Source organism: Mauremys mutica, chromosome 4, assembly GCF_020497125.1.
Source record: "Mauremys mutica isolate MM-2020 ecotype Southern chromosome 4, ASM2049712v1, whole genome shotgun sequence".
NCBI lineage: Eukaryota > Metazoa > Chordata > Testudines > Geoemydidae > Mauremys > Mauremys mutica.
Window position 1 is genome coordinate 6,767,658 of NC_059075.1, and position 128,388 is coordinate 6,896,045.

At 42.5% G+C, this 128,388-nt stretch overlaps 2 protein-coding genes across 3 annotated transcripts; both read right to left on the reverse strand.

Annotated features, from left to right (window-relative positions):
• Positions 1-1,553: 1,553 nt before the first annotated feature.
• Positions 1,554-12,492, reverse strand: VCPKMT (valosin containing protein lysine methyltransferase). Of its 2 annotated transcripts, none has more exons than XM_045016058.1 (6): positions 12,260-12,492; positions 10,895-11,005; positions 10,437-10,509; positions 7,166-7,285; positions 4,989-5,093; positions 1,554-1,981 (listed from the first exon to the last, which is right to left on the reverse strand). In XM_045016058.1, exons 1-6 carry the CDS (start codon positions 12,475-12,477, stop codon positions 1,967-1,969), a joined length of 642 nt encoding a protein of 213 aa, XP_044871993.1. In that variant the 5' UTR covers positions 12,478-12,492; the 3' UTR covers positions 1,554-1,966. The 2 variants fall into 2 exon arrangements, with proteins under 2 accessions (XP_044871993.1, XP_044871992.1); XM_045016057.1 differs by having other exon boundaries at positions 4,984-5,093.
• A 16,456-nt stretch (positions 12,493-28,948) lies between these two features.
• SOS2 (SOS Ras/Rho guanine nucleotide exchange factor 2) lies at positions 28,949-119,994 on the reverse strand. Its single transcript, XM_045015297.1, has 23 exons — positions 119,813-119,994; positions 106,311-106,436; positions 102,617-102,748; positions 99,591-99,755; positions 98,883-99,086; positions 97,138-97,281; positions 87,364-87,474; positions 84,724-84,822; positions 69,846-69,973; positions 67,836-68,491; positions 59,531-59,612; positions 55,856-55,978; positions 51,649-51,752; positions 45,564-45,783; positions 44,351-44,470; positions 43,817-43,979; positions 42,268-42,385; positions 41,301-41,473; positions 39,162-39,278; positions 34,920-35,181; positions 32,953-32,994; positions 31,457-31,566; positions 28,949-30,857 (listed from the first exon to the last, which is right to left on the reverse strand). The coding sequence occupies exons 1-23, from the start codon at positions 119,897-119,899 to the stop codon at positions 30,348-30,350; spliced, it is 3,996 nt and encodes a 1,331-aa protein (XP_044871232.1). The 5' UTR covers positions 119,900-119,994; the 3' UTR covers positions 28,949-30,347.
• Positions 119,995-128,388: the final 8,394 nt, after the last annotated feature.

The following is a 128,388-nucleotide window of genomic DNA, read 5'->3' on the forward strand; positions in this document are numbered from 1 at the left end:
AGTAATCCATGACTAGGGTTTAAGTAATGTTCACTGGCACCAAACATATACGTTTTTGAAGTTTGAAATATTGCCACATTATGTAATATGTAACCAATATAAAATTATGGGACACACTCCATACCTTACTCAAGTAGTCCCGTTGGTCTCAAAGCAACCACTCATAGATTCAAGATGGCACTATCTCGCCATATCTGATTAAACTATGGCACAGAAGCAAGAGGTTTTCTACCAAAATTCAATCTCATTAAATATTCATTTAGCATTAAGATGGACCTTAGCAATCAAAGCTGACCTGATTAGCATGTTACAAGGACTATTTTAAACTCACCAGAAAGTAATTGAAATGTCAAAATATGACTAACATTGGAAATAAATACGCATACGGAGTTAAGTAGAACAATCTAGCATTTGTCAGGGTCCATCTTGTTATGTGGGGTTTGCATCGTGCCTAGCACAATGGGGTGTTGGTGCATCACTGGGGTACTCTGAGACACCACCGCCATATAAATAGTAATGTACAAACTGTAGTTAAGGATAAAAGGTATCAGGTAAATTTGGTATTTAGAAGTGAAATATAAGTATTAATTAATATTGTAACACAAGGCCTGAGAAATATTTAGCTTAGCCAAATTAGGCCTTAGGATAAGTTAGCATAAGTAAGTTAATAATAAACCTGCTGAGCTGGTGTCTAGGTTTGTGACATGCTGATGTTTTGAAAATAACTGCTTAGTGATAAGGTGATGTAAATGCTAATGAACAAAAAAGTTAGCCTATGCAAACAGGGAACCCCAAACACAGTGAGGTGTGGAAGTGCAAATAAGGATAAGTGGTTAAAACCTTCATAAATACGTATGAACCCCAGCAGGCATCAGCCTACCACATCAGAAAAGCTGTCTCCTGGCCCATGCGCCTCGGTGCGGGGAGACAACAAAAGGATGACCATTAGTGGTGGTGATGATGATAGCAAGGATGAGAACTAACACTTTAGGCTTTTCTGCAAAGAGGAGGAACAGCTCAGTGGTTTGAGCATTGGCCTGCTAAACCCAGGGTTGTGAGTTCAATCCTTGAGGGGGCCATTTGGGGATTTAGTTGACCAGGGGGTTGAACTAGATGATCTCCTGAGGTCCCTTCCAACCCTGATATTCTATGTGAGTAATGCAAATACCATCATTCTGGATTGGTTGGTCTCTCCTTTACCAGACTGCACTGTGTGTATTGTTTGGTTAGCTAATAAAAGTAATTAGTTTAGAAAAATCTCTGTTGTTCACTATGGGGCAGGCTCTCTTCTATTGACAACCTCTCTACTATAGTCATTCTTGGGGGCTGATCTCTCCTAGATTAAAGTAGGTGTAAACCTCCACCTTGAGGTAGGTAATTAGTTAAAGTAACCCATAACTATAGATAAGGCTACAAAACTAAGTGCAGAACAAAAGCTAGCCAAGAACCATCTCGAGTACAAACTCTTTATGAAGTATACATAGACATCTGCTCTTAAATTTAAGGTAAAATTCAGTCAGGATAAGGAGTTTCCTCTTTGGGAAAAGTGGGTGACCTTCAGATTCCTGCACGCCCTCCTGTTCAGACAGGCTTTGTTATGGAACGCTTGGATCTGATTTGTTTGAACTCAGCACACTGTATGTGTCTCCGATTCACCAGTGTAGCCCTCCCATCTATACAGCTGGCCCATGAATAGGACATCAGTCTAGGTTACATTTCAGTCCCATTTTTAGCTCTCTCTTGGTGAGGCTGCTTTCTCAATATTAACAGATCACGTTTGTCCTCTAAGACGGATACTGCCTGTGGTTCTATAGTGACTGACCCACTGTCTCCTTATATCTCATCCCGAATCCGCTGTCTAGAAGGCATTCTGTAGATGAGCCATGAACAGCTTTGGAGACAGCCTCTTTGAGTTAATTTACACTCTCTCTTCTCTCCAGAGGATCAGATAACATGGTCAAAGATCTCACGAGGGGAAATTCTGTAAAAAAAAAAAAAAAAAAGATTTAAAACTCAAACACAGGGTTTTAAATGGCCCACTTGTATTTAAACATCTGTCACTACACTCTGTACAAATCCACGTTACATCATATAAAAAGAACATGATCTAGCTAACATGAACAAAGTCTCCAAGGACCTGATCCATAGACCAGCGTCAGTGCTAGGCTGTGCATTAGAATGTTTGTCACTACAACAAGCAGCAAGTTTAACATAAACCTGTACTGAGTTCCTTCCAATGACTCCTGTGCTTAGCAAATGTCAGACAAATGCAGATGGTCTTAAGCATTATTCCTAAAGGGAACATAATGAAACTCATGGTAATGACTAGCTCTAATAGGTAATTCCAAGTTAGAAACCATGTATCCTTAAAGTTTCCAGTACAACATTGTTACACCTATGATATCCAACAGTAACTCAATTGTCCCATTTAGCAAAACAGCACTCCCACATCAACTATTCGTTTTTCTCTAGTGCTTTTTGGAGATTCACCCTTTTTTGAAGAGTTTAAGCAGTTTACCCTTTTCCAATCTCCACTTTAAATGCCTATTGGTATAAGTGTAAAAAAGGCCTAATTTCACAGAGCCTTGTGACACTTTTCTGTTTCCAGCACTGAAGAAAGAGTAGTAGTAGTCTAGCGCACTGTTTCTGTAGGATATAGTTATCAAGTTGGAATTTGCTAGGTTTTGCTGTAGGAGATTACAAGACAGCATTTCAGAGGACAGACATTTTCAGGAGCTATAATGAACCTAGACTGCCTTATAATTCACTATATAAGCATCTGTACTATGCTTTTCAAGGTAAGTAAAATGTGCAAGCTGTTAACTAAAGCATTTTATTACATGAGCGAACTCAGGGCTTGCCAGCTATTGTTTTCTTCCAAACAATAAACTGACAACTTTACCGTAAATCATAGAATCGTAGGACTGGAAGGGACCTCGAGAGGCCATCTAGTCCAGTCACCTGCACTCATAGCAGGACTAAGTATTCTCTAGAAGGCCATCCCTGACAGGTGTTTGTCTAACCTGCTCTTAAAAAACCTCCAGAGGTTAAGGAGAACAATTTTTCTCTCTCCTCGTTGTAACAACCTTTTATGTACTTAAACTGTTATCCTGTCTCCTCTCAGTCTTCTCTTCTCCAGACTAAACAAACCCAATTTTTTCAATCTTTCCTCATAGGTCAGGTTTTCTAAACCTTTCATCATTTTTGTTGCTCTTCTCTGGACTTCCTCCGATTTGTCCACATCTTTCCTGAACTGGACACAATACTCCAGCTGAGGTCCAATCAACATGGAGTAGAGTGGAAGAATTACTTCTCATGTTTTGCTTACAACACTCCAGCTAATACATCCCAGAATGATGTTAGCTTTTTTTGCAAGTGTTACACTATTGACTCATATTTGTGAACTTGTGGTCCACTAGGACCCCCTAGATCCCTTTCCGCAGTACTCCTTCCTAGGCCGTCATTTCCCATTTTGTATGTGTGGAATTGACTGTTCCTTCCTAAGTGGAGTACTTTGCATTTGTCCTTATTGAATGTCATCCTATTTACTTCAGACCATTTCTCCAGTTTATCCAGATCATTTTGAATTTTAATTCTATCCTCCAAAGCACTTGCAACCACTCCCAGCTTGGTATCATCTGCAAATTTTGTAAGATGAAGGTATTGAACAGAACCAGACCCAGGAGAGATCCCTGCAGGACCCCACTCAATATGCCCTTCCAACTTCATTGCGAACCACTGATAAACTACTCTCTGGGAATGGTTTTCCAACCAGTTATGCCTACTACCTTATAGTAGCTCCATCTAGGTTGTATTTCCCTAGTTTGTTTATGAGAAGGTCATGCGAGACAGTATCAAAAGTCTTACTAAAGTCAAGATATACCACATCTATCGATTCCTCCCACCCACAAGGCTTGTTACCCTGCCAAAGAAACCTACTAGGTTGGTTTGACATGATTAGTTATTGACAAATCCATGCTGTTACTTATCACCTTATTATCTTTTAGGTGTTTGCAAATTGATTGCTTAATTATTTGCTCCATTATCTTTCCAGGTACTGAAGTTAAGCTGACTGGCCTGTAATTCCCCAGGGTTGTCTTTATTTCCTTTTCATAGAGTGGCACTATAACTGCCCTTTTCCTGTCCTCTGGAATCTCTCCCATCTTCCATGACTTTTCAAAGATAAAATGCTAATGGCTCAGATATCTCCTCAGTCAGTTCCTTCAGTATTCTAGGGTGTATTTCATCAGGCCCTGGTGACTTGAAGACATCTAACTTGTCTAAGTAATTTTTAACTTGTTCTTTCCCTATTTTAGCCTCTGATCCTACCTCATTTTCACTGGCATTCATTGTTAGACATCCAATTGCTACTAAAAAAAAAATTTTTTTTTAAAACAACTAAACCTGAAATTCATTTTCCTCCACAAATATTTCAACATAACAAGCTTCCTTTTAAAGCCTGTGTTGTGCAAGTGTATTTTCAGACTTGGGGCCTTATTTGATGTCTATTTTTAAAACTTTTTATTTCACTTTTAAGCTTGATGTTTTGCAAAGTTAAAGTCCCCTCATCTGGCACAATTAAACCAGCCATTTCCAATATTTAGGTAGTGTATCAACCAAGAAGTTGAGAGAAATACTATTCCCTCCGAAGCTATTAAACTTTGCCATTCAGACCTCTCTATACTACAATACCACATCAGGGAACCCGGTTCCAGTTTGCTTGTCCACAGCCCAGTTACAAATGTAGTTCCAGTTTGCAATGTGAACTGGACATTAACCTTGTTTCCCAACCAGTCTAATGTCTTGCTCATGGAATGTCTAACCATACTAGTATGTATCTCTAACTGCTGCATACTGTAGCATTGGGAATGGTGGCTGAATATTACTTGTCTCCTCACACTCACCCACCAGCTCTAATTATGCTAGGTAAACCACACTGTGAAGAATTCACAAAACTATCTCCAATATTCCAATAAAAAATACCCTGCCATTTTTTTCCTTCGGATGTTCAAGATGTGAATGTCCTCACTCCGATACTCCTCATCATGTTTCTCCAATGGAACCTTTTCCAACTCAAAGTCCATCTGGAGCAGCTGTTATTAAAACATAAAAGGCAGTAAGCAAAATACTTCTAGCAATGTTGACATTTCTACATACCTTTAAGTGCATTCATTTCACTGACAGTCCTAAAATATTCTGCATAAAGCAGCTATGCTTCAGGAGGTAAGATAGCACAAAGGATCCTTCTCTTCCACAGAAGTTTGTTGATTTAGCTAATTAACAATCTTTTTTTTTTTTTTTTAAACACCACGCAGCACAGTTATTTTAATTTTAATGTATCTGGTGCAAATCCAGAGTCAGACAAGCTTCCCAAAATTTAAGAACCAACAGAAAAACCTAAAATCAGTCAAAATAGTGTTTCAATTCCTTAAATCTCCAGTTCCTAAATTCCAGTTAAAAGGCTCTTCCACAAAAACTAAAGTACTAGGCCGAACCACATCATATCACCTCCCTAGATGCCAGTGAAAAAAAAGATGGCCTTTGCAGAATGCCTGGGAAGTTAACAATCTGGATTCTGGCAAGCCAAAGAAGGAACCTCATGAGAACATCTATCTGCTCTTGTTTATACTGTGGGAGCACTGGCTCCAGCACCAGCACTGATCTCAACTCTGGCAAAAAGGCAGTATTCCTCAGGTAACCAGGTTCCAAACCATTCAAGATATTGTTAGGGCCACTACCATGAAACATACCCCAAAGCCAATGCAATGCTCAGAGTATTGGTAATGCTGGCATACACAGACATTATTCTGAAATCCTTGCCCTCTTCCCCAGCCCATACCACGCATTCTGTGGGCCCCCCAGTGCTCATGTGCAACAGCTGCGCTTTGCAGATGCAGGGCCAAACTTTGGACTCACTAGCCCCTCCACAACTTCTGACTATTTGGCCTGCAATAACTCTGGGGAATCCAGCTGTTACCCAGGATTTGGTTTTTCTACCAGCTATGAAGTACTATGCTGTGACAACGAGGTTCCCAAACCAAGATATAATTCCTCTATGCCATGTACTCATGCTCTAATATTGATATATAGGGGGAAAATTTTGAAAGTGCTTAAGGTGGGTATGTTTACACAGCAATTAAACACCCATGGCTGGCCTGTGTCAGCTGACTCAGGCTCACGGGGCTCGAGCTGCAAGTCTGTAAAATTATAGTGTAGACTTCCAGGCTTGGGCTGCAGGGTCCCAGAGCTCGGACTCCAGCCCAAGCCCAAACGTCTACACCACTGTTTTACAGCCCCACAGCCCAAGCACCGCAAGCCCAAGTCAGCTCACACGGGCCAGCCATGGGTGTTTAACTGCTATGTAGACATACCCTGAGTGACTTAACAGCTTCAACCTGATTTTCCAAGCTCATTTAGGCACTTCAGCTCCTAAATCCCACTGAATTTCAATGAGATTTATACTCCTAAATCATTTGTGAAAATGGGGCTTACGCTCCTAAGTCACACTGACACGTCTGAAAATTGTAGCTATATTCTGAATATGCCAAAAGCCTATGCTTTCGAAAGAACATTTTGAAGAGATTCCTTTAAAAAAACTGAAAGGACTAATTTTGACTCTGAGACCCTGTTTGGAAATATCAAGCCAGCTGTTGGGGTGGGGGGAAATCAAAATGCTAATGTATTCATGTCTATAGAGGTGACTGCATTATTCTTTTTGCAGATACTGACACATATATGTGATGTTCTTTCATTAATTTATAAGATCTTTCAAGCAGCACAGAAAACTATTTGACTCCCTTTGTGAGTCTGGTTTACTATGCTCACAATGAATGTGAATTATCAAAAAGCATCAATGCAGAACTAAGGCATTTAAAAAAAAAAAAGAATTTATTTTCCCAAGAAAGGAGATTATTTAAATAAATGCATAGCTAGCATCTACCAATAAATCAGAAAACTCAATTTAAGGAACTGGTGATTAACTCCTTCCCTGCATCTGTAAAAGTGTTCTCATCCAAAGTCACATGGAATTTTCCCACAACCAACATACTTGACTTGTACTATGCATTGTACTTGTACAGAGACACAGAAGGGTCTGTGGATTTCAATTGAACCATTACACAGTCCTCATATACACAAAGCATGTGTGACGGCAAAGGACACTTACCTCCAAGTATTTTCTCTCTATTTCCGGGTTCTTACCCATAGTCCTTTGTTCGTAACAACATATGATACAGGTATCAGGACCTGAAAGGTCTTTCAGGGTCTTCAGTAATGGCTCTAATGACTGCTCAAAAGAAATCAAGTATTTGCCACTTAGACTTCAAAGTTCACTTTACTACTACTACATTCCATAACTAGAGCCAAGTTTCACTGAACTGGACACTTTCTTATTTTACTTTTAGGACAGCTAGTTATATTTAGTACAGTACTAGGACAAGTGACATGTAGGTAGCAGAAAGGATAAATGGAAAAACAAGTTACAATAAGCGATTGCTTAGAAAAATGGCCTTTTACACATTTTACATACATAGATCAGCCTATACATCTATATCATCTAAGCCAAGGATATCCTACACTGCTAAAGTAGCTGTTTCCTTGAAATATGCAAGATTACTTTTTCTTCACAGCAACACATTGGACTTAGACACCTGTTTTCAAAAATTAAAAAATATCTAACCAGACTTAATTTTAAGATGTGATTTAGGGCTAGAGATTGTCCTCCAGGAAAAAAGGGCTCAGAGTTATAGGGAGGAGGATCTGGAGGCTGGTGAGAAAACTAAAAGTAGAGTCACGAGCACTAGTTCCTAGAGATTGCTTCCCCAGCCCAGATCTTGTGCTAGTCTCAGCTCAGGTGTACCACAAGGAGAGTTCTGCAGAGGGGGATGGACCAGAAGGGCCACTTTCTGAAGCAACAGACCCATAGGGAATACCTATGGGAGATAATGCTGAGCCTTTAACATCATCTTATATTATTTCCATCAATAGACGGTGAAACTCTCCAGTATCAGCTAGCAGTGTTATTTCCCTACAACTCCATGGAAAAAAAAAAGATTGGGCACAATTCTGAATTACTGCTCTCAAAAGACTTGATTCAGGCCTCATGCCACATGATCCTAAATGTGTTATTTGCTCATTCTTAAAATTACAGCTTTTAAAATTCATCATTCAATACTCAGCCATCAAATAATGTTCCTCTGAGCCACACAGATTGAAAACTAGTGGCAATATTTATTTAAAGATTTTAATACGAATTGCAGTCTCTCACAAAACAACATCGCTTGCCTCGCAACCTAAGTCGTGCAGAACGCAATGCCATCCACAGCCTCAGAAACCATCCTGACATTATAATCAAAGAGGCTGATAAAGGAGGTGCTGTTGTCATCATGAACAGGTCTGACTACCAAAAGGAGGCTTCCAGACAACTCTCCAATACCAAATTTTACAGGCTACTTCCCTCAGATCCCACTGAGGAATACACTAAGAAACTGCACCATCTACTCAGGACACTCCCTACACTAACACCGGAACAAATCAACATACCCTTAGAGCCCCGACCAGGGTTATTCTATCTACTACCCAAGATCCACAAACCCGGAAATCCTGGACGCCCCATCATCTCGGGCATTGGAACTCTCACTGAAGGACTGTCTGGATATGTAGACTCTCTACTCAGACCCTATGTTACCAGCACTCCCAGCTATCTCTGTGACACCACTGATTTCCTGAGGAAACTACAATGCATTGGTGACCTTCCAGAAAACACCATCCTAGCCACCATGGATGTAGAGGCTCTCTACACAAACATCCCACACACTGATGGAATACAAGCTGTCAGGAACAGTATCCCTGATGATGCCACAGCACAACTGGTTGCTGAGCTCTGTGTCTTTATCCTCACACACAACTATTTCAAATTTGATGACAATATATATCTCCAGATCAGTGGCACCGCTATGGGCACCCGCATGGCCCCACAATATGCCAATATTTTTATGGCCGACCTGGAACAATGCTTCCTCAGCTCCCGTCCACTCACGCCCCTTCTCTACCTATGCTACATTGATGACATCTTCATCATCTGGACCCATGGGAAGGAGACTCTGGAAAAATTCCACCACGATTTCAACAGCTTCCACCCCACCATCAACCTCAGCCTGGACCAATCTACACGGGAGGTCCACTTCCTAGACACCACGGTGCAAATAAGTGATGGTCACATTAACACCACCCTATACCGAAAACCTACTGACCGCTATGCCTACCTTCATGCCTCCAGCTTCCATCCCGGACACACCACAAGATCCACTGTCTACAGTCAAGCACTGAGGTACAACCGTATCTGCTCTAACCCCGCAGACAGAGACCAACACCTAGAAAATCTCCACCAAGCAGTCTCAAGACTACAGTACCGACACGAGGAAATAAGGAAACAGATCAGCAGAGCCAGACGTGTACCCAGAAGCCTCCTACTGCAAGACAAACCCAAGAAAGAAACCAACAGGACTCCACTGGCCATCACATACAGTCCCCAGCTAAAACCCCTCCAATGCTTCATTAGGGATCTACAACCCATCCTGGACAACGATCCCACACTTTCACAGGCCTTGGGTGGCAGGCCAGTCCTCGCCCACAGACAACCTGCCAACCTGAAGCATATTCTCACCAGCAACTGTACACCGCACCATAGTAACTCTAGCTCAGGAACCAATCCATGCAACAAACCTTGATGCCAACTCTGCCCACATATCTACACCAGCGACACCATCACAGGACCTAACCAGATCAGCCACACCATCACCGGTTCATTCACCTGCACGTCCACCAATGTAATATATGCCATCATATGCCAGCAATGCCCCTCTGCTATGTACATCGGCCAAACTGGACAGTCTCTAAGGAAAAGGATAAATGGACACAAATCAGACATTAGGAATGGCAATATACAAAAACCTGTAGGAGAACACTTCAACCTCCCTGGCCACACAATAGCAGATCTTAAGGTGGCCATCCTGCAGCAAAAAAACTTTAGGACCAGACTTCAAAGAGAAACTGCTGAGCTCCAGTTCATCTGCAAATTTAACACCATCAGCTCAGGATTAAACAAAGACTGTGAATGGCTTGCCAATTACAGAACCAGTTTCTCTTGGTTTTCACACCTCAACTGCTAGAACAGGGCCTCATCCTCCCTGATTGATCTAACCTCGTTATCTCTAGCTTGCTTCTTGCTTGCTTATATATACCTGCCCCTGGAAATTTCCACTACTTGCATCCGAAGAAGTGGGTATTCACCCACGAAAGCTCATGCTGCAAAACGTCTATTAGTCTATAAGGTGCCACAGGATTCTTTGCTGCTTTTACAGTCTCTCACACTAAATCCAAAATTCCCAGGTTCTTTCCAATCAAACGCATTATTCCTACGGTTTTCAAATAGTTACCTCCTCATAGTAAATGCAGTCTGCCATAAGTATATAATCTGGTGCAGGCAGAAATTCTTTTACATCTTCACCCCTAGAAAAAGTGAACAGGTAAATATAAAATGCAAATTTTAATTATAGAAAAAAAATTGTATGCTTTAAAAGTATAACATTTAGCGCAAAATTTATATGACTTTGGGTTAAGTCCTCCATTACTTATTCCACTGTATATTTTAGGGGAATTTCCATTTTTACAAGTAATCTATCATATCACACTTTCCAAACATATTTTGAACTTAGACTGTGTAAGCTCCTTGGGGCAAGGCTCTCCTTTTGTTCTGTTTGCACAGTACCTAGCCCAAGGGTGTTCTGGTCTGTGATTAGGGCTCCCCAGTGCTCTGATAAAACAAATATTTATTATTAAAGTTCTACAGCAATTGTGTATAAATTAAATATCAAGATTAAAAGATTATACAAACCATTTCAGTACCTTGGCTTGAACTGAGCCTGTGACAAGATGTTTGTTCTTTTCAATATTAATATTCAGCAAATCCTGAAGTTCCTCAAGATCAGTAACCGTAACATCTGCCCTACAAAAGAAATATTTTTAATTTATAAAAAGGAAGCCCCAGAAACACAAATTTAAGACTCCTTATTGTTTGAAAATAAACATTTCTGTAACCTCTTTCATTCCTTTTGGAAAGCTACTGCAAACTAAAGTCATGACTTAATACCTGCTGAGTTACTTCAGCCATTCACACTCCTGTTCTGATGGAAAGACTTGGCTCACAAAATGCAACTTGCCATAAGATTTAAGAGGGTTACACCAAGAAAACAGGATTCTACTACAACTCCTACATAGTAGGATCCTTGTATAAAAACAGAGTGATATTTGTACTGAAGGCCCCACCTGTACTTTAAACTAAACCACTCCCAGGTGGGTTCCAATGTAAATTTGCATAACTTCAGTTAAAGGCCCATCTTTAGAAACTGACTGGGTTTTTTGTTACTCTCTTTGCTGGTGGTCACTCAGCATAGTCTACACTGCAAAAAACAAACAAACAAAAACCCTGGAGCATGGCCTGACCAGCCCAAGTCAGCTAACATGGGCTCACGGGGCTTAGGTGCAAGGCTAAAAATTGTTCGGGCTCGGGCCGGCACCTAGGCTCTGAGCCCCATGCCCCTTGCTAGATTTCAGAGCCCAAGCAGGAACGTCTACACTGCAATTTTTAGGACCAAGCCAGTTGACCCAGGCTCTGTGACTTGCTGCCATGGTTGTTTTTTTTCCAGCATAGATCTACCTTCTGGGTACGTCTACACTGAACACTAAGCCCAAGTGTGTGGGACCCGGGCTTGTGACTAGGTTTTTCCAGGCCTGTGCTTGAGCCTCCACACCGCTCAGTAAACCTGGCTTTACAACCCCGGACCCGGGTCTCCGACACGACACAGCCCTTCTGACTCGGGTCTGCAGCTTGAGCTGCGTCCACACTCCAGCTGACAGGGCACAGCCCCAAGTCACAGCAGGAGCCGAGGCCCCAGGCCTCGCGTGCTGGCTGCGCCCCCTGATGCCTGCACAGACAGGAGCGGGGGGGCGGCTCGGCCTCAAACCCGACTCGCAGCCCCCAGCTGGGTGTGTGGCCTGGACATACCCTGAGGGCAGCCCCGGACCTCGGGGATCAGCAGCGGGGGCCCCTGACAGGGCCCCCCCGCCCGCCGTGAGCTAACGCCCCCGGTCCGACCCGCCAGGCCGTGGGGTTCGCTCGAGCTCGGCTCCACCCCGGCAGCGGGGTCCATGGCCCGGCCCGCCCCATTTCCCGCCGAGCCCTCAGCCGCCGCCGCCCTACCCCAGCGTGGCCGCCATGATGCCCACGGCGCCGGTGCCCGCGCCCAGCTCCAGCACGGCGCGGCGGCGCAGGCCCCGGGCCCCGCTCTCCAGGAACTTGGCCAGGACCAGGGCGGCGTCCCACACCACGCAGCCCACCCCGCCGGCGCCGCGCTGCTCCAGCCGCAGCGCCGAGCCGTCCCGCTTCTCCAGCGTCCGCACGAAGCCCGGCGCCGCCATGGCCCCGGCCCGGCTCCTCACAGCGCAGGCCGCTCCCGGCGCCGCCTCCCCGCCCCGCCCCATCCAGCTCGGGCCCCTGCCCCCCATCCCCTTCTCTACCGCCGGGATGGTGCCCCCTGCCCCTGCCCGTATCCCCAGGCCGTGCTCCCGCCCCCTGCCTGTGCCCACCCGTCATGCCCCCCCCTCGGCTGTACCCCCACCTGCCTTCCCCCCCCCCAGCACCTCCCCTCCCCGACCATCCTGTCACCCCCCCGGCCCGAGCCAGTGTCTCCACCAGTTCCCACTTCCTCCCCCAACATCAACCCGCATCCCCACCGCCCCTGCCAGATGATGCCCAACATCCATCTCCCCACCTCCCTCACCCCATTGGCATCTCTACCCCTGCCAGAGCATGCTCCTGCCCCTTTACCCCACACCCCTGCCCTGCACAGCTGGTTGGGGTCGGGGGGAAAGGAGGCGATTGCACCCAGTTTTGAAACCATGGTCCCCTAGCAGACTTGGGAACACACCCCAGCACAAGCACACACCTTATCATGGATTTGGGCATCTCACAACCCACTTAGTATTTTTCCTTGTACCCTATCAGACTGTGAGGCTTTGCTAGGCTGAAGCTCCTTCCCCTCCATCTTTCCAATTCTCTCCTCCCCTCCAATCTTCTAGCAATTGTTCTGCATGTCAGCATAAAAAGAGCGAAAAGCAAGACGGTGCAACATTCAGACTTTATTCCAGTGGTTCTCAACCTGCAGCCCAATCAACACACCGCTGCAGCCCATGTGACAGCCTCGGGGCCATACAGGTAGTATTTACCCACAATGGTCAATAGGCTGAGAACCATTGCTTTCGCTGCATATACTGCCCACAATCATCAAATATTTCCTGAAAGCAGAGTTCTCTAGGTCAGGGGTTCCCAAACAGATTCCCGAGTTTGATGTTCCATCAATTCTCATGGCACAACAGCTTTTTAAGAAGGTGGTAACTGAGGCTCCTAAACATGACCCCATTCATAATTGTACTAGAAGGCCCCCTTTGGGAAGCTGTGTATCAGAACCTTTTCACAGCCAAAGATCCAGAGCAGCTGTAACCTGGGGAAGGAGAACCCTGACTGAACCGGGGAGTAACGTGACAGCTGGAGCAGAACTGCACCAAGTTAGTTGCTATTTCTGGCTCTCCCAATTTTATGTGACTATGTATTGAGCACCAATAGTCTATTCAGCCCTGTAAAATACAAAACCTACAGTAAACAGGCAAACCACACAATTCAGGAAAGGAAATGCAAAAGGAGGTGCTGACCATATTACGATCCCACCAACAATATAACAGTAATCTACTCATCAGACTGATGCGTATTTTAACGAGGGACTTGAATGAGGAGTGGGTGGATGCTGGCAGTGCATGCTTTATAAGGATAGCTTACGTCTGTCACGGTAACACACTGCAGTTGTGAAAACAAAATTTCAATAGGCAATCCTGTGCTGTGCCAGTTACAAGTGACTATTTAATTAAAACAAAGGAGTGTCCATCAAAACCTCTTGTTTACTGCAGTAGGTTTACATACTGCATCAAACATGGAATTGTTACCAGTAGTTGGACTCTATAGAATCATGGGAGTGTGATCCTGCCCCCTCTGAAGTGCAAGGAAGTTTTGCCATTGCCATCAGTAGAAACAAGTTTGAGCCACAGGAAGTCCACCATTGAGAGGTATGGGAGGGAAATATATTTATCATCAAGATGATATGCTAGAAATGCAACTGCAGTTTTGTTCTGTACTTTTAGACGGTTTGACATGCATCCTGGAGAAACAGACACGCTCACCTTATCATGCAACTCATGCATTTATAGTTACAGTTTGATAGACGAACCAAGATCAGTAAATATTCATATTTACTTTCTCACCAGCAGATGTCAGTATCTCAGAAGGAAAATAGAATTGTTCACTGAACCAACTAGAAATATTTAGGGCTGTCAAGCAATTAAAAAAGGGTGGGGGTCTCTTGAGGTGTTTGCCCCTCCTTTTTATAGTTTCAGTCCCCCTTTTGAAAAACATTTCCAGCTGCTTACCAGGAGACACAAAGTCTATGTGGAAGGATGTTCCCTGCTGCATTTTTCTCACCTGTTTGAGCTTCCCTTGTTTCCCCTTCTTGGTTGATGACTCTGTTTACTACTAAAATGCAAAGTACACTGAGCACACATTGCTTTGTGTAAGACAGACCTGTTTGCCAGCCTCAGTTTGGAACATGTGTTAACACCATACAGTGGAATTTGTTGCCACACATATTTTATCAGGACATTATTGACCAGCAAATTATGAGTTTTCAGATGATACCTTACAAGACATACTTTGTACAAAGTAGGGCTGTCAAGTGATTAAAAATATTAATCACGCGATTAAAAAAATTAATCATGATGAATTGCACTGTTAAACAATAATAGAATATCATTTATGTAAATATTTTTGGATGTTTTCTACATTTTCAAATATATTGGTTTCAATTACAACACAGAATACAAAGCGTACAGTGCTCACTTAATTTTTGATTACAAGTATTTGCACTGTAAAAAAAACAAAAGAAATAATATTTTTCAATTCACCTAATACAAGTACTGTAGTGCAAGCTCTTTATCATGAAAGTTGATCTTACAAATGTAGAATTATGTACAAAAAGCCTGCATTCAAAAATAAAACAATGTAAAATTTTAGAGCCTTCAAGGCCACTCAGTCTTGCTTCTTGTTCAGCCAATCGCTCAAACAAGTTTGTTTACATTTTCAGGAAATAATGCTGCCTGCTTCTTGTTTACAATGTCATCTCAAAGTGAGAACAGGTGTTCTCATGGCACTGTTGTAGCCGGCATCACAAGATATTTTCATTCCAGATGCGCTAAAGATTGATATGTCCCTTCATACTTCAATCACCATTCCAGGGGACATGCATCCATGCTGATGACAGGTTCTGCTCACTAACAATTTAAAGCAGTGTGGACTGACGCATGTTCATTTTCATTGTCTGAGTCAGATGCCACCAGAAGAAGGTTGATTTTATTTTTTGGTGGTTCAGGTTCTGTAGTTTCCGCATTGGAGTGTTGTTCTTTTAAGACTTCTGAAAGCTTCTTACCTCATCCCTCTCAGATTTTGGAAGGCACTTCAGATTTTTAAATCTTGGGTCGAGTGCTGTAGCTATCTTTAGAAATCTCACACTGGTACCTTCTTTGTGTTTTGGCAAATCTGCAGTGGAAGTGTTCTTAAAATGGACAACATGTGCTGGGTCATCATCCAAGACTGCTATAACATGAAATATATGGCAGAATGTGAGTAAAACAGAGCAGGAGACAGGGTTGTGGTACACTATACAGTGTATCCGTTGCTGTGTATCATGTTTGGTTTTCTTCCCTAGTTCTGAAAGTTAATAAACTGCTTCACAACTGCTGTTCTGTACAACATATAGTTGTTCCACTCAGTTTTCTCTCCCCTGTGAAAACAGTACCTTCCTCTTATTGGCATCTTCTGGATAGTAGCAACTATTTGCAGGGAACTGAGAGTCTCCTATTAAGTGGATTCTACTGTAAATTCACCTTTATTACTTCATAGCATATACGTCAGAATGACTAGCGCTGCTCAGTACCCACGAACAGGACCACAGAACTCAGGTTCAATGAGAACCACTGTGTAAGAATTATAAATATACAGTAAGCACCACATAATGCACAGGTCCATTAAAAGACAGGGTGATATTCATAAATGTCTACCAAGCACTACAAAATTTCCTAATACCCCAAAACTTCTGGGCCAGGTAGAGCACAATCCAGCACAGCACATTACTGTGGCTGACCATTGCATGCTCTTTCAAGTCCTTCCTCGCCCACATAGATATGTGTTGAGCTCTTCTTTGTGTCTGGCTGCTAAAGATCAGACAGACACTCCACTTCTGCACTCCATCTTGGTGGCAACTTTTCCTCCTTTGCCTCAGAGATATTATGCAGGACACAACAGGCAGCTATAACCTTTGGGATATTTTCTCACTCGGATCTAATATAGTGAGTAAACAGTGCTAGTGCCCCTTCAATCTATAGAAAGCACATCCAACTGTCATTCTGCACCTGCTAAATAAAGGTGTAACAATTATGGAATAAGGCTGGCATTACAGGATGGAGAAAGTTGCGTGATGGGAACTTGACCCATTGCTCCCAGCCCCCACCAACTCGTGTGTGCCCCACAACACATTGTGAAAATTCCCCAAAAGGCATTGTGCCAGAGTGTGGGCACATGGCACACTGGGATATCTACTGATGGTGCACCGCACTTTGTGGTGACACGAGTACTTCTAGTGAGTACACAAAGCACCGACACAAGCAGCCAAGTGTGCATGTGCACAAGTGATATGCTAATTGCAGTGGCCATACACCAATGTAACTTGTGTTGACCAACATTGTAGTGTAGACATGGCCTTAATTTTACCCTTCAGAACTATCGCTAAGTGTTGGAGTTGTAAGTGGCTTCACCACCTGTTCTTCCAGTTCGCTACCCCCAAACACTTTGTGGTCAGGATAAACCTGGCTAATGATCGACTGCATGTTTTCTTAACAATTGTGTGGGAAACTTGAAACTTTAACAGGCTTCCCTGTAGCTTTAACAATTCACTCATACTGGGTTTAGTGCTGTGGGAGCCCTACTGTAGTCAGGCCATGGCAGGTCTATCATCATGCCAACGACATCTGCTCTGAACAGGTCTCCTTTATTTTAGATTTATCAATCAGTAATTGTCAGGATTGCTTGACTTTTTTTTAAATTAGGGCCCCACCACTCAATCTTTGGGGGTAAATCCCCACTTCTAGCTTTTTGGGTACAACTAGGAGTTCAATAAGTACATTAATTCAAATCCATGGTCTGCATAGTGTGCATCCTGGGATTCATGAATATATTCACATTTTCAAGCTTCTTTTTACCAATTATTCATTATGACCTAAGGCCTCTATCCCACGAGTATTTATGCACATACACAGTCCCATTGAATTCAGTAGGATTACTCATACGTGTAAAGTTACTAACATGCATAAGCAGCCCTGATCCAGCAGTGTTCAAACTTCTAAAGAGGTTTTTTTTTAAAGCAGCTCAGTATCAATTGAGCCTTGTCAATTCTCTCTTAATAGACTATTTTTGCTGGTATTTTTCCTTGGACATTTGTAAAAAGCCTTCCTTATTTCCTTTCACTTTCTGTCTAGTGCTAACGCCTCTCTTTTGCAGTACGCAAGAGCTACCGCATTTACAAAAAGATATTGAAACTCAAACTGTGGTTGTATCTTTTTGAAAAATAGAAGTGATTTGGAAACCTTTTAAAGAACTGTAGTAAAGATTTAAGGGGGAAAGTCCAGATGCCAGAAACCATTCCAGGTCAGTCATAGCCAAGTCACAGCCTTAGGAAATCATTCAGGTTTCAGGAATAACAGGAAAAGCCCAAGTCTGTTGATCCAAAATGGGAGCACCGAAGAAGACAGGGATTGTTCCTTGCTAGTAAAATGTTTTCATCACATTCCATCTGTTTTTCTAAACTTTTATGGAGGAGGAACTGCCTTTGACCTCAATTTCTCCCACAGAAACCTAGATGTGGGCTTCAAAGCCAGCAGATTCACATTTTTCCTTTAGCATCTTTGCTGCTTCTACTCTCCCTCTAATTATGAGCAATTTGAAATGCTAATGTACTGCTATCTTAGCTTTCCCTTGATTCCTTCTGGCTGGAGCCTAAGCTGCCTTCAAGCACATCCATAGCTAAACCAAGCTGCTTTGGGTCACAGCCACTTCTGTGCCCTAACCACCACAATTCCAATCTGTAGACGTCATTGGTGTTACCCTATTTTGGAATGTTTCTTTGTTTTCTTAATGTTCCTGCTCACACTGTGCTTTGAGAAGAGTTTAATTGTGTAAAGAGTCCTGCAAAAGTGAGAGATTTTCTCTTGAGTCAGGCTGCAATTTACACACTACATGCGAACACTGGGCCTAATCCTGCAAACATAACCGTAAGTAATTTGTAATGCATGGGGAGTCCCAAGTGGACCCCAGCAATCTCAAGGCTACTTGAATCAGTCGCTAGTAGATAAGCAACTCCCAAGGAGCTGCTCACTCAGCCTCCCTTGTGCTCTGGGACACCAGTTCTTAATCAGGGGTCCAGGGCCCCCTGCGGGGGCTGGGAGCAGTTTCAGGGGGTCCACCAAGCAGGGCCAGTGTTAGACCAACATGTACAAGGTGAGAGGCGGCACCTTACTATGTAGAAGGGTTGTACCTTGCTAAGAGTGGTTGCACCTCAATACGTCAGGAGTGATGTGTAACTTGTTTGTACCGGTGTATAAGAATGCATCCCTCGGGCAGTGTCTTTGTCCAGCCTAGGGGGCAGTGGAAAGTCCCGCCACTGACTGAGCTGAATCCATTCTCAGGGAGCACATATGTACTGGCTAGCAGCACCTTGGACTTCGTTTGCCCGGGAGCTGGAGACTGTTTCTCTTCGACAATAATCCTGGCCGATGTGCCTTCGTACCTTACTAGAGTCTGTGGTCATTGGAGGTTCTCTCAGGGTCTGCTGGGTAAGCTATCTGCGCAGAGCTGGGGCAGCATACAGAGGGAACACACGCACGCAGCCGATTGAGATCAACATTGAACAGAGCAGAGCACCACACCGGTAGTGTCTGACGACAACTGTTATATGCAGAAAACTAGTTGTGGTGGCCCAGGTGGGCCATGGAGTTTTTACAGCATGTTGGGGAGGCCTCAGAAAGAAACAGGTTGAGACCCCCTGTTCTAGAACATCTTATTATGGCAGTGAAATCCTATGAGGGAAATCCTCAGTTGATCAATGGTGACTTACCAGGGGCTAATGATCTCACTCTTTATTTTATCAGGATTTCCATCAAAGGTTTTATCTATTTAATTTTCTCTGCAGGGAAGCTCAGCATGATAAAGTTCGGTCCAAGAGTAGTTTCTTTTTCACAAACAAGTCTAAAAAAAAAAAAATGAAAAATCCTCTCCCTCCACTCCAAGAATTCTCTCTCATATTTTTGCAGGTTGCCAGTACAAAATCCGTAGTTGGCATTTCAAATGTATTTTCTCAACCCCCTTCTCCCCAAGCCCTCCACCCCCTCAAAACACAAGAAATCCCTGGTCTATAATTTGAAAGTTAGCTACTCTGCATGCATTGATGTTTTGTGAACTCTGCTTATTGTGCAGATTTGTATTCTTTGAGTATTGAAAATGGACAGTTTACTAAGGCCTTGACTGAACAAAGCATTTAAACATAGGCTTGAGTCCGTTCCTAGTCAGCAAAGCACCTGAGCACATGCTTAATTTTAAATCAATGGGATTTAAACGAATACTCAAGGGCTTCACTGAATCAGGGGCTAAACAGAGATGCATACACTAGACCATCAAAACTTTAAATGTTGCAAAGTATCCTAAAAACGTATTTCCAGGAAAGTCCATAGTTGCAAGTTTACATATGAAAATAAAAATGGCCACACTGGGTCAAACCAATGGTCCATCTAGCCCAGTATCCTGTCTTCCAACAGTGGCTGGTGCCAGATGCTTCAGAGGGAATGAAAAGAACAGGGCAATTATTGAGTGATCCATCCTTTGTCATCCTCTCCCAGCTTCTGGCAGTGAGAGGTTTAGAGACACCCAAAGCATGGGGTTGCCTCCCTGATCATCTTGGCTAATAGCCATGGGTGGACCTGTCCTCCATGAACTTACCTAATTCTTCTTTGAAACCAGTTATACTTTTGGCCTTCACAACATCCCCTGGCAATGAGTTCCACAGCTGACTGTGCGTTGTGTGAAGTAGTATGTCTTTTTGCTTCTTTAAACCCGCTGTCTATTTATCTCATTGGGTGACCCCAAGTTCTTGTGTTATGTGAAGGGGTAAATATAAATTCCTTATTCACTTTCCCCACACCATTCATGCTTTTAAAGACCACTGTCATATCCTCCCACCCCCCAATCATCTCTTTTCCAAGCTGAAAAGAGCTTTTTAATCTCTCCTCATATGGAGGTTGTTCCATACCCTTAATCATTTTTGTTGCCCTTCTCTGTTCCTTTTCCATTTCTATGTATCTTTTTTTGAGATGGGGCAAGAAGAACTGCATGCAATATTCAAGGTTATTTATATAGTGACATTGTGATATCTTCTGTCTTGTTATTCCTTTGTTAATGGTCCTAACATTTTGTTAGATTTTTTTGACTGCTGATGCACATTAAGTGCATGTTTTCAGAGAACAATCCATGATGTCTCCATGATCTCTTTCTTGAGTGGTAACAGCTAATTTAAATCCCATCATTTTGTATGTATAGTTGGGATTATGTTTTCCAATGTCCATTACTTTGTATTTATCAACATCAAATTTCATGTGCCATTTTGTTGCCCAGTCCCCCAGTTTTGTGAGATCCTTTTGTAGCTCCTCACAGTCTGGTTTGGATTTAACTATCTTGAGTAATTTTGTATCATCTGCAAATTTTGCCACATCACTGTTTACCCATTTTTGCAAATCTTTTATGAATATGTTGAACAGCACTGGTCCCAGTACAGATCCTTAGGGGACCCAGCTATATAACTCTCCACTGTGAAAACTGACCATTCTTACCCTTTGTTTCCTGTCTTTTAACAAGTTACTGATCCATGAGAAGACCTGCCCTCTCATCCCATTGCTCTTTGTGCAAGAGCCTTTGGTGTGGGACCTTGTCAAAGGCTTTCTGAAAGTCCAAGTACACTATATCAAATGGTTTACCCTTGTCCACATGTTTGTTGACTCCCTCAAAGAATTCTGACTGACTGCTGAGGCATGATTTCCCTTTACAAAAGCTGTGTTGACTTGTCCTCAACAAACTGTTCATCTAGGTGTCTGATAATTCTGTTCTTTAACATACTTTCTACCAATTCGCCTTACTGGCCTGTAATTGCCACGACTGCCCCATGAGACTTCTTTAAAAATAGGCTTTACATTAATTATCCACCAGTCATCTGCTACAGAGGATGCTTTTTAAGCAACAGATTACATACCACAATTAGCAGTTCTGCAATTTCATGTTTGAGTTCTTTCAGAACTCATAGGTGAATACCAGCTGGTCCTGGTGATTTATTACTGTTTAATTTATCAATTTGTTCCAAAACCTCCTCTATGAACATCTCAATCTTGGACAGTTCCTCAGATTTGTCACCTAAAAAGAATGACTGATGTGGGAATCTCTCTCACATCCTCTGCAGTGAAGATTGAATTCTTTGCATCTTTCAGCTTCTCTGAAATGACCTTGTCTTCCCTGAGTGCTCCTTTAGCACCCGCATCGTCCAGTGGCCCCTCTGATTGATTGGCAGGCTTCCTGCCTCTCATGTACTTAAAAAAAAATGCTGTTAGTTTTTGTGGCTATTGCTAGTTGAGCTTCAATTTTTTTTTTGGCCTTTCTAATTATATTTTTACACTTGACTTGCCAGAATTTATGCTCCGTTCTATTTTCCTCAGTAGGATTTGACTTCCAATTTTTGAAAAGATGTCTTTTGGTCTCTGCCTCTTTTATTGTTGTTTAGCCATGGTGGCATTTCTTGGGGCCCTCTTGCTGTTTTTGTTTTATTTGGGGCATACATATAATTTGAGCCTCTATAGTGAATTTTTTTTTTAAAGTTTCCATGTATCCTGCAGACATTTCACTCTTGTGATGTTCCTTTTAATTTCTGTTTAACTAGCTTCCTCATTTTTGTGTGGTTTCCCTTTTTGAAGTTAAACGCTACTGTGGGGGGTTTCTTTGGTATCTCCCCCCCACCCCAGCATGTTAAATTTAATTACATTATAGTTGCTATCACTAAGCAGTTCAGCCATATTCACCTCTTAGACCAGACCCTGTGTGCCACATAGGACTAAATCAAGAATTGCTTCTCCCCTTGTAGGTTCCAGGACTAGGTGATCAAAGAAGCAGTCATTAATGGTGTCTAGAAATGTTATCTCTGCCTCCCACCCTGAGGTGACATGTTACCAGTCAATATGGGATAGTTGAAACCCCCCATTATTTCTGTTTTTGTAGCCTTTCTAATCTCCCTGAGCATTTCAGTTTACAGAACATATGATCAATAAAGGATTCCAAAATCTGGAAGGACTGTTTAAAAAACGAATATTGTAAGTATACCAGAATAAATGCCTTGAAAACACCACTGGTAATGAGTGGGCTGATGTCTTAACTGCTCAAAACTCTTTAAATCTGGATTAGTAAAGTGAATGTGACTAGCCATTCTTCTAGAATAGCATTATAATCCTTTTCTCCCTTCATTCACCCAAGATTTCTTTAATCTATTCATAAAATAGCAGACTTTAGGATTCAGGTGCATTGATAAATCCATAAACTACTTGCACTTTTGCTTTTTTCCTGGGCCTTTAAGAAGTTATATAGCCTATGAGAACCTCAAATTGTTGCTGTAATTACGAAGAGTATATAAGCAGCAACCACTATCAACATTAATTTACGATTTGTGGTGCTTTATAATGATTAAAAACAAAGGCAGCAAAGAAAATGGAAAATTGTATTACCTGATCATTTTATTTTCCAGATTGCCGGGTTTGCTAATCCTGGCCAAAGGACTGTCTTCTCTGCAGACAGACCATGGGCAATTTAACACTATGAGTGACAGCCTCATTTAGGTAAAACTCACCAACCTACCAACCCGTAAACTCACCAGAAAAGTTTTTTCCAAGAGTTCAGAAAAGAGTTGTTAGAATGATTTGTGTGTTGGAAAACGTGACTTACAGTGCAAAGCTAAAGAAATACAATCTATTTCGTTTATCCAAGAGAAGGTTAAGAGACCACTTGGTCATGGTCTACAAGTACCAAATGGGGAAGGTTTCTCGTAGTAGATGGCTCTTTAATCCATCAGGAAAAAAAAGGCAGAACTAGATCCAGTGGTTGGAATCTGAAGCAAGACGAATCCTGAAATAAATCTTTTCCAGACTCTCCCTTCTGGCCTTCAACCCTCCGACCCCAAACTTGCCAACCTCCCCACACTCCAGGACCAACCAACTCAAAGTGGCACCAGTCCCTGCCATAACAACAGATGCAAAACCTGCAGACATATCTCCATTGCTATAATAATAAAAAAAACAACCAAAATTTCAGGATCCATGGGTCCTACACATGCCTATCACATATGGTGTACCTCATCCAGTGCACTAAAGGTATGTCTACACAGCAATTAAACACCCACAACTGGCCTGGGTCAGCTGACTCAGGCTCACAGGGTTGTAAAGTTACTGTGTAGACATTCATGCTTGGTCTGGAGTCTGGGCTCTGGGACCCTGCAAATCACCTCTCCCTTCATCTCTACTCATGGCATTGACAACACTTGAAGGATAAGGAAGCGTCACTGGACTGGGGAGGGATCCTGGCAGAAAGGAATTCAGCCAGCAAGACCGCTAGAACACGAGAGAGACTTTTGCTTTGAATTCACTAGCTTGTTAAGGTAGGTGCGAGTAGTGCTTTACCTTTTATTTCTTTGTAACCAGTGTTGATTTTTATGCCTCATTACTTACAATCACTTAAATCACTAGCTTTCTGTAGTTAATAAACTTATTTTATTGTTTTATCTAAACCAGTGTGCTTGGATTGAAGTGTTTGGGAAACTCCACTTGAGAGTTATATGCACAAAACCTGTTAATAAAATGATGGACTTTATATGAGCTTATGTTGCCCAGGAGAGGGCTGTGCAGTACAAGACCCATCTGGGGGAAATGCTGGAACTGGGAATTTGCTGGCGTTACTCTGCAGTGTAATTCAAGAGCGGCTGGCTATAGCACTCGTACTGTATAGCTGGGAGGCTGAGCGCGCGCAGGCCAGGAACTGGTTGCTCTCACAGCGAAGCAGTGTAAAAGGCACTCCAGGTTGGAGAATGAAGGGGACACAGCTGTTCAACAGTCCCGATTGTACCCTTGGTATGTCAGACCCACTAACCCCCTTTTTTGTCCTGTGGCTGCAGAGGTGTTAACTGGCTACTTCACCTTGAATGGTCTTTTACAATGTGTTAACTACTTACGCTAAACAACCTGTTCCACCTTGTATTTAGCTGTGACACTGAGGGCTAGTCCACACTGGCTTGTGTAGTTGCGGCAGAGTGCTCTCCCAGCACTCTAAAAAACCCCACCTCCACGAGAGGTGTAGCTCCCAGTGCTGGTGCGCTGTCTACACTGGTACGTTACAGCGCTGAAACTTGCTGAGCTCAGGGGGTTGTTTTTTCACACCCCTAAGCAAGACATTTGCCGCGCTGTAAAATGCCAGTGTAGACAAGCCCTGAGTACCTTCCCCTGACCTGAAGAAGAGCTCTGTGTAGCCTGAAAGCTTCTCTCTCTCTCTTACCGGCAGAGGATGATGACTGGGAAGTAGTAGCCATCACACAAAACATAAGGAGGGAAAGAGATGCGGCATTAGGCAGCAAGGTGACAGTCCACTCATGGAATTCTGACTACCCTTTGAACTATTAGGGACTATTTGTTTGATTTATCAATCTGCTTTTAGGTCTGTTTTTTCCTCCCTTTTACAGTATATATTCAAAATTAGTAACAATGTTAGAATTATTAATATTTATACAGGATATTATCACAACACTAATTTAACCAAAAATGCATTTATTAAATCCAAAGGCCTAACAGTATTGCTCTAAACATGCCTAAAGAGCCTAAATAATATGGAATTTACTATATCCAGGCAGTAACAAAACATTTATATAAGCTTTTGATCAAGATACTTACGAATGGAATAAACCCAAGGGTGTTTAGATACATATTAGCCTGCTCAGGCAGGTGTTAGCAATGAACCCAAGAGTTTACTTTTTTATATCCTTTAACAAACAAGTGATGCCATTGCCAATTACCGACTGCAGCTAAAACCAATTGGAGACAGTTCACTCTTCTTTCCAGTCCTCATCCAGATAAGATTTACAACTGCCTTTGCCCCTCAAGGCTTTTCCTCCCTCTTTTCCCCTCCTTCTTGCTAACCAATAGTTTTTCCTTTCCACCTGGGTTCACACCAGCCCTAATTTTTGAGATAACACTGGTATAGGAGGTGGGAAGGGCCATGCTGACTCTTTTGAAGACAGACTCTGTCTTAGGGTATGTTTACACAACGAAATTAGGTCAAATTTATAGAAGTCGGTTTTTTAGAAATCGTTTTTATAGTCGATTGTGCGTGTCCCCACACAAAATGCTCTAAGTGCATTAAGTCGGTGGACTGTGTCCACAGTACCGAGGCTAGCGTAGACTCCTGGAGCATTGCACTGTGGGTAGCTATCCCGCAGTGCCCGCAGTCTCCGCTGCACATTGGAATTCTGGGTTGAGAGCCCAATGCCTGATTGGGCAAAAACAGTGTCGCGGGTGGTTCTGGGTACCTCTCCCTCTGTGAAAGCAACGGCAGACAATCATTTTGCACCTTTTTTCCTGGGTTATCTGTGCAGACGCCATACCATGGCAAGCATGGAGCCCGCTCAGCTCAACATCACCGTATGTCTCCTGGGTGCTTGCAGACGTGGGACTGCATTGCTACACAGCAGCAGCTCATTGCCTTTTGGCAGCAGACGGTGCATTACGATTGGTAGCCATCGTCGTCGTATTCCTGGGTGCTCTTTTAGCCGACCTCGGTGAGAACGGTAAGGGGCGCCTGGGCAGCCATGGGAGTGACTCAGTCAGGTCATTCCCATCTTCTGCCGAGCACCCAGGAGATGACGATGGCTAGCAGTCGTACTGCACCATCTTCTGGCGAGCAGCCAGGAGATGACGATGGCTAGCAGTCGTACTGCACCGTCTTCTGGCGAGCAGCCAGGAGATGATGATGGCTTGCAGTCGTACTGCACCATCTGCTGCCAGCCTAAGATGGAAAAGATAGATGGAGTGGATCAAAAAAAGAAATTGACCCAATTTGTTTTGTGAAATCAACGGCCTGCTAAACCCAGGGTTTTGAGTTCAATCCTCGAGGGAGCCATTCTGTGTGACAGTTGTTTGTGTTTCTCCTTAATGCAAAGCGAACCCTTTTGTTGATTTTAATTCCCTGTAAACCATGTCGTCAGTCGCCCCTCCCTTCGTCAGAGCAACGGCAGATAATTGTTTCGCGCAAAACCAGGCGAGGAGCCCACGACAGCGCGGTGACGAGAGGGACATGGTCATAGACTTCTCACAAAGTATGGGCGGGGCAATGTGCCCCGGAAATGTGCACATCATGCTGATGAGCTCTGCAAACACACTGACCAAACAGGAAATGAAATTCAAAAGTTCACGGGCCTTTTCCTGTCTACCTGGCCAGTGCATGTGAGTTGAGAGCGCTGTCCAGAGCAGTCACAATTGAGCACTCTGGGATAGCTCCCGGAGGCCAATACCATCAAATTGCATCCACACTATCCCAAATTCGACCCAGCAGGCCGATTTCAGCGCTAATCCCCTTGTCAGAGGTGGAATAAAGGCATCGATTTAAAGAGCCCTTTAAGTCGAAAAAAGGGCTTCATTGTGTGGATGGGTCCAGGGTTAAATCGAGGTAACGCTGCTAAATTCGACCTAAAGTCGTAGTGTAGACCAGGCCTTATTTACAACCATCTGCAGTCATCCCTATCAGAGGTCTTCTTTCCAGAAACTTCCCCTGATTTCATTAGTTATCCTTTGAACCAGACATCCTCACTACTTCATTTCTTCTAGCTCTGTAAGTCATTACCTTCAAAGCCTCTCCTTTACTCACCAGTTAGGGCCTTTCTTTACAACATGTATTTCTTTAACCTTACTTAAGCTAACTTTAATCATCTGATTTTATATGTATTCTACAATCATCTTTGTGCCTGTCCAGGAGACAAAGCTTCTGAGTGTAATTTGGTACTCCTCATCCCTCCCACCACACCCTTAGGTTATATAAGACACTGTCGTACAACACCATCTCACTGATAACATGATCCTTAACATGGTGGTGAAAGTGAAAGGGCTAATCTTGCAGCTCTGAACTCTAATAGGATTATCTTTTCTTTTTCTCCTTTCTGGGACAAAGATCGTTGGGATGTGAGGTGATCGATGAGAGCTCCACGTTGCAGGCCATCAACCATTATAATTATTTAGTAGGTAAGACTGAGACTGGTCAATGCTGTATAAACTAGGAATTTGGATTCCTTAAATCATCAACTGAAGACCACTAGTTTGAAACCTGAGTTTTTGGTTCCTTGTTTCGTTTGGTTCATGTTCTCAATAAGAACCAATGGAGATCTCTCTTGTATGCAGCTGCTTTATTAGCCAATGCTTTTACAGCTATCCCACCAAGAAGCCATTTTCCTTTGAATTTGGAGGAACACAGGATCTGTTCTGGACACATATCTGCCATTTAGGGATGAGCTAGCTGTGCCATCCGACAGCTGAGCTGAATGTCAATCTGAGCAGCAAATCTTCTGAGATCCAGGGATGAATTTATTATACAGACTGTAGCCTCATGACTGTTAAAATGAATTACTCCCTGCTTGTAAGGTTCAATGACTTGAGAGTATCACATCAGGTAAAAGAAATTGTGAAAAAGGAAGTTGCTGAAGCTTCAAAAATCCATTCTTACAGTGGCCTCCACTTTTTAAGCCACTGGGTACTTAAAGGAAGATCTCCTCTGATGGGATAACCTTCTTGTCTAGTGACACTGCTTGGACACCTCTTTTAGGTACACAAAGCAAGGAATGTTTGGGTTCCCATAGCTTGTAGAATTTGAGAGGACTACTTGCCTCTTCGAATTATCTAGGTAGTCCTACTTCTAGTAACACCCTTGAAAGAAAAATGGACTGGCAAACTTGAACTGGAATTCACCTGAGAGAGTAGGTATTTTGTCAGGAGATTTGGAGCCCAGCTTTTCAACAGTATTGATGGCATATCTAGCTATGGTGATGAAACAATCCAGAGGAAAATCTTTTCTTATTTCTTTGTCAGAGTATTCATTCAGCCCCAGAAGTTGATAAATATGCTCTAATTGAGTGGGAAGTTTTGGTTTGATTATTGCATGAAATCCTATGGCCTGTGTTACGCAGGTCAGAGTAAATCATCATAACCTCTTTTCACCCTAATATTTATTCATATACAACACATCCTTCCTCAGAGGAAGAGTTGACTAAGAGGAGGGAAAGGGAGAGTGTTTTGGGTTTTTTTAAAGAGATGTGTCTTCAGTTTGTTTGATTCTTCTTGAACTTAATTTTTTAAAGAAACCTTTGATGAAACATTCTCCCCTCAAATGTTGCGACTCCTCTGCTGGAAGGGGTTAAAAACTCCTGGTGGGTTGCCAGATGGGTAGGACTTCTCTGCCTGGGGCCCTCTCACAGCATTGAAATGGGCCAGTTAACTGCAGATAGGAACGCAAACTACTTGTCAGGCTTAGCAGAAGTGGCATGAAAGAATATCAGAATCTTGCACATCCTTGCAGATACTGTATTCCCTACCCCCATCCTTACAAGGAACACACACACTGATCAATCTCTTAAAAATTAAGACTGGGGTGATTTATTAATCTTGTTAAGAACTCTGATACAAAGCACAGTAAAAGGCCACAGACCAGTAAATAAAATGTGGCTTTTGGCCACTTTACAAATTCTGCTACAGTACTACCAGTAAAACAGACTCACTCTCACACCAGTTCAAACAACAAGTAGTTCAACTGGCAAAGAAAAGTTCCATTCACTTTTCAGTTTAAAAAGTTTAATAAAGCTTTAAGTGTTTGCTGGTTTAAATGCTACCAATTTCCAAAAGGGAATTTGTAATTAAATGAAGTTAGAGCTAAAGAACGTTATTAGGTTTGGAAGGCAAGACTTTGTTCCTAAGCCATAGGAAATGCTTCTGAATGTATAAGATTGCAAGAGTAGCAGACTGTATTACAGGCCTCAAGTCACTTAAATTTATACAGGTTATTAGCATTATCTGTAAATATACAATATAAACAACTGTACATACATGGCATATAGCTTTGTTCTCCGAAACAGTAGGCAACTCTTTAGCTTAAAGCAACAAAGAGTCCTGCGCATGCGTCTGACGAAGTGGGTATTCACCCACGAAAGCTTACGCTCCAATACTTCTGTTAGTCTATAAGGTGCCACAGGACTCTGTCGCTTTTTACAGATCCAGACTAACACGGCTACCCCTCTGATCTTTAGCTTAAGACACCTTTGCCTGCCAAAACAAAAAGGCACATCTGAACAAGATGCATGCTAAATACTAGGGATTCTTTCCAATAACTGGGTTAGGTAGTCCTAGGTTATTTGTCAAAATAATCAAAACTAATAGTGCATTCTGATATCTTCATTTAGATTTTCAACCCATTTTTCTTTTTCATCTTCAGCAGCAAATGACTGGACATTAAGACATGGCATTAAAAATTTGAGAACAGTAGTTGTCATTCACAAACTTCCTAGATTTACATAAAATTCGAAGGCAAGTAGCCAGAGGTTTAAAATCAGTAACACTATCCACCCTCATGCTTGTGTCGTAATTCCACTGTTCTTTTTTTTTTAAAGGCCACTAGTGCTCAAATTTGAAAAATTCCACAAACGCACCTTTTTTTCGGCTCAGTGCAATGAATTGATAGTTTAAATTCATGTAGTGTAGTTTACAGTGCAAAATATATAATCTTTATACTGGCATAGCTGTCGGCACTGAGGATCTGAGACAAGGCAATGCTACTGATCACCTGAGGGTAATGCTGTGGGAGTAGACAAAGAGCGGAGGGTGTATTCTTATTTTTTGAATTTTTAACTTTGTTTTGATCAGCAGCACTTTTGTAAGAGCATTATTTGTGAAAGTACTAAAATACACTGCCTTTTTTGAATAAATAAAAAGGAACTTTACAAATACTATTCCAGTGTCAATGACTAATATGGCTAAGGTCATTGAGGAGTTTCTGCATTTTCTAGCAAAAACTGTCTGTCCAAAGGAGGATGGGAAAGCTCCCTTTTGTAAGTCTTTGGTGGCAGTTTTGGTAACTGAGGGCTAGAATTTTGCCTTGGTGGGACTGGAGGAGCTGCAGGATGGGCAAGGTTGTTGTGACTTGAGCTGAGCACGTAGCAGCGACGCAGAACCCTTGGAGAGGGGGTGCTTGGAGGAGTGTTTGGTGAGCTTGGGCATGTGCTGGCTTCCCTGAACCGATCTGGATCTCTGTGAAAGCGTCCCACTGGCGGTGGCTGGAGGTTAAATGGACAGTTTATGAAGTGTTCTGGAGGCCGAAGTGGTACTGGTGGAGGGGTGTCAGGAAGAGGGTCTCTTGGAGGGGGTGGTGGTGGACTATGCAGCAGTTGATCAAATGGATTATTGTAAGCAGGAACTCTAGGTTGTATCTTTGGAGGAGGAGGTTGCCTTGGTGGAATAGCAGGAGGATCATCATCAGATTTTAAACTTCCCTGAAATACAGAAAAAGAAATCACCCAAAGAACCTTTCATTTCCTATAAAGTAATATATTTCCTGACATGCACTGAATGAAGGTGTAGAGTGAAGGGTTCGCTAGTTGAAAAAGTGACACTGTGTAGCCTTTAACGGGCAAAACATCAGGTTGAGAGAACTGATTTTTACAAACCCAGTGGTAAGAGTTTTTCCCCAAGATTACAATCATTCTAATATGTATACCCACCCACAAAACAAAGAGCAATGCATCATAGTGTACTGTGTTCATATCGTTTATTTGCAGTTTAATTATGCTACTTCATGTTGTACTAGGACTAGTATTGCCATGTATTTTGTAATAGTAATGAAATCTTATTAATATGAAACTGCAGTTCAGCTCTCTGCTATTAAGTTTTTGCTAAGAAGTGGGGCAAACAGGGTAAGGGTGCTGCCTGTTCTGTGAGATTTATTAGGTTTGAACATTAACAAATCAGAATTAACAAGATTGCACTACATTAGAATACTGTGCACATGTCAAAGACCAATGTTCCATAAAGCTTATCAAATCCACCAACACGTTTACTAACAAGATAATTTAACTAACACACACACTATCACCTTAGAGTTAGAAGCATCCTGATCAAACTTTTTGCGTGGAGGAAGTGGAGGAGGAACCAGAGGCTCTTCACTTAGTTTATGTATACTACCACACGAACTGAAGAAAGATTCTAAAAAGAGATGCGGTGAGTTTCAGGTAGTGCACAATACAGTAAAGTGAAACATTCTGAAATTTTTTAGACAAAACTAGAAGCAAACTAACAAACAGATTCTTACAGACACAAGGTGGGTGAAGTTATATCCTTGATTGAACTAATTTCTGTTGGTGAGAGAAGTTGGTCCAAAAAGATATTACTTCACCCACCTTGTTTCTCTAATATCCTGGGACCGACACGGCTACAACAACGCTGCATAAAACAGATTCTTGGTATTCAGTGGAATCCCTAATTGTTCAACCTAGCGGAAGGAAGTTACTTTACCAGTCATTTTTGTAATTACACACTGCATTTCACAGACTTCTGTATGAAGTACAATATATACTCATACGGCAGGAATAAGCAATACTGAATGCCTCAATTTGACAGTCTTCCTATGCTCTCTGTATTTAGAAGATGAAAAAATGAAGGCCTGATAAGAAAAGCTAGTAGACAATGAAACTGTTTCATTTGGAAACTTTTTCATGAGGAAGAATTCATTGTCTTTAACTGGAAGCATGCAGTGGTGTATGTGGTTTTGGCATATGTTTAAATCAAAAACTGGTATGGAAAACCACCTCCTTCTGTCCAAAAAGTGATTACACCTTCACATTTGGAATTTACAGGGCTACTTATGCAGTTCTGTTGTAATCACACAGCAGAAAAAATGGTAGAGCAGACAAAAATAGTACATAAGACTCCAACTGTTACAACTTCTTTCATCCCCTTTAAAAGTTTTTTTTTTCCTCCAAAGAGAAAAAAGGTGGAAAGGGATATTTAAGAGTTCAGAAAAATACTAAATGTTAGGCATTTAACTAAGAAAACACTGGCTCTTGCTATAGCTTGTTTCTTTCCATTTATGTGCACGATCCAGATCAGTATGTTAAGTGGATTTGTTTTCCCAATTTTGTACTGTATTCTACAAGTCTGGATTTTCATAAAATCAAATTGCAAATAAAAATGCCTGTTTTTATTCAAGAGGATAGGCACAGGTGGCAGCACTGTTCTCAGTTGTATATCAGATGTACTACGCATATAAATACAGTGTCAGATCACCACATACGGTACGGAAAGTACCTTTTCTCTCCCTAATAGTAGAGCAAATACTTGCATGAGATTTTAATGCCAACAACTGTAATATCTAGTTACTTTATCTGTGCAGTTAGCCAGTCTTTATCAATTGAGCAACAGTGCGAAAAACACCAATGTTATTTGCAAGCTCAAACCCAAGCAGTCCTTAGATTTTATCCATCATTTTACACCTTTACTATGAGAGTTTCATTATTCTTAGGCTCTTATGGTACAAAAGTACATTTAGAAAGTGGAAAGAATTTGACAAACTGCAGGACTCAGGGTACTCACTTGACTGCGGCAAATGGACAGGAGCAAAGATGCTATTGTTACCTAATAAAATGAAAAATGGATCAGAAAATAAATTTTGCCACCAAAACAGTGTTCCCCCTTCCCTTCATCTGTTTATAAAACATCCCTGGGGTGCATCTGTAAAATATCTCTGATGTACTATCAAATCTATTGTTGAAACAAGGTACATTCTACTATATAAATATTTCAAGGCCAAAAGCTTTGAAAGTTATTGTTGAAGAATATATGGCTTTTTAAACAGTATTAATAAAAAGTTATAGTTAAGAATATACTGAATACTAGAAACATAGGAAATTACAACTGAATTTTGACACCATCAACCACCCTAGTCACCTTTTACCTAGAGGCTGGAGAGCCCTCACTATTTGCCACATGAAACTCAAGTTTGTCATGTAATCCCCTTTCTGGTGTTTAGTTTTATGATAATATGTGAACATAACTCTTCTCCTTCCATTCCAGCCCATGCAATATGTACTCAGAGGGTATCACAGGGTGGTAGTTGTATCCTTTGGATCCTGGCACCCAAATCTGTCAACAGGTGAACAAGTGTGAATGGTCAACTGCCCACTGACAGCGCAACACAGAGCAACCAGATTGAGAGGGGAGAGGAAATACTGAGGGTGGACTTCATTCCAGCACAGATGACAAACACAGAACCTATGCACTACTTAAAAGCCCTACTTTAGCCCTCAAAATAAGGCTTAAGTGGTGCATACGCCATGTGCTGACCTTCTGTGTAGGAGTTAATTTCACCTGAATGCACTTCACCCTCATCAGGCAGTCATAGGACTGAACTGAATGGGCAAGCAGCATTCTCCCAGAAACAACCACTTCCGTGGCTGTGCTTGGGACAGCTGTTTTAAGAGGGGGGAGGAAAGGGCACAGAGTTTAGGTTCTTTTGTGAATAACATTAGATGTTGACTTCCATTACGTCCTTGGTGCATAGCTTCTATAGGCGAGGAGTGCAGCAGAAACACAGTTAGTTCAACAGTGCTGATGAAGTAAGTACCAGCTCTGCTGGCTAAGCCTGTAACTTCCATGAACACTCACATGTCATTTGTGGGAGAAAGGGCAAACATGACAGGCCTGTGTTTGGAACAAGTTTCCCAAGCATAACCTCAGCAGCTGGCAACCACCGTAAACCATTTCAGGCCTCTCTGAAGCTTTAAAGGACCCATCATCCTGTGCCACTCCCAGCAGTAACAGACTCTGCTGAAAAGGTGCTCATGGGTTTCAACTTTTTAGTGGAACTCAGGGTTGCTCTATTTTCTCAATTGTCCCCATCCTTTCTCTTAAGAAAGACTTCCAATTTATTTCCAAAGCTGCTTTATATCCCATCACTATCAAAATCCAGTACATTACAGTTTCTTCTACAAATGAGACTTGCTTTGGCATTGTAATAAAGATGATATGCCATATTAAATAGCAGAACATTCTTGTTGGTGCCCCTTCTTTCAACACCAGCATCCCTTGTGACACCAGTGTCGCCTCTCTGCCAAACAGTACTAGATACTTGGCTATATCCAAGGAGAAACAATCAGTAACACACAGAGTCTGGATATAATTTGTGTTATTCTCTCACTCTCAGAACAGAAAGGCAACACCTTTCAGGAATCCCAACATCCCTGCTTGGCTTCCAAGAAGCAACTATGCCTCAAGAATTGACCCTATCAAGCCCAAGGCAAAGAGCAAACTCTCCTGTTACTTGTACAACTCGCTCTATACAGGACCTTGTAAAAACCAAGAACACCATCATGTGAATTTCTTCCAGGACTAAAGGCTTGTAACTAGAAAAAGAACATAGAAAGAAGACTACATTTAACAGCACCACCTGGTGTCACCTGCCATAACAAAACATTTTTTAAGGAACAACAAGAGCCTATGCAGAGGTGAGGTGGAATATCAAATGAAAAAACAAGTAAATATAAAATATATTATATACATACCATAAGAACTGTTGAGATCAATATCTAAAAATACACTACGTTCTGAAGAGGCAGACACTGGTGGAGTAGATGGCGTATTCGGAGAAGTCGGGGCCGATGCTGCTGACTCATGCTCTGCTTCAGTAATTCTACTGAAACTTATTTTACATGGCTCCCTTTCCAGTGGCGTTGGGTGACCTCGCAAGGTTCCAGAGGTGGAACCATGTCTGCCAGTATTGGGCCTTATTCCAGGAGATTTTAGAGGGTATGTTGTTTTCCTAGGCTAAAGGAAGTAATCATGATTAATATTACTAGTATTTAATACAGTAAACTAACAGTAAAAATGCCAACCCACTATCTGACATTGGAAAAAACAAACAACAAAGGAATTGAGTACAACACTCTGAACAAAAATCATAATTTTGTTTAATGGTAGGTGATTTTTATAATGGGTCTAAGTTTATAACGGGTCTGTCACTGTTTATTACAAACTACTCTTTATGGGGTTTTAATAAAATTGTGAAAATTTGCTCTGCTCAAGAAATCTTCCTTTCAATAATTCCAAAGAATTGTTAGTCTGGAGTTTCAGATGTGTGTCAATCAGGACAAACCATGGGAGTCGGCAAGTGGTGTACCAGGGGAGCTCTTCTGCAGAATGTAGTCAGAAGGAGCCAGAGTACAGGGGCAGTCAAACCACCTCACAGTAAGGGTGACGTGACAATCCTATTGCTTATACTGTAGAATTCACCAGGCCCTTACCCACATGCATAGATTCAAGAGTCGGAATCCCATGAGATAGGAATCTTTGAAGAATAATAGTTTTTTCTTTATTTTTATATATTCTGGTATCCGATTTAGTCTCTGGTATCTGATTCAGTCAGTATACAATTCTTATCCGTAAGAGTGACAGGTGCGGCTGATATGACATTGCAGTCAAAAGAAGCATGAATTAATCTGAATTGCACGAGATTACTGACTTGTAACTGAAGGTTCTTCAAGATGTGCGTTTCTAGTGTGCCTAAGATCAGAGACTGATATCAAGTAGTGTCCATTGGTCCGCACCCACACAGATGTTCTCCTTATGCTCCAACTGAAGGTATAAGAGGCGGGACGGACAGATGCTTCTTCAATTCCTCTCTTACCACCAAATCAGAAGAATTTGAAGAAGACTGAAAGAAGGGTAGGGTCATGGAATAGAGACAGGGATCCCACATCTCGAAGCATCATCAGTTACAGGTCAGTATACTTTTTTCTTTGAGTGCTGCTCCCTATGTGTATTCCACATGTGAGTGATTGATAAACAGGTAGTTAAACAGGAGGGGTCGGGGATGCAGTAGGTATAGATAGTTGTAATACTGCAGTTCCACCAGCTACATCTGCAGAGGAGGCTTGAACTAATGCATAATGTATAGCCACTCTACAGATGTTCCATATAGATACACCTCTCAAAGAGATGCCGCTGTGGTTGCCTGTGCTCTAGTGGAATGGGCAGTCACCTCCATCTGGAGGAGGAATAGAATGATGCAGCTGGAGATTCACTCAGTCTCTGAGCAGATAACGTCTGCCCTCATGACTGTTCTGCTACAGCAACAAATAAGCTTGATGATTTTCTAATCGATTTCATCCTTTGCAGGTAGAACACCAGCGCTCATCTGATGTCCAGAGAGTGAAGTGTTCTCTCCTCACTGAAAGCATAAGCTCTGGGGAACAATACCAGTAAGTGGATAGATTGAGTTATGTGAAACTCAAATTACTTTTGGGACAAATTTTGGGTGAAGGCGAAGGAAAATGAAGTGTCCTATTGGAGGATGGAAGGCACTGATTGCTGCTAGATGAACTGCAGGGGAACTAATGAAAAGCCCTGAAGTTTTCAGGGACAGGATAACCCTGACGATTCTGGAGGACCGATTACATTGCACCCAGGAAGAGAAACGTCCATTTAGCCAAACAACACGTTCTGCTGTACTCTTTCCTTCTTTGGTTGAGAATAAACAATGATCTCCAAGCATGAACATTCTAGATCTGATGCTCATCCAAATACCAGGCTGTAAGGTGAAGGGGCCATGGGGTTGGGATACTTGTTGTTGCTGTTCTTCTGAGGTAGTAGATACGTGAAGAGTTGGATGCTGATGGGAGGATAGGTTGACAGTCACAGAAGGCCCAGAAACAAGAAATGTTCAGAGCCTCCAAACTCCTCCAAAGAGAGTGCCAGTTCTTGTTCAAATAGCAGAGCTATCGGAACCAGTGGGTGAAAGCTCCTACCTATGGACTGAGGAGGGGAATGTTCCCATCTCCTTGAGGTAGTTTCCTCCTATGTTCACATTTTTCATGTTAAAAAAAGAACAGACTATGAGTAAGAAAAAGTGAAGATATCCTCCCATGAAGTGTAAGTTTAGGTTCGTCTTGAGTCTGGGGCAATCCAGTAATTGGGACCAATGAATCCAGAGCAACCACAGTCGTCATGGACAGCAGGTCGGGGGCCGTCGGTAGCACCAAAATGTCTACTTAGGAGCTCTTAAATGGGGTTGGCGGGTGCCAATCCTTATGAATTGGCATTGATATCAGTACCAGCAGATCCTCTCTCTTTTGTGCTTTGCCCTCATGATCAGAAAGTTTAAGTGAGCTTAAATCTTTAAGAACTGTGTGTGTGGACACACTGGGCTTGGACAACATCAGGGAAGGATCCCTTCTCTCAGAAAAAGACCTGGAAGAAAATCTGTCCTTATGCTTAGCGGGCCCCTAACTCTCACGAGAAGCCCTGTATGGCGACTCCTTGGGCTCAGCAGTTCTGGCTTCCTCTCCTGGGCTTGTACTTGTTGGGACACTGCTCATTGGTTGAGGCCAATGTACAGGTGGGTCTCCCTGGCCTGGATCAGACGGAGGTCTCATAGCATCTTACAGAAAAGGCTCTCAGACAGAGCTCTCATGTCTCATGGTTTTGAAGGAAAATGAGCAGCAAACACTGCATTTAGCTGAGACATGTGCCTCTCCCATATAATAGAGGCAGTGTTGGTGCTCACAGAGAAGGAGCGGGGGTGGGGTAAGAAGGGGTGGGGGGCGGGGATGCAGTTCTTAAACTCAGGACTCTGGGCATAATCTTTGTCCATGGGAAGAGACTCCCTGAGGTGGGGAGAAAGTATGTTGTTATCAAATACACCAAGATTAAAACTCTAACTACACTAAAATACTAAAAGCTATTTATAATATATTTACAGCTTTGAAGAAGAAAGAAGCATGAAGAAAATCTGTGGACAATGAGGGTTCATATTCAAGCCATTTGACGGTAAGAAGGAACTGGAGTGGTGGCAGTCTGCACTGCTCCTTACATCCTCATCTGGAGCACAAGGAGAACAACTGGGCAAAACTCTCCAGTCTCAGGCACATGGTGCACATGCGTACATACATGTGGAATACCTACAGGCACCATGTTTTTAAGGAGGCATTATTTTAGCAGCACTTCATCTGATTCTCTTGGTAGAGGAGGAGTATAACCTTAATCACCCTTAAGACACAAAAACTGTTAACTGCTTTATCGTTCTCTTACCCCAAGAATAAGAAAAAGGCACTCCTGATTTGCCAAGAGTTACAGCAAAGATAATGACCTAACAGTAAGTTTTCTATGAGGCAAAATATCGTGAAAATCACGTTATGCTTCAGCAGCTGTTATTTTAAAAATAAAATGTTAATTAAAATGACAAACTAATCAACACTATCTGGCTTCACAAGCAGATTGTACCTCATTTTAAATTTTGTAGTATATTTCAGTTCAGCACTGAAGTGAAGAGAATTTCCATTTAGCTCTGAAAGTGAAGTTTATTTTTGAAAATATTCCTCTGAATGTCAGAGAAAAATACCAATTAACATTTATTTCAAAATGCTTTTACAAAGGTCTCTCCCTTTTATTTTATGCAGGTTTTTCCACATTTTGAAATTAAAAGCACTTCACAATGCTATCAAGCCATTTTATAGGTTCTAAAGAGAAGAACTACACTGCATAAAATCAAACTTTTTAAGCTATTCTTTCCAAGATTTTATTGTAAACCACAATTTGCCTATAACGCCAAAAGAGGTGTATTTTTAGGAACTAAAATAATCTCTCAAACTAATAAACCAACAGTTCTGGAATAAAAAGTCTTGTGACAAAAACTCAAGAAATCTATAATTTCAAAAGAATTAAATACACATTATTAATAGTAATATTCATATTAATTTATTAACGTATCAGTGGATTTAAAATACTTAAATTACAAGAAAAAGACTTACAAATCTAGGTGGCTGCTTGCAGTTTCGAGGTTCAATTTCTAATGATTTGTTGAACAAGTAGTCTGTAAACTCTTTTTCTGGTGCATTTCCCATAGGATTGAGATTTTCAAAGAACCGCTAAAATGAGGTAAACAAGTTTCAATAAATAATTTTATATGCTCTTAACAACATTTGCATATATAGAAAATACAAAACTGTTCAAGGAAATCTGAACATTTCACTGACTACATGCAGCTTTTATACTACTGTTAATTCATTCCTGGAAAAATACAGCAACAAGTCCTGACACAAATGACAGTAAAAAACATACATTACAAGTTAACGATAATTAGGCTTGAAAGGATTAGATTTTTACCAGTAAATGTCAATTTCAGCGTACACACACAAACCAACAAAAAAAATTTCCATTGATGATAATCAAAATTTACGGACAGGCAGAGTAAGAAAAATGCTGCTTGAAAACTTAAGAGTTTGATTTAAGGATATTTATTTTGTATATTTTGACATGTAATATTGACAATTTGTTTTAAGGGTTATAAACTTTTAACTTTTTGAATCTCAGCAGCTATTACATAATTTTTGTCTGATCTCACCTATTCTGACACTCCACCCATATTTTCCTGCAATTGTAAAAATTTAAATAGATAAAAATCTAAAAAATGCTTAAAATAAACATCAGTATTATCTGTCAAAATTATAAAAATTGAATCCTGCCTAGTCTAATGATAATGTAAAATTTACTGACTAAAGGAATTATTTTAAATCACATGAACAGAGCTATTTTAAATAAATATTCTGTAAAATGCTTTGTAGTTATGTAGATGATTTACCAAGTATCTCAATGCAGTCATCAAGATCTTCCAGTTACTTCATTTTCAAACATTCTTTTTTTACCAACATCAATACTTATAACCTATAACTTACGATTACTATATTTCTGTCTTGTCTTGATTTGTTTTCAAAATATTCCAATGCTCCTCTTCGTAATTTTAAAATTATATCACTTAACCCTTTCCCAGAATTGTTCTCAGTAATGAACAGCACAATACAAAGAATGCTGTCACTCAGCTACAGTTTTCAGAGTGACCAGAACTGTACACATTATTTCAGGTGAGAGCATAGCGTAGATTTAAAGAATGGCATTTTGATATTTTCAGTACTGTTCTCATTCTTTATGTAGCCTAACATTGTGTTGCTTCTTTGACTGGTGCTGTAAACTGAGCAGACATTTATTGAATTGTCCACAAAACAGCCCAGGAGGTTACAATTAATTAACTGAGTGGTTACAGTTACTTAACAATCCATCACTGAGTATACGTAGTTTAAATTAGTCCTTCAACGAGCATTCCCTTACATTGCCAACAATAATTTAATCTGGCATCACATGGCCAATTCACCTTGCTTTAAGTCTTCCTGGAGTTCTTCAATATTCTCAAGTGTGAGGCTAATCTAATTCTGTGTCATCTGCAAATTTGCCACTTAACTGTTCACCCCCTTTACAGTTCATTAATATATTAAACACTGGTCGTAGTAAAGAATCTAGAGAAAACCGCTGTTTACCTTTTCCCATGTTGAAAGACGACCATTTATTCCTACTCATTGTTTTCTTTCATTTACTTTCAAATCCGTAACTGCTTGCCCTATGACTATTTAACTTCCTTAGTAGTCTCTTGTCAGAAACCTTGTCAAAGGAGTTTGGGATTAATTGGATACATACAAAGGATTCTAATATATCAGAGCAGCACACTTCTTCACAGAAACTGTTAGTTTCTCATCATATATTCATGTTGTTTTATAACTCTTTTCTTCCTCTTGCTCTAATCCTATTCACTCCGCTCCAGCTAGTGAAGTACTGTATAGCAATAGCAAAAACAAGAAGTGTCTGTTGTATAGTAATGAGCAGATGAGATATATGTGATGAACTATATTAAGAATTTAGAATTAATGTATGCTTTAACGCACACACTTTTCTTTACCAATGATGGTTATTGCACTATTAAGGCAGTCATCCCCACATCTACTAGTACCCTAGCAAGCATATCAGTAGAGCATCTGCCACAGTTTTTTTTATCATATGTTCACACATACATGCACACACATACACAAAGTATACACCTATTGTATTTGTTCTTCGATTACCCGTATTTCTGGTTCTATCCGTAAACAGTAAGGTTGGTTTTGATACTGCTGAATTTCGCCTGTAATTTCAGCCACTTTTCTCCTCTTACTGAAGTTGATTAACTCTTTCCCTTGTCTTTTAAGAAAGTCTGGATTCCCTTCTTCTGTCTTCAGAATATTTGTTAGATAGATTCCTAATATATATATAAACAAAGAATTTTGATTTTCACATTTCACCCCAACTCCTGTTTTCATTTTTTCTGATAAATGCCAGCAAAGAAATCCTCAGCATAAAAAGAGAGCAAACCATTTCTTTCAATGCACCAATACTGAATTAATCAGGAAGAGCAAATGAGCTATGCATTCTCTCTGAAAACTAAATATATTATAGAGGGAACAAGTTTTATCTGCTTATACTTAGGTCATGGTCGGGAGGTCACATTCCAGCAAGACTCCTCAGTATGTTTAGGTCACCCAGAAAGGAACAGTGTCAAGAATGTGAGATAAAGTTAAAGTTTAAGAGAAACCCTATTTTATTTTCATTGGAATTTGAGTCTGCATACAACAGCAATATCCATGGACTTTCTAAAACTGGAAGAAAACCAAATTTATAGAAAATACATTGCAAAGGAATACTAAAGCTTCTGAGGCAAATAACTAGCCAAAAGAGCAGTAATCACAGTCTCTACAAAATTGTTCTTGAAAACTCAAGAATTTTAGTGTACCAAGAGAACAAAAACATCTAGTATTTACACAATATGCAAACACTGTGTAACAGAGGCTACTGAATTTAACTATTCACAAACACTAATGTTAAAAATCTAATAAATCAGAAGTTATGCATAGCACAAGGGCAATTCTTCAGAGTACAGAATGTAATACCTTAAAAAACCTCAATGCATTTTCAGCATCTTAATTTGTTGCTCATTTTAATGTTAAAAGAAAGCCAACAGAAGAACCTTATCTCCAACCCTGTAGTACAACTTACCAAAGAAAGGCACGCAGGGTGGGTTTATTGACTTGAGTTTAGCTAGGTATTTCTTAAAGTGATCTTGACTTAGTTCTACTGCTTCATCCAAAACTTTCTTTTTTCTCTCCTGTAATGCCTAATTTATTGAAGAGAAAACAAAGCAACAATGTGTCTTTTGCATGGTTTGGTTAGTGAAAATAAGGTACCTTCATACTTATATTATCTATCTATAAATTAACAAAACCTTGTTTCTCACAATATTTGAATTTTAAATGTGTTTTAAAATGGTTTCCAGTGTACTACTACATCAACTGTCCCTGACTCTATGGCTTAAAACTTGCTGATGAAACCTCTGGTGTAGATGCAGAGATGCTGACAAAAGGGGGCTTCTGCCAACATAGCTAATGTTGTCAACCGGCAAAAAAAAATTGTCAGCATATGTTGCTTCTGTACCAGGGGACTTAACCAGCATAAGCTCTGTAGTGTGGGCAGAGCCCTAAGATGCATCACATGGAAATGTCAAACTACTGTAAATACAGATGATTATTTTCACTTTAATCAATTTACAAAAATAATCCCAATTGTTTTAAGTATGATTTATTTCAAATCTAAACAAATCAAACTTAGTTATCAGCATCTAGCACTGATACTAGTAAAAATATTTTTCTCCATACAACACAAACTCCATCCTTCTGTGCAAAACTGTCTTCTGAACTTCAGTAGTCTACTTCAGTGGAATTTATTAGTTTACCGCACACTCATTTTCAGTGAAAAAGTAACCAATTTACACTTTTTCTTCCTAAACTCACCAATGTTCCCCAATGTTTAAACTTTTTTCTCCAGAATCTGCTAAAACTGGCCTCAGATTCTTTTACACTCACTCTGACCAAGATACAGGAAAGCATCCCCATTTGGGAAAGCAAAGCTTAAAAAAAAAAATTCCTTGATAACAATGTTCTTAAGCACGTGCTTAAGTTCTTTCCTGAGCATTAAACTCTCTGTAAATGTCCAAACCTACGCATGGATCTTCTTTGGTCAGCGAAAGAAGAAAGGGGTCACCTGCATCTCTCACAGTTTCTCTTCCCTGCCCCCTAGCTGGAATTCTGCAGCTCCCAGATAGAGTTCAAGGTACAGTAAAAATTTTTAACTGGTATGCCGGGGAAACAGGGGGTGCCAGGTAACTCAGAGGGAGGGCTTTGGAGTGCAGGGGGATGAGGGGTGGAGTGTGGGGCAGAGGTGTGGTATGGGCTGCAGGGCACAGGCTCTGAGGAGGGAGTGAGTTTGGGTCCGAGACAAAATCTTAGCCTTAGTCATGACATTCAATCATTACCATGCTGGATTTGAGCTGTCAAGCTACAGGTGAAAGACTCCAGGTGTCATTACAAATCCCCTGTGGCACCCAGGACCCTTAATATGCTACTTTTTATAACATTCCTCACGAGTGTTTCACATTACATTTATAAAGAAAGTAACTGTAAAATAACAGTGTTTATTCCAAAAATGGTATATGATTTGTTTTTCTTGACAGTCTCTTAAGAAGGATGCACAAGTCACTCAGAAGACTTACCTCAAATGTATGATCTAGTCTGTACACGGACACAGAATTCATCGCACTGACTATCTCCAACACACCATTGAAATTATTCAACTCTTGAAAAACCTGCAGAATTTCGATTATCCTACTTAACACAGCCACTCGCTCCTCAAAATTCTCTGTTTCCACAATGCACCTAGTCAAGAAACATGGTATTAGGAAATGCTGGAATTAGGAAATTTGCTTTGCTAGGCACTGAAATCTAGTGTTTAGTCACCATAGAGAACAGGAGTTCAAAATGAAGACCATTACCTTAAGCTTCCCAGTGTTTTCACTGAAATAAGCAGTTTAAAACTTAAAAGGAGTAGGTTGCCTTGCAGATTTTTGGTTATGTCCTGTACTGTGCTAAGTACAAAATCAATGCTTAACTAAGGTAGTGATTACTGAAATACACAACTATTTTATAATTCAAAATAAAGGAATCTCCTTTAAACTGTAAGAAAATCTGAGCGATCCCTGAACTTCAACTTGATTCCATGTCAGTACATTAACATCCCCAGTTCTTACTTTTCAAACCAAAGAGTAAGATTTGTAGTGTGCCGAATCATTTTCAATAGATTTGGGGAGTTAATTTCCTTATCTTCTTTAGTCCACACACTCCCAACAAGTTCAGACGGCTGCACTGCCCTATTGAAAGAAAATGTTAAGTATGAGGCAAAGGAATGTTTAATACTTAATATTCATATTTTCCATGTTTGCGGTAGAAGACTTATTACATATTTCTTCCCCTTACTTGTGACATGACATTTGGTACAGATTATTCAATATAATCCGTCATGGAACAGTCATTCAAAATAATCATTGGACTGGTATTTTAACACGGACACTAACGGACTCTGGAAAATGCCTGTCTCTGTTAAAAGAACATCAGTGGTGTATTTTCAGATTAGAAAATTTCTAAGGACTCAGTTTTGTCTTCTGAAGGAAGAAATAAGCATCCTGAACAAAGAAAACTTCTCATTGTCTAATGGGCAAACACGAGTAATGTGTTGCTGAAATGGGAATCGACAAACCCTGTAAAAGCCTGATGTGCAAAAAGAAATATTTTATTAGAAATCCTTCTGCCTTTGTAGCATGCAAACCTTTCAAAGATCCCAGTTTAAATACCTTAGTTTTTACGAGGGCCCCTAGAGAATAAAGTTCTTTTTAGGATGCTACAAGCATTTTTTATAAGACACCCCCCCAAACTTTTATTTTGAGAATTCACATATTATGTCCCAATTATGTTTGAGTGTTGTTTACTCACTACAGCATTTTAGTGTCCTAATTATTTACTGTACAAGTTTGGTTATGTTGACACAAGCCTAATATGTTGATGGATAAACACTCTGGTTAGGACAGAAGGTGAGCAAACCTTACTTGGCAAATCATAAAAGAGAAGAATATACTTCAGGCTGATCCTACAAATTAAAGATTTTTTACTTGCTAAAGCTGAATGCAATTTGATTAACTCAATATTTCAATTACAAATGAAAGCCAAATATAGGGTAGGTATTAAAAGTGATTGCAGAGATGATCATTTCCCATTACAAACCTGTAAAGTGGGATTACATATGGCAACCAGCCCTTTTTTTATTTTTACTTTTAGATTTCCATATTAATCCTGCCAGTTTTCTCCTGTCAGAAAAGGAAATTCATGCTTCTGACTAGTGCAAATAGTGTGACTTATGGAGCCAACAAAAAGCTACTTAAGGAACACACACATTTTTTGAACAACTACCTGTAGAGATCAGATTCTAGAAGTGTTAGCTGACGAGCAATTTCTATTGGATGTAGTGTCATGAGGTCCATCTCAAACTGTCCAAGGTGGCAAATATGCCATTCAATTGGGGGAGGTTGGCTCTCAAAGGTAATGTTATGACTAATTCCATTTGCTTGAGCTTGTTTTTTTCTCTTGATAATCTTCGCAATGGATTCTACCCACTTCTTCATGGATTTGCCTGTAAAAAACAACATTAAAAACGTTCATACTAATGATTTAACAGCTTTTTCAAATGATACTTTTGTTGATGTACACTTCTGCTTGTTAACCAGTAGAATGATATAAAATAAGGTTAGCATTCAGTACTTAAGGAAAAGATTAACAAATTTGTATACATTTTATAGAATGGGATAGAAAAATTCAAGTTCATGGGCCAAATTATTTTCTTTAACAAACAATTTGTGCACCCACCAAAGGTTACATTTGTATATGCAAATCAGGAAATTGCATGTGCAAAGAAGTTAGGCATGCAGTTACCTATTTCCATATGCAAACACAGGCACAAAGAGTGCACATTTTTGGATGCACCTGTTTTGTACTGAATTTTGATAGCCTGGCCCTATTTGTTCAAGTTTACAGTTTTTAGTTGTGTGATGACTTTACAATATATTGTGTTAGTTCATTAGAGAGACATGCTGGGTGAGGTAAAATCTTTTATTGGGTCAACTTCTGCTGGTGACAGAGAATCATTTGAGCTACACAGAGCTCTTCTTCAGATCTGGGAAAGGTACTCAGGTCTGGTCTACACTAGGAAATTAGGTCGGTATAACCAGAGTGTGAAAAATCCAGATTCCTGAGCAACACAGTTAAACCAGCCTAATTTCCTAAAGTAGACAGCCCTACCACCTCTTGGAAAGGTGGATTACCTATGCCAAAGGGAGAATCCCTCCTGTTGGTAGCATCTTCACTGAACTGTTACAGAGGTGTCACTGCAGCGTTTTAAGTGTAGACAGACTCTCAGGGCAGGTCTACACTATGGGGGAAAGTCGATCTAAGCCACGCAATTTGAGTTACGTTAGTAGTGTAACTCAAGTCGATGTAGCTTAGATCTACTTACCGCAGGGTCCACACTATGCTATGTTGACAGGAGACACTCTCCTGTCAACTCCCCTTACTCTTCTCATTCCGGTGGAGTACTGGAGTCAATGGCAGGATGATCTGTGGTCGATTTAGCGGGTCTTCACTAGATCTGCTAAATCGACCCCCAGCAGATCGATCGCCGCAGGGCTGATCTACTGGTAAGTGGAGACAAGCCCTCAGACTCACAGCTAAATACAAGACTGTTTAGCATAAGTAGTTAACACCTATTGTAAGAGACCACTCAAGGTGAAGTGGCCTGTTAACAACTCTGCAGCATAAAGACTTGTAAAAATAAACATTTATAAATGTTTACTTTTGAATACTAAGATTGTTTAATAAATGTACAGTACATAAAACACATCCTGGGACCCAGTGAGTCTTTAGACCAGGGATTTCAAACCAAAATCCTTTCAAGGAACTGGCCAAAAGTAGTCTATATTTAATCAGGAAAATCTTACGCAGTGACTATCAATCCAACAGGGGATCAACAACTGTTTTTTAAATTTGTAACTCAAAATTGTACTACAGGATGGTTAATTTGGTAATCTAAAAGTGACATCCAGCATTGCCAAGAAGTCATCTAGATTCAGTTGACATCAATGTTACTCTCCAAGTGGACTGCAAAGGGAGTTTGCTCATGTCTTTAGGGCAGTGGTTCTCAACCATGGGTACACATACACCTGGGGGTTTGCAGAGGTCTTCCAGGGGATACATCAACTCATCTAGATATTTGCCTAGTTTTACAACAGGTTACATAAAAAGCACTAGAAAAGTCAGTACAAACTAGGGCTGTTGATTAATTGCAGTTAACTCACACGATTAACTCAAAAAAATTAAAAGCGATTAATGGCAGTTTTAATTGCACTGTTAAACAATAGAATAGCAATTGAAATTTATTAAGTATTTTTGGATTCTTTATTACCTTTTCAAATATATTGATTTCAATTACAACACTGTATACAAAGTAGACAATGCTCACTTTATATTGTTATTTTATTACAGATATTTGCCCTGTAAAACTGGCTAACAAAAGAAATAGTATCTTTCAGTTCATCTCACACAAGTACCATAGTGCAATCTCTTTATCGTGAAAGTGCAACTTACAAATGTAGATTTTTTTTGTTATATAACTGCACTCAATAACAAAACAATGTAAAACTTTAGAGCCTATAAGTCCACTCAGTCCTACTTCTTGTTCAGCCAATCGCTGAGAGAAACAAGTTTGTTTACATCTGCAGGAGATAATGCTGCCCGCTTCTTATTTACAATGTCACCTGAAAGTGAGAACAGGCATTCGCATGGCACTTTTGTAGCCAGCATTACAAGGTCTTTACATGCCAGATATGCTAAACATTCGTATGCCCCTTTATGCTTCGGCCACCATTCCAGAGGACATGCTTCCATGCTGATGATGCTTGTTTAAAAAAAAAACCGCATTAATTAAATCTGTGACTAAACTCCTTAGGGGAGAATTGTATGTCTCCTACTCTGTTTTACCTGCATTCTGCCATATATTTCATGCTATAGCAGTCTTGGATGATTACTCAGCACATGTTCATTTTAAGAACACTTTCATGGCAGATTTGACAAAACACAAAGCAGGTACCAGTGTGAGATTTCTAAAGATGGCTACAGCACTCAACCCAAGGTTTAAGAATCTGAAGTGCCTTCCAAAATCCAAGAGGGACAAGGTGTGGAGAATGCTTTCAGAAGTCTTAAAAGAGCAACATTCTGATAAGGAAATTACAGAATCTGAACCACCAAAAAAGAAAATCAATCTTCCGCTGGTGGCATCTGACTGACTTAGATGATGAAAATGAACATGCGTCGGTTCGCACTGCTTTGGATTGTTAGGGAGCAGAACCCATCATCACCATGGATACATGTCCTTTTGAATGGTGGTTGAAGCATGAAGGGACATATGAATCTTTAGTGCATTTGGCATGAAAATATCTTGCCATGCTGTTTACAATAGTGCCATGCGAATGCCTATTCTCACTTTCAGGTGACATTGTAAACAAGAAGCGGGCAGCATTATCTCCTGCAGATGTAAACAAACTTGTTTCTCTCAGCGATTGGCTGAACAAGAAGTAGGACTGAGTGGACTTATAGGCTCTAAAGTTTTACATTGTTTTATTTTTGAATGCAGGTTTTTTTGGTACATAGTTCTACATTTGTAAGTTCATCTTTCATGATAAAGAGATTGCACTACTGTACTTGTATTAGGTGAATTGAAAAATACTATTTCTTGTTTTTTTACAGTGAAAATATTTGTAATAAAAAATATAAAGTGAGCACTGTACACTTTGTATTCTGTATTGTAAGTGAAATCAATATGTTTGAAAATGTAAAAAAATTCAAAACTATTTAAATAAATGGTATTCTATTATTGTTTAACAGAGCAATTAATCAAGCAATTAATTGTGATTTTTTTTTTTTTTAAAGCTTGACAGCCCTAGTACAAACTCAAATTTCATACTTGTTTATACTGCTCTATATACAATATACTGAAAGGTAAGTACAACATTTATATTTCAATCAATTTATTTTATAATTATATGGTAAAAATAAGAAAGTAAGCAATTGTTCTGTACTAGTGTGCTGTGACACTATTGTATTTTCATGTCTGATTTTGTAAGCAAGTAGTTTTTAAATGAAGTGAAACTTGGGGGTACACAAGACAAATCAGACGCCTGAAAGGGGTACAGTAGTCTGGAAAGGTTGAAGGCCACTGCTTTAGGGAATGTTATCACACTGTTCAACTATAAGTAAGGTTATATTTTAGTCACGGGTATTTTTAGTAAAAGTCATGGATAGGTCATGGGCAGTAAAGAAAAATTCACGGCTCGTGACCTGTCCATGACTTGTACTATATACCCCTGACTAAATCGTGGGTGTTCTGGGGGGTGGGAGGGCGGCCCAAGGGTGCCACGGGTGCTCTGGGGAGGGGAGAGGTTGGTGGTACGCAGCCTGGGACCCCCACTGCTGCTGGGGTGTGTGTGTTTGACGGAACTAGCAGGCTCCCTACCTGGCTATGTGCGGTGACATGTCCCTCAGCTTCTAGGTGGAGGCACGGCCTGGGGGCTCTACGTGCTGCCTCCGCCTCGAGCTGTGGCTCCGCAGCTCCAATTGGCCGGGAACCACGGCCAATGGACGCGGTGGGAGCAATGCCTGTGAGCGGAGGCAGCGCACAGAGCCGCCTGGCCACACCTCCACCTAAGAATCAAGGGAGGGACGTCGCCACTTCTGAGGAGCCCCCCAAGGTTAGCACTAGCTGGAGCCCTCACCCTCTCCCGTGCCTCAACCCCCTTCCCCAGCCCTGAGCACCCTCCCACACCCAAACTTCTGCTGCTGTGGGGGGGGGGGGAGGGGGGAGGGTCTGCCCGAGCAGTGGCTGGTGTGGGTGGCCCAGAGGCTGCCTGAACTGCTCAGGCGGCCCCTGGCCCAGTCACATCGGCTGCTGCAGAAGTCATGGAGTTCCCAGAAAGTCATGGCATCCGTGACCTTAGTGACTTGCAGCCTTAACTACAAGACCTAACGAAGTAACAGTAATTGAAGCTAAAAGGTTTTTATTGTTCAGCTCTCCTCTTCTGGAAGAAAATGGTTGTTGTGCAGGGTCTTCAGGACAAGGATAATAAAATGGGAAAGGATCAGTGTTCCAGCAGGGAAGAAATTTTTTCTTCTCACTGAGGAAAAATTTTCTCTATGAACTTAAAGTTGGGAAGAGGCAGAATTCAATAAAAAATATTTAGATTATACTGGTTTATTTCTTAACTTTTTTAATTTAAATTATCACCACTGTGCAAAATTATAGGTGTTAATTATTTTTCCGATTTTTATCAATTCAAATGTTTACAGTTTCAGGAAATTATGGGGGAGTCAGACAATTGATCACAGTAGACACAGATTCAAAGAGTTTGTTTTATAACCATTAAAACACAAATTGTCGATATGTCAAAGTGAAGTTCTGAAACAGCCTTCCAAGGAGAGTAGTGAGGGCAAAAGACGTATCTGGCTTCAAGACTAAGCTTGATAAGTTTATGGAGGGGATGGTATGATGGGATAGCCTAATTTTGGCAATTAATTGATCTTTGATTATTAGCAGGTAAATATGCCCAATGGTCTGTGATGGGATGTTAGATGGGGTGTGATCTAAGTTGCTACAGAGAATTCTTTCCTGGGTGCTGCCTGGTGAGTCTTGCCCACATGCTCAGGGTTTAACTGATCACCATATTTGGGGTCGGGAAGGAATTTTCCTCCAGGGAAGATTGGCAGAGGCCCTGGAGGATTTTCGCTTTCCTCTGCAGCATGGGGCACGGGTCACTTGCTGGAGGATTCTCTGCACCTTGAGGTCTTTAAACCACAATTTGAGGACTTCAATAACTCAGACATAGGTTAAGGGTTTGTTACAGGAGTGGGTGGGTGAGATTCTGTGGCCTGCATTGTGCAAGGTCAGACTAGATGATCATAATGGTCACTTCTGACCTTAAGTCTATGAGTCTATATAAAGTAAATATACTTAAATCAAACTCTAATATAATCTCAAGCAACATTTTTCTTGCCTATCTGTAAATTTTGATCATCATCAATGGAAATATTTTTTTGTTGGTTTATGTGTCCCAGGAAATTGATATTTGCTGATAAAAAAAACTAATCCTTCCAAGCCTAAAGATGTTTTGAATTCTAGAGAGACCATACTGGTTTCAGACAATGGCAATCTTAAATATTTACTGCTAAATAAGCTTTGATAAAACAACATAGTAATGTCTGATATTATTTAGGTTTCGGACTTAATCTTGCAATGTCTATGCACATGAGATTTGACTTCAACTGGAGTACTTACATGAATAAAAAGAACTGCTCATGTGAGTAAAGTTACTCACGTGTGTAAGAGCTAGCAGGAACAGACCCCCAGAATGTATTAGAAAGTAAAAAGAACAAATGGATTGTACAGTTACCGTACCTCTTACACTTGAAATAAATGTCTCCAGTTTATCGAGCAACTCCAGATCTCTTTCAAAATCATAAAAATGATGTTCTACCCAGTGTCGAAAAACATTTAATATCCTGAAAAATAAGGGGGGAAGAGAGGGAGGAAAAAAAACGTATTTTTAATTTTTATGAACCCTCACGTCCAGCCAACCTGCACACTGATGAAGCACGGGTTCTGCAGAAGTTACAGTATGCAATCATGTAATTAAGGACCATCACAACGCACATGCACAATAGGTTGGAGTCACAACTGAGTGTGGAAACTTAACTTTGATAATCCTGGAATTCTGAGAACATAACTTTGCAGCTTTAACAGTCAGGTTTTTAAAAAAAAAGAGGAGGGATTAATGGAAGATTGTACCCAAAAGAGTAAACCATAAGAATATAAGAACAGCCATACTGCGTCAGACCAAAGGTCCATCTATCCCAGTATCCTGTCTTCTGACAGTGGACAATGCTAGTGCCCCAGAGGGAATGAACAGAACAGGGAATCATCAAGTGATCCATCCCCTGTTGCCCATTCCCAGCTTCTGACAAACAGAGGCTAGGGACACCATCCCTGCCCATCCTGGCTAATAGCTATTGATGGACCTATCCTCCATGAATTTATCTAGCTCTTTTTTGAACCTTGTTATAGTCTTGGCCTTCACAACGTCCTCTGGCAAGGAGTTCCACAGGTTGACTGTATGTTGTGCGAAAAAATACTTCCCTTTGTTTGTTTTAAACCTGCTGCCTATTAAATTTCATTTGTTGACCCCCTTGCATGACAAATTAAAACTGTCCATATCAACCCGCACAAACAAATCTCTCTCCATACCACCCCATTAGTTCTTGTGTTATGAGGAGGAGTAAATAACACTTCCTTATTTACTTTCTCCACACCAGTCATGATTTTCTAGACTTCTATCATATCCTCCCTTAGGTGTCTTTTTTCTAAGTTGAAAAGTCCCAGTCTTATTAATCTCTCCTCATACAGCATATGCTCCATACCCCTAATAATTTTTGTTGCCCTTTTCCAATTCCAATATATCTTTTTTGAGATGGGGCGACCACATCTTCAGGCAGTATTCAAGATGTGGGCATACCATGGATTTATATAGAAGCAATATGATAATTTCTGTCGTCTTATCTATCCCTTTCTTAATGATGTCCAACATTCTGTTCCCTTTTTTGACTGCCGCTGCACATTGAGTGGATGATTTCAGAGAACTATCCACAATGACTCCAAGACCTTGTTCTTGAGCAGTAACAGCTCATTTAGACACCATCATTTTATATGCATAGTTGGGATTATGTTTTCCAATGTGCATTACTTTGCATTTATCAACACTGAATTTCATCTGCCATTTTGTTGCCCAGTCACCCAGTTTTGAGAGATCCTTTTGTAGCTCTTCACAGTCTGCCTGGGACTTAACTATCTTGAGTAGTTTTGTATCATCTGCAAATTTTTCCACCTCACTCTTTACCCCTTTTTCCAGATCATGGAATATGTTAAATAGGACTAGACCCCATGCAGACCCCTGGGGGACACCACTATTTACCTCTCTCCATTCTGAAAACTGACCATTTAGTCCTACCCTTTGCTCCCTATCTTTTAACCAGTTACCAATCCATGAAAGGACCTTCCCTCTTATCTCATGACTGTTTACTTTGCTTAATAGCCTATGGTGAGGGACCTTGTCAAAGGCTTTCTGAAAATCTAAATACATTATATCCACTGGATCCCCCTTGTCCACATGCTTGCTGACCCTCCTCAAAGAATTCTAGTAGACTGGGGAGGCATGATTTCCCTTTGCAAAAACCATGTTGACTATTCCCCAACAAATTACTTTCATCTATGTGTCTGACAATTTTGTTCTTTACGATAGTTTCAACCAGTTTGCCCGGTACTGAAGTCAGGCTTGCCGGCCTGTAATTGCCGGAGTCATCTCTGGAGCCCTTTTTAAAAATTGGCATCACATTAGCTATCCTCCAGTCATTTGGTACAGAAACTGATTTAAATGATAGGTTAACAGACTACAGTTTGTAGTCCTGCATAACAAAAGAATAAAGTAAAGTCCAACATTCTTATATCATTAGCAAATTTCTCAAGCGAAAAAGTTAGTTAACATTTACAAAAAGGCAGAGGTTTTCTAATTGTTTCTCTTTCCTATTTACATTTTTCATTTAAAAAATGGATATATCAAAAGTCAGTGTTGTAGTAATAATAATAATAATAAGACTTTTTTATACCCTTTTATTCACATGAAAGGAAAGGAACAGTACAAGATCTACTTTTTTCTCTTAAGATCAGGAAATACAAGTTTTCATCTGCCTTCTCTCTACTTTCTTAAACATTAAGCATCAAATTAACCTTTAGAACCAAAGTACGATTACTCTTGTCCTTTGAACTCTTAAGATGAGAAACTTTGCTTTTCTCTCCTCTCCTCCAAGCAAAAAAACTCCTTGAGCTGATGCCTCAAACTTTATTAGATTCATTTGGGCCTATTGCCTTGTTATCTAGATGCATGACAAATTAAAACTGGCCATATCAACCCGCACAAACAAATCTCTCTCCATACCACCCCATAAGACCATAACTTGTAGTGGCCCAGATTAAAGATATACTTTGCATCATGCTCTGAAAGTCAATAAACTCAAGCGCTGCTAAGGGACCAGAAAAAAGCAGGTTCCATAGTTGGGGACCCTCCACCACAATCAACTTACCTCCATTTAAGAGTTTCATGTACACTTTGTCAACAAAAAGACCTCAGCTGATTCCAGCCATTATCAGTTTGCATATAGAAAATACGCAAGCTATTAGAAGCCACAGACAATTCTAATTTCTCCCAAGAACAAAATTTTAACAATAAATCACAAGAGTGTGTGAAGTAAATGACAGTTTTAAACTGCCCCTCCTCACAAAGCCTAAATGCTGTTTATGTGGCAGCTTAGGGCCCGTGGATCACTTTCCGTTTTAAAACCTCTAGTTTAAGAGTATTTCATATCCCCATGTAGCTTGTATAAGAAGCAGCCAAAAGTAGCCATTCAGGCAACTAAGTACTGCTGAAAGGTAGAGCACCAGAAAACCTTTCAGTAAAAAACTAGATTTCAGCCAGATCTACTGAACAGATAGAAATCTGGGCTCATAAAAGAAGACAAGACTCATAGGCTCCAAACAGTTCATCAAGCCATAAAAGAAGGCAACAAGTCACAAAAATTATTTTATAGAAGTTAGTAGCAAGAAACCGTTTATAAATTTCCCACTCTATTTCATTTTCTATTACAAATGATTTATCAAAGTAGAAAAATACATCGCATGAACTCTTGAAAAACAAATGTAAAAAGGTTATTTTAATAGCAAACAAAGTTAGGGATCCACACTCTAAAAGCACTATGCCTAATCAGGGTGTACATTGGTAAGCGGCTTACCACCAGAGGAACAAGATGAAAACAAGGCATTCACCAACAGGATTATCTTAAATGCGGCTTTAGTTCTTTCAAGTGTTAACCTTAAAAGGCTGAATTAAGCGCCTTAAAGTAGCTCCCAATTCAATTTATTATTGTTAAATAGTCTGGCTGACTCCACAGCACTTGAGTGACTGGAAGTACTAATGGAGAAACAACAATTTCTCTCTGAAGTACTATCGTAAACATTCCTACAGATCAGACTTCAGAGGGAAACCCATTCTTCTTAGACCAGTTATGGTGATCAATAGTGCTGCAGAGAAAACTGCACAGCTATGAGAAGCTACCTGTGTACAAATACATCAACCGGGTTGGAACAGGGAGTGAAAAAAGCAATGGAACTGAACAGAAAAAGGAAAGAGGGTTAACCAGCTTAGGCTACCTTTGTGGCTATAACCTATAAAAATAGTCATTCAATATAAGAGGAGTAATTGTAATTGCACATACCTCACCTGCACTCATTTTAACACAATGAGCAACAGGCTTTTTTTTTGTAGGGTGTTCAGTTTTCAGCTGTGAGCAGCATGGAACAGACATACGATTGTAACAACCAACAGGATCCTAAATGACTAATCATACCATGTCTTTGGATTATCATTGTCCATAGCCTGGCCACGCTAACAACTTAACACTTGATACCAGTCTTCACAGTAAGCTGTGTCTTCAGAAACAGGATACACAAACTGAACTAAAATTTGGATCTGATGCAGGAAATATAAAGGCACCCAAACCTGAGTTGTACTGGCTGGACATATTCCTTGCGAAATCTTTTCAGGTCTGCGCTGATTGGCTGTTCTCCTTTCTCTATTGCCAACCTATCTGCTTCAGTAGGCTCAGGCTCTGGGATTTCAAACCTATGAACAAAAGCACAAAACTGATTATTGATTAAACCTTTTTATATAAAACCAATTAAGTAAAAACATAATTAAAATGGTTTAAGTACAGTGAAAACTCCTCAGCAACGCATGAGTGGGTGGATATATGCTGCTCTAATTCCAGGTTTGATTTACTTCAAGACTATCTGAAAATCCACACCTTTGGTGCATTGATGAAAAGTTAAGGAATGCCGTACTGCTCTTTTCAAAGCTTATAATTTCATTAGCCTTCATTTGTGTCCTGACACTAGCCATCAAATTAAAGATCTTTATCTTCAAGGTCCTACAAAATACAACCCATGTCTACATCTCAATTCATCTCTTAGCCTCCCTCTCTCCACTATTTCCTTTTCGTCTTGTCAAGCTGTATAATTCATTTTAACTGGTCATTTCTTGCCAACCAAATAAACCCATTTCATCCATGAATCTCGCCTAAATTATAGTCACCCTACTGATTTCTCTGCACTCTGTTACCTGAGAAGTTCTACACCTCGTGTTAGACTGCAAGCTCCTTTTGGTAGGGATAGGGATCATATCCTCTATATAGCTTTAAAAGCACAGCGTATGTTTATGGGGCTATACAGTTCATAACAAAATTTTTATCACTGTTGTTTGGTAGCAGGGTAATGCCCAAAGGCCTTCGTCAGGATGGGACCATTATCGTACTACAAACGCATTGGCCCAGGATCCAAAAAAGCTTATATTAAAAAGGCAAAAAGACAAAGGGAGGAGGAGGAGGATACAAGCACATGCCTTGTTTTTTACATCTGTATTTTTAATTCTTGTGCCCCAGAAGACAGGCACCATACTTCAAAAATAGCCAAATGGATCAAACTTTCAAAAATGTCATCTCAGCACAAACAGGCATGAAATTTCAGTTTAAAATTGTGGCTGAAAATAAGTGTTTATAATGACAGTGCTGTTTCAAGCATAACCACTGTGCTGCCAGTACTATTATTAATTATTTGTATTCCCTCAGCACCTAGGAGCCCTCAGTCATGGACCAGAACCCATTGTGCTATGTGTTGTAGAAACACGGACCAAAAAGACAGTGCACAGTTATATTAATATCAGTGAAACTGATGTAGCATCTTTCATTTCAAAGGATCCCAATAAAGCTTCACAGACACAGCTTCACCACTGGGACAGAGGTAAGCAACCAGAGCACAGCACACAATGAGGGTGGAAGAACGGTTGTGTCAAGGAGGTTGTGTCAGATATTCCCTCCTATGAAAACTAACACAGATTCCTTAATGTCCAGGCAGAATATATAGTCACTTTTTTTTTTTTAAGTCCCCAGAAACCCCCCCACAGTAATCTGCATTTTGAACTTATTTTACTCTTTGTCAAGTTGAAGGGGTCAGTCAACTCTGCCAGGATTTGAACCTGTGGTTTGAACAAATTTAAGGATTTCAATCAGTTGTGCAAGCACTCAGGCAGATGCTCAGGGCTAGACCGAGGAACAGACCTGTGCCTAGGCCCCCATTTCGCACAGTCACACAACAGAGGGCAGTATATATCTGCTTTCATTTTTTTCTTTTAAATCATGCAAGTTTTTAGTCTATATGGCTGCAGGCAAAGAGAAGCTTGAAAAGATGACCCAAGTGTAATCTATGCAGTGATGTCTGCAAACAATCTGAAACATCAGTTTTGAAAGGTGTGACATCTACACAGATGTTAATGCCAAGATCCACTCTTACCACTCTAGCAGAGGACTATGTATGGCAGATGGAAAAAAATGCAGCAGGCCCAGACCACTGGATTAAGTACTGGCCTACCCCCGTTACCACTCTGGCCTCTCCATGAAAGAAAGGGAAGTCTGCTGTTGCTTATAGGGGAAAAAAGGGGATGGCAGGACAGGACCAGTGCCTCTCTTTGGCAGAAGAACAATGCTTCCTGCCTCTGGCACTCCAAGATGGGTGAGTTGTTGAGGTGAAGCCATGGTGGCCGCACGTCATGGTGCGCCTAGGATCCTGGATGGTCTTAATCCAGCCCTGCACATGCCTAATTTTAATAATGTGCTTTAAGTATCTACAGGATCAGGGTCTAAAAGCAGGAATCTCAAACTCAAATCACCACGAGGGCCACATGAGGACTAGTACACATTGGCCCGAGGGCCGCATCACTGAAACCTTTTCATACAAAGATACAAAAGTATAGTCAAAAATGAAAAAAACGAAGAGTAATATAGTATGTTATTAAAAGTCAATGTATTAACTTTTTAAAAACTATAATGCGAAGAGGGGTTTTAATAAAATATAAACACCTGTAACTATTCCTTATGTGGTCAGTAACACTGATGATGATCTACACTAACAGTCTATCAACACAGCTGTAATGGCAGGAACTTTTTAAAGTAACTGTTCATACAAAATATGTTGCCACTTTTAACATTCTTCCCAACTACTCACAGCAAAGAATCATATGTGCTGAACTTCATACCTCAGACTGCTCATCTAGTCCATGAGGCCCCGCCCCTGCCCCACCTCTTCCCCGCCCCTATTCCAACCTTCCTCAAATCCCCGCCCCCACCTCTTCTCTGCCTCCTCCCCCAAGCGCACCGCATCCCTGCTCCACCCCCCTTCCTCCTGGAAAGTCCTAAGCACGGTCAAACAGCTGTTTGGCGGTGGGAAGCGCTGGGAGGTAGGCGGAGGAGTGGGGATGCGGCGTGCTCGGGGGAGGGGAAGAGAAGGGGAGGCAGGGGGGAAGTGGAGCTTGGCTGCCGGTGGAGTCGGTGCCTATGGTGGGCCGCAGGAAATAACTCCGCGGGCCGGCCGCATGTTTGAGACCCCTTGTCTAAAGCTTAAACAACAAAGACATCTACAAAACACTGAAATGTAATTTACAATTTAAATACAATTTTAATACAAAAGAAAAAATGGGGCGTGTAACTTTTAGCTTCAGAAAGTTGCTACTGAAAGTAGAAGAGCACCAGTTAAAGCTTGGGCTAGCCAGCTGAGTACAAACCCGGCTGGTACATACTTGGGCAGCTAGCGGAGCCGCGGCCTGCTGCTATATTTAGCATGCTGGCTCGAGCAGCATGTGTCTGTCTACCCATGTTGGGAAGCATCCTCCCAGCTGCTGTGTAGAGACACCCCCAGGCTTGCGCTTGGTTACTGTTTTAAGGGTGTCCACATTAGGGGTTTCCACCAATTGAGCTACATTGATTTTAAACAGTGTACTTTTCTAGTATAAATATAGCTTACAATTATTTGTATTTTTCTAGTATTCACATGGCCTACACAGTCATGTGTATATTGTTTCTGTTAACGTCTATTTAACTTCAATGACATTTAACATTTTGGAAAAAATAAGCTTTTGTTAAAATTTCATTCCCTCTTCTTCCTCTCCCTTCCTTTTAAAAAGATATTTTAAGACAATTCATGACATGTATAAAGTTTTCCTATATATGGGATGGTTAAATCAGATCAAAACATGCTGCCATATTGCACTGCAAACATCAGAAGAGAAGGAGCAAGTAATCTAAACTGAAAAACCCCAGTGTCTTCAGAATAAATGTTTGTTGTTTACCTTTCAATCAACAAGCTCAGCAATTCCTGTGGCTTACAAAAGGAGCGGTAGGTAGTAAGGAAAGTGCGAACAAAATTAGGATCTGTCAAGGGAAAACAAGAAAACGAACAAAATGAATTTTATACAATGATTTCAACTTTCACTGATGATAAAAAATATGGCTATAAGAGACAAAGTTATTAATGCCAATTAAAAGTTTAATGCTAATAAAGAATTACCTTCAAAAAAACCTTTTTAGTGAGATTCAATTACATCAAATTTCATTTCTAGTTTTTAAAAAACATTACACCTAAAATCTATATTAAGATAATAGATTGCAAAGTCAGGCACTCAAATTTAGGAAATATCAGTTTAGTTTAAATGTCAAATTTCAAGTCCCTGTTCCTCAGCATGGAGGCACTAGAAATTCTCAACAAAATGGCTGTAAGAACTTTAACAAGGGCAAAACATATTATTCCTTAACTCTGATCTGAGAAATGGTTGAACTTTTTTTTTCTGAAATTAAAAAAAAAAAAAAAAAAAGTCAGCTAGAGGCACTCAGCACAGAACATTCCTGCCTAAAATTTCAACCAAATGGTTAGAGTTGCGAAAAATTATAAGCAACTGAAAATAGGGTCTTATATAATGGGAAGTATCATGCAACCTTAACTATAGGCATTGCTACTTGTGCCACCTATAATAAAACATATAGCAACTTAGTAAGTTACTTTTACTATTTCAGCTTAACCATAAAAGGTTTGGGTTTTCTAACTTAGTAGTTGTAATTTTTGTATGCATAAAGATCTTCTAATATGCCTACCATTTTGTGTAAGGCTGCACCATTGTTTCATCATTCCAAATCATACAAGTTATACACTTGCAGGATTGTTCCATACAGATATTTTCTAAGCAGCAGCTCTTAAACTTTATTGGTTTACATATCATCTTCTTAAAAAAAGCGTTGTGAGATCACAGAATCATAGAAGATTAGTGTTGGAAGAGACTTCAGGAGGTCATCTAGTCCAACCCCCTGCTCAAAGCAGGACCAACCCCAACTAAATCATCCCAGTCAGGGCTTTGTCAAGCCAGGCCTGAAAAACCTCTAAGGATGGAGATTCCACCACCTCTCTGGGTAACCCATTCCAGTGCTTCACCACCTTCCTAGTGAAATAACGTTTCCTAATATCTAACTCAGACCTCCCGCACTGCAACTTGAGACCATTGCTTCTTGTTCTGTCATCTGCCACCACCGGGAACAGCCTCGCTTCATCCGCTTCGGAACGCCCTTCAGTTAATTGAAGGCTGCCATCAAATTCTCCCTCACTCTTCTCTTCTGCAGACTAAATAACCCCAGTTCTCTCAGCCTCTTCTCGTAAGTCATGTGCCCCAGACCCCAAATCATTTTCGTTGCCCTCCACTGAATTATCTATCTGTCCACATCCTTTCTGTACGCAATACTCCAGAAGTGGCGTTACCAGTGCCGAATAGAAGGAAATAATCACTTCCTCCAATCTGCTGGCAATGCTCCTACTAATGAAGTCCAATTGAGGACCTGCTCCATGATTTTTTTAAGGACTGAGGTGAGGCTGGCCAGTCTGTAGTTCCCCGGATTCTCCTTCTTACCTTTTTTAAAGGTGTTTTTTAAAAGGCATTATATTTGCCTTTTTCCAATCATCTGGGACCTCCCCCGATCACCACGAGTTTTCAAAGACAATGGCCAATGGCTCTGCAATCACATCAGCCAACTCCATGCAGGGAGCATTCAGCCAAATGAATGCATGGATCAACAGGCATGTACCACAGTTTGGGAACGCCAATCTAATGGTTTGCTCAGTCTACTTTTAAAAGTCCTAAGCAAGGGGACCTTCCATTACTTCCCTTATGAGATTATTTCACAGGCTAATACATTCGACTCTCAGGTTTTCTCTGACAGTGTACATTTTTAACTACACTTTCTTCTAATTTCATCCTAATATTACTAATTACATGTCAGTCTGAGAATCTGAACTGCACACTGGAACAAAGCCTACCTAAAGCTAATGTAATACTACAATATCTGTAACAAGCTAACATATAATCTGACCAACACACCCAAGATAAAGCATTCTGGGCATCTAGTGAAGGTCCTCCCGCAAAACTAGCCACTGGAAGGACCTGTGGCTCCACACACACACTGCTGTGAAAGGTTGGTTGAGCAGTTCCATGGGCACTGCTATTCTTGAAGATTCCTGAAGCTCACTGGCACTGCAGGATGCATTATACAAGTTGGAATATGCAGAGGCCACCTCAAACAACAGTCACCTTAGTATGTCAACAAGACAGTAATTGTATGGTTTGATTTTCTAAACAGCTACTAGCTCAAGGATTATGTTTACTAGCTATGGTGATAAATGACTGTGCTGCCACAACGCCCACAGCTACACTGTAAGAACTACCATTAATGCACACCAATCAATTCAGAAAGATATAAAGGGGGAGAGACTGAGACACGGGAAGGGTCAGTCAAGAAGAGAGCAGGTGACAGCTGCCAGAGACCAGAAGACTTGTAGGAGGCCCATGAAGGAAGCTGTAGATGGTTCCTGGGGAAAGGCTGAAGTCAGGAGAGCAACAGAAGGATCTGCTGGCTGACCTCCCCAAGCCAGAGAGCCAAGGCTAGAGGGGACTGAAGGCCAGAGAGCAGCAAAGGGAGCTGCCTGCTGACTTCGAAGCCAGAGAGCTGAAGCAAAAGGCTCAGGAGGGCTAAACAGGCCAGCAGCAAAAGTTCTTATCCACTGATGTCTCCACCTAGAGAACTGGAGCCAGTGGAAGGCCAACCTGCTTGCCTGTCTGGGATATGAGAGGTTAGTAGTACAGGAGAAGTGATGGATGAACTTCCAACAGAGAGGCTTTGGGAGAAATGGGGGTGGAAATTGCACCCGCTGACAGGGCTGGCTTGGCTGTCCTGGAAGAAGGAGAGGACTGATGAAGAACCCAGGTGTAGTAAGATGAGGCCCTGAAACAAACTCTTATATCAAAGGCCCAGTCTGAGGCCTGAACCAATGTACTTCCAGGCATTGCTAAGCAAAAGCTGGGCTGTGAGCCACAGGCAGGCCCCACTCACAGAAGCTGGCGAGAAGAGGGCTGCTAGAAGCAGGTGCATCCACACAAGTGCTAATAAGAGGAACTTGTGCCAAGATGGCATCAGAACACTACACAAAGATAACAAGAAACAGGCAGGTGCATCTTAAAGACAGGGTCAGAAGGACAGCATGATGGATAGATCTATCTGTTTGAAACAACATGATCAAAGGAGGAGACAGCACCCTAATGAGCCACGGGACTATACCTCAATACTTCAGTAGGGATGAGTAATCTGTCCTGTAACTGTATAAAAGTAGGTCCCGGAGTGCACATCTTTGTCTGGCCTAGGGGGAAGAGGAAAGTCCCGCCACTGACTGAGCCGGTCCATTGCAGGGGTGCACAAATTCGTAGTATGTCTTGTAGAGTCTACAGGAAACTATTACTGTGCTTCATTTGACAATAAACCTGGCTCGGGTTGCTTCATACCTTACTAGAGACTGTGGTCTTCGGGGGTTCTCTCAGGGTTTGATGTGTCGACGATGATACACGCACGCAGCCGACTGTATCATCATCGAACAAGAGCAGAGCACCACACCGGTAGCTACTGACAACATTGGTGACTCCGACCGCTGATCTGATGAGTAAGCGAGCTGTCCGCTGTAGGAATCGCAATCTCACATGGCAGAAAACCACAAGCTAGGGAACCCCCTTAACCCCTCCCTGCAAATCCCCACAGAGTTTAAAAAAATATAATGGGGAAGAAACATGTAATGTAATTTGTAAGGCTAGGGCAGAGATTGTAGCCTTAAAATGTAAACTATTGCAAACTATAACCATGGCTGTTGAATGGTTAAAACAGCACCCCACAAAATTAGTGGGGCAAGTAACAGTAACAAAGAAAGAGTTAAAAGAATTAAAAGTAGTTACACAGCCCTGGAATGCTCCCACCGCCCCTTGCAGGGTGGCGAGCAGCCCAGAAACAACCAGCACAGGAACAGAATAAAACACTGGAAACAACTGCAAGGAACTTACAAAAAATACATGTGCCGTCCCCTGTTATAAATATTGGTGATAAACAGTAGGCTTCAGGTAGCTACCCTGTGCCAGAAGAATGAGGACAGAAATGGAAAGAGGTGGCCCTAGTAAAATTAAAAGATGAAACGGGGTCCATCGCAGTGCAACCACCACCTTATGATAAAAGCCAGGTTCTGGTAAAACCTAAACTGGGACCTAGATTGGTGCCTGTCAAAACGGGAGAAGTAAGTACACAGAAGGAAAGAGTAGCAAACAATCAGGGGCGGCTCTAGACATTTCGCCGCCCCAAGCCACCGGAGCCGCGGGACCAGCAGAACCTCCGCAGGCATGCCGCCGAAGGCAGCCTGCCTGCCGCCCTACCGGCGACCGGCAGAGCGCCCCCTGCGGCATGCCGCCCCAAGCATGCGCTTGGCGTGCTGGGGCCTGGAGCCGCCCCTGCAAACAATACTGTCACTGAACTGGTAAGTCAAATGAAGGAACAAATGGAACAGTTCACAGAGCACATTAGGAGACAGGAGCTGCGACTTGATCGCAGGGGAGTGAATAAAAAAGAATTTCAAAGTAAATACCCAAAATTAAGTGGGTTAACACCTAGAATTGATGCATTAACTCTTGGAGTTGCCCACAAACTGTTAATTGCAGCAAAAAAGGGCACTCCCGCCATCCATCTGGCATACTCACAAAAGCAACATACACTGGGGTACCAAATTCAGGTTTTACAAGAGGCAGGTAACTACCCCCACTCTCCTCTCAAAGCCAGGATAAAAAACAGGGGCGCGGTTCCCAACTGTGCAGGTTCCCAAATGCTCTGACCCACTGATCCACACTCCGTGCTCATATCTAAAAATATAACCGCCTTTCTCAAATATTTGTACATACTAGTTAAGTTTTTTCCTTTATATGCTTCCTCAGTTTGCTAAACTCGCTGCTGCTGCCCGTACTTTCTAATACCCTGATAGAGTTAATCTCTCTTGGCTCAGGTGAATACCCACTTTGTCGGATGCATCACCCACGAAAGCTCATGCTCCAATACGCCTGTTAGTCTATAAGGTGCCACAGGACTCTGTGCTGCTCTTACAGATCCAGACTATCACAGCCACCCCTCTGATACTTGATACCTTCCCAGGTTGCTCTTCACCCCACCCTTTTTCCCCTGCCTTTCCTCACTTCTGCTCTCTCTCATTGTTTTAAAAGTTAAAAGTTATAGTTTTTACAGAAACCTCCAAAAGATAAAGCAATTGAAAAAAGAACAAAAGAAAAAAAAGAACACAAGGTAAAAACTTTACTTTAAATACATCCAGTAAATTAATTATTTTAACCCTTCAGGAATGCAACAGCTGGAATTATTCCTAACTTTCTTGAAGATATGGTTGCCAAGCAACAGAAATGCACACTGCTTCTAATCCTAGCCACTAACTAATATTTGAAACATGGGCTTTTCTTATTTCCATATAGCAGAGTGCTAAAATAATGTTAAATATAAAGTAATACAAAATTCCTTGTTACCAAATTGATACAATACATTTGGCAAATATTAATATATTTTTAACAATTTATGTTACAAGTTTTAAATAAGGTAATAGTTTGTTTATTCAAATGTTTAATCCTTTTTTTTTATTGTGATTGCCTTATTTTGTATGGTTATGAATAGAATTCTGGCGCCATTTGTTTTTAATTGTAAGTTTGTTCTGCATGTCATGTGTTGTTGTTGCAACAAAAGTCAATTTTATACCCTTTTAAAAAAGTATATGTATATGTGGTACCACACTATTTTAAGATCATGGTTGGGGTATAATTATAGTATTATTAGCATCTATTTTTTGTGCAAAGTTCAAAAAGGTTTCAGTTAAAAATATATGTACATATATTTCTGCCTCAACAAATAATGCAATTGCAAACAAAAAGAATTCTCTTTTTGAAAACAGTTTTAAGTATTTTTTATTGTTATTCAAAGAAAAAAGGTAAGGGGAAACCTCAACATTAAGGTAACGATAATATTAACAAAATGTCAATTTCTTGTTTGGGCTTTTTATAAACTTGTTTGTACTTTTAAATATAGCTATAAGAATGTGATAGCAAAAAATGTATTCATAAAGCTAACAATTTATTCACAAAGCTAACCAAACAACATCAACAAGTCTCCACGTTTCCAACAGGTTTCCACTTTTGGCTCCCAAACACAAAGCATCATCAAAGTTTAATACCCTCAAAGTATTTTCATGAACCTGTATTTAAAATTTATTTTGGGTTAATTTTATAGTTGGCTTAATTTTATACGCTTTTCTTTTATGTTATGTTATGTAAATGGAAAGCAATGGTTGTTAAAGTTTGTGCTTCTAAACAGTTAACAAGAGTGAAGTTGGTATCCCAAGCAAATTAACTCTAAAAAGCTTGTTAAAATTATGTTACTAACTCTTTTGCTGAAACAAAGTGTTCAGCAAGGGAAAGCAATACACCTTTGCATGGAAGATTGAGAACATTTATTTTAGCCGTTAAGCATTACGTTTACTATGAAATATTAGTAATGCACCTCAAATGGAAATGAATGTCTATATAATAATTGCAAAAGTATAGCTTGTGTTATAAAAGACTTGGTCCCTATTACATTGTGCTTATTACACTGTAAACAAACTAAGTTAAACTGTGTATTAAGTTTGGGTTACTGAAAACAAAAACAAAAAAGGAAAAAACAAACAAAAACTTTACTATGTTAACTAACAAAAGTTGTTTAAGTTGCATCCCACAGACCAAAGACACCAGAAAATATCACACCCTGAAGACACCAGTTGATATCTGTATACAGTGAAGAAACCCCCAAGCATCAAGAAAAGAAAAGTGAAGTGTTTTATAAGAGACTGGTTCTATCTACCATATATACCATATATACTGGGTCTACCTACCATATATGGACAATTAAGTTAACAATCAGCTATTGTTAACACATGCACTGGAGTGACAGATGAACTATATTTCGGGACTTCTGTCACAGACTATTTGGACTATGCTCTTGTAAAAAAAATAATTTTTTTTTTAAATTTAAAAAAAAAAAACCCTGGCCCAAAGGAGGAGTATTATTGAGGCAAGAAAGCTGACATGGAGTTACTGGAGACTCTGGAGAAGGAAAACTGAGGTTGCATTGTGCTGCAACCTGCTGCTGGAAGATGTACCAAGCAGCACCGCCTTATGACAAGGTTCAGGCAGATTAAGGACACTGGAATTTTAACATGTCATCAACATTAAATACTACTTTACTTGTCCACTTCTAAGATGTGTCACTCAACAAGATCCAATTCACAGTTAATTCTAGCTGTAAAAAATAGGGGTGAGTTTTGAAGGCTTACTATTTGAATTCTGTACCAATCGTTGCTGAAAAAATCTGAGTATTCAGTAACATTTTAAAAGTTGCTAGAATGTGAACACCTAATCGGAACCTACAATCAAAGCTGACAGTCTTATAAAACAGAAAACTAAGTATAAATATCTGAAAAATGTTACAAAAATCCCACCAACATCAAGTTTTTAACTTCCATTGCATTTCCTCTTAATTTCTTTCATTCATCTCTTAACTGAAGTGTTACTAAAGTTACCTAATAAGCTAACGTGCTCTTTTTCTGCATGCATTCTAGGAGGGCTTTTTTAACATCTCCTTCCTCTGAAGCGTCATGGATGGCCACAGCTGGAGTTGGGACATGGGGTGGGCCAGGGCTCTGAGATGGCATCAACTATTCTCTCTCTCAGGTGCTTTGCTGGCTGGTTCTTGCTCACAGTCAGGAAGGATAGGCAGGTCAGTTTGGAAGTGTTTCTGGGGATTTGTCACATTCCTCTGCAGCATGTGGGTGTGGCTCACTTGCGAGGATTATCGGGGTATATCTCACTATCATTTACCTGCCACCGTGGGGGCCTCAAGCACTGATGCACCTCAGTCCCTCCTGTTCTTTGCCTCTGGCACATAACAGTCCACTCTCCTGTGAGCTGTAATACTCGGGTCTCATTTTGGTTGTTGGGTTTAGTGTGCTGGTGGCCTGTCATATGCAGGAAGTCACACTATATGATCTAGTGATCCCTCCTGGCCCTAAACTATGGCACACATCTTGACTTTAAACAGCTATTCAGTGGGAAAGCAAGCAAGAGACAAAAAGATTAATCTTATTGGCTATCCAAACATTACCTAAAGAATTAGTAAGATATTACAAAATGTGCCAAATACAGAATAAAATAAAATAAAGCATACCTGCATACATATGGTATGTTAGCCTTTCAATTAGTTTCACTACAGTTCCTCCTTTGATGATCGGGATTCCGTTCCTACTTTGCAGATTATCCTCAAAAACAATGTTTTCCTCAGAGTCTTCCACTACAAAACGATACACATTTGGGCTGGGCAGCCTCAGTGGCTGTTCATTTTCTTCTTGCAGTAACACTGAGTCAAGCATTCGATCCAGTGTACTGCGATACTGAAGGGAAATCAGAGCTGCCATCCAATTGTTCTTCTCTTCAGCAGACTTGGCAGCAAACACTATGCTGTTTTCATCTTTAGACGCTAGCTCAAAAGCATGTTTGTATTCACAAGTGTCATCTTTGTCAATTATCTGCATTTTCCTCATGATAATTTTTTCCTTAAGTCTGTACTCTGTATTGCTGTAACCTGGAAGCCGCGATTGTCCATGATTAGTTTTACAGCTGATCAGTAAACCATCAAAGAGAAATATGTGGCGTTCATGTTTGGCTCCTATCCTTGTCAGCACACCTTCCATTATGAATTCATTGCAGCACTGGCCAATATCTTTGCCTTCCCAACCATCAATATTTTTCTGGATCTCATTCATTTTTTTGATGGCCAGGTGCTTGCTTCTTACTTGGCGGTTGTAGAAACGACAAATTGTCTCCCTAGAAACAAACAATTTTATCTAGTTAGCTTCTTCCGTATTAATTGCCGCAGAGGCTGAAAAAAACACCACTAAATTTAACACTTTATGCTATTTTTCCCCCCAACTTAAATATGCCCTAATCATGCTTAACCACAAATGTATAAAGGACAGTGAATTGCCAGGGAAAGACTACGTGTATGTCTTCTCTAGCAGCATTAACGTGGCTGTGTAGTCGTGGCACCAGCTCTGGGAGAGCTCTCTCCCAGTGCTGTTAAAAAAAACAACCCCTCAAAAAACAAAAAAAACAACCAGCCCCACAAGGGGAAAAGTCACCAGCACCAGGGCCGCCCAGAGGATTCCGGGGGCCCAGGGTCTTCGGCGGCGGGGGGCCCTTCCGTTCCGGGACCCGCCGCCAAAGTGCCCCGAAGACCCGCGGCGGGAGCCCCCCGCCGCCGAATTACCGCCGAAGCGGGACCCGCCGCCGAAGCACAGCCCGGTCTTCAGCGGTAATTCGGTGGCGGGGGGGGGGGGCCCCCGCCGCGGGCCTTCGGGGCACTTCGGCGGCGGGTCCCGGAACAGAAGGGGCCCCCTGCCGCCGAAGACCGGGCTGCGCTGCTGCGGCGGGTCCCGCTTCCCCCCCCCAGCCTCTTACCCGAGCGCGTCTCCGGCGGGGCCTGAGCTCCGTCCCGCTCAGAGCCGCGTGGTGAGGGGGCGGGGCTGTGAGCTCCACGCTGAGCGGAGGCAGCTGCCCCGCCCCCTCCCCAAACCGCTCTGAGCGGGGCGGGGCTCAGGCCCCGTTGGAGCTCCCAGCCCCGCCCCCTCACCACACGGCTCGGATCGGGGCGGGGCTCAGCCCGAGACTCGGCGCTTGATGCGCTGAGGCTCCAGGAGAGGGGCGGAGGCGGGAGCCTCCGCTCTTCTCTTGGGGGCCCCTGCGGAGCCCGGGGCAAATTGCCCCCTTTGCCCCCCCCCCCTCTGGGCGGCCCTGACCAGCACTAGGAATGCGGCTCCCGGTGTCGGTGCACAGTCTACACTGCCACTTTACAGCGCTGAAACTTGCAGTGCTCGGGGGGGGGGGGGGTGTTTTTTCACATCCCTGAGCGAGAAAGTTGCAGCGCTGTAAAGTGGCAGTGTAGACAAGGCTTTAAACTATTCACGAATGGGGTATGGAGGGTTGTAAGTGAACACTCTTGGAAAGGCAACAGCTTGAAGTCTGCTAGCTTTGATGTTTGGCATGTGCAAGTGTCAAACAAAAACATGCTGCTTTTTTACACAAGTCAACGAAGGGGGAAACAGGGAAACACTGCCACCTCTAGATATCTTCCTTCTAACTTACTTTGGGGTACAAGAGGCTTCCCTGATTGTATTCTTACCAAGGCCGCCGTCTAGGTGAATGTTTATTGTAAATGCGCTCCATGCTGCACTGGAGATTTAAAAGAGCAGTAATGGCTTGTTTCAAGCACTCCCTGTCTTCTTCATCTTCACTGCATTCCTGCAATTGCTATAATGACAAAACAAATCCATTTCTGTCCAACTTAACAGGTTTTCTTTAGAGATATATACAGACAAAAACAAATATATTCATACGTAGGGTTGCACTCAGCGTTCACCTGATCCCACTGAAGTCAATAACCAATGCTGAGTGGTTTTGCAAAACTCACCCATAAGACCACCAATGCCTGTCAAAGTAGTTACTAAAATGAAAACACATCTACCAGATATCCTGAAAAATAAATAGCTTTTGAGTGAGAGAGTGAGCTTGTGTGTGAAAGGGAGAGATTCTGAGATAAAGAAAGATTTCCCCATCCTATACTGGATAGCCTTACCGTGAGTTGTCAAAAAACCCTACAGGATATTTTTCTTTAAATCCTTTCACTTACATTGTTCTGTTTCATAATGATCATTGGCCTTTGAAGTTAGCTGTGTTCACTAGTCCTGAAGCTGTATATCAGTACTACATCAACGACATACTTTTTTAGTAGTTTAATAGTGTTTCAACTAACTATGCAGTGTAGTTGTAGCCATGCTGGTTCCAGGACATTAGAGACAAGGTGGGTGAGGGAATATCTTGTATTGGACCAACTTCTGTTGGTGAGAGAGACAAGCTTTTGAGCAGCACAGAGCTCTCCTTCAGGTCTGGGAAAGGTACTTGGAGCCACAGCTAAATGCAAGGTGGAATAGATTGTTTAGCATAAGTACAGGTTTCAGAGTAGCAGCCGTGTTAGTCTGTATCCGCAAAAGAACAGGAGTACTTGTGCCACCTTAGAGACTGACAAATTTATTTGAGCATAAGCTTTCGTGGGCTACAGCCCACTGTTTCGTGTAGCCCATGAAAAAGACGGTTACTCACCGTAGTAACTATTGTTCTTCGAGATGTGTTGCTCCTATCCATTCCAGTTAGGTGTGCGCGCCGCGCGTGCACGGCTCTTCGGAAGATTTTTACCCTAGCAACTCCGGCGGGCCGGCTGGGCGCCCCCTGGAGTGGCGCCGCTATAGCGCAGGATATATACCCCAGCCGGCCCGTCCGCTCCTCAGTTCCTTCTTGCCGGCTACTCCGACAGTGGGGAAGGAGGGCGGGTCTGGAATGGATAGGAGCAACACATCTCGAAGAACAACAGTTACTACGGTGAGTAACCGTCTTTTCTTCTTCGAGTGATTGCTCCTATGCATTCCAGTTAGGTGATTCCCAAGCCTTACGTAGGCGGTGGGGTCGGAGTTAGATGTTGCAGAATGCAACCGCTAAGCCAGAGGCTGCAACAGCTCTGGACTCCCGGACCAATGAGGCAAAGGTGTGGACCGAGGACCAGGTAGGTGTACAACACATCCCCCGAAAGGGAATGCGAGCCAGGAAGGCAGCTGAGAAGCGTGAGCCCTGGCGGAATGTGCAGCAAGGTGGCTCTATGGCACATGGGCCGAAACAGAAGAGGTGCAGATGCACAACGTCATTGAAGATGAAATCCTCTAGGAGGAGACAGGTATACCCTTCGTCCGGTATGCCGGTACGATGAAGGTTGTGGGGGCGTTACGAGAGGGCTCTGTCCGCTAGATATAGATTGCGGACGCCCTGCAGATGTCGAAGGAGGGCAACCGTTGCTCTCCTTGCACAGAGAGTGGCTTCGGAAATAAGACCGGAAGGAAGATATCCTGGTGGATATAAAAGGCCGACACCTCCTTGGGGAGGCAGGTCGGACGTGGTAATAACTGCCCTTGTCCTTGAGGAACACAGTATACCTTGGGCCTATTGTGAGAGTCTGAAGCTCGGAGACTCGTGTGGCCGCAGGAAAGACTACAGGAAACTGCCTTGCAGGACAGGTATATCAATGAGCATGTTAACATTGGCTCGAATAGGGCAGTCATAAAACTGGGTAGAACCAGATTGAAGAGCCAGGTTTATGGCGGGGCCCCACTGGGGGGGGGGGTGCATAAACGCTCCAAGCCCTGAGGAACCAGATGGAATGGAGTGGGATCTCGGCGGGAGAAACATTGCGCGTTTCGGAGCAGCATGAGAAACGCTTCCACTCGGCCAGATACTTTAATCGAATGGACGAATTTTCTACCACCCCGGAGAATCCCGTAGAACCGAGGCCGAACAACGTAACTCGGATCGGTTTAGCCACGCAGGAGTCCTGCTGTGAGGTGCAGGGATTACAAGACCGGGTGGTGAAGGTTGTCGTGATTCTGCGTCATGGGGTCTGTGCCAAGAGGGTTGCTACCGACAGGTGTAGCAACATGGTGTGCCAGTGCTGCCCAGGTTACACTGGGGCGATCCCGATCAGGGGCGCTCTGTCCCTGCGGAGTTTGAGCAGGACCTTGTGAACCAGCGGGGACAGTGGACAGCGTACGGCAGATGGCTGATCCACGGCCTCAGGAAAATCCTCCAAGACCGAGCCTGGGGAGAGGTCTTGGAACGAGGAGAATTTCTCTCTCTCTTTCCGTTCTCGCGAGAGCGAGGAGGGCTATGCGGGGGAAGACCCACTTCTGGAAAACGGAATAGATAAAGACGGGAGGAAACCACCACTTGTGAGACAGGAAGGATCTGCTGAGACGATCCGCCAGCTGAATCGCCTGGTACACAAGGCAGACTGCTCTCAGCTCTCGGACACTGATGTGTAAGGCCAGCTCTTGCGCTGACCGAAGGCCGTGAGTGCGAAACTACACCAGGTGCGCACCCAGCCAAGAGATGGGCTGTCTGTCACGAGGGACCCCGAGGGGTGAATGAAACAGCATCCCCGGATACACCGGGGAGGACGCCGACTCCCGGTCGAGGGAGCCTAGGCTGCCCGGGGGGAACGAGATGACCACGAGTATGCCATCTCTGCCCGTGTGGCACACCCAGGTGAGCCACGATTGAAGTGAACAGAGGCAAAGCCTGGTATGTTTAGTTGCAAACGTGTAGACAGCCATGTGACTCAGAAAACCAAGGCAAGAGCGAGCCCAAGTTGGCAGGAAGGTCCGTAGACCTTGTACAATTGTTACCCTCGCCTGAAACCAAGGCTGAGGAAAGCAGGCTCTGGCGAGTCTGGAGTCCAGGACGGCCCCAATGAATTCCCTTCCCTGTATGGTTATCAGAGTGGATTTTATTATTGATCATCAGGCCTAGACACAGGAATAGGTTCGTGTCGATGCCCACATGACTGGTACTTTGGGCCCGGGGGTTCTTCGACTGAGCCACTCGTCTAGACACGGAGAACGTGTATCAGACAGTGGCGAAGAAAGGCGGCGAGTACAGCCATGCACCTTGAATACCCCTGGGCTGTATAGAGGCCAACCGGGAGGGTCGTATACTGGGAATAACGATGGTAGGCCCCAAACCGAGGGTACCTTCTGTGTGGAAGAGAAATGGCAACGTGAAAAACACGCGCCCTCCATATCAAGGGCGGCGTACCAGTCTCCGGGATCCCAGGATGGGATGACGGTCGCCCTGGGTACCATGCGGAACTCATCTGCATCGTGGCTTGTTGAGTTCCTGCAGGCCTAGGATAGGTCTGAGACCTCCCTTCACTTAGGGGAATAGGTTTCGCCCTTAGGTACCTCCTGTATAGCTCCGATGAGGAGGAGCGTCCGCACCTCTTGCCAGAGGAATCGCTCGTGAGAGGGGTCCTTAGGAGAGGCGAGGATGGGTAGGCTTTTGCCCCATTGGTGGTCAGAAGGACCCGAATTTCGGCTCCTTTGGGGTGCGGATTGATGGCCACGACCGTGTAAGCCACGCCCGCTGGCCATGTCCTGACCTTGTCAAGGCGCAGGGTAAGAGCGGAGGTTGGGGACGGAAACGTCGGCGCTGAATTACCGGCGTGTACATGCCGAGAGAGAGAGAGAGAGAGCGCAAAGTGACCCTGCTGCCCTTTAGGTTCTGCAGCCTAGGGCCAGTGCTGTCAGAGAACAGGCCTGTGCCACTGAAGGGCAAGATCTGTATAGCGTGCCGCAGCTGCGAGGGAAGGCTCGATAACTGGAGTCCTGAAACGCGCCGCGTGGCAACACCCGAGGCCAGAGTCATGGCAGCGGAGTCAGCTGCGTCCAACGAGGCCTGGAGGGAAGCTCTCTCCAGCTCCGTCCTTTGTTGCAGGAGGGCATCGAACTCTTGACGGGAGTTCCAAAGAACCGACTCTGTAAATTTGCCCACCGCCACCCACAGTAGCGGATAAGCAGGGCTTGCTGGTTCGCTACACGAAGTTGCAGGGCCCCCTCCGGGTACATCTTATGGCCCAGTAAGACCACATGCCCAGCCTCTTTGGATTTAGGGGCTGGTCGCATTTCGATTAGAGGAGGGCCGGAGGGGTATGTTCCTGCCCCCGCCTCATCTGGGGAGGAGGAAGAAGAAAGGCCCGGCACAAGCGGGTCCTGTGTGGGCTCGAGCTCCTGGACGACCTCCTGATCCGGTGGGATCTGGGAGCCCGGTGCCGAACCGGGGGTTGCTCTGTACCGGTCGGACGGGGACGACTAATTGCCACCTCTGGCACCCAGAGCTCGGAGGGAACGGAGCGAGATGGGATCACCGGTACGCCTCTGGCGTGGTAGTACACCCACGGTGTCCAGAATGACCACTGATAGGTCTCCTGGAAGACTCTGGAGGGCACATCGGAAAACAGAGTGCTACGCATAGGAAGTGTCCGCACGGGACGACACTGATGCGTGGCTGGATGGCCCTGGAGGAGCTGAAAGCTCTTGGTAGAGTCTCCGTCTGTAACTGACGTCGCTCGATGCGGCACTGGGGATCGGTACCGGTAGACAGACCGGTACCGAGAACGGGACCTGCCAGCGAAGCTGTGCTGGGCGGTCGACCGAGGGTGCGAGGCTCGATGATCAGGAGTGGCTACGAGCGTCCCGGTGCCTGGGGCTTGATCGGTGCTGAGTGTCCCGGACCGGCGAACGGGATGCTGACCGGTGCCGCGAGCACTACTGGTACCAACATGGAGAACGGTGCCGAGACCAAGATCGGTGACGGGACCGAGAACATCTGCGGGACCGCGACCCTGAACGGTGCCGCTGTGCGGTGCCAAGGTAGGGTGGTCTGATCAAGGCAGGCTTGCCCATCGACTATGAATACCCACTTCTTCGGATGTTTGCATCCGAAGAAGTGGGTATTCATCCACGAAAGCTCATGCTGCAAAACGTCTGTTAGTCTATAAGGTGCCACAGGATTCTTTGCTGCTTTTACAGAACCAGACTAACACGGCTACCCCTCTGATACCATCGACTATGTAACCCCCACCGGCGGTGCCGGGGGTTGAGGCAGCGTAGATGCTGTCGTTGCAATCAGCCCCCTCGCCGTGGACACTGTCTCCGGCGTGGAGGGAATAGTGAGCTCGACCATAGCTGGCACCCCGGATGCAGCTTCAGGTCCGTACCGGGGAGCTTTCCGGCACCGGACTCGACGGCTCTTGCCTGGCCGGAGTTAATGGTGCGGACATTGACGGTGCCGCAGCAGACATCGGTGCCGGGCGGTCCCACTGAACATAGCGCTCGGCTGCGGAGCAGGCGGCTCGGACGCAGCTTCCTAGCGAGCTCGACCACGGTGCGTACCGGGGAGCTTTCCAGCACCGGACTCGACGGCTCTTGCCTGGCCGGAGTAACTCCTCATCCTCCAGGAGAGAGGTCCATGCCGAGGGTACGTCGGAGTCAGCGACGGTGGTGCCAGGAGGCCTTGGCGGCACCGGCAGTCCAGTGCTGAGGGAGCGCGCCGTGAAAAACTAACTAGCGCTCGGCGCCGAGAGCGGAGGAGCAAGAGCTGCCTCCCTCAGGAGCTGTTTAAAACGAAAGCCCCGCTCCCCTTTGTTCACGGATTAAGGGCCTCACAAATTCGGCACTTATCTGTGAGGTAAGATCTCTCGAGGCACTTAGGAGAAGATCTCGTCGGCAGCGGCTTGTGGCCGCCGAGCATTAGAAAACCCTGTGGACCGGGCATCGGACCCGGCCCCGGGTGAGGGGAAGGGGATAAACCCCAACCCCTGTAAAATAAATACACTATACTATTCTACAAACAAACAGAGTTAACTACAACTATAAACAGAACGAGAGAAAACTACGAGTAGCTAGGGAAGTGGAGGTCAGCTGAGCTGTGCTCCACTGTTCCAACGGCCGTCACGGGCGAAAAGAAGGAACTGAGGAGCGGACGGGCCGGCTGGGGTATATATCCTGCGCTATAGCGGCGCCACTCCAGGGGGCGCCCAGCCGGCCCGCCGGAGTTGCTAGGGTAAAAATCTTCCGAAGAGCCGTGCACGCACGGCGCGCACACCTAACTGGAATGCATAGGAGCAATCACTCGAAGAAGAAGCTTATGCTCAAATAAATTTGTTAGTCTCTAAGGTGCCACAAGTACTCTTTTAGCATAAGTAGTTAGCACATATTCTAAGGAATCATTCCAGGTAAAGTGGCCCATTAACACCTCTGCAGTGATAGGGAGGAAAGAAAGGGGGGAAGAAAGCAGCTGAGGAAGGGTTAATTAGGCTATGTCTACACTACAGCCTAGGTCAGCAAAACTTATGTCGCTCAGGGGTATTCCATCCCCTGAGCAACATAAGTGACACCAACATAAGCTGTAGTGTGTACAGCGCTATGTTGGTGAGACAGCTTTTGCCGCGCGCAGAGGTGTTTTTTTTATGCCAACGCAACTGGAGAGCTCTCTCCTGTCAGCGTAGAGCGTCTTCACCACACTAACTACAGCAGCGCCGCTAAAGCATTGTACATATAGACATGCCTTTAGTGGGTTACAGATTGTTGTAATAACTTCAACCAAGTCCAGCAGATGGGTAAGAGCAAAGGTCAACTTCATATACCACTTTCTCTACGAGCAAAGATAAAGTTTGAAATTCCAGATTTAAAACTAGCAACAAATGATCAACTCCAGTGATAATGTTTACTTCACTTACTAGTGAAAACAAGATTTTTCCTTCTCCACTATACAGGAACTCACCGATTTACAAAAATCTAATTAGTTTTCATAGTCGATATTCATCTCAACACTCACTTGTAAGAAAAAAGGGTTTACAGAAAACTTCACATTCTTTAAGGTAATAGTTCATAAAATATTATCAGCATAAGTTCATCATGAGTAACCGAAGAGTCTATACGATTTTAACTGTAAATTCCTCTTGTAAGTTAAGATTGCATGAAAAACTTAGTAGACAAGAAAATTCAGGCACACTGGTCTACTGGGCAAAATCAAGCCAATTTGCCACCCACTATGGGCTAACTCATGTTTGCCCTATGTATTTTAAGAGGAATCTTACCCACAATCACTCAAGTATGGCAGTAGCCGCCTTTTTCTTTCCCAGTATGCTCTCTCAGCAAGAATATTTAGCTGGCTCTAGAAGTAATTGAGATAACAGGACTGACCAGATGGGCCCTCTCCCTTTATGTGATTCAAAGTACTACCACTATATTTTCCAGATGTCCAAACATTCCCCAGTCTGTATATCATGGAAATCAAAGAACTTCTATATCTGAGAATTTGTGAGGATTACACATGCTGAGAAGAGTATAAGGAAGAGAAAATAAGGTGCTTGCCATGGTGAGTAACCCCTCTTTTACACTTCATAAGCAGAAACTCTAAAACAGCAAAGGGAAAAGGAGAGAGGGCATAAGATGGGTCTGAAAAAAATGACACAAGGTTTATGAAGTCCTAAAACACGCAAGTAGCTAAGGATTGTGACAATATTATGATTCTGCTCCTCAGAGTCCCTAGGAGCATTTCTTCCAAACTCTTTCCAAAATGAGAGATCATCGCTGGCATACACTGATAAAAAGGTTGTATTTAGCTTAGTGAAACAGCTCCAGAAAATAGTCTAAAATTGTAGCTAGTGGATATTACATGGCATCTATTTTCATTTTCTGTAAAGATATATGGAAATCTCTCCCATTTCTGGTTTCCAACATATTGAGTTTTCGGAATCCATTTCAGGCAACTTGTTCTGGCAAAATTTACTCTCTCAAGTTCTTGCCCTTTACAGCCAAGCTTTCCGACTAAATCAACATAGGAGTGCAATTTATTTGCTATTGACGGGATAAGAAAAAAGGAACATGTTTTTGCCAGAGATGTGACAGAATATTAATACTGGTAAACTGACAATCACGACAGTTGTCAACTTTTTTATTCTTTTCTGAAGGAAATGACCGACAACAGGAATAAAGGGCATTAGAGTTCTTCTGACAACTGAGAAACACAACTATTGGTTATGAAGAATTGAACTGTGGTATTTAGTTCCTTCCTTCCCTCTGGTATTCTAAAATGGATGATCTTGTGTGGATCTAATCTCTTGGAACATCCTCTAAAACTGTGCAAATGTCCCCTTGTAATTGTAGAATGAGTTCAATTAATTGTATTTCTGCGTTTGGTCTCATGTCTTGGCACCTGAACGTACTTTAGAGGCAATGTTTGCAGAGTACAGTTGTTGTAGTTCTTGACAAATGTTAAGACACTCTTCCTTATTGATGTAACAGAATGCCAAAAGACAGAACTATAGTAATATTATCTTATTGTGTTGACACACTTTTCTGTTGTCTTATGTTTTAGATGAACTAATGTGCTGGGCACAGATTTACTTAAGGAGCCAATCAACCAGTGGTGGTCAAGGACAAGACAACATTTATCTCCAAAGGCTGTCCATCACAAGATCATTATGCAATTTTGCACTAATTAGTATTCTGCTCAGGACAGGTCAGAGACTGGATTAGCTGTGGCATTTTGTGATTATACCCTCAAACTACGGAGCACGAAAACACACCATGCTCAACGTAAGAAAAATGTTGTATAATGTGGTGAGTAGGTATATGTTTGTTCATATGTATTTCTCACTGGTGATTACAAAAGATAAGGTGCTGAGAGTCTATAAAATGCTGCTGTTCGTTCTCTATATCTGCTGCTAATGATTAAACAATAGTGAAAGGGATAAAAGACAGAATTTAATATCTTTTGGGTTGTTTGGCAGCTATGTAGCATGCCATTCTATGCAAGAAATCTCTGAAGTGAGTGGATTTGAAGATAAATATCAACAAAAAGATAATTAATAGTCTGTCTATATATATGGAGATATACCTATCTCATTGAACTGGAAGGGACCCCGAAAGATCATTGAGTCCAGCCCCCTGCCTTCACTAGCAGGACCAAGTACTGATTTTGCCCCAGATCCCTAAGTGGCCCCCTCTAGGACTGAACTCGCAAGCCAATGCTCAAACCACTGAGCTATTCCTCTCCCTCCCGTCCTCAGTCACAGTTTAAAAGGGTGGAGAATATGCTAGTTCATTAATAAAGGAAAGTCTTCATGGATTCGACGCTGAGGTCGCATTCCTTCCTTACTTGAATGGCTCTCAACAGTCTGAATCCGGTTGGCAGCTTGTCCAGGGTTTAGATAAATTGAGTTCCTTGAAATAGGTTTATAAAGCTGGTCTGGAAATCTGATGATAAACAGTATTTTTATAGTAGATATCTTTGAAGCAAGAGAGAGGTTATGATCTCCTTGAATTTGTGATCATCAAGGAACTCAATCTAACGTGCATCTGATATTAGAGTTTTTCATTAATTACAAAGTTAATCGCTGTATTTTGAACTGCAGAATATTCTAAGATTGAGAACTAGTTGTAGAATTCCTATGCAGACTATACTTGGCTACCTGTGTTTCTCAGCATTACTGCAAGATCAAATACCTTTATTATCATCAATATTCCATCTCTTAGAACCTCTATGGCAAGCCTGTAATATCCTTTGAGGGAGGTCCTGGGTGGAGTGGCTGTACAGGTGGGCTTGTGCACAACAGTGCATAGTTCTGTAGCTTAAAGAATGAAGTAGCCCAAAACCTGTGTGTGAAAATGGAGCACATGGAAATACAAACATTGCTATTCTAGTCCACAGGCTGAAACATCAACCACAGACAGGCTGCCCTGCAGTCTTTAGATCTGCCAGGGAACATGGGTAGATTTATATCCTAATGCAGAGTTCACCGCACACAGGATCACACCAGAACAGAACCACAGCAATGGCTTATCTAGTACAATGGTCAGTATCAGATACTTTAGAATAAGATGTAAAATTCCTATTACAGGAAATTATGTACTAATATACCACAGGGGAAGTTATCTCCTCACCTCAGAACGGCCATATTGGGTCAGACCAATGGTCCATCTAGCCTAGTATCCGGTCTTTCAACAGTGGCTAATGCCAGGTGCTTCAGAGGGAATTAACAGAACAGGTAATCATCAAGTGATCCATCCTGTCACCCATTCCCAGCTTCTGACAGAGTATATGACACTTCAAAGCATGGCTTTGCATCCCTGTCCATCGTGGCTAATAGCCATTGATGGACCTATCCTTCATGAACTTATCCAGTTCTTTTTTGAATCCTGTTATAGTCTTGGCAAAGAGTTCCATAGGTTGACTGTGCGTGTGAAGAAATACTTCCTCTTGTTTGTTTTAAACCTGTTGTGTATTAATTTCAGTTGGTGATCTAGTTCTTGTGTTATGAGTAAACACTTGCTTATTTACTTTCTTCACACCAGTCATGATTTTACAAACCTCTATCATATCTCCCTCCTTAGTCGTCTTTTTTACAAGCTGAACAGTCCCAGTCTTATTAATCTCTCCTCATATGGCAGCCGTTCCATACCCCTAATCATTTTTGTTGCCCTTCTCTGAACCTTTTCCAATTCCAATATATCTTTTTTGAGATGGGGCGACCAGATCTGCACACACAGATGAAAGGATAAAGAGAAGTCTCTGACTGACCTTCTCTGGAGCATTTGTTGTTTTATATACCATTATTCAGTTGCTTTTTTTATTTATCTTCTCCTCTCGAGGTTAAGTAGTCCTAATTTTTTTAACCGCTCTTCATGCCTTCAGAAACACGAAACCTCTCTTTCATGCCTCTAAGAGTTTTGCTGTACTTGTCTAGACTGTTTCCATTTCTGCCACATTCTTTCTGAGATGAAGTTACTAAAGCATTCAAGGAGAAGGAATACCAACAACTTATGTAATGGCATTAATATATTGTAAGTATTGTTCTCTGTACCTTTCTGAATACACACCAACATTGGGGATTTTTTTTAAATCACTGAGCAGAAGTTTTCACAATGTAATAAGAAGTTCAAATTTTAACCTGAAATTATTCATTGGCACCATTAAAGATGCAACATTTCCCAGAAGAACGACCATACTGGGTCAGACTAAAGGTCCATTCAGCCCAGTATCCTGTCTTCTGACAGTGGCCAATGTCAGGTGCTTCACAGAGAATGAACAGAACAGGTAACCATCAAGTGATCCATCCTGTCGCCCATTCCCAGCTTCTGGCAAACAGAGGCTAGGGACACCATCCCTGCCCATCCTGGCTAATAGCCATTGATGGACCTATCCTCCATGCATTTATCTAGTTCTTTTTTGAACATTCCCAACATTTACTATACAATGATATTCAAGATTTCAGTGTTTCCCTCTGTATACTTAAAAGGACAAATAACTGGGTAATTGCTGATTTTTTTAGTGGCAATTGCTGTAGCTGAGCTAGAACGCTGCCCCAAAGCCTTGTACTCCATTCATCTCTGCATGTAAATCAAAATACATCACACTTAGTAAAAAAAAGCTTTGGATTTTTCCTATTATCAAGAATAAATTTGCCCAAGAATTGCCCATGCATCATCTTGCGGCTTTATCTATTTTTAAGTTATAACTTAAACAAGATCATTTTATGTAAACTTAAAAAAACACAGCAAAATATTTCTGCAGTTATTTACAAGCTTCTACACTTAAAGGTAAAAGACAAAGTTAATGATACCCAACAGTCTGTTCTGCCATTCATGCAGAGGCTGTCTGTATGTAGTTCCCACTAGCATTAACAGGAGTTATTGGTGTGCTGAAAGACTCTACAGACAAAAAGTCTCTTATGAGAGTAGAAAGACAAGACCAAGCTTATCTAGAAAAGATTTAAGTACCTTCTCTGTTTTGCATTTTGGGTAATATAAATAGCAACAAGTCTTCTAGAATCATGAAACAAATAAGATCTTGCAAGTTTGTTAATAAAGCATGTATAATCCTCAATTGCACAGAACACCAAAGTGAAAACACCACACTAAATTAAACACTAGATCCTGTAGCTGAAAACTGTCTAAACACTGTAAGGCCCTAATCTTGCAAAGATTTATGTTTGTACTTAACCTTATGCGCTGTGAGTACGTCCATTGACTTCAATGAGACCACTCAATGCATAATTTTATGCACACGCTTAAGTCTTTGCAGGATTGGAGCCTAAGATTTCATATTTCAACTAAATACTAAGACATAGCCTATTCATAATTTTTTTTTTTTAAGGCAGCAAGGGAACATTAAGATAATCAGTTTTACCTCCTGCATCACACAGGCCACTAAACTGGTTAAGGTATTCACATTTTAAAGAAAAGTGCTTCCAAAAATGTCAGAGAACTGTCACATTTAAAAATGCATTTTGCTGCGGGAAAGAGAACAACTGTCAATGATTAAGTTCTCCCTAGGGTTATTCTTCTTTGAAACAAACACTGTACTTACACGTCTATTAGTACTGACCCTATACCAAGGGCTGGCAAAAAAAACCACAAAAGTATAGCCAATTAATGCTAGTGGTATGAAGACTTATGTCTTCTGAACTAAAACAAGTCAGGCTACTCCAAGAATCAAGAATGATATGTATTTTGTTTATCTTTTAAGTCTCACCTCAAATAAAATTATAAACTTCATGAAGGCATTCAAAGTGTACTAGAAATAAGGCAATTTACATCTTCTAACCACAACAAAGCCCAGGTGTTTGGAACAAAAATTTAGGTGGTTAAAAATGTTGTTTCAAAACTTAGTAACAGTAGAAATATTTTCACAGATTAAAAATACAAGGAAACCACTTAGATTTAAACATTACTACAGGCTGTTGGCAACCCAAACATTATAGCCCTGTGCTAAGACATGAGACTCCAAGTAAAACCCATTATGTTTTCGTTATCTAACATTGACTGAACTGCAAAAAGTAAACAGCATAAAGAATGAAAATTAAACTATCATTTAAAAATGTTAACAATCTTATGCATTAACAGAATTTAATACTTGAAAAACCCAATATTGTTAACCTGAGTTTCCATTCAGTTTTTTCACTGCTAAGTAGATTTTAACTTGTCTGAGTGCTACAATGTGATACAAGTTTTAGGTTGCAAAGTTTGCTATTTCTTCCCACACATACCAGGTACATCCTTGGAACTGTACGCAACGACCAGCTAGCAATATAGAACTGAAAGGCTGTATTAGCTGCATGACAATACAAACTGACCGTATACTAAGGCAAGCCCCATCCCACTGCAATATGCACACAATACATTTTAGGTAATGTAATCTTTTTAATTGTGAGCTTAATTAAAAAATTCTTAGCACTCATGCAATAATAAAATTTAAGAAATAACCCAATGTCACTTCATTCATTTAAATGAAATATGTATAGTTTAATCAATCATTCACTTGTTCATGAATGTGTTACAAATCTATTTCTTAGCAACATCTCTACTACCCCAGAGATGGGCAAACATTTTTGGCACATGGTCTACAATCATTAAAAATCTCTGAGGCTACAAGTGTCCCAAGATCACTCCCTATAGCCAAGATACCGCATTGTCCCTAGTCACATTTCTGTTCTTTGTTTATTCATTTATAATGCTTATCTCATACTCCCAACAAGAATTGTATTTCTGCTTTTTGATGGACCCTCTATCCTGCCTGGGTCCCTGTCTCCATTAACTCAAATCAGAAGCAAACAAATACAGACAAATGGAGGTATGCGCAAATGTTGTTATACTATTTATCAGGTGCTATGAACAGGGTTACCTGCAAAAACATATGCTGTGGTGTGGACTACCTTGCCAGGGCACGTAATAAGCACTAGATACAGAGTAATCTTTGGTCATACCCACAGATTACTTTTTGTATAGTTTATGTCTCTATTTCTCAACACGTAGAATTATTTATAAATCCACATCAGTTCCCAAACTACGCAGTCTTGCTCTTGGTAACAAAGCTATTGAAAACAAAATGCTACAGGAATATAATTTAACTACCAACTAAATCAGGATTCCACAAATCCTTGTGAATGTCCTCACTTTTTAAGGTACAAAATATTAAAGCCTCTCCAACATTTTTTTTTTTTAATTAAAGGAGTGTTGTGGATGTACTCTTCTCCTATCCTCATTATGGAGAAAATATGCCGGGCTTTCAAAGATTCTACTTTATTTATTTCTCAGCTTTGTCCACTTGGAACCCAAAGCAACTACTGAATAGTCAAAATAGATTATTCTGATTTTGTTGAGTGTGAAACACAAGTTTTCCAAAAATAATAAGATGGATTTGCTTGCCTTGAGCTGAGAGGCCCGGACATTGAGTTGAACCATCTTTTACTGAATTAGGAAAATGTATGAAATAGAAGTAAACGAAGAATTAAAAGCAATTCACACTGTAAAATTAATGAAAATCTCACTTAAATGCCAGTTCAATTTAATAAAAAAATAGACCTCGCATGCCACAGCACACAAGCAATAATCGAAGATTTATGGAAGCTTTGAGAACTGGAGTAGTTTGAATTTTGCATGATTTAATATTGATAATATATTGTAACAATCAGTTTACTTTCTAACCATGCAATCACTACTGTAAAATTTATGCTTAACTATATTTACATCCTATCTTCATGCACAGTAAATAAAAATTAACTTCCTAGTTCAACTAAAATTACTCATACTTTAAATGAAACCGCACTACTGTCTTACCTGTAATAATTCAAAGTAGTGCAAACAATGATAAACTGGGATCAGCATAAGCCGTGGAAGAACATACCGTACAGCTTCTTTAAAACCTTCAGCAATAGACTGAAAAGAAAAAAAAGCGGCATTATTACCATATATAAGCCCAAAAATGGAGGGAAGAAGTTGAGGGGTTTTTCCGAGTTTTATTAATTTGTTTGTGAGAAATGCAGATATAGTGAATCTTTAGAAGAGCTTGAATGAGTAAGGTGTGGTGAGATGGTGAGCCAGGAGGCAGAGTGCATTGCAAATACTGGAAGCACCATTTTTAAAAGCAGGACGGATCAGAGGGCAGTGCACACATGCTCCCAGTTTGCTACTAAAAATTCACCCATTGCTTGCAAGATACAGCATCCTCAACTGCCTCAGCGAGAATCTGCAGTGGCAACCTCATAAAATAGGCAACTTATCAGTTTCACTGTGATTACCTCTATTTTCACCAGAAATAGCAAATCAACATACCATGTGCTGGAACAAGTTAACTAGAAAACAATTTACAAACAGCTCTCAGGTCACACAAAGCCATGTGGGCCTTTATCCTTAACAGACTCCATACTTCAGCACTATCTTCAGTACCAGCCACAAAACTTAAGTTTTTCCACGATCAAGATTTCCATTGCATTAACCATATATTCCTCAGGAAAGCCTGTCACCTGGTTTTAACATCTACACAAAGAACTAGTTATGCATCTCCTTTTCTTATTAATTAGCACTAGCTCAAAAAGCCAAAAATTAAAAACATGCAGAATTCTATAGCGAAACCGTATTCATGACTAAGCAGACATAATCCTAAAGCGCACAGTCATGTCTGGGAAGTTAGGGTATTAAGGCGTAAAGCTTGAAAAACATTATGATCAGTCAGATATGCTCAAACCCACTTCTTTAATGGATATTTTACTATAAGTAACAGAAGGAATTTCAAATTCCTGCAGAATTTGGTGCTGGAATGCAGTGAAAGCTTAAAGACTTGGGACCCAGAGACAATCTGACCAAAGAGTACCCCACAAGAAATTCAAGTACTCCACCTCCTACCACCCTGCAAAAGGGTTTGTGGGACTCACATCTCTCTTCTCTCAATGCTACCTCCTGCTCTCCAGATCTCAAAGTGCACCGTGTCTTTCCCTCCAAATCCTTGCTAGATCCATAGGCCCAGATATTTAAATTCTGCCTTAATATACCCCTCTGACATCCCACAGAAATCAGGAGATCTTATTAAATACACGGGATAATACTATTCGTAATAGCGTTGGGATTCACGTATTTATTTAATCAACAAAAATGATTTTAAAACTGTTTTGCATTTTGATCAGTTAACTAACACAGTAACTCAGAAGGCAAGAGGAGGAGAAAGAATTTCCAAGGGATCCTGGGAAAGGAACATAACTTCTTGAAGTATGGATCAGAAAAAAAGCTGAGAGAAATCACAGACACACCTTAAAATTAAGTAACTGTGGAATGGAAATTTATTTATCCAATGTTTTCCTTTCTGGAAATGATCTGTCAGTCTAAGACATCTAGACTGGACCTCTCTTTCTGCAATTGCCAGAGGCAGCTCATGGTTGTCCATGGGACTTCAACGCTTGGCCACACCTCTTCTGCCTTCACTCCAATTTGACGGAGACAAAATGCTAAGGAACATCCCAAACACAGTCTAACTCTTAGTACTGGAGGGGCGGGGGGGGAGAGGGAGAGTCAAGAGAGGATGCCAGCTTCCTTCCCAAGTGACTCAGTATTCACCTGAGTATCTAGGATAAGGCTCCAGAGCTTTTCCCTATAAAGGTGGATCAGCCATGGGTGGTTGTTTTTGTTTGTTTTTGTTTTGGGGGGGAAGCAGGAAGGAGTTTACTGCACTGACCAACCAAGGAATCATCAGTTGCAGGATGATGGTCTTGTTTACTGAGTCCCAAAAGGTGAAGAGGACTGACTCACCCTTGAAGAGATGTCTCGGGAGGAGTCTCAGCTGGCACGATGGGACATAAAGACCCTAACAAGCTGTCCAAACTGACTCCTTGCCCAAGCAGGGTCTGTGGGATAGGAGCAACTGTGGCAGAGCTCTCCTTCTGTGGCTCCTTTGAGTCTCCTTCCAGATGAAGAACTCTTAGCCATTTGTAGGTACTGTTTAGCAGGATCTGCCATGCTGGGGGGAAGGGGAAAATAAACAAGGGAAGGAGCTCAGTGGGTGGTCCTGCTAAGGAATGGATCCCTGAAAAAAGTCAACCATTGGATGAAGGACAAGGTGTATGTGGTGAAGGGGGGAGGGAGAGAGAGAGAGAGAAAGAGAGAGAGAGAACACATTGTTCACTGATTTGGTATTAAAAATGGGGATGGCAATGGAAAAGGCAGGAATGCCAAGTCACCACTTTGCTGGAGGCAAAGAATCTAGTACAAGGGCTGAAGGGAAGTGACCAAGACCAACCGACGTGTCTGAGCTGCCTCCAGTATTTGCAAAAAGAGAGAGACAGCCCAAATACCTTAATCTGAGGAGAAATCATGATCCGGGATCCCACTAGGATTTCCCCCAACCCCAAAGAGTGATTGGAAACAGGAAATATAGGCTGAATCTCAAAAAAGAAATGTCGTATTTCTTGAGTGAGATTTCATACTTACCTGAAAATGTAGCGCAACAGCTGGTTTAGCCATCAAGTTATTAAAATGCTCATGAAACCGTGGGGAAAGAATATCCTGGGATAAAGTTTCATATGGATCAAAGGCTTGTTCCTAAAGAAAGGAAGAAATAATTATGTATATACAGAAAAAGGATGCAGGACATCTTTTTTGCTCAGCTGTACGATTTGCTTATTGAGATCTGATGTTTTAATGTGATTTTTCAAGAAAGTTTCAGCTCACTCAAAAATAATATAACTCGGTATATCCCATAATTCATTAATGTATATTTTAATACATGAACAAACCTGTTGTGAGCATTGCTCAGCATCACCATATTTGTCATTAACACAAATGTTAATGAAATGGTGGTAGCCAAGAGGCAAATTCTTACTTACAGTCCAGTAGTGATCCCATCACTAAGAAGTCAGGTTTTGAAAAGGCTTCTCTAACACATATGAAAACAATGATTACCCCCAAAGTAACTTTGGTTCTCTGAGCTGATGTCGGTGTGGATCCCACCTCAGGTGCTCATGTGCCTCACACGTTGCAAGACCTGATTTCCTAGGAAATTTCATGTATAGAAGATCAGCCCTAAGGGCTTGGAGCTCGCTCACTCTCCTGGCCAAAGTGCTTGCAGCTAGGAAGACTGTCTTCAGAAAGAGTCTTCTTTTGAGTCCGAGTCTCGACAGGATGACACAGTTCTGGGGCAGGAGCCATCTCTTTGACCAGTGAGTAAATATACATCACATCCTTGAGGAGCTTCAATGCTGCTGGGCGAGAGAAGATGGAGCACAAATGTACAGGCAGAAGCAAACTGAGATCAGAATGGGATGGACCTTAGTGGAGCTGAACAAAAGATCAGTGTTTCAGATACAGCAAGTAGTCAAGGATCTGTGGTACCTGCATAGGAGCCAAGCCTTGTTAGGCTACCAAGATCAAAAACCTCTTCCAAGTTGACAATTAAGTCCTTCTGGTTGTTGTCTTTGGTTGTTGTCCAGTCATCCTGAGATAGGAGAGGTACATCTCTCCTGGTTGTTCTCTTTCTACTCTGTAACTACATCTCCTAGAGGTGCCTAGGGCAGTCCCAGACTGTAGTACTTAGCCAGCCAACATCCAGGCTGTCAGGTGCAGAGACTTTAGGTCCGGATGACCTATCTGGCAGTGGTGCTGTAAAATCAGGTCCAGGCACTATGGGAGCCGGTTCAATGGCTGAATGGACATCTATAGCAAGTCTGTCAACCAAAACTGCTGGGGCCAATGTGGTGCTATGAGAATCATCGTGGCTGTGACTCTTGAATTTGGAAATCACCATGGAAGATGGGGGAAAATAGGTGGAAAGACATAAAGGAGGCCTTGGGTTCCATTGCGGAAGGAAGATGCTGGGCAGCGAGCTTGGAACAGAGATGACAGTGGGTTACTCTCCTTGGTGGTGAACCGGTCTAATACAGGAACCTCCCAATAATGGAATACTGGCACAACAACATCTCTCTGCAGTGACCATTCATGACTGGCATGATTATCTTCTCACGAAGTCTCTAGTCAATGCTGACTCCTGGGAAGTGAACAGCCATTGGGGTTACCCCTGTTGCTAGCACCATATCTAGAATTTGATGGCCTCCAGGCAGAGGGGCAAGAAGCATGCATCTCCTTGTTTATGCAGTGCATCACAGATGTGGCATCCATCAGGTTCTACAATGTGGAATTTCAGAGGACAGGCAGGAACACTACACAGGCCAGCAAGATGGCCCTGAGCTCCATGATGTTTATGGGAACTCCCACGTTCTCCAGGAACCAGATCCTTTGCATTCACAGGTGGTCCAGGTAGGCTCCACAACTTTTGCCTGATGCATCTGTGACTGAAGTCTTTGTTGAGTAGGAGGAACAAAAACAATACCCCCTCTGCTTAATTTTTTGGGGCCCAGCACCATGTCAACTCTGCAACAATATGAGGCGGCCCCAAGACATTACTGTCCATCCGATGTCTTGGAGGGGAATAGATGAATTTGACCCAAAGAAGTAGCAGCCTCAGGTGAAGTCTGGCAAGCAGCATCACATATATGACACTCTGGCATATGGTTTAACAACCCAAGGCAAGTCTGTAACCACTGTAGTCTGATCTTATCTCAAAAGTAATAGTGAGCACGTCAGGAACCTGAACTCTAATAGGTATGCCCACTCTGACCTGGAGTCTACCATAACTCCAATGAACTCTATCCTCTGCATCACAGTTCACTAGAAGGACCTCCAGGCAAATAGGAAGGGAGAATATTCTAGGTTTGTTGCAGTCTCTTGCTGGGATCTGCCTTTGACCAGCCAGTTATGCAGGTAAGCATACACATGGATGCTCTGCCTTCTCAGGTATGCTGCAACCTCTGCTAGCCACGTTGTAAAGACTCTCAGTGCTGTGGAGTGTTTGAATAATAGTACTTTTTGTTGGCAGTGATTTGGCCTCACTGTGAATCTCAAGTACTTCCTGTGAGCTGGGTGGATCTTTCACAAGAAGGGAGAGACCCTCTTTCAGATAAGGAAATTATATTTCATGAACAAGGTGTGAGAGCTGGCCACCCAGTGGGGCATCTCAGTTTGGTTGAGGGTATCAATATGGGTTCTGGGTTGCTGCCAAGGTTCTTCACCGTGTGCCATTCCCACCTTGGCAGACTTCAGGACTCTTTCCTTGGAATTAAGTTTCACAGTCTCCTTGTGGGACGATCCCATGTGTTGCTTGGAGCTCATGCTCTATGCAGGATTGTTTCAGTGTTGTCCTTCTGCTCCTGGGCCACAGACTCTGATGTTGAAGGTGTCAGCGCTGAGGTCACTGGTGTTGAGGGCATCAAAGCTGATGGTGCCAGTTTTGACAGCGTCCCCTTAGTTGCCTCTTTCACTAACTGCTCTTGGAGTGTGGTAGCTAATGCTGACTCTTTTAGTTCCATTCTGATAGCTGTCACTTCCTCTGGGTCTGAGTGACTCACATGGATCACTCAAGCAGATGTAATGTGACCCAGGAGTCCCTACAGTTACAGATTCTAGAGGAAAACAACTGGCACGCCAAGCACCTTGGGATATGGCTCTCCCCCATGTAGAACAGGCAAGAGCTGTGTCTGTCAGTAGGGAGGATGAGACCATCATAGGATGGGCAGGGTTTAGAGCAGTGGTTTTCAACTGTTTTTCATTTGTGGACCACTAAAAAATTTCAAATGGGGGTGCAGACCCCTTTGGAAATCTTAGTCTGCAGACACCCAGAGGTCCACGGATCACCGGTTGAAAACAACTGGTTTAGAGTCTGTCATGTTGGTGCAAAATACCGTGCCCCATTACACGGGAGGTACACCAGGGTCTCTCTATTTTTTTTTATTGCAATGTCCAAATTAAAGGAGACAAGGGAGAAGAGTGGTGAAAACTTTCTTTTCACCACACTATCCAAGAAAGGGTGAGATTGAAGCCTTGTAGCAGTAGCTGGTCGTAAAGCGGCTGGATTTGGTCTCACTGTCATGGGTAATAAAAGGGAACTGAAGGAGGGCCATGGTTGCTCTGCCCTTTCTGCCATTGCACAAGGTCCAGACAGGCACTGCTATTCAAAAGAATCCAGTCTCACATGCAGGAGGCATAGGAGCACATACGACAGTGGGATCCACACAACATATTTGAAGACACATTTCCTATACTTACTGTCTGGTTACGATTTCTCTAGTTAAAGCTGCATTAGAACAGTTTATGTTCATATGCTCATAATTTTCTGAAATTTTCACCACTGAGGCATTTTCCACTCATGGTCTCTGCCCAAAGGTGATTTTATTTTTTTAAGTTTGGGCAAAATTCCTTCAACTGTTTTTCTGGTAAGAAAACAACCAACATAACTAACTGTTTTACTTCACAATAAAACAAGAAGAACTATTTAAAAGCGAATGAAAGTGCTCTCGTAGCAAAACCACGATTGTGGAGGAACAGAGATTCCAACTCCAACCACGTTGGCGGTAAGAGGAACTGAAGAGAGGTTGACCCGCACAAACTAATATAGCATCGCTTGAGACACGAAGCTACGTACAACGGACGCTGCTACGAAAATCATCTGGCTCTGGCGCACATGAAAACCCATGTTTGGAATACATATAGGGACCACCACTTGAAGAAGAATCATAAAATGCAAGTGTAAAAAAGTTGCAGGCACTTTTGGCGCAAGGCTACTGCAAAACTAACTGATATCTGAAAGCTGCATTCAGCATTACAATGGTTGTGGTTGTTTTGGAAAAACTGGTTTTGATTTGACAAAGTTATGAGAATTTGCAGCTTGTGTACAGAGCATACACAGCAGAATTTTACATCATCACATACACCTCTGAAGGCATGTTTTATTCAATATCCATGAGACAAACGATTAATTTAAGTTCCACACTCATGCATGCATATTTCAGCCCTTTTTTGCTTTAGAATATTTGAGCTAGATATCAACATGTACTGAAATTATAATTTTTAAATTATGTGATAAAAAAGAGGTTTTCACCAGGATTCTAAAATGTCACTTGTCTAGAAACTTTCTATCCCAAACCACCAACACATTAGACCCAAAGAAAAAGGCAAAAAACTTTTTTAAATGGAAAGGCTTCTTTCCTCTCTATTCCCTTCATCTCAAAAATGCTACCCCATTTTTGCACAAGATTTGCAGAAGAAAATTTACCTATGAAAATAGACCAGCTCAAAATGTGATTTAACTTTATAAGTAAATCATAGGGCTTTTATAATGGAAATGCTTAAGACAACTTTAAATATACTTGCTGCTGTATGACCTAGGTATTTTAGTTTTTATCACTAAGCCTCTCTTTTTTATATGTTTTACACAAGAATGGAAGTATCATAAAATGTGTGAAATGTTCAGACAACAGGTCTAGCCTACCAAGTGACCTTGCTCTATATTACCTACCAACCAATAAATTCAACACTCAAATATAGAACCTGCTTTTTTCCTAGATGTAAGTTTCATAATTACTTCTTCATTGTATTAAGAACTTTCAGTTAAATGAAATATATAAAAAATCCAGGCTGTATTTCATTGAAAGGGCTTTGCTTACTGCATAAATCATAAGAGGTCTTTATGGCATATTGGTAAGTGAAAGGAACAATCTCTGCTCTTCATAAGAACCGTTGTAACCTTTACTTGGACCAGTTGCTAGTTGCAGTGAGCTCTCATTTGACTTTTAACTAGATATATTCTGTTTAAAAGCACAGAAGTGCAAAAGAAATTACTCTAAAATTATCCTGCTTAGGAAGATAATGGCAAAGAAGCCTAACTATAGGCTGAAATATTGAGTAAGTTTGAAATTCATTCATTCATAAATGAATTCACAGTTTAAGACCAGAAAGGACCATCACCTCCTAGTCTGGCTTCCTGGCTAACAAGGGCCATAGAATTTCACCCAGTTACCTCTGCATTGAGCACACTAACTTGCATTTGATTAAGGCATCCAAAAAAGGCATTCAGTCTGGATTTGCAGACATCAAGGGACGGACAGTCCACTACTTCTCTTGGTAGTTTGTACCAATGGTCAAACTGCCTCCCTGTTAAATTTTTGCCTTATTCCTAAATTGTATTTTTCCCGCTCTAATTTCCAGCCAGTGGTAGCTGCTATGGCATTCGTCGGTAGACTACAGAGCACTCTGCTGCACAGTGTTTCTTCCCCCTGAAGGTACTTACACACTGTAATCTAGTCACCTCTTAGCCTTCTTTGTGATGAACTAAACAGATTGAGCTCTTTAAGGGCTCATCAACATGGCGACACTCAGGAAATTAATTTTCAAAGTGGATTAGTTAAACCACATTAAACCCCTGTGTGGGCACTCTCATTCAGAATTAAAGCAGCCTTAACTCATCTTAGGGCTTGTCTACACTTCAAATGCTACAGCGGCAGAGCTGCAGCAGCACTTCAGTGTAGACACTACCCATGCTGACAGGAGGGGTTCTCCTGTCTGTGTAGGTAATCAACACCCCCCCTTCCCAAGGGGTTGTAGTAAGATTGATGGAAGAATTCTAGCACTATCTGCACTGGGACTTTGGTAGGTACAGCTACGTATCTCAGTGGTGTGGATTTTTCACACCCCTGAGGGACACATATACCGATGTAAGGGGGAAGTTACCTACCTGTAACTGGAAATTTTTGAGACGCGTGATCCCTATCTGTATTCCACTAAGGGTAATGCGCCATGCGCCCGGAGCTGGAGCTTCCCAAAATAGTTGTATCCTCCAGTCCACACATGTGCCCTTGCATTGCCTTGTAGTTCTGCCCAAGCAATAAAGGGCAGGGCAGGACTGACTGTCTCTTTAGTTCCTTCTCCACCGCAGACCTATCAAATCCACAGCAGAGGGGAAGGAGGGTGGGTTTGGAATACACATAGGGACCACACATCTCAAAGACTTCTGGAAAGGCTTTGTAGATAAAAGGCCAGGGCTCTATGTACATCGAGGAAGTGAAACCACCGTTCCTCATTTGAGGTGTGCGGTTTGGGAAAGACGACGGGACGGTGTATGGATTAATTGAGGTGAAAACGAGAAACTGCCTTTGGCATAAATTTGGGATGCAGGCACAGGGAAACCTTGTCCTTATGAAATGCGGTGAAAGGGGGTTTTGCCATCATAGCCCCCAGTTCACCAACCCTCCTTGCAGAAGTAATAGCAACCAGGAAAGCTACTTTCCTAGATAAAAGAGAGAGCAAGAGGCCAGAGACTGAAGGGAGGGGGTGGGAGTAGAAGGGGGCCTCTTAGTACTGTGAGGACCAGGTTGAGGTCCCACTGAGGAGCAAGAGTCTGGATGGGAGAATATTTGCGTACAAGGCCCTTCCAGAATCTGGCAGTCAAGTGGTGGGTAAAGAGGGAATGCCCCTCCACAGGAGGGTGTAAGGTACTAACGGCCGCTACGTGCACTTTGATGGAGCTGAGAGTGAGTCCCAAGGCCTTCAGAGACAGAAGGTAGTTTAATAGCACGGGAATGCCCACAGCCTCGGGGGCAAGCCTGCTGTGTTGGGCCTAGGCAGTGAAATGAGCCACTTGGCCTGGTATGATTGCCTTGTCGAGTCCTTTCTGCTATCGGAGAAGATGTATAAGACCACCAGTGAGCATTCCTGCGCTAGTGGAGGTGTCCATCCAAAAACCAAGCTGTCAGATGGAGCACCCTTCGGGTGTCTGAGCCTGCCGTTGCGTTGTGTGAGTAGACTCGGAAACACTGGTAGTAAGAGTGGAGGATGCTTCGATATGCAGAGAAGAAGAGGGAACCAAAACTGGAGAGGCCAATACAGGGCGATCAGGATGACCGTCGCCTGCTCCCGTCTGAGTTTGTGAAGAACGCGTGGCAGGAGTCACAATGAAGTGAAGGTGTAGCTGATCTAGTTCGACCAGTCAGTGATCCGGGTGTTCCCCTGTGAGTGGGTCCCGAGACCTCCTCTTGAGCAGTAGTGGAGGCACTTAGTGTTGGTGCGAGATGCAAAGAAGTCCCAGATCAGGTTCCCAGGCATTTGAAAGTGTCCGCAACTACGTGTCGTACAACTCGCATTAGTGGTCAGTTCTGGTTGTGACTGGGGGACTGGAGGTCACTAAGGCGATCGAGTCCAATAAGCTCTGGAACATGTCTTTTGGCAGATAAGTGCATGTGAAGGCTGAGTCAATGCGTGCGCCTATGAATTCTAGTGACTGTGTTTGATGCTCACTCCTAGGGAGAAGAGTAGAAGAAGCTCGCCTCTTTCCTGGACCATGCTGCCAGTAGCCAGTTGTCTAGGTAAGGGAAGACAAGGAATCCTTGTCGCCAAAGGTGGGCTGCTACCACAGAGAAAATCTTTGTGAAGACTTGTAGGGTAGTCTGAGCAGGAGAACCCTGTATTGGAAGTGTTGGGGCCCCACCGTGAACATGAGGTGAACTGTCTCTAGGTTGCATATATGGAAATAGGCATCCTGCATACTGAGAGCTGTAAACCGCATGCCTTTTTCTAGCGAAGGGATGATAGGCGCAAGTGTGACCATGAGGAACTTCAGTTTGCAAATGTAACAGTTGAGGTGTCTCAGACCCAAGATTGGTCTCCCCTTTTCTTGGGCACCAGGAAGTAGTTGGAGTAGAATCCTATGCCTTGAAGGGCTGCAGGGACTGACTTTACTACTCCTCTCTGTAGGATGGAATCCAGTCTAGGGTAAGAACACGGTCGTGAGAGTGATCCATGGAACGGAATCAGGGTGGGGGATATGGAGGAGATAGTGCCATAAACTTCATGGCATAGCCACGCTGAAGGACATCCAGGACCCACTTCCCATTGTAATCATGCTCCATACCAGCAGAAAGCGTTTGAGACAGCCCCCAAAAGGGGTGGCTGATGGCTCTCTAGTTGAGCTCAGAAATATCGTTTAAGCGCAAAATGAGTGTGTTGTGTGGAGGATTGCACTGTCGGAACAGGTGGATGGACTGTGGGCCCTAGGACATTTCTGGGGAGGTTTGTGGCCCGTTGGTGGTAAAACTGGGAAGTTCTGCAGGCAGTGGGCAATAAAACTTTCACTTTGGAAATGACGTGTATATACCTAAGGATTTCAAGTTGGCTTCAGAAGCTTTTAGCGACTGCAAGGAATCATCCATCTTTTGACTGAAGAGGTGTGATTCATCAAAGGGCAGATCTTCAATTGGGTTCTGTACTTCTCTAGGGAAACCTGAGGAGGGAATCCTGGTTACACTCCTCATGATGATTCCAGTTGCCAAAATGCGTGAGGATGTGTCTGCTGAATTAACCGCAGCCTGAAGTATGGACTTAGCAACCAACTTTTCTTCCTCTAGATTTGCTTGGAATTCAGAACAATCCTATGAAGGCAGCTTATCCATGAATTTCACCATCTGTCCATAATGTAGGAAGTCATACTCGGCCATCAGTGCCAGGTAGTTTGAGATCTGGAACTAGAAGCCAGCTGAAGAGAATACCTTTCAGCCCATAAGATCCAATCTCTTGCCCTCCTTGTCAGCTGGGGTGGAGCATGGATGGTACTGTTTAGTCCACTTAATAGAAACTCTGACCCCCCCTTTTTTTGTGGGGGGGGGGGGGTGAGACATAGTACCTCTTTTCTGCCTCTTTCAGAGTGGGGGCACACGCGACTGGGGTATGCCACACAGTGCATGCCGGTCGGAGAATGTTCTTGTTGATTAATTCAGATTATGTCCCTGTGTAGACAAGCCCCAAGTCTCTCACTGTAAGGAACTTTCAAATAATTTTTGTGTCTCTGTTCTGCACTTTCTCCATATTTCCAACCTCCTGTTTAAAATTTTGACACCAGAACTGGATGCAGTATTCTAGTATCTGTCTCCCAATGCCGTCTACAGAGGTAAAATCACCTCCTTACTCCTACTCTCTTGTTTATACATCCAAGGATTGTATTAGCCCTTTTTGTCACATCATCACACTTGGAGCTCATGGTGAGCTGCTTGTCCACTATGACCCTTAAATCATTTTCAGAGTCACTGCTTTCCAAGACACAGCCCTCCATTATGCACGCATGGCCTGTATTCTTTGTTTCTAGACGCGTGACTTTGTATCTGTCTGTATTAATAGGCATGTTTGAATGGCCCATCTTACCAAGAAATCTAGATTGCTCTGTATGACTGCGCTATCATCATTCTCTGTTCAGAACCTCATAAACGTTTTTATTTTTTTGGAGGAGCAGAACATGCCCTCTATTGTCCATTCCACAGAGATATAGAGTCATGGACACTAGCTTAATATGAAGATACAAAATATTCCTATGAAGTGATTTTAGAAACTCACCTCTGCCAGATCTTCAAAGCAGCTGCCAGCCAAAGGATGAGGACTACTTTCATCTGTCATTTCAACAGTATCCTCAATCAACCCCAAAAGCTTCACAGTCAATTCATGAATATCTGAAATGTTGCTAAAGATCGTATCGATATCCTGAGAAAACAAAAATTATGCTTTAGTAATATTTGTTACAATTTCCTTTACTCTTTTGCAGATATCCAAGTGTTTCAAATAAAGTGTGAGCTATCTAAGCCTTGTCTACACTGGCAGAAGTGTGTGAGGCACATATAGCTTACACGCTGCAGTGAAAACAGACTGCATCCACCCTGGCGGAGCCTCTCCCCACTGCTGGAGCTTTTTTGTGCTACCTCCATCATGCCAGAGCCTTTCCCTGCAGCAGGGAAAAGCTCCAGCAGCATGGAGGCAGCATGACACTGCATTGCTAAAAGTAGCAGTGCAGACAGAGGAGGCACTGTTTGGGCGTAGAGAAAGCCACGTAGGGTATACCCACAGGATTCAGGTTTGTCATTACTCGCCTAAGCAGTGTCTCACTGTCTACATGTCTATGCCGTGCCTCTGCTCTACATGCCACCATAAGGAACGTGCAGTGTAGACATACCCTAAATAGGGACAAGACAACAGAAAGAGAGGGGAAAGGAAGTCAAGTTCTAGGCGTCAATTCAGGCTGAGCAATCATGCTTGGGCATATTCACTTTGATCCAATATTGCACGATTTTTACTTTTAAATGTCCAAGAGCATGGTGCAGTATCCAATCCAGCGTTCAAGAGCAGTGTTTCTTGTGAGAGGCTACGGATTATTCACTGGGTAGGACAATGGGGTCCAACTTCTTTAGCCTGTACACTAACAGGCCACAATCAGGAGGTGAGGGGCAGTTTAAAGCTGTCATTATTTCCCCTCCATCACCCTCCTTGCTCTTTTCTGTCTCTGAACTTAAACTGAAGTGAAAATTTAAAAACAGCCTCCAGCTCAGGTCCCAATGATCAAAGCTATGCAATCACTTTCAGAATACCAGCTGGGCTTGGAGAGGGAAGTGGCAGCTTCCTTTTTCAAGTCCTGCTTTTAGTGTCCCATATCTCAGACACACCCCCATCTGGGCAGTCCTCCCCAACCCACCATCTGGAAAGCACCCTTCCCTTGACTCCAACCTCTGACTGACATCAGTTTCTTCTCCAGTTACCTCCAGCCTTGCCCCGCTCCACCCAATGCTCAGGAACTCATCCCATCTCTCCCTGCCCACACCCTAGCCCCCAAATCTCTCCCCACCCCCTTATCAATTCTCCCCTTTCCCTGTCAATTAAGGTAAATTACCAAGGTTTCACATCTTCCTCTTTTTGAGAGACATCTGCAGCCCCTCTTCCTAGTACTCTCTTTCCTAGGAACCACAGCTCCTCCATCTGCTGCTTTGCTGCTTGCCTGGTAAAGTGCAGGTCCATAATTGCATAAGGATCAGATTTTCTACCCACATGACCATCTGGCACTCTAACTATTGTTTGCATCTAACAGGGAACCTTGCTTTTTAAACCTTGGTCTGAGAATATTCATCTAAGACTGGTACCTGCAGTCCCTTCCTCTTATTTCAGGCACCAGTCACCACTTCTGTTATAGACTAGGATACTTCAAGCCAAATTTCACCTAATCTGCTACAGCCAATGTAAATTTGCTAAGTTGCAGTTGAAAATGGATATGCAAGTATTTAAGCACTAAAACAGTAATCTATTAAAAAGGGACTTACATAAGGTGTGAACAACTTTCTGTTAGACAGGAAAGCTTCCCGAAACACTTTTATTATCAGATTCAACTCCCGTAGATATTGTCTTTCTTCTGCAATTTCAGTTCTCACTAGCTCATAGTAATTGAGTTCACCTGAAGAAGAGGGCTCATCTTCACACAGCGAAACCAAACCAATAACATCCTGATCGAACATATCCATCAAAACCTAGCAAAAAGTGAAAGTCAAGTTTTTATACAAGTCTGATTTCTATCTTTCATTCAAACTCAATGGTCTCAATTTGTTCAAAAACTAGTGAACTGTATTTAACACAACACTTTCTGTAATAAAAATCAGGAGGTAGCAATGTTGAATCTTTGGCAGGATCAACTGCCAATGCTGTGTTTTTTATAATTTAGTTCAGCAGGAAAACAAGTTAGGATTTGCGAAAGATGGATTCAGAAGAACAGAAGGCATCTTGCAAAAGCTTTTGCCTGATGATGAAGATAACTGAAATTCAACAAAAAAGGTTTCTGAACAATTTAATAAAGATGAAACTAGAAAGACTATTTTTTCCTAAACCACATAGAATGGAGAATCTACCATTACAAAGAGGAGTTATAATAATGAGAATCATAACAGGATGATGCAGTTGGGAACTAAAGGGACAATGGTTTTAAATGAAGTGTTAAGCCAATTAAACATCAGTATAGCAAATCAATTATTTCTTACCTTATCAGCACACATAGACACTTTAATGTCTTGCTGGGAGATTTCAAAGTGTCGTATATTGAAAACATAATTTCCAGCCAGTTTCAAAATGTCAGCGGAGATATATTCCAAAACAGCCACAATATAAAGAGAGACATGATAATCTACTTTATAGCCTAGAACCTCCTGCAAATTGAAAACAAAACACAGTAAAATCATAGTCATGCCTGAAAGTTATTCTGACATTGAGCACCATATTGGAAAAGTGAGATATTAGCATTTTTAACAAAAGGATATTTGCTTTGCTAACACTCAGCTGCAGTAGCCAGACCACAGAACAGAAAACGGGAGTCTGTGGCCAACAATATTCACCAAGGAAGATCTTAGAAACATGCCACTGTCACACTTTGCCTGCTACAGAAACATGGCTTTTCAAATCCCATTAAAATTAAATGACTTGAGTGGGACCGTTCATGGGCTTAAAATTAAGCACGCCTAAATCCTTGCAGGATGAGAGCCTACACATGGAAAATGGAGGAAAAAAGGATTCTTCCTTTTACATTTTTAATGCAAAATGTGTAGACTTTCACAGAATTAAAAATGGGATGCTCTTAATCTCTTGCAGGCTCTTGCCCCCTTGCGTTACCACATCCATTATCCTAGAACATTTGGCCACTGTCGAAAGACAGACTACAGAGCTAGATGGACCATTGGTCTGACCCAGTATGGCCATTTTATATAACCTTAAATAGGAATTAAGTGAAGTGTTCAGACAAAACATGTGTGCAACTGAAGAAGTTACATACTTACACTCAAATTAATATGAAGGGGTTAATTAAGCTTTGGAAGAAAAGAAAGTGGAGTAGAAGAGAAAAACAGGGAAGACATTGTTCCACTTTTGAAATCATTTCAAACAGCAGGATGATATTTTTCATATTCGGCTGAAGGTTTACTTCACCCACACCTTTTGCCTGATGCATATTTGTGATAGGACCATCATGAATAAATAAATACAGATAGGCTTGTGCATTTTAGTAATATCATTAATCTTGTATCATGCCATCATATATTTTGGGATGCACCATTTAAAACCAGCTACTACAGTCCTATACATTTGCCCACTAGCTGATTTTACAGGTGTAACAAGTAAGGCTATGATTTAGTCATGGAGGTCGTGGAAGTCACAGCATCCATGACTTCCAGCGACCTCCGTGACTTCAGCCTGTGGCGGGCAGAAGCTGTAGGGTCCCCCACTGCTCGCAGGGGCAGGGAGCTACAGGGTACCCGTGGTGCCTCTGGCGGCCCCTGGAGCTCTAAGCTGCCATGGGCAGCAGGGCAACCCCCCAACCCCAAGGGATGGCGGGGCAACCCCCCCCCAGCCCCAGCCAAAACGGGAAGCAGGGGACCCCCAGAGCTGCAGGTGGCACGGATACCCTGCAGCTCCCAGGCACTGCAGGCAGCTCCTAGCCCCACTTCAGGTGATGTGGGGACCCGAAGATCCCCATTTTGTCATGGATATTTTTAGTTAAAGTCACGGACAGGTCACGGCTTCCATTAATTTTTCTTTTTTGCCCGTGACCTGTCCATGACTTTTACTAAAAATATCCATGACAAATCTTAGCCTTAGTAATGAGTAATCTCCAAAAAGAAAAGCATTATTCAGAGCTGCTAGGTTTTCCTTCTCAACAGCCACCCCCAACCACTGTCGTAAACTAAGATATTATACTCAACAGATAGGAGTCTGATTATTATTCCAGAGAGAGAGAGAGATTGAAAAGACCTCAAGTCTTCCTGGTATCGAATACATATCTGCTGTCTTCTTTTTTTTTTTAATGCTAGGTGCTAACTTTATTCAGCAATGCTACCATCTTACAGAAGGAATTTCCTTTTACATTTTTGAAATATGAAGCATGGAGAGAAACACCTACATAATACCTTAATAGGGAGAAACTTTTGCATTTTAAAAGATTGACTTAAAGATGATAAATCAGTGGATATTGTAAAACTAATTCAGGATAAACCTAGGCTTTAATTAAAAAACCTCACTTGAAAAATCAACAGTATGCCCAAGGAATTGAACTTCTAGGCTTTCGTGGTTTCTTCTAATTTAACCAGTGGCACTACTAGTTAAGAAGCGTAAGCCAAACAAGAATTTTTCCTGCCACTAAGTTTGATGTGAGGTATGTTAGACCAGGGGTTCTCACAACAAATTTTTTGGTGGCCTCAAACTGTGGCTACCAATTCTTCCTAAAATTCTTAATTAACGTTAGGAAAAATAAATAAATATGCACATATACATGTCTAAATCATTGTAATTTATTGAATCTTTTTGAAGACTCAATAATAAAAATAATGTACAGTTGTCTCTATTCTTACTGAACCAGAATAGAAACACAAATAAGGTGCTCTGAAAGTTCTTGTCTTTTTTGTTGTTGTTTTTTTCGCTTTTTTTTAAAAGATCTGCTAGCTAGTAAGTCTGCTCTGTGAAAAGTGATATTAACAAACATACAAATATCACTTTTCACAGCAGTAGACTTACTCAGTCCTGGCAAGCCCAGGGACGAATTAAGCCTTGGATGGGGAGGTCGATGGGGGGAACTGGGAGACAGGGGGAATGCATGATGGGCTGGCGTAGGCCAGGGGTGATGGGGGGAGGGGAGCCCCACAGCTGGGTGTTGGAGCTCCATGGCCAGAGCCTGCTGCCTGCCGTGCCAGGGCTGGAGCCCGACCCTACTGTCCCCAGGAAGTTGGGGAACTCACTAGTTGCCTGTTCCTCCAGCATGTGTGTTTCAGAGTAGAACTGCACTTTAATAAATGAAGTCTACAACAAGAGAGATTCAAAAGTTTGGTTTAGTGCTACATTTACGTAAATCCAGTATACTAAAATGGCTAGTTTTACTCTTCCAATCAACATCAGAAACTGATCTGGATTTGTCTTTTCTATGATAGTTTACACACAAATTAAAAAGAAATATTTAAAGATACTAGGCTAAACAAGCAAAACATAGCATAAAGTAAAAATTAACTCTTAGACTTATCTAAAATACCTTTAATAGGGGATGTATCTTGTCCACAGGTAGTAGGAGAGGGTTTCTTCGTTTTCGTTTCTCTATAGCAGACTGTGCATCAGCAATAGCCCACTTGTCGATTGGATGAGGAAATGTCTTTTGAACTCGCTCCTGCCCAAACATACGAAACGCAGTTTAATACAGACGCTTGCAAAACAGTCCCTCACCTAATTTCCCTATTAATGTTTGTACCCCATCGCTTCCTTGCTTCTAACTGCTCTATTTCTCTCTGTCTCTTAATCTTTGGTTTTTCTCCTTTCATGCAGCCCCACTTCTAAGCCTTGAACAGTCTTCTACTCCCCACAGAACAAGCATCCTTTCAAATCTCGCCTCAAAACAGTCCTCCCTGCCCTTTGTTATTTGCATTATGACAGCACTTCGAGGTTCCCACTGACAGGGGCCCAATCATACTGAGCACTGTACAAACACCGTAGGAGAGGATACTAAAGAGCTCTCTGTCTAAAAGGAAAAGACAAAGGGATATTGTTCCCATTTTACAGATGGGGAATTAAGGGAAAAGCAAAGTAAAACCTATGGCTGGCCCATGCCAGTTGACTCGAACTCGCGGGGCTTGGGCTGCAGGGCTGTTTCATTGTGGTGTCCATGTTCAGGCCTGGGCTCTGAGACCTTCCCACTCTGTGGGGTCCTACAGCCCGGGCTCCAGCCCAAGCCCAGAAGTCTATACAGCAATGGAACAGCCCCGCAGCATGGGCCTCGTGAGCTCCAGTCAACAAGCACAGGCCAGCCACAGGTGTCTAGTTGTTGTGTAGATATACCCTAAAGAAGAGGTGCCCAATCTACGGCCCACCACAGCATTTCATAAGGCCCGCGGCCTGCTTCAACACAATATACTAATGGCTGATTCATTAGCGTTTTGTCGTCATATTTACATAATTTTAGTTTGTACAAGGAAAGATGTAGAAGCTGTTTGGCCCACAGAAGGTTGTGCTTGTCAGTGATCCCCAAACTTTTCAGGGTCATGCACCCCCTTACCCCTGTCCATGCCCCCCCCAATCCAGGGCCGGGAGCAGGGGGGGGAGGGGGCAAGTGGAGTAAGGGGGCCGAGGCTGGAGCTGGGAGTGGGGCTGGAGCTGGGAACAGAGCCAGAGCCAGGGACTGAGGTTGGGGGCAGGGCCGGGGTTGGGTACAGAGCTGCAAGCCAGGGCCAGAGCAGAGGCGAGAAGTGCTCTCTCCCTACCCCTATGGGGTCTGGTCCAGGTTCCGCCGTGCCCCCCCAAATGTTCCTCTGCTCCCCTCAGTTTGGGGACCTCTGGCTTAGGTTTACGTGGCCCTCCTGTGTAATAAGGTTGGGCACCACTACCTTAAACCACAGAGAGGAGATGTAACTTGTCCACAGTCACTGAGAGTCTGTGATAGAAGTAGGAACTGAACACTGATGAAAAGCTCTGTTCCTTTCTCCGTGGGCCCAGAAGGTAGTCATGGGCAATTGCTCTTCTTCCCCAGGGGCCTTCACGTGGGGTGCTGCAAGGTTCTATTCTCATCTCCCTCAACATCAGATGTGACACATGGTTTGGGCTGTGGTGCCAACATACAACTCTACTTTACAACTGTCACCAGAGCTGAATGGTACAGTTTTCCCAGTGTCTAGTCAAGACTGACATCTAGATGAGGGCTAGATGGCTGAAGCTCAATTCAGACAAGACACAGCTTTTACTCATTAGCTGCAGGAATCATCCAGGAGATGACTGAGTTGATGTGTCACCTCAATAAATGGCTTTTGCCCATGTTTTGACAGGAAGGTGTATAATCTGGAGGTCTTGCTAGATTCAAAGTTATTTTAAATGATCACATGGCAATACTGGCTAACAGTCCTTTTTGTCATCCTATACCAGGTAAACAGATTGCAACCTTTCCTCTTGGATGCAAGCCTTGCCACTGCTATCCACAGCTTTGTGACCTTTACACTGGATTACCACAATCAACTTCACTTGGGACTGCACCTGAAAGTCCCCCAGAAAACGAGGTAATGTGGAACATTGCTGTCCACTGACTTATCAGTTCATCTCACAGAGTGCATGTGACACTTGGGCGTAAGACTGCACTGGCTTCCTGTTTATAGTTGGAAACTATTGGAAGTGTTGTTTCTAATCTAATAAGCCCTTTATGGTTTGGGTCTTGGGTACCTTGGGTTTGTTCCTGTTTACACTTACACACATGCTTAACTTTACATGCAAATAGTCCATTTACTCCAATGGGAGCTACTTGCATGTGTAGATATTTGCATGAATAGGCTTTTAGATCACTGCTCTCCTTGTAGTCTAGCATGACAACTGAGAACAGCTGAGGTGTACAGCAAACAATCTCCAGATTTATGCTTCAGGGGTCTAGTGGCAGAGTGATCTCCACAAATAGACCTTAACTCATTCCTGCATTCATCTGGCAGAGTTTAAGTTTGTTGACCTTCAAGGTGTACCACTGTTTTTGGGAACTTGCAGTTACTCTTTAAACATACTTCCTCATTTTTAATGAAATAATCAAGTCTAGGTAGGTTACATTACTAAGTGTTTTTATCAATTTCTAGCAAAGCATTGCTCTATATTCTATAGGACTGGATAGCTTGGGGTCTGGAGATAGAACACAGAGCTTTTCACCTCTACATATAAAGTTTAAATCCAGACTCTGTTGGTGGGAGCTAGAAGTAACAAGGGCTATTAAGGGACATATACAAAATAAGTTTATTTAGCTTTATACAAATCTTTGAACAACAACAATATACAACAATCATAAACCAATATTAACAATTAATCAATTGACTCAATGTCAAGTAATGTATTTAAAAACACTACACACAATAAGAACCTCAAACCCTCCAGGCAATCAATTTTGTAAATAAACATGTTTTACATTTTTATAAGTACTCATAAATGATTCATTTCTGTAACAAATCTATAGAACGTTAGATGAGACCATCACCTTGTAGTGGACTGAAAGTGCCTTACACACACAGCTATAATTTGTCTAAGATTCTACAAAGCCAATCAGGCCGATTCCCCGCCACACACACTTTTTTTTTTTTTTTTTTAAAAGAAAGTCAAGTTTTCTAATGTGAAAGACAGCAGCTATTTAAAACTACGACATAACTCTGGATGTGTCTATTAAAAAGTGCGGCCCATTAAGGCCCCAATTCTGTAACTGACAGTGCAGAGACAGCTGCAAAAATACAGAGCTTCACTGAGTTCAACATATTTCCATACACTAACAGCAACCTGCCCATTCACTATCAGTTGCAAGATCAGGACCCTAAATCGGCAGTTTAAATTCATTACATTAAAATGTTTACATTTTGCTTTTGTGGCTTAACTAAAAAGAAAGATTAAATCCCTCTAAGCTTTAATTCTAAAGGTCAAGGTCTATTTTAACTAAAGCAATACAAAGCATTCGCAGCTAGCTATGCTGTTCTGCGCTTGTTAAAACCACAATATATTTTGTTTTAAATATTACAGATAGTTATGAAACTTCTGAACAGAATCTAATTGCAGCTCATATTAAACTCCATTTTTGAAAGCAGAACACTATCTTTAAGAAAAATTCCCTATTTATATTCTACCTTGTTAAAAATTAACATTAGATTACTTACAATAGTTTAGTACAGTCATTTTGTAAGCAAGCACCTGTTTTCCAGTATTAGTTAAGACAGCTTTGCCATTCTCACCTCAACATCTTGGACAGTCCGTGGCTGTGCAATGCATAGTTTGTTTAGCAGCTGAAGTATCAACTCTTCAATATAATAGAGGGAATCTTCTTTTGCTGAAAAACTGGGATGAACCTGTTGCTGAACCTGCACAACAGAATTATTGTATTCAGTCAGAAGCTGCATTGAAGGATGTATGGAGGAGCATATGGTAGCAAAAACAGATTAAAAAGACTACATATTTTATAGTCTTGCAAATTCCCATGCACATGGGGTGAGTAGAAAGCTTTCCTCTGTAGTACATATAAAGGCATCAACTCAAGCCATTATCAAGCTTTCATTTAATGATAAAACTAAACATACCTGCAAAGAAGACTTTAAAAATGTGACTCAAAAGCAGACTGATGGTACAGCTGCCTGAACAGTAAGAAAGCCACTGTACAGGTAAGATCCCCTTACCCTACCACAGGTTCAGCATCAGAATGAGTGAAGGAAGAGCTGCAACGGCCTCCATTAAAAATAGCAGTATTGATTAGGGGTGGTTGTTGTTTGTTTTGGGGGGGGGAGCAGGGACAGAATTAATAGACTGGAGAAAGAGAACTGAGGAGCTGGGATGGTGAGAAAAGAGAACTGATGAATTTGACAGGGAACAGAATTAATTACTTGGAGAAAAGGCCAGGGGAGAGTGGATTTGAGAATGGGTTGGGTGACTCAAGATATGTCAGAGCTGAGGGGGTGAAGCAGCTAGTGAATTGCTGTCCGGTATGTGAGAAAAACAAATGTGAAGTGTGTATTTGTGAAAGGAGAAGAGATTGGTGTGAAGTGTGCATGGATGAGCAAGAGAATAAATGAGTGTTACTGCACTTGTCTAGATTAGGCACAAATTGAGAGTAGCTAACCCCAACCTTTTGCCTAGCATAGTCATAGGCACTGGAGGGGATGGGGAGGAGTTGATGGGGGGATGCCGGTGGGTGCTCTGCACACACCATTTTTCCCCCATGGGTGCTCTAGCCCCGGAGCATCCACAGAGTTGGCACCTATGGCTCAGATACTACAGTGATGAATGTGATATCAAAACCTATATAAATAATAATGAGACAAAAAGGCCTTGTCATAAAGGAGAAGGACTGGGTACACATCTGATAATGGATAACACTGTTGGATAACTGGGAAATGATGACTTGAAGTGACACTTCCCCACACCATGCAACCTTATCTCTGCCCCCAAAAAGGACACCAAGAACAGGGCTAAATTAAGGAGGAGAGGGAGTCACAAGGCAAAAGGGATCCACCAGCAGACCTGAGCAGCTAGCCTAGAGAAAACCCCCGGCAACATCACAAGTGGCGCATCAGGTAGTGAGTCACTTGGCTACACCCTGGAATAAGACTTCTGAGCAGATGTTATCAGAGAAGCAGGGGATCTTGTCCCTTCCCTCTAGGTCTGGGGGATTCAGAGCAGAGTCCCTTGAGTCACATGGAGGGGAGGGTGAGATTAGTATGCGTGGCTATTCTACTGCCTATCCTTGGTGCAGGATGATTCCCTTCTCAGAAGTTTACTGTTTCCAAGAGTAGGGATGAAAAACAGATATACCTTGAGCCTGGCCTGAAGTCCTTTCTTGGGCTGGAAGTCCATGCTTTTCTTTTTCATAGGGTGTTCTTGAACAGCTTTCTTTCCCCTTCTAATGCCTCCTCAAGAGTTTATCACTTGCAAATTTAAGTGAGTCCAGCACCTGCTTCACATGGGTATTTCCTTTCCAAGGGGGTAGTTTCTAGTTACCTACAGGCTGTCCCATGGATTGCCAGGGTTCTGGTTAAGATTTTCACTGCATCCATGAGAGTACTAGCTAGGAAAGGATTGCTATAGAACCTCCTGATAGGTCACTACACCATGCAAAGATTACTCTGGAGAAGTAAATCAAGAAAATGGGAAACTGCCTAGATGAAGCAAAGCTTCAAAATTCCTTCTAAATGACACTAACATTTCTGCTGCTAAATGCTTGGGAAAAAAGTCACCTCAGAGAAAATCATGGTGCACTTATTCCAAGGATGAAACTGATGGTATCAAGTTTAGGGACAAATTGAGTTTCTCTTTTGGGATTGTGTCCAATTAAATCCTGAATATAGAAGCAAGAGGCAACAACTGCCTCTAAAAACAACAAAATTTAAGAAAACTACTAAAAGTAAAAAGAATTGAAAATAATTTTCTTTTTAGCCTGGATTAATAAAATGAGCCTGTATTTTGTTTGCACTGCCTAGATATATTTCACATCACAACAAGGTCTGGCAAGACAAGGTCCATAACCACTTGATACAAGGCTCCCTTTCTAAAACTAACATATGACTGAGAAAAAAAAGTAGCACTGTAGTAAGAAAAATAAACAAAACAAGAGTTTATTGTTTATAAACTAGAAAATGATATCTAAAGATCCAATATCAAACACACGTGTTTTATAAAGAAATAATGCCAAAAATATGAATTTATTTTCTTGGAGGGCTACATTGAAATATCCCACTTCTTTATTTGCATTCAAACAATCACTTGGCTTTTTCAGAAAATTGCATCCCTCTGTTTACCTGAGCTACTGGAGATATACAGTAATTTTCCTGTTTCAAAGGGAAAAGAATGCCTACCACAAACAGGTTAGTACAATGGCAAAAAGTTCACAAACCTGCCAGATTTATAGAAGAATATTTAAATAAAATACCTTTGTTAAATTTATAGCCTTGCAAGATTGTCATAAAAGTTTACCAGATCAGGCACAGAAATTCTACTTGCGCACCTTTTCCGATAGTGACTGATTACAATTTAGAAACGAATGGTATTTCACTTATTTCACTCACCCTAAATAAGTGGGTGACTAAAATTTTGCAGTGCTACTTTAATGCTTATTGATTAACTTCAAGAACAGACTTTATAAATTTGGGAGCAAGCAGAGTGATTAAAATATTCAGGTTACATATTTATTAGATCAAGCAGCATAAGTTCTTGCCAACACTAGTCAGTATTTCCATGCACTGTGTACAAGTCAAAAATAAATAAATCACTGCCAATAAAAGAAGCTCTTGAGCTGCCTGATACCAAAATGTTAAAACCCAGAAAACAGAGCTCTAAAGCAGATTCATTCGCTCTCTCTCTCTATTTTTAGAATGTGTTTTCCCATCTCTTCATAAGGAAAAAAAAAAAAGATAATGGTGCCCTTTAATGTACAGGAAACTCTGCCTCCCAACCCATAATGTATCTCTCTCCAGGTGATTTAAACTTACATTTGGGGAGGTGGGGGGAATAAAGTAGCCAGGTGCTGCCATATTAGTGATTGTCTTTCACTGAACAAGGTCTAACAAGTCTCAACACAACAGTTGCCCAGTTTAGCTGGAAAATGGTCACTCCTAATAGCCAACTAAAAAGGAGAGTTGGAGAGTTACGGAGTTAGGTATATAAATGAGTTAAATATCAGAGGGGTAGCCGTGTTAGTCTGGATCTGTAAAAGCAGCAAAGAGTCTTGTGGCACCTTATAGACTAACAGACGTTTTGGAGCATGAGCTTTCGTGGGTGAATACACATGCATCCGACGAAGTGGGTATTCACCCACGAAAGCTCATGCTCCAAAACGTCTGTTAGTCTATAAGGTGCCACAAGTCTCTTTGCTGCTTTTACAAATGAGTTAAAGACATTGTCAACTTGATTTTTTTTTTGGTACGTGACAATGCTAATTTTTAAATGCAGTTTCTAACCCAGCACCCTTTAAAGAAAATGTCCCTTTACAAAATTTAACTATTTTGCTGCTCCCCTGTTAACATGTGTAAGGGGCCTTTCAGCAAAAAAAAAACATTAAGTAACAGATGATCTGCCTATACAACAATTTTTTAAATTTATTTTTAATGTCTTTAAATGGCTTGAGACAAGGTTAGCTAAAAACACAGTTAATATCCACAAAACATACGGTCAGTTAATTAACAGGAGAATCTTAACAGTATGCCAACCCTCTTACCTGCCTAGTCTGACACAGTTTGATTCCTGCAAGTAGCTATGCATAGAAGTATTGCGCTGCATGAACAAGAACCCTTAACCATACTAACTGTACCCCATAAGTAAGTCTACTCCTCCTTCAGCTCATAACTGTGCAGGCAGACATCCAAGACACACGGTGGGTGAGATAATATCTTGTACTGGACCAACTTCTGCTGGTAAGAGAGACAAGCTTTTGAGCCACACAAGAGCTCTTTTTCAAATCTCTACAACTACACCGCATTCAGACACAGATCCCACATTTTTGCACTGTGTAGATTTTTTAAAATATCCATAGAATGTGGTGCAGAGACTGAGTCACCATGGAACAGAGTCCCAGAAATCATTCCTACAAACACAATTAGGTAGAGTGCTAGGTGTGAATGCAAACACTGTGAGGGCAGAAAATCTGCTATATGGCTACAAGCCAAGCTGTATAACTTATTACCACTTAGGTTGATTGTGGTTCTAATTAATTATAAAATCCTGTGTAACTGTAGCATGAATGGTAGCTGATTCTGTAGGGTTTAAGGAAACTGACTCCCCAGACTACTGGTATTGCAACTCTGGAGGAACTAGGGCACCAGGCATGACCACTCCTTCCTCATTGGGATTCACCTCCTCCCAGACTGTTCTCCAAGACTTTCATTGTTAATGTCATGGACTCATTTCCCCAAATAGCGGCATGCCTCTTTCCCTAATGCACATGCCACTTTTCCTTTACCCACTCATCTTCTGCCCGTGTTTTGTAATCCATCATTCACCAACAGTTCTCCTGGCTTCTCCTCTGCCACAGTCCCAAGCTCACTTATACCCACTATTGAAATTTACAAAACAAAAAATAGCTTCTTTTAAAAAGGACGAGGGAAAAAGCACTTAAAAGTTCTGGAACCATATAGCTGCGCAGTTGCATAGACTGTACATAATCTTATTACTGATGCCCTTGTCTGCCCTCCAATTGTTTTTCATACTCACTTGTTTATGCCACCATCTTAAATTAAGCCTCAAGCCTGCAAACTGGATCCACATGGACAGCGTTTTATGTGCCCACAAAATCCTACTGTAGTCAACTGAGCTTCATATAAGCGCAGAGGCCCACCTGAACTTATCAGCTTGAGGGATCAGAGCCTCTGATCATAAGATCTATATGACAGGCAATGTGCTTCCCTATACATTTGTAACCCTGGATCCTGACTGAGGATTTGGGCCCTATTGCAATTAAATGATAATGACCATAAAGTTCTGTCAGATGCAAACTGAAGATACAGAAAAAAAAATCCACCAAATTTTTTCAGTTATAGCAATCTTAGGTGTTACCTGTAAATATAGTCATCAAACATATCTGTGATTTTTTCAGCTGATTGTATTCCATTAAATAGAGGATCCAGAAGACACTGAACAAAAGCCATGCACCTTAAGAGTGGCTAGAAAAGTAAACCTCCAGAAATGTGAAAAGAATTAAGGTCTTATAAACTATGGTAGTGCCAAACTGTTCTAGGTACAGACCCTGTTCCAATCTAAACATAAATAGGAGAGAGAGAAACAACATACAGAGTTGCATGATGATAGGCACGTCTTAACTGCTTTTTAGAAAAACATAGCAAGTTCCTCCCGCCACCATTCAACCACTCTGCTTCCCAAACAGCAATCCTTAACTCCAAATCCAGCATATTCAAGCTCCTCCCTCCCAATATCTGACCCCTTTCCTGACACATAAATGAACAATTCACTCATAAAATAGATTAAATGTATAAGTAGCCAGGTAGTTTTCTGTGGATGCTGTACAAGAAGTGGGTCTTCAAAAGGGATTTAAATGAGAGTAGTGCTTTGCAAACCAGTTTAGAAAGGGCATTCCATGCATAAAGTATAGAAGGTAGCAGAGCGTTATGAGACAAGCACACACAGCAGGTTGGAGGTTATAATGACTGATAGAGCAAAGGGCACAGAGGCAGGGGATGTAATAAGAAACTATGTAATAAGAAACAATAGTGGATAAGCAGGGGAAAGCAGAGTTACATACTGCCTTAATACAACCACAAAAAATTTGAACGTGATGCAGTGAAGAAAGGGAAGCCAGTTAAGGGTTACAAAGAAGTGAGTGGCATGGTTGGAAAGGAAACAGTGTCAAACACTACTGGGAGAGCGAGGAGACTAAGGATGAAGAAGAACAGGGTTCTCGAACTAGGTGTCAGGACCCCTCAGGGGGTCGCGAGGTCATCACATGGGGGGGGTCGCGAGCTGTCAACCTGCACCCCAAACCCCACTTGCCGCCAACATTTATAATGGTGTTAAATATATTAAAAAGTATGTTTAATTTATTGGGGGGGGTGCATTCAGAGGCTTGAGTTGTGAAAGAAGTCACCAGTAAAAAAGTTTGAGACCCACTGAAGTAGAGGCTCTGAGTTATGCCAAGGATGAGGTCATTAGTGATTTTGATGAATGTGGTATTAATGGAGTGAAGGGTGAAGCCAGGGTGGAAGCCAGACCAGAAGGGCAGAACTCAAGGCAATGACTGTAAACGGCTCACTTGATGTATCTGGAGACAAAGGAAGTTAGGGTGGTAGTTACAACAGGCACACAGTGAGGGGGTCAAAGGACATCGTTTCCAGAATGAGAGAGACTAGGGCATGCTTGTACTATGAGGAAGAGAGGGAGACAGAGAGATGTGAGATTACGGAGAATGAAGGAGAGGGTGAGAGTGGGAGAAAGAGAAGCCAGGAGGGAATTTGGGGCACTATGGCAGGTGACATGGTAAGAAACCTGTGAGAATGACAAGAAAGGAGGGTGTCAAGTATCAGGGGGTAGCCATCTTAGTCTGTATCCACAAAAACAAAGGGACCGGCGGCATCTTAAAGACTAACAGATTTATTTGGGCATAAGTTTTCGTGGGTAAAAAACCCACTTCTTCAAGATGCATGAAGAAGTGGGGTTTTTTACCCGCAAAAGCTTATGTCCAAATAAATCTGACAGGACCTGCGGTAAGCTCCCTTCTCACTTCATCGGATGCATAGACTGGAACATACAGCAAGAAGATATTTATACATACAGAGAGCATGAAAAGGTGGAAGTAGCCGTACCAACTGGCCTCTTACAGATGGTATGGCTACATCCACCTTTTCATGTTCTCTGTATGTATAAATATCTTCTGGCTGTATGTTCCAGTCTATGCATCCAAAGAAGTGAGCTGTAGCCCACGAAAGCTTATGCTCAAATAAATTTGTTAGTCTGTAATGTGTCACAAGTACTCCTGTTCTTTTTTTTAAAGAAAGAACACACTTCTCTTTGAAATGTTTTACTTATTAAAAGTAACACTTAAGATTGTTATAATTGAAATCAGCATGCTGGAAACCTTTATTTAAATCTTTTATTTTAATCTTGTTTTGCATTTGTACATCAATTATTTTCCTAAAGAAAGGTAGATACTCATTGGTAGACATAATTTTGTACTGTTTGCTACACTACCTCTCTATACATTTAAACAATGATATAATTTAACACACATTTATTCAAATCTTGATTTTTAACATTTGTTTATGTTAGAAAATGGTGAACATTTATTTCCTAGATAACTTTTTTATTTATGATTTGTTTCAAGCTGCATGTGGATGGAAATTGGAATTCAAATAAAATGCACAAAATATTTACAATTGTTTAAATAAAACTACCTTAAATGTGCTGATATGTAAGAAAAATGTTTATCAAAACTTATTTTGCATTTAAAACTAACTGATATATTAAGCAAAGAAAATATCTTTTGCTAGTGAATTTTACTGATTGTTTCTGATCACAATATCCTACTAGTTCTAAAAGATCTAAGATTTCTTCTCTCTCAGCTTATTTTTATTCATAGATGGGAAGAGAAAAACAAGCTTTCCTGCTTTTTCAACTTTGAATGAACTAGTAATTGATATGAACTTGATCAATAAACTGAAATGAAGAAAATATTCTCTCTACACTTGCTGAAGAGCCTAGTGCTAGTGCTGTCAAAGGTTGGCTTAGCACTTCAATAAACTCTGGTTCCATGCGATTAGCCAGGGACTTCCACCAGTTCAGTGGTCTGACTGTCTTTATAACTCCAACAGCAAACATGTACTGTTTTTTTTAATTTAAATTATTTATTAATAGATTTAGGCCTTAACATAGTCAGAATTTCAAATTTTAAACAGAATTATTTTTAAGAAAAATGTATTCACATAAAAGATCCAGGTTGTGATTTTTTTTTTAAATTATCAATTTTTATCCCCCTTGACAGCTTCTTTTGAGGCCAACAAATGTTTTAATGCATTTGCATTTAGTTTCAGTGGAAGCTTTTTTTTTTAAAACAAAACAAAACAACTTCCCTTTAAGTATTTGGAACCCAAGCCTGGCAGAACTACAAAGCTGTCTGTTTTCATAGTCTAAAGTGAAATAAGTTCAATGTGTAAACAGCACAGTGACACATTAAAAAAGAAAAATTTAAAACTGTAAACACCTTCATTGCTGTGGTTTTAAACCTGACATTGCCCCTTAATATCCTGTCTGGGATTACAATAATTGGAACACTGGTACAATTTTACTTTGACTCTTTGACATTTCATACTTATTAAACAAATGCACATTACAATAGGATTGCTTCATATTAAGGGCGGGTACTCCAGACAAGGAACTTTGACCGGGGGGGGGGGGGGGAGGGGGTCTCCATAAGCAGCTAAGAATCTTTTACAAAAATTCACACACATTCTCTCCCTTTTAGAGAAATTCAAATACCAGTTCTGTTTCCTCATAACAAAACCAAGTTTATAGCAGTAAATTGGCAACAATAACATTAACGGACTAGAGACTGTATCAATATTTTTTGTTTTAGGATCCCAAAACTTAACGAAATTTGAAATTAAAATACATCCTATCCTTTTGGATCAAACTGGTAAAGCTACACCATAAGTCATTTTCATCCAGGGGGAAGGGATAGAGGTTTATCATCTTTAAGTGTAATCCGGAAACTGGAGAGAGACAGAAAGAACAACATGCATGGAGAGATGCTGCATGCTTTAAACCCCTGGCAAGCATCTGGGGGTGGAAGCTGGGCAGCGTGGCATGCTCTAAACTTCTGACTGACCCAAAGAGGAAATTCAGGGGCGAAAAGCAAAGCATCCAGGATTCTTACTACAGACAAGGCGCTCTCTTTAGGTCGGCCACAAGAGCATTTAGCTGAGTTCGGTGGCCTTTGATAACGAGAAACACCACCCCAGATATACACAAGAGGCGAAGGGTGTGTATCCCACATCTACGTAGTCTACCAATCTGATGTCACTCTTAAAACTGCTTTTGGAAAAAAGAAACACAGTCTCTCCTTCCTTCCTTGAAACACACATTAGCATCTCTCTAATTATTACGATTAATTATTTTTATGGTAGTGCCTACGGATGCCAATCCTAGACCAGGACCCCATTGTGCTAGGCCAGGGGTCAGCAACCTTTCAGAAGCGGTGTACCGAGTCTTCATTTATTCACTCTCATTTAAGGTTTTGCGTGCCAGTAATACATTTTAATTATCATTTTTAGAAGGTCTTTCTAGAAGTCCATAATATATAACTAAACTATTGTTGTATGTAAAGTAAGTAAGGTTTTTAAAATGTTTAAGCAGCTTCATTTAAAATTAAATTAAAATGCAGAGCCCCCCAGACCGGTGGCCAGGACCTGGGCAGTGTAAGTGCAACTGAAAATCAGCTTGCGTGCTGCCTATGGCACACGTGCCATAGGTTGCCTACCCCTGTGCTAGGCACTACATAAACTCCTATCCAAATGACAGACCCCTCCCCAAGAAACTTACAATTAAAGCAGTTTCCCATACACAGCTTCTCTCCCATTTATGCACTGGGGCAGTTGTTTCTCACAAACATACACAATCTACATAGCCAGGAGCAGCTGTTTTCTTCTCAAACACACACACACACACGTTTTTTGTAGGGTAGGACCATCTCCATCAGGGTATGTTAGAGACACTAGTAAGACAGTCAGTGGAAAAGCCTGGTTTGGGATGGGTATTGGGGTACAGGATGTACCCTTTAACAGTCTTTCACACAGTTCTGTAAAGCAGTCTGGCTTTGGGAGGAAGGAGATAGGTAGGCGAGGGGCAGCTCAGTAAGCCAGTCAGAATCTCATAGACAACTGTTCATAACAGTCTGATTTGGGAGGGTATTATGGTATATGTGTGGGCTGCCCGCTCACACAAGGTGTTTTGGAGACAACTCGGTAGCACAGTGAGGAGTCTCCCATGGATGAGCACAGCAGCCAAATTCAAGAGTGTGCTGTGGGGAGGAGCACAGGGGCAGAACGCTCCTGCCTAGGCCCCTCAATGTCTAGCATGCACATAGCAGTACCCAACAGCATCTTTTACAGAGAGGCACTAGATGTAAAGTGGGGACAGCGGCTTTAGGAAACGTACTAGATCGCTGGGGTGTGTGGGGCAGAAAGGAGACAATTATGTAATGGAAGCCCCTACTATGACAGTCTGTTGCGCACATTATTGAACCTATCAGACGGAGCTGAGGAATGCATGGTGGGGACAGGGGCATTAGGAGGAGAAGGCTGTGGGCATAGGGGGTGGACCGAATGTAGGCTCAGTAGGTGGACCGGGTGTCTCGGGGATGGCTGGATGTGCATGCACAGGGCTGGGTAGGCGGGGGGAGTATAGGGAGTGGAAGTATATAGTGGGTAGGTAGATTCATATGTGGTGGAGGGTATATAGAAGATGGGTAGACGTGGTGTATAGCAGTTGGCTGGCTGGTGTGCACATAGGGGGTAGGTGGGTGTGGATGTGGTGGTGGGGTGTACAGGGGATGGCTGGATGTATTAGTGGAGGGCTGGTAGGTAGGGGGTACACTAGGGAGGGGGATGAGGGGACAGGGACATGGTGGGGCTGCACCAGGACTGGGGGAGGGAACGTAGTGGGAGGAGGTGCAAAGGGGTGTGGATGTGATAGGTGATGTAGCGGGGATGTAGACATGGTGGGGGGGTTCAGAAGGGATGTGTTAGAGGAGACGGAGGTGCACAGAGGATGTGTTGAGGGCTGTAGTGGGGATAGGATACACAGGGGAGGAGATGAAGGGTATAGCATGGATGAGTGTGCACAGAGGATGTGGTGAGGGGTGTAGTGGGGATAGGATACACAGGGGAGGAGATGAAGGGTATAGCATGGATGAGGGTGCACAGAGGATGTGGTGAGGGGTGTAGTGGGGATGTGGTGGGAGGTGCAGAGGGAATGAAGGTGCACAGAATTAGGTGAGAGGTGCAGAGGGGATGAGATGAGGGGTGTAGCGGGGATGAGGGTACACGGGATTAGGTGAGGGGTGTAGTGGGAATGAGGTGGGAGGAACATAGGTGATGCAATCGGGGTGGTGGGGGTAAAGCGGGGTGTACAGGAGACAAGTTGGGGTAAGTGCGTGCTGGGGGTAGTGGAGGATGGAGGTGCACAGGATGGAGTGAGGGATGAGGTGAGGGGGTGCACAGGGGATGTACAAAGGATGGGGGTGCGCGGGGGGGTAGCGGAGGATGGAGGTGCACAGGGGGATGAAGTGAGGGGTGCAGCAAGGATGAGGTCAGGGGTGCACAGGAGATGCACACAGGAAGGAGGCATGCGAGGGGTAGGGGAGGATGAAGGTGCACAGTGGATGCAGTCTCAGGGGTGTAGTGAGGGATGATGTGAGGGGGATGCACAGGGGATGAAGTGAGGGGGGTAGCAGGGATGAGGTGGGGGTGCACAGGGGATGTATACAGGAAGGGGGTGTGCAGGGTGTACAGGAGACGTGGGGGGGGTGAGTGCAGGGGGTAGCGGAGGATGCAGGTGCACAGGGGATGGAGTGAGGGATGAGGTGAGGGAGATGCACAGGGATGTACACAGGAGGGGGGCATGCACAGGGAATGAGGTGAAGGGTGCAGCGGGGATGTACACAGGAAGGGGGCGCGTGGGGGGCACAGGAGACGTGGGGGGGTAAGTGACTGCGGGAGTAGCGGAGGGTGGGAGGTGCACAGGGGATGGAGGTGAGGGATGAGGTGAGGAGTGTAGTGGGGATGAGATGAGGGGGGTACAGGAGATGTGGGCGGAGGGTACGTGCACACAGGGGGGTAGCGAAGGGTGGGAGGTGTACAGGGGATGGAGGTGAAGGGGCGCACAGGGGGTGTACACAGGGTGGGGGCGCGTGGGGGGTAAGGGCACGTGGGGGTAGCGGAGGATGGAGGCGCACTGGGGATGAGGTGAAGGGTGTAGCGGGGATGAGATGAGCGGGGTACCACAGACGTGGGCGGGGATAAGTGCGCGCGGGGGATAGGGGAGGATGGGGGCGCAAAGGGGATGTACACAGGGTGGGGGCGCGCGGGGCGCAGCGGAGGATGGGGGTGCACAGGGGATGGAGGTGAGGGGGGCGCACAGAGGGTGTACACAGGGTGGGGGCGCGCGGGGGGTAAGTGCGAGCGGGGGGTAGCGGAGGATGGGGCACACAGGGGATGAGGTGAGGGGGGGCGCGCGGGGGTAGGGGAGGATGGGGGCGCACAGGGGATGAGGGGAGGGGGGCGCACAGGGGGTGTACACAGGGTGGGGCACGCGGGGGGTAAGTGCGAGCGGGGGGTAGCGGAGGATGGGGGCACACAGGGGATGAGGTGAGGGGGGGCGGACAGGGGATGAGGTGAGGGGGGCACGCGGGGGGTAAGTGCGTGCGGGGGGTAGGGGAGGATGGGGGCGCACAGGGGATGAGGTGAGGGGGGCGCACAGGGGATGGAGGTTAGGGGGGCGCCCAGGGGCTGTACACAGGGTGGGGGCGCGCGGGGGGTAAGTGCGCGCGGGGGGTAGCGGAGGACGGGGGCGCACAGGGGATGGGATGAGGTGAGGGGGGCACACAGGGGATGAGGTGAGGGATGAGGTGAGGGATGAGGTGAGGGGGGGCACACAGGGGATAGAGATGAGGGGGGCGCACAGGGGCTGTACACAGGGTGGGGGCACGCGGGGGGTAGGGGAGGATGGGGGCGCACAGGGGATGAGGTGAGGGATGAGGTGAGGGGGGCGCACAGGGGATGGAGGTGAGGGATGGAGATGAGGGGGGCGCACGGGGGCTGTACACAGGGTGGGGGCGCGCGGGGGGTAAGTGCGCGCGGGGGGTAGCGGAGGACGGGGGCGCACAGGGGATGGGATGAGGTGAGGGGGGCACACAGGGGATGAGGTGAGGGATGAGGTGAGGGGGGGCACACAGGGGATGGAGATGAGGTGAGGGGGGGCGGACAGGGGATGAGGTGAGGGATGGAGATGAGGGGGGCGCACAGGGGCTGTACACAGGGTGGGGGCGCGCGGGGGGTAAGTGCGCGCGGGAGGTAGGGGAGGATGGGGGCACACAGGGGATGGGATGAGGTGAAGGGGGCGGACAGGGGATGGAGGTGAGGGGGGCGCACAGGGGCTGTACACAGGGCGGGGGCGCGCGGGGGTAGCGGAGGCCCGAGCCGAGCCCCGCCAGGCCCGTCACCCCCCCACGAACCCCGCCGGCCGGACTGACCTTGCGCAGCGCGGGCACGAAGAGCCCCCGCCATTTGGGGCCGTTCTCCTCGCTGAAGAACTCGTAGGGCTGCGGCGGCGGCTGCATGGCCCCGGCGGCGGCTCCCCCGCATCGGGGGCTGTGGGGCCCGGCTCGCCGCTCCGCGCCGGGCCCGCCCGGCCTCCCGCCCCCGGAACGCAGCGCGCAGCCCCGGCTACAGCGCCCGGGGCATGGGGCGGCGCCGCGCGGCGGCGGGGACAGGCCGGCCTGGGCCAGGAGGCGGCCCCCGCTTGCCCTCGGCTCGGCCCGGCCGGCGCTGGCCGCTCCTCATGCGGGCCGGGCTCCGCAGGCCGCGCTGGGGGGGGGGCGCTGCGCAGGCAGGGGGCGGCGCTCTCCCCCCGCCCGGCCAGCGATCACATCCGGAGGGGCCGGGGCTGGGCTCCCGGCCGGGTGCGGGGGGGAGGGGCTGCCGGCCCCGCTGCCTCGGCCCGGCCACTTGCCCGACCTCGCTCTGCCCGCCTGGGCCGCGGCCGTCTCACGCCGCACCTCCCTCCGGCGCGGCACTGCGCAGGCGCGCGGCACCCCCCCCCCTCGTCAGCGTGACAACTGCGCCCCCTAGGGACCGCGCCGGGCAGCGCCGGAGCAGCTGCCTGTGTGTGCAGCGCGCGCCCGGCCCGGCCTGTCTAGTCACAAAATCTCTCAGGCACGAGCGGCCCGCAGTGTCCGTCAAATCCAGCCCAGGCTCTTCCTCCTCTAGTTAAACGTTTTATTAGAGCTAATGCTAAAAAATTATGTAATACCCAGGTTAAGAAGCGTGTGTCTGGACACCTGGGTAGGGTGCCTAGGTTCTCCACAAAGACAAAAGAAGTATTGGGCAGAAATTTTCATGGGTGAATGCCCACCGCGTGAGAGGCAAGCTCCAGACGACAGATTACAGATCCAGACTAACACGCCTACCCCTCTGGTTCTTCACTAATACAAAGTTTGCTTTAAAAGTCATCAGATGCATTAGTACATCATCCGCAATAACCCACAGTTAGATGCATTTAATGATACAGTTTAGATATTAGAATCCGAACACTGGGGTACATCACTCATGAAGAGCTGTACAGTGTGTTGGTGGTAGAAAGCAAATATAGCACTGAGTGTAGATGGTCCCTCAGTAAGTGAGAATTTAGGGCAGTGGTTTCCAAACTTTTAACAACTTCTTAACCCCTTTCACTAAAATGTCAAGTCTCACGAACCCCCTCCTAAAAATGAATATTGCCAGGGATTTTCTCCTTTACCTGAGAATAAACTATAAAAGAAGTGATCTTGGAAATATAAAATTTGTTTTTTATGACATGCTTATTACACGCTATTTATTATTAAATGTTATTCATCATTACAGTATTTTTATTACATTATGAAAACAGCAACATTCTTCCAAGATCTCACTTTCGTAGCCTGTATCACTTTGAATAAACCTGTTATAAGACAAGGCTCCTATGTTTCATCAAGGAATATCAGATGTGAAACACCACAAAGGTATTTAAGAAGCCAACTCGAAGAGTTCCTCCTACACAAGCATTCAGGTCTTGAGCAGTCCAGGCAAACAACGCACGTTACAACAAAGCTTAAACTTGTTCTTCATAATCATTTTAAAAACAATACTAGCTGCCTATTTAATTTAAAAAACAGCAAAAAATATCCACCTCCCTTTCCATTTCTTATAAGAAGTCTTGAAGTTAAAATCTCCTCAGTGAGATAAGTATCAGGGGGTAGCCGTGTTAGACTGTATCCACAAAAACAACAAGGAGTCTGGTGGCACCTTAAAGATTAACAGATTTATTTGGGCAGAAGAAGTGAGGTTTTTTTATCCATGAAAGCTTATGCCCAAATAAATCTGTTAGCCTTTAAGGTGCCACCGGACTCCTCCTTGTCTCAGTGTGATAGATATGCTTGCTTTGATCTGCTTAGCTCTTGGAAGTCCGGGTTGCTGGCCCCATGCTGCCTGGGGGCCCTGGAGACAGCTTTGTCTGCCATTAGGGAATATTTCCTGAGAACCCCCTGTAACATTTCGTGAACCCTAGTTTGGGAACCACTGATTTAGAGTAAGTTGTCCATTAGAATATACAATCCATAAGGGAAGTATTTCAGTTACTTTCCTGACTGTTCTTCTCATCCGCACTCCAGCTCCTCTCTCCTGGTATGGCTGATGTCTGGTGATGTGTTCTAGGTAGATGTCCCTCAACCACCTGATGGCGTCCAACACCATGAGTTGCTGCATCAGCGGAACGTAGGGTTGACCGATTCCATATTCCTGCAACCAGGGCTTTGGAGCGGAGCTGGAGCGCGGAGCAGTGGAACTGCAGGTTTTTGCCCGGAGCTGGAACAGAGCTGGAGCACAGAAAATCTTGACTGCTCCAGTTTTTGTTTTTTTTTCATTTTCAATCGAAAATGAATGGCAAGAAAGTCCTAAAGGTGCCAAAAAGTTTCAGATTGTATAACAATTTATATTAACATCTACTTTACTACTTTACGTAATATGTTACAGTTATTCTCACTTCAGTCGAAATTAAATCAAGATTTAATGTACAGATACAAAATTACAAAGTTTTCTGGAGATGTTTTTTTAAAGATTCAGATAATTGTCAGACATCCGGCAACACTGCAGACTGCTCCCACCCTTGTGCCAAGGTTAGGTGAGTACATACTTGCATAGATTAGTTAGATAGTTAGGATTAATATGTGTTGATACTTCTTTTGTAAGGGCTGATCAACAAGACACGCTAAGTGCTGTGATTATGGAAAAGTGTGATGCAAGACACAATATTTAAGATATCATAAACAGCTATAGTGCAAAAATATGTTTTTCTTTATTGACATATTATCGCACGAGATATTAACCACTTAAGCTCCTTTCTCACACAGGCTCCCGTTACCGGTACATTTGTTCATTTGTACATGCTCCCATATCACTCTGGCGGACTTATTTTATATGTCATCTGTTCAATGGTCTTTTGGTAGTGTTGTTTGTAATTTTAAATTTATGGAAAAAGTCACGTGCAGCAGGCATATAAATACACAGTAAACATTTTTGCATAAATTAGGAGTGATTTTTGTGATATATCCTGAGTGATTGGAAAATGTCCAACACAACTTTGGGGGTGAATCCTTAGGTCATTTTAAGAAAAAACAGTTCTGTGAATCCATGTCCTAAAATTCTTCCTCAGGGAGCTACAGTCCCTTCAAGGAGGTGATGAAAAGTTAATTTCTGATTAATATCTCAAAAATGCTTTAATATAAAGTAATGAAATTATGTGTATGTCTCAGCATTAGTATGTGCTACCATATTACATTATCCAAAATTATTTAAACCATAAGCATCCCAAAATGGCAGTTGGTCACTTTTATTTCATATTTAAAGAAAGGCTTATTGTCAACTGCCCCTGGCTATGACAGGTAATATTATGTTCCATAATAAATTAATAATTTTGGTTATTATTTATTATTACATTTAAAATGTATGGTTCCAAAGTTGAAAAATAAGTAATATGTAAAATTGTTTGTATCATTCTAAGCATCTAAGCAGATTAAAATTTTTAAACAGTTTTCTCAGAAACAGTATCAGAGGGGTAGCCGTGTTAGTCTGGTTCTGTAGAAACAGTTCTGGTTCTCAGAAACAGTTAATTAAACAAAATAAATTAAGAGGATCATTTTAATGCAATGTTTTAGCATTAAATCATATCCAGGGTTGTATCTCTTAAATAGTCAAAGATTTTAAAAATATTAAATAAAATTGGCCCAGTCCCCCCAGTTCACGACGCCTGTAGTTTAAATAATTTTATTTGAATGATGTTGCATGATAGAACGTTGGAAATAAACTTCAACGGGAAAGTGGATTCAAACTGCAAGCACAGTCCTTTTAGTAAAGAGAGCAAATTTTTGGAAATACGTTTTTCCTTCATCAGGCTGGAAATGTGTAGCCTCGTTACTTCCCAACAATTAATGTTGTAGAACAGCGATAGCACGTACTAACACTATGGCACATACCAAATTTCATTGATATATCTATATTAAAGCATTTTTGAGATATTAATTAAAAACTTGGAAAATATTTTGAATATTTTACCACAACATTTCATAAGAAAAAGTAACTTGCAATTTATAAATAAAAATGTATATTAATTATGTATATTAAAATACCTCTTATTTCATTAAAACTGCAAGAAATGTTAAAATATTAAAATATACTTTAATAATAATTTTGGGTAAAAAGAAAATGTGATCATTTTTGTCCAGAAAATCCAAAATAAATTCAAAGTACCTTAAGTGGTTAAGATATCACATGCAGGTACATTATAAAAAAGTGTAATGCTTTTGTTCATTGCTTTTTGAAGATCATAACAAGAAACATTTGGATGCAGTAGCAGCACAAGAAGATTTGGCCATGGCTTCAACCAAAAAATCAAATCTGCCCCCATGATCGATAGCCAATTTACGGAAAAGGATCTCAATGACGTCTTTACTTTTGAATTTGAAAAGCCCAAATTTGAGCTTTTGGGAAAAGCAAAGAAGAAATTGGCAATGTACAAGGTGGAAAAGGAAGTGAATGGCGAGCTCAAACCATGTAGCTTCAAGACAAGTGAAGCAAGTGCCTTGAAAAGTTTCAACCTTTGGTGGCATGTAAAACATAACCATCCTGAAAACTATGCAGCTCTGGTTACAAAAAAGGACCAGGAAGATGAGGCAAAACCGAAAGCTGACGTGGCTAAACAACATTCATCTGTCTCTTTGAAAACTCCTGGAGAAAAGATTTTTTGTGGAGCTTTATCTGAAAAGAAACCCAAAATTGAGCAAACAAAACTTGACTCATATTTGAAGTCCTCAAAGGTTACAGTCATCATGGATGCCAATACTTTCCGTGAAGGGCTGATGGAAATGGTTTGCTTGAGTTCAACACCGCTCACTACCTTCAGGCTAAAGAACAAAGGATTCAAAAAAATTGCAGGTGAAATGGATCGGCAGCTTGGCATTTCAATGGGGCACGATGCGGTTCGTCATATAATTGTCAGCACAGCTGAGTCTGGTTGCAAAGAGCTCAAGAAAGCTTTGGAGCAAAAATTGTGCTACCTGAAAATGCATGTGGCAACCCATGGAAACAGAGATTTCCTTGCAATCAATACTCAGTACTACTAAGAAGGAAAAGATAAAACTGTGGCAAAAACCTTAGACATAATCAACGGTGAAGGGCATCACAACTCTTTGTACGTGAAAAGTCAAGTAAAAGCTATTTTAGAAAAATTTGGGATCAGTGAAATGCAAGTGCTAAGCATCTGCGTTGACAATGCAGCAAACATGATGTGTGCTGTTAAAAATTTCAGCGAGGACAATGAAACCATTTCTACCTCTGAGAACAGGGATGTGAACAGAACTGAAGCTATTTTGCCTGATGAAGGAACTAAAGGAATGGATGAAATCGAACTCAACATGGATGCTGCTGCGCAATAGGTTAATGACCCTAGTCTCATACTTCCAACATCTGGCTTCATGAGGATGACTCAAAAGTCCAAAAGATTATTCACACTCTTCAGTTGGCAATCTGGGATGGACTGAACAAGGAACACGCAAAGAAAATTCTGGCAAAAATTTGACAAGTAATTGTCAAACTATGAACCCCAAGTATTTGAAGTGTTCTGCTTGATTTACATGGGGTAACTCAATCATTGGATACTGTGACTCGCTGGGGTTCAACATTTGCGATGATTGATCGGCTTCTCGTTTTTCAATCTTACTGTGAACAATTGGCTGCTGCTGGAATAAGAGAACTCAAGTTAACAAAACCAGAATGGGGCAAAGTGAAGTACCTGTGAGACCTCTTGGCAAAGCCAAACCAAACAACCGTGAATCTTCAAGCTGTCTATGTAACCTTGGGAGTTTTAATGAAGGAATGGCGAAAACTGTCAAAATTCTTGCAAGAAAATGGTGGACAAATTGCAGAAGGAATTCTATCCTCCATGCAGAAACTCAAATAGAAGCTTTTTGACAATATTCATTTCCTTGCTGGAGTTTATGTTGACCCACAATATCGGATTCTTCTTACCTCAAGGGAAATACCAAAGGCAAAGGAAGGGCTCCTCGATATTGCTCGACAACTCGAAAAACAAAATCTATTGCTACATTTGAACTCGGCGAAAGAGGTTGAAGAAAATGAAACACAACAAAAGGAGTCATCAACAATCAAATTTGCAGTTTTGGAAAGTTCACATCCTTCAGAAATAGCAGGCTGTTCTCAAACTTCCATCTCCACTCTGAACTTGTTTGAGCGTCCATCCTGGAGACGTCTTCAATCTTCATGGGGAAATGGAGATAATTCAAGCATCAATTCTTCAGAAGATGACGACTTCGAAAAAGAATTGGATAAACAAGAAAGACTTCAAAAAGGAATTGAATGAACAAGAGAGACGTCAACGAAACAACGTTAACTGGGATGACTATCAGTGAGGAGTTACTGTACAGTTTCTTCTGCTCCTTTGGAACCCACATAACTTTAGGAGGGCACCCTTGGCAATTACTAGATCCCTTTCACTGCTGCCAGAACTGTGGCAAAGTGTCAGTAGTCTACACTGGGAGCAGCTGGCCACCGCAGTCTGGATACTTTATCCTGGGCGATGGGCACAGCAGCAGATGATAGAGTCTCATCACGTGGTGAGAACACTCATTCCTCTCCACTCGTAGCTCTAGAGGGTGTTAAACAGAAGCTACCAAAGTTAAACATTTTAAAATCAGCAGGTCCAGATAACATCCAAGAGTTTTAAAAGAGCTGACTGAGGCATTTGCTGGACTGTTACTGTTGATTTTCAATAAGTCTTGGAGCACCGGGGAAATTCCAGGAGACTGGAAGAAACCTAACGTACCAAATTTTAAAAGGGTAAACAATATGATGGGCGTAATTATAGGCCTGTCAGCCTGACATCGATCCCAGGCAAGATAATGGAGCAGCTGATACAGGAATTGATTAATACACAATTTAAGGAGAGTAATGTAATACATGCCAATCAACAGGGGTTTATTCAAAATAGACCCTGTCAAACTAACGTGATATCTCTTTTTGATGTGATTACAAATTTGGTTGATAAAGGTAGTATTGTTGATTTAATATACTGACCTCTGTATGGCGTTTGACTTGGTGCTGCATAATGTTCTGATAAAAAATGACAATAATATAAAATTAACATGGTACACATTAAATGGATTAAAAACTGGCTAAACGATAGGTCTTGAAATGTAATTGTAAGCAGGGAATTATCATCAAGCAGGTGTATGTCCAGTGGACATCAGTTCTTGGCCCTATGTTATTTAACATTTTTATCAATGACCTGGTAGAAAACATTAAATCATCACTGATGAAGTTTGCAGATGATGCAAAAATTGGGAGAGTGGTAAATAATGAAAGGGCAGGTCACTGATTCAGAGCAAGCTTGATTGCTTGGTAAAATGGGTGCAAGCAAGCAAGCAGCATTTTAATGCAGCTCAATGTAAATGTATGCATCTAGGAGCAAAGAATGTAGGCCATACTTATAGGCTGGGAGACTTTATCCTGGGAAGCAGTGACTGAAAAAGTGAGTCATAGTAGCTAATCAGTTGAACATGAGACCCCCCTCCCGCAGTGTGACTCTGTGGCCAAAAGGGCTAATGCAGTTCTTACGCGCATAAACAGGGGAATTTCCAGTAGAAGCAGAGAGATCATTTTACCTTTGTATTTAGTACTGGTGCAACCGCTGCTGGAATAGTGCGAGCAGTTCTGATGCCCACAATTCAAGAAGGATGTTAATAAATTGGAGAGGGTTAAGAGAAGAGCACAGGAATGATGAAAGGATTAAAAAACTGGCCTTATAAAGATTTTGCTCCTTGAGTCTATCTATTTAGCTTAAGAAAGACACAATTAAAGAGAGATCTGTCTAAGAGATAGTCTAAGAGTATCTACATGAGGAACAAATATCTAATAATGGGCTCATCAATCTAACAGGGAAAGGCATAACATGATCCAATGGCTGGAAGTTGAAGTGAGACAAATTCAGACTAGAACTAAAGTGCAATTTTTAATGGCAAGAGTAATTAAGAGTAATTAGAACAACTTACCAAGGGTCCTGTTGGATTCTCCATCACTGAACATTTTAAAATCAAGATTGGATGTTGTTCTAGAAGATCTGCTCTAGGAATTATTCTGGGGAAAGTTCTGACCTGTGTTACACAGGAGGTCAGACTAGCTGATCACAATGGTCCCTTCTGAATCTCTGAACCCTGCCCACAAATGCATAGCAGGAGATAGCCAGGCCCTCATGTTTCCAGGACACTTGCCAATTCCAGGTAAGTCATGACATTTTTCAAACCCTATTAAAAGTGATTTATATTTGGTTTGTGTATAGTCCAGCTGATACAAAATCCCTTTAAAACCAGAGTTAGTAAAATGGCCTATTTATATGCTTGGAATTTCATTATCAGAGGCACTGCAGAAGGACAAGCAGTTTCCCATTTGTTGTCCTTGTTGTGCAGTATGTTCCTGGGCTTCAAGTTTCTGAGTGATCCTGAGAGGAAAGTGAGTGCATTTAATC

What these genes read in the sequence shown, in the direction of transcription:
- VCPKMT (XM_045016057.1), bottom strand. Translation starts at nt 12,477, where the DNA reads ATGGCGGCGCCGGGCTTCGTGCGGACGCTGGAGAAGCGGGACGGCTCG. An exon ending in ATCATGGCGGCCACGCTGGG is followed by an intron (nt 11,006 to 12,259) that starts GTAGGGCGGCGG and finishes TTTCTTTTGTAG; the next exon opens with GGCAGATGTTACGGTTACTG. An exon ending in CGAAGGAAAAAAATGGCAGG is followed by an intron (nt 1,982 to 4,983) that starts GTATTTTTTATT and finishes TTTTTTTTACAG; the next exon opens with AATTTCCCCTCGTGAGATCT.
- SOS2 (XM_045015297.1), bottom strand. Translation starts at nt 119,899, where the DNA reads ATGCAGCCGCCGCCGCAGCCCTACGAGTTCTTCAGCGAGGAGAACGGC. An exon ending in ACCCTGCGTGCCTTTCTTTG is followed by an intron (nt 41,474 to 42,267) that starts GTAAGTTGTACT and finishes TATATATATTAG; the next exon opens with GAATCTATCTAACAAATATT. An exon ending in TGTCCATTTGCCGCAGTCAA is followed by an intron (nt 31,567 to 32,952) that starts GTGAGTACCCTG and finishes ATCTCTTTTTAG; the next exon opens with AATCTTTCTTCAGTTCGTGT.